The following is a 143,220-nucleotide window of genomic DNA, read 5'->3' on the forward strand; positions in this document are numbered from 1 at the left end:
GACGCTGCCTCTTGTAGCCAGAAGAATTTCTTGGGCCTCATTTGGGTTCCTGGCATGTTAACATAGTGGCCAAAATTTGTTGCAGGGAGGAGGATACCAGACCATGTGGCAGAGGAGACACCAAACAAAACATTACGTAGCTTTCAGAGTAACAATGGTCAGCCAGTGAGAACTACATCTTGGCCTGAACTAACTGGGAAAATACCAGTAGGAAGCCAACCAAGAATCAAGTTTGTTCAAATGCTTACTTTTTGCCTTCCAGCCAATCTAGCATGTGAGTTTCCTGAGTTTACTTTCACCTGACACATGAAAGTGCTTTACAAGCACTGATAAAAACTAACATGCAGTTAATGTCCCCCAAGCTAAACAGATGAAACTGGGAGCAATTAGTGAAATTTTGCTTTCCAAGGGAGCTGCTTTGGTGAAAGCCAAGAGCAGAAGGGAGAGTAGTTTCTAATAATGACAACTCCTAATTGTACAGCTCATCATTTCAACTGAGCTGCAAGAAAGCGTGTCCACATGAAATGCTATTTGCATAAATCACACTTAGCCAGGCCAAGTCCTGCACTCATCGCATTACACAGTGGAGATTAATGCTGACTGCAGTGAGCCAGAGGTGTGGCTCAGCCTTGTGGAAGTAAGACCAAAACAGCCAGTCAAAAATTGGGCATAGCAACAGGAAGGGCTACTCATCTTAAGATCTGCCTCGCTTAAGAGCTGCCTCACTTAAATCCCTGGTCTGCAGATAACTCTCCTCTCTCGTTCACTGACTGCCCACTCTTAACACAAGACAAAACAACTTGACAGGAAGCTCCAGCAGGATTTTATTCAATACAACAAGATTGAAGAAGATTGGTGTACATTAGTGATTTTTCAAGTTGCTAAAACAAACCCATAGTGACAAGAACAACTGAGGCTGATGACACACGCAGCAGCGTGGTGACCATCTCTCTAGTGCCCGTACCTGCAAACAGACAATATGTTAATGCTTTTTAAGAAATTGTGTTTCACATTAGTGCAGATTTATTCTCATTCTGCCTTGATGTAATTAACGTGTAACCCAGATGAAGGTGAAATGCTATGCTATGGAAACCGAAGTTCTCCATATTCTCCATACACTTCCCCCAAAAGTCTATTCACACACTAAGAAGAAAGCCTGAGCAATCCACAATATTACATGCACAAGACCCTCGGTATCATCATCATTTGCCCTGAACCTCTTTTCAAATATATCCTGCATGAAAACAAGGCTAGAGCTTGTCATAGCCCCAGATGTATTACTGAGCACCTGAAGACAACATTCATTCATGCCTCCATTCCTCATCATGCTGCTCGTGCAGTATTAAGTCACTGGCCAAGCAACATGGGCTCAGTTTTCACTACTTTGCTCAGTTAGGCAAACATCTTAACTTCTCTTAATGCACAACTACCTCTCAAAATACAATTATCCCTCAGAAACTCATCCATTGTTATTCTAACATCAGACCTTTGAAAAACACAAAACAAAACAAAGAATACAGAAATTACGAATAAATGGTCCAAGGCTGTAGCAATGGCTACATGGACATTTGATTTCCAGACGCTATTAAATCAGCTGTAGGAATCTCTAAGCCTAATAGAGTTATAAAACAAATCACCAAGATACAGAGGGACCCAATAAGACGTCTGGCACCTCAGCAGAAATGCTTCGGAACACAAGCAACTAAATTCAGGTCATTTTCTAAACCCAAGTTACTCATGTGGTAGCATAATACTCACCTGAGGCCCACTTTGAGTGAATTCCATTTCTTTCCTGCTCTCTATTCTTTAGAGAAAATGTCAATAGAAATCACTACTTCCTACCAACTGCCACTTAACTCGCAGTGTTTGGGCTTCCTTCAGAACTCATTTAGCACCAGATGACTAAGGAAAGGTCCTTATACAGCAAAGGTGGAGAAAAAAAACCCTTTCCCAACAGTAACTATGCCCTCAGACCCACAGATAAGAGACATTAATATCTGACATTGATAATTTCTATTAACAGAAGGATAATTGGATATTTCATCTTAAAATCTCTGCAGGATACCTACTTTTGGAACTCCCATTCCCTGTTGTCCAGCGGACATACTTGGCGAGTTTTGAGCCAGCGAGAGATGCAGTGGAAGTGGAAAGCATGCTGGAAGAGAAAGTTCACATCACTTCAGAATGCACAAATGTATCTCAATGTGAAAACTACCACTGAAAACATTAGGGTAAGAAGAGAGTAGCAAGTGTTTGCAGACAAAGGTGAGGAGGACTAATCAGTGAGCTCACTGGTAAACACCAAGGAATTGATCCAGATTTTCAGAGAGGAAGGGAATATTAGTGAAATGGCAGCAGGGACCCTGTTCCACAGTGCATGCAGTGCTAACAGACTAACTTCTGAGGAAGGAAAGGACACAGACCTGCTAAAACTGGCAGATCAGATGCTGAGAAGAAGCATAATCAAAGTCAAGAAAGAGGATTTCACAGTGAGTAGCAGGAATGATACGCATGTATACACGCTTAAGCTTTCTGCCAGTCATCTGGACAAACCAAAGCCTGAATTAAAAAGGAACTTGCAGAATTAGAAAGGAAAACAGAATGTGTTTGTGCTTAACAAAATAAGGTCACCCTTTTCCATACCCCATACAGCTAGGTAAAAACAAGGTTCCACTTGTGGTAACTCTTGCAAACAAAGACGTAATTTTGACACTAGAATATCCTGACATGGTTTAAAAAATTGCTCTTGTCCTCTACAAACAGAACTGCAACATTTATAATCCTGTTCAAGGCATTATCACACTGTGACTTGATCCCGCAGCAAAGTGAGGATGGGACTGAGGGACAGGTAGTTATTTCATTATGGAAAATTTTACCTTCCAACTCAGGCCCAGGCTAGCTAAGAGATATGTAAGTCTGAGGTCACATGGTAGTGGGACCATGTATGAAGGAATGTATACAGCAAAAAATTGAAGAGCTGGAGATTATACACTAGAACCGATTTGATCTTTCTCCAATCACCTTGTTACCCCATACTGACTCCTCAAATCAGCCTGCACAAGGACAAATGAAGCACGCTGAGATCAAAATAATCCTATTGCCAGGAAAAAAGAAGGCATAGTTCCTAGGCAGAACCTTGATCAGGAAAATCATGCTCAAAGATCCATTATTATTTTAAAAATAAAAAAAAAAGAAAAGAAAAAAGAAAAGGCCTATTTTCCTCCCTTTTCTTCTGTGTCTTCTATATTACACCTCTCCAACTCTCACCTCCCCCCCACCTTCTCTCTCCTTTCTACACTCTACTAAAACATATGGTGTTTAAGGTTCTTTTTTCTCCTGGTGGATTATCTGAAACATTTTATAGAACTCATTTTGTCCCAAGTTGTGAAAAAAGGGGATAGCATCACCACACATGAGCTCCGCAATAGAACAGTCTTCCTTACATTGCAGACACCCCATGCAACTGTGCACTCTTCAGAGGTAGCTGAGGCTTGGTTTGCTTGACATTCTATGCCTGTGAAAACAAAGATTAAACACTTATATGCTGGAGTAGAAGATGGACATGGAACACCAACTGGTACATTCCTTCTCTTTACATAAACTTACTGTTTTGTCAGACATTATGTAATATCAGTTATATTTACAAATTAATTTGCTCATGCAACCCTGGCGCTTGCCTGTCTTTTTTTCTATAGTCTTGTAACAGGCAAGTACACACCAAAAACACGCAGTAGGAAACAGTTTACAAAATCATGTTTTGAAATTTTTATGCCTTGGAATTGAGCACCCAGGAGGATCCCCAAAAGTATGAAGACTATTTATGGGTTTAGGTTGTGTTTTAGGGGTTTTGTATAAGGTGACATGGATGAAAAGGACAAGAGAAAGTGAGGAAAGAAGGAAAAACAGCACTGGGAAAATAAATCCAGTAGCCTGGTTCTCCATTCTAGGGCCTGAACAATTCACTTCTGCTCCAGCTCAAGAAAGAACTTCAGGAGAAAACAGGGATTACCAACTCCTCCCTCCACAGTCACCAGCACAATCCTACAAAACCAACATTTTACTTCCTAAAGTATTAAAGGAAGCTTTAATAACTTCCTTAATAAATAGTTTTAATAAGTGTTAAAGGATGCTTTCCTTAAATGCCAAGGCCAAATTATTTTAAAAAGACCCATGCTAATAGCATGCTAATAGTGTAGTAATTTTAAAAAACCCCAGCTCAGAACTCAATACATGGGCTTGTTTTGCAGATCTTGGCAAAGAAAATGGCTGAATGAGCTCCAATTGTCTCTTTACTGTTCGTGTGCCCAAATATGCTCAGAGAAAAAGGCATTTGATTCACCAATTAAAGATTCAAAAACTTTCAAACCCCACAGATTTGGCTGAAAAATGTGATCTTTACTTGCTCTGTCCTTTCTTCATTTTTCACTCTCTTTCAGGTGTGGAGATGAACAGAATCAGAGAAGGGCCTGTTTTGCCACGATACGTGAGAGAGATCAGTTAACCTTGGCAAGGAGGAACTACTCAAAACAAGACTGAGGTTTACAGAAACTCAGCAGCAATGACTGTTCTGCAAGATTCAAATGAACCTGTATTTATTATATGTTTTACATTAAGATACACATAGGTGGAAGTCCAAAGCTGGCTGGCCTACAGGAGAATAAAATCTAGCGCACCTGAAACATCTGAGGTCTTGATTCCTTAAGCCCTCAGTACATACAGCAATAAAACTAAATCTGGTTATGAAAATCGGAAATGCTCAAGAACCTTGAAGAGCTTCAATTGCTTTGGACATCTGTTTAAAATTTGACACCCAAGACTGCTGAAATACTGTTACTGCAGTACAGACTTATGATTCTGCTGAGTATCATGGGACATATGATATTAAGTATTTGGCATGAGTCTGTACAGTAACAGAGAACAGAGAAAAGATGAATAGTGGGAAAAGGACAGGAAACTCATTTGAAGGAAGAAAATTTAACTCCCTCCCTCTCTAAGTGGACCTCACCCGTGAGCTGGATGCTTTGGAACACAATACAATTATTTGATTTTTTTTAGGCTTTAATGGACTTTGTGACCAGGAGTGAGAGGGAAGAAAGGTGGTTTAGATAAGGAAGAAAAGCAGAAATTGAAATTCATTTCAGCATTACTCAAACATTTGCCGAGAAGTAAATACAGTCCCAAAAGCTTAAGAGGACAGATGAACTTTTGCAAACATAGCCAAGGAGTTCTCTGGTGGTGATGTAAGGCTCTTCCAACAAGACACCCAGATTTAACTCCCCCATCAAACAGGCTGGAGACTACTGCTGGCATCACTAAATGTGGCTGCCAAAAAAGGGCCTCCCAAAAGCTGAAGCACTTCTGTGTTTCCTACTTGCCTCATTTCAGAAAAGGACATTATCTTAACAAAGACATGTAACAAATGATCAATTGCTGTCAGAGAATGAAAGCTGCTAATTCTGACTTTTGAAAGAAAGAGAAGCCATTTAGTGTCTGCTGACCCAAAAGAAGTGGCAAGACAGTAACAGGTACTGGAGGAATACTGAAGAACTCTTCTGTTGCCTTGCTTTTGACAGAGTATTTGTAGGTGCAGGCAGAAAGATACAGCTAAAACCTGAAATACCTGTAAATAATTGTGAAAGATGCAACAGAAGCATTTCAACTCAGGGAGTTACAGAAATGCTTGTTATATAATGGCAACTTCTGAACCTTGGCATCTATTAAGAACCATCCCTCTTCCTATACATTTTCTGTTGCGGAAATCTTCTGTATATCTAACAAGAAAAGTAACCCAAGATTTAAGTAGCCATAATGTCAAGTAACAGAAGTACCCGTCTTTTATTTGCAGCTACAAGAGCCCACCGCACTGCTAAATTAGATGGTAAAAGCTCTTCAAAGTGGCTTCCACTTGAGCAAAGATAAGCAATGTATAGGTTTCCCTTTCTCTTTACGTGTAGCCTTCTAAAACTATGTCATGAAGGGATCAACTTATTTGGGAGAAATAAACACACATAGCTTGGTTAATATGACACATCATGTACTCGCTCAGAAAACAGAGACAGAAAATACCAATAACCAGGCAAATAAACTTCAAGTACATTTCTACTGTGACGAGTGGCTGAGGACTTTGCATTTGTCTAGTTTTGAGCATAGGAGGCTGAGGGGCAACCTCATTGCTCTCTACAGCTTCTTGAGAAGAAGTGAAGAGGGAGGTGCTGAGCTCTTCTCCCTGATAACCAATAATAGGATGTATGGGAATGGTTCAAAGCTGCATCAGGGGAGGTTTAGACTGGACATTAGGAAGCATTTCTCTACCAAGAGGGTAGTCAAACACTGAAATGAGCTTCCTAGAGGTGGTGAATACCCTAAGCTTCTCAGTGTTTAAGACATTTGGAAAATGCCCTTAACAACATGCTTTTGGTCAGCCCTGCATTGGTAAGGCAGTTGGACTGTAGGTCCCTTAGAACTCAAATAGTCTAGTCTATTACCTCAAAATGCAAAATGAGTTCTTCAATTCAGTTTTTCAAACTTCTGAGGAACTTCGGAATCTTCCCCTTGCAATTCTCTCCAATTTCTTAAGAATTATCTGCAGATTTTACTAAATCCTTACCCTAAGTTCCCCCATCATATCATCATATGATTCCTTCTACTTATAAACCCCTTGTATGACACTCAGTATTTCCTGTTGGTATCACACTCCCAAAATACATGTACACTGCTATCATCTTCCACTCCTACTTGTGACTTAGGAAACTATATATACTTAGTTCTGTTCTTTTATTCTTCTCATAAATCCAAGTCCATTCTTATTACCAAATCATAATGTACATGCATGAGGCGAACTGCATGACACCTTAACATTGATGCCTGACTGCAATGTTAACAACCTTCCATTAACATGGCTGATGTTACTTATCATTCTTTTAATGATTTCACTTTCAAAGTCTCTCTTCATCACTAGGAGAGACACATTAGTATTCTGCATTTTATCAGATTGAATCTTGTGTTGTTCTTCCCTGCACATTCTATTAATTTTTCCTCAATTTCCCATTACTTCACATCTTACGTTTGAAAACCTAATTAAAGTGTTGTTTAACAACATTAATGGTCTGTAACAAGGAAGTAAGTAAATCTAGAGCCAACACTGATCTCGGAACACCAATTTAGATACCCCTTCTACTCTGTATACTGTCAATTGTGGTCTGCCATTTGCAGTCCAGGCTTTTTCTAACATTGCTCATACCCAAACTAATAGCGTGTTATGCTTGAGCAACAAAAAAAGAGAGGGGAGAGGAAATCTACCTACATCCCCTTCCTTCACTGTTTTGCCTAGCCTACCTATACACTCTCAACCCCACCCTCATTTTGGTAGTATCTGTTTTTTCTTTTTCCACCCCCCAAGAACTGACACAAGAAATTCACTACTGGAAAATAACATCGATCCACTCTCCTTCCAGTTCCTCCACACCTCTCCTTCATCTCCATACCCTATCTGCTGTTTATAAAGAATAACAAATATTTGAGACTGTATTTATTCTGACATGGGAGGCACTATTAATTTTGAGGCAGATTCATAAAATGAAACGTACCAGCATCCACTATCCTACAATACATCCCACTTGTCATGAATAATTATCTTGAATTACAGGATTTTATATATTCATTCTATACATTTGGAAATTCTGTGGATGTAACCTATATTCTAACAAATGCTTAAAATACCATTTGCCTGTCAGTGACATGCTTTCCTCTCTAATATATCATAAATCTGAGACACTACGTAGTAGCCAAGTGTCCACCTCCTTTTGAAACTACTTTTCAAGATGGTACAGGTTAGAGGTACCTAGAAAGAAAACCTTTACATCAAAGAACATCAGCATATTTCATAGCCCCTATTTTCACTTGTTTCTCTTTAGTGTTGTCATTCCCTTTCTAATAACTAGCAATAAACTGAGGCATAGAAAGGCATTAGTTGGCTCAAAATACAGACATATCTGTTCCAAAGCAGAGAAAAGAAGCTGCTTAACCCATTTTCAGCCTTGCGTGTCATACTGTGTTTTCTATTAAAAAAAAAAAACAAACCAAACAACAAAAATCCAAACAAAGAACAAAAACTTATGAAAGTAGTTTTGTAATTATTATTTGCATATGATGTAAAACCAGGCCCATCTCTCACTAGCTGTTACTATAAACTTCAGGTCTCATTTTTCTGAAACAATTTATTTTCAGATAGGCTCACTGACAGTAAATCACTATGACTGGTAGTTCCAAGGGTGACTGCGTAAAAACAAAGTGCAACAAAACTATCACAATGGCATCATGACAGGCCATTCCGAAGCACTGTAGCTATAAATGCTCCAGTTTAGGAGGGTTCCACATCCTCACATTCTAGTAATAAAGGCTAATAAGGCAAATTTCTACCTGGGGTATACTGAAAGGTAGGATGCTGGGGAGGGACTCGTCGTCAGGGACTGTAGTGACAGGACAAGGGGTAACGGGTTAAAGCTTAAACAGGGGAAGTTTAGATTGGATATAAGGAGGAAATTCTTTCCTGTTAGGGTGGTGAGGCACTGGAATGGGTTGCCCAGGGAGGTTGTGAGTGCTCCATCCCTGGCAGTGTTCAAGGCCAGGCTGGATGAAGCCTTGGGTGGGATGGTTTAGTGTGAGGTGTCCCTGCCTATGGCAGGGGGGTTGGAACTGGATGATCTTGAGGTCCTTTCCAACCCTAACTATTCTGTGATTCTATGACTGAAACAAGATGGACAGTTATGGTACCAGCAATACCTTGTCATTTTTGAGAAAAAAACAAAATGGTTTTGTACTCATTATCAATCCTTTAAGGGACTGAAACCAGTGACTTTATACATGCACACCTATTTCATGACAGAAATTTGTATACTTAATTCCATTATCTCTTTTTTTTCCTACATAGCAAGCCCATGTTAGTTGAACCATCAAAATTTTACAGAAAACAAAATCAAACCAATACTAGCAATACTATTGTTTTAGTTATTATTTAGGCATTATTTAGACTCTCCTTTGTAAATGAACAATTCTCTAGGTGGCTACAGGATTCCCCACAATATAATATGAACTAACTTATTTATGCAAAGTAGTTTTTGTAGAATGAGTCGTCAGATGAAGTCACTGGTCCAAAGCCTTTCCTGGCCAGACACAGAGTATTAAAAGATTTCATCCTGATGAGTGTCATCAAAAAGTGGATACCTATATCAACATGATTCTACTCCAAATCTAATACCTCTCTTTGTGAACAATACCCCAGATAACTTCAGTTCCTTCTGGCTCTTTACTCCTTTTCCTTTGTTGCATCCCAAATACACTTGGCAACATCACCTCATCTATAGCTGTGGTACAAAGTGATTCTACTCTTTACAAGAAAAGCAGTATAGTTGACAGGGGTCACAAAAACAGATTACAGGACTTCAGCATTACATAAAATAGAGCTTAGTATTTGCACTGTGAAGACTTATTTCCTAACTGAAAGCTGCATGTGCTGAATTATACCCTCAACAGAGGAAATTTTCAGCTGTGCATCACATACAAGTCAAAACTGCCAATGTCTTCCCCACCATTTACTTACATAGATCCATAATATGGTTTCTGCAAATGGCACAGTTATCAACCACAATGTCCCATGCCCACAGAGCTACTGCATTCCACTAGAGAGAAGGGGGGAAAAAAAGAAAAACATAGTTTTGACTGAATTTACAGCACACAGAAATCCTTGTTGTTTCTTGAAATCACATGTATTTTTTTTAATGGAATAGCTGGGATATTTAAAAAAGATACCTTAGAAGTCCAGAGTAATTCTTTATCGTGGGTTCAGGTTACTAGGAAGCAGTAGTACATTCCTCTCACATACCTCCCAGACTCACTGTCTCCTTCCAACTTCAGAAACAAGGTAACTCTCATAGTCCCCTTTTTTGATAAACAAATGCAAACATCTGCATTTCTACTCAAGATCCAGAGGCAAGGTTGCAGCTCAAGCCACATCTCCAATTCTGATGGAGAGTGCCTTAGAGAAAAGCCAGTCCAGGCGCTATTTTAAAAGGAATTTCCATTACTTGCAGCAGTTCTTCTAGTAATCACCTCCCTCAGAGCAGCTGGGGTCAAGAACTAAAATCATCACTAATGCTACACTTTCACTGACTCCTGAACAATCTCTTCTGTTCCATGCTACAAATTTCCATGGCAATTTTAGAAAACTGATTCAGAATGAGGACTTTAAGATAAGCTATGCAGAAAAGCATAGTGCCTTTTCATTCCTCTGCACAAAACCCCCAGTAATCAGGTCTTTTGTAAATGTATGAAAAAGGTGGGGCTGCCTTCAGCATTCAAAGCAAATCATATTGGTAGCCAGGATAATCTTCATTTACTATGTAAGTAGTCTAGATATTTTGTTTCCTTCCATTTTTTGTTTCAGTATATGATTGCATTGACTCTACTACAGTAAATCTTCTCTACTACATTCTGTTTCTGTTTTTACATTCTCATTGCTTCCCCTCAGTTTGCGACTCTGAAGGAGAAACACAGACTGCCAAATATTGATAAGCAGTAACAATTTGGATCAGTACTTCAATATTTCATTAGTGCCGATATAAAAAGCCATCAGAATATTACTACATCATTTAGGCAATGGGTCAGTAATGATCTGATTTTTCCCCCTGCCTTCCAACTTCAGGTCTAGCCAACCTCCTGGGTCTCAAGGAGTTTATCCACATCCCGAGGCAGCTAGGGTGAAACTTCCCAGCACCCTTATCTCTCCCACACTCTCAGGAGACTTCATGTCCCATCATAATCTACTCCTACAACCAGAGCCAGACACACAACAAACTGCACGCTGGTACCTTGCTGGGGAGGATAAATGCCACTGACACATAAAAAGTGCCGCTTCCTGCTCCTCTCATGTGCTATTATATCTGCCCCTATTTCCTAAGGACAAACAATCACACCACCCAGACACCTCCTTCAGCATAGAGCTGCGGCTCTGTACAGAGGTTTCCATACCAGTGACGACAGCTGCATTTCAAACAAAGCACAGAGCACTGGAAATGTTTCCTGATAGCCAGCCCAGGAGTCATTTTCCGTCAAATTCTACCTCAGCACAAGCTCACACAGCCTCTCCACCTCCTCTGCTCCCTCCTGCAACAGGCTGGGGATATTATCACCATCCACCTGACGAACTGGTGGCAGTAGGCAGAAAAGCAGTATCATGTCTGTCTGGGGGAGCAGACAAACCCAGGGTGACAGCAGACCGTTTGCTGACTCCACACACGATGTTACGGCTCGATTTAAAGAATAAGGAAATAAAAAAGAGCCGCATGAATTTGTGCAAGACGTCTCCACGCAGCACACGGTGCAGAGGGGCCGGGGCTGAGGAGGAGGCGGCAGCACCGCACCACTGCTCCGAGGCCCGAGCTGCCCGAGGCCCGGCACAGCTCCAGCACCCAGCCCTCCAAACCCTCTGACAGAGGCAGCCCTTTCAGACCTCCCGCCAGCCGCGCCCGCTGATTGGCCAGGCTCCGCTCCACGTGCGGCTGCCCGCCTCGACTATTGGCCCGCGCTCATGCCAAGGCTTCCCGCAGGCACCACCCCTCCTCTCCCCTCCCGCCGCGCCGGTGCGGAACCAAGAGCCCGGCTCCGTGAGGGAAGGAGGCAGGAGTGCTCTCCCCCGCCCCGCTCGCCCTCACCAGGCCGGCCCCGGCCCCCCGCTCCCTCCCTCGAGGAGCCTGCCGGCGGTCCTCACTTTCTTCACTTCGAAGCGCTTCTTGCCCGCCCCGCTGTTGGTGCCGCTAGGGGTGTCCACATCCATCGCGGCCGCCATTTTTGGTGCGTGAACCGACCGTCCTGCCTTGCGCGCATGCGCGGAGGGGCGGGGGAGGAGAGCGGAAGGGGGTGGGCAGGGCCACCCCGCGGCACGCCCCCCTCCGACAGGTGTGACATGTCACGTGACGGTCGCGCTTAAAGGCGCCGGTCAGGGCGGGGTCGCTCACAGTTACCTCATCCTGCGCCATGCTGGGTGGGGGGCGTAGCGATGGCCTGGGACGGGTACACAGACACCGACACCGACACACGGGGGGAGGGGCAGGCGATGGTGTGGAACCGAGGCCTCCTGCAGCTGTTAGTGACTCCTGCGCGGCTCCCTGCCTGAGGGATCGCCTCTGAGTACAACCCGAGGCCATGCTTTGCCCTCTCGGGGTCTCATTCCTCACTAAAATCACCTGGGAATTGTCCCTGCGCCCTCATATGAAGGGCTTCAGCCTTGAGTAAGCGTTTAGTTTGTTCTCGTACATTTAAACTTGTGTCCAGCAAGTGCAGACCGAGGAAGAGTCATTGGTGTTAACTGCTGTAGCCATTCTATTTACTATCAGTCCATTTATTACTTTTAAACGAAACGTCAGGTTGCTAGATAGAATTCACAGTGTCCAGACTACTCTTTTGGCACGCAAATTAGGCTAACAATAGTTATAACTAACATGGGATTTACTTGCAGCTGCTGAAGCTGCCTGAGCCCTGCCTATTCTGTTGCAGAGATAGATACAACAGGCATGGAAGTTAGTACTGGGAGCTTCCTCTCTCCATCAGCACAGCTCAGAGTACTTCCTTGAGGTGGTCAGTACTAGTATTCCCCAAGATACGGAAGCTGGGTGGAAGATATCTCCCTAGCATACCTTGAAATGTCACCAGCTTTGCACATCCTGGTAGACATGTCTCTAGCATACCTTGAAATGTCACTAGCTTTGCACATCCTGATAGACATGCTCTCTCTAGAGAGTCAAGCCTTTAAATCAGTTTGTACACCACATTGCTGCATGCATATGGGAAGGAGGAGGTAGTAGAGAAAAGCAGAGAAAGGGCATTCTCCTGCATATAAACAGACAAGCAGTAGCTGTACTGTACCTGTCACAGGCATTTGGGCCAAACAGCACTGTTCTGGTCTAACTCCACCATATCCGCCTTGCTGTATGCACACAGCCTTTACCAGAGATCCAGTGCTTGCTGGGATGGGATGTCTTTAACCTCAAGGAGGGGCCTGTGGTAAGCACAAGGTGATGCTGCCATTGGATGTGTTGGGATAATTTTCAATGGGGTTCATATTTGAAAGACCTTTAATACTTGTGCCTTGAGTGAAGCATGTAACTAAATGTGTGCAGTGTCAGGGTGAGCCTGGACGTTACATATGCAGAGTAAAAGTAAGTTTGAAGAAGAAAAATGCCATCTCTCATCTATACACCTTGTAGTTATCAATGTGGAAATCTCCCATTTCACCTAACTGCCCCTTTACCCACATGCTGCCCAGTTGTGGTGCATATCTTACTGCTGTCAATGAAATGAAGCTGCAAAGATTCAAGGTTTTGTCCTGTTGCTCCTTATTCAGGACTGTAGTGTGAAGGCCATTGCAAAGGAGTATCTTGAAAATGGGATGTGGGTGTTTACCCCTAAGTCTGTATGGTAATGACCCCAGTAGGACACTAGTCAGCAGGAATCCAGGATGGTAAACAAACATGTAGAGCAGGGCAGATGCATACCAGAGAAATGTTAACATTCATTTTTACTTTAAATGACTACTGTGATATAAAATTATAGTCTTCCCACCTCAGCTGATGTCACCACAAGGAGATGGTTGCCAATGGGTAAAAAGCCATGCAGCCAGCAATCATGTGGTCTGGATTGATCTTCCTGTATCTGGCAGCAAAAGGAGTATAGCAATGCAGATCTTGCTAAAAAGGTGGAGGTGCTTTCAGAAAAGAAAGATAACAGACATGGTGCAGAACAGAATCTGTATCTGCGTGCTTATTTAGTTAATATTTACTGATTTGTGTGTGCAGATACATAATGCTGAAAATGGGAAGGACATTAAGAGAACTCCAGCGTGCTTCACTGAGTAAAATCAGTGATGGTATTCCCCAGACCTGCACATCATAAAAAGGTCTAAGTTACCCACTTTACTGCACACAAAATAATCTGTTTCCTGTCAATTTCAGTGCCTCCTCCCACCTCCTCCTAGGAAAAGTGCAGCCCCTCAGACCTGCTTTCCCCCTGCTGTATGTTACAGAGGAGTGTCAGTGACTGCTGCAGAAAGAAAGGCTGTGGATTTGAAAAGCATCAGCCTCAAAAGAAATACAACACTGTGGTCCAAATTGCCAGGGATGCTTTGAAGAATGGATCATTTTTCAAATCACTGGGACATGCAGGGAAAAAAAGAGGAGACTGCCAAGCTGAAAAGGAAGGGAGACAGACAGCCGAGGTGACACATGACAACTGCTCTGAATATCGTTAGTCACAATTAAAATGAGACAAACTCCTCCCAGTTGTCACAAACCATTCCAACAGGCAAGGTACCAACAACCTGGTGACTAGTGCAATTACCTTCCAAACCTAGTGTCTCATTTTGGTTGTTGCCCTTCTCTTTTATATTCGTTCTGTTGTCTTTTGTTTTCTTTTTTCTGCAGCCAATACTTTCTTACATGGGATTTATCCCCATATGACTGCCTCCCTCTCCACCCCCATGCATTCACCCTTTGAACCTGTGTGTCTGACTGGGGTGCTGTGGAACTGCTAGTGGAGGGGCAGCTGCTGGCAGCCCTGGCTCTCCATGACTACACCTACATGGGGACCAGGTAGAAGGCCTTGCAGCAGTGGTACTGGCAAAACCCGTTCCTCCAAGTCACCAAAACAGAGGGATCCACGCAGCAGCAGTGTGGATCCATCTATCCCAGAACTATCCAGATCAGAAGGAAAATGCACACAGGACAGGCTGCTTTGCTTTCCAGTCTTCACTGCCTGAGCCTTTTGCATTTGGCTTACGAGCCCCTCAGACAAGATGAGCATCCTCTGTTACCACCACTTGTCCTCAGTGCGCACACCAATGCCACAGGATCTCTCTGGGACATGAGGGTCACTCTCAGGAATGAAACTGTTCTGAAAGAGAGGAGAGAATACATCAACACTTTCATACACTTTAGAGAAAATTTCCTTTTCTGTATAGTCACAAGAGTAGGGATGGGCCTTCCAAGACTGCCAGGAGCAAAGAGTGGGGAGAAAAAATGGGAGGTGGCCCCTTTCTAAGTGCTTGCAAACCTCAGGTTTTTCTGTTGCCTTTCTGTGCTTCACCATCTCAGTGTTGCCTGCTTAAGGTGTGGTTTCAATGGTGCCCTAAGCAACGTCAAGCAGGAATTACCTGGTATATGAGACTAGTTCCCCTTCAGTGGATATAAAGCAAGGAGTAAAACTCAAGTACATTGTTCTACTTTTTGAAGGACTGTAGGGCTGGCCGGCCACCCTCTAGTTGCTGATGCTACTAAAACCGTTTGAATTGACTGAATTGGGATTTCTAGCATTCTTTGCTTTTGGATGCCCAAACCCACAGACAGCGTTCACAAATTACTTTTGGGGCAAAACTGAATCTACTGTCTCTCCCATGTTGCCACAAAACTTCCCAAAGTTCATGAAGTAAGCAAACATCCTCCTACCAAGGCTCTGCAGCATCCCCAGCTGATTCAGTGTTCTTGGCTGGCATAGGGAAGCTGAATTCAAAGAATAGAGACAGAGGGGTATATTAAACAATATATTCCATGGATTTCTGGACCAGATTGTGCCTGGTTTCTGCAGAAATCCAACCCCCCTGCATCTGTGCATGTTTTCCAGATGATGGTCACACTGTACCCCCTATAGTATCCCTGGCTTTGTGATCCATTACTAAAACCTCAGGCAAGAACCAGAGCTTCCAGGCTCCAGAAATCTAGCTAAAAAGAACAGATGAGATTCTGAGAGAGGAGCAGGTTGTAGCGTTTAATGGGATGGTGACTAATCATTGCTCTTCCTTTCTCATGGCATTTTACCTAAAGCTGCTTGATAACTTGCAGATAAAATAACGTACAGGCATTGTGGCAGCCTGCAGGTAAGTAGGTGCTTGCAAAAACCATGCTATGTAATGGCTGTGCCCAATCTCCTGCAGACAGCCTTTCCCCACACATGGGAGAAGGTAGCTAGGGGTCTTGCTCCATGGCCACCAAATGACACTGTCCCCACAGCGAAATCTCAGGCCTTCACCATACCTGACAATCAGCTGCAGCTGATACAAAGGAATGTGATCAGGAGAGATGGACCCCAGTGTGTTACAGTGAGGATGTTGGACTGATTCCACTCCGCTTCAAGAAAGGGTTTGAAGCGATCCCTCCTATGCATCAACACCCTCATGCTCCCCATCCTAATCCTTGCCTCCAAGTACGGAGCTCCACCTTAGGAAGGAAGGAATTCCACACCAACCCCACCGCCTCCCTGCCACCCCTTTGCAGCTCTGGCCGCCAAACTGCAGATGCGAATCGCGTCTGCCTGTGCTGCCACCTCCCGAGAGAAACCAGTATCCCAGCTCCTGCTCGGAGGAGAGGACATGTTCTGCGGCCAGGCTTTGCAGCCTGCTCTGGAGGTCCCCTGGGGAGCCAGGACTTCATGCTGTCCATAGCCTGAGGAGACATGACTCAGGCCCAGGAGTCACCATACCTGCAGCCCGGCCGCCTCTTCTATTCACGAGGCTGAAAAAGAGGTGGGAGAGTGAAACTGCCTACAGCAACCGTGACAAAAATACATACGCAGGAAAGAGTCCTGCTTTAACCTGAGCTGGGATCCTGAAGAGATGTCAGGAACAGAGACTGAGATTGTAATTCAGAAAGAGGGCAAGTCTGACAGAGGCTAACAGGAAAGCGGTAGCAGGGGAGCGATAGTTTTTAACCCAAACATCCCAGGAGAGCTGTATGACATGACAAGAGTCTATGGGGATAGTCCAAGTGCAAGATACAGCACCACTAACCACACTACAGACATCATTTGAGTACCAGGTCACAGTCTGGACCTCCTTCACTGCTTAGACAAGAATCTTCAAAGTGCCTTTTATCCTTAAAAGGATGATGAAAAAAAAAAAAAAGGAGGATGTTGTGATAGCTCAATACAAGTAGTTGTATTCATCCAGTACTGCATGTAAGCAACATTGGAAGATCTGCCAGGCTAATTAACAGTAGCCAGGAAAAACCATGAGAGTAACCAGAGTAGTAACACAAGCTTGCCTGCATATAAATCAATGAACTCCTACTGAGCTGGGAAATCTATGAACCTTCAGAAACACAAGGAGAGGCAGTTCCAAACTGCTGTGTGGGAGACACTAAATATGTTTATAGTTATTCTTATCCACCACTTCTCCCTGACAGTCCTCAATGTGGGGAAAGAGTCACAGAGAGGGAATAAGCAGTAAAATCAGAAGGCAAAAAAATCGCAACATTATCAAGAAAGGGAGGTCTGGAAACCAACTCCACTGAGTCAAAGGTTTTGATGCTGTTTGAAAGGAGATAAAACCACTGAGCTACAGCTTTGCATTTGTCTTCCCCCATTAATTCGCTGTCCTTTTTCCAAAATATATAGTACCCCCAAATCCCTGTGAAGATCACTTCTAACTGAAGCAAGCTCCTAACTGCAGGCCCTGCTCAACAAGACGCCATTCATTAGCCTTTGCCATCCTTTGACATAGATGCTGCTATTGGTAAAAGCATTTTCTTGAAGCCCCTCATACTAATAGGAAAGGTACCATTTGGCAATTGAAAACTGTAAAAATCTAACTCCAAGCTTTTTTTAATTTTTTTTTTTGGGGGGGGGGAAGGGGGAGAAGGAGGGAGGCAGAATTTGAAAGTGCAGCTCAGATGTGATTTCAGGGCAAAAAAATAACTAATTTTACACCACTTCTCAGAAAGACACAAAGGAATTGGAAAAACAAATTAGGTGGCCCACAGAAATGGCAATTACCAGTGTGAAAACTATATGGGTATTACAAAAGAAACCAAGAGTGAGGGGCCCAGCAGCCCCCTGCCTCCCACACCATCATAAGCCAGAACAAAAACTGTGGCACCTAACTCGGATAGTTCTCAGAAGGCAGGATTTCAAATATTTCTGACATTTAACTGCTCTCTGTCGTGAATGCCTGGGTAAAGACAATATACTGAGTTTAGCCTTACATTGGACTCCACTGGAAAGTTCATTATGGCATCTCAGTCAGCAGCTCCCACAAGAAATGGTCTGCCTGCCAGTCTATACCGAACAATAAAATAAATTAACAAACTGTCATACTTCTTTGCAGTTTCATATACCTTGAGCGTATCTGGCTGTGTCAAATGTCCTCTCCTTTCATTTCAAAGCTCAGCACAACTGGATCTGCAGAACTCCAATGGAGAGAAGGGCCATGTGAAGCAGCGAGCTTTCACTGATCAGCTTTCATGGATCTTCCCAATCCTGACTCTTTCAGGAAATGCAGAAAATAGAAATGTAAGGTGCAGGGCCTAGTGCTTTGGTAATTTTTGCTTTTTGGTTGTGTAGCACTGCAAAGGATGTAGTCCCTTCTCCCCTCCAGTCACTGTGTGCTTTTTTGTTTGTTTGTTTTTCTTCTTTCACCACATTCATAAATTGTATTTCTCAACCCAGTTTAAGGGTTCACTGATTCCTATCTGTGCTACGAGGAAGAGGAAGGAGGCATATCCAGCACTAGGAATACTCTCCCACCTACCTGCAGTATCAGCAAGACTTTTTAAAAAAGGAACAGAACAAGATGCAACAGCTTCAGGGAGGTTTTAGCAAGATAGATACACAGACAGTTGTAGTAAACACTCACCTGATATAGAACTACCAAGGAGTTAACTCCCTTACCTCAACATATAGAAATACTCATGAGTTTATCGTGGATGATCCTTGTGTTGAAAAACCTTCTTTTGTGAGTCTGCAATCATTCAGGACAACCAGTTGCACAGGTCTGAATAGGAGTATTATAAGTAACCTTGAGGAACCAGGAAAGCTGTTAAAAGGAAGAGGCCAGAGGTCTGCCAATGCCATAGAGAGCCAAACCATCAGCAGCTACCAGCCCCTTTTGATTCTTTGGAGGAAAAAAAACAAAGCTGCATTCTCTTAACTTCCTTTATTCTCACAAAGACTGACAAAGTACCTACATTTGCATTTAGATACATTTCTCTTGCTGGGGGTTGGACTGGCAAAGATAGCTTCTGCAAACACCTGTCAAACAGCAGCCCTTGGTTAGAAAGGGGCTTGAAGCCAAGGAAGAGCCCTTAAAACTCTTCTTTCATACAGCAAAACTGAATTAATGAAAACACTTTGGAGAGTATAAAGAAAACTTAATTTTCTTTCTGCAGTTCTAGTACAAGGGAAAATATGGCAGATGACAATTTATCAGGGCAAGAGTGGGGTGGAAAGTCTGAAGGACCAATAGCCCCTAGAAGCTTGCATAAGTGCAACTTGCGCGTTACCTGATTAATAATTTAGTTGCTTATGCTAAACTAGATTTCCCTCAGTTTACCCTCCTATTCCCTTCTGTTTACTCATTTCATTCCTGCTTTCTCTCACAGTGTGTTTTATTGCATGATTCTATGATTGTATGTTTGTATTTCACTGTATTTTTAAACTCAATCATTAAAACCCAGGTTGTCATTTTGTTGGTGTGTAGAAATTATCAGGTAATCATTCCCTTCTAAAAATACCCATTTGTATTGGGCTTGTGTGGCAAGGCTTTGGTAGGGGGGGCACTACAGGGGGGGCTTCTGTGAGAAGCTGCCAGAAGCTTCCCCTGTGTCCACTAAAGCCAATGTCAGCCAGCTCCAAGATGGACCCGTGCTGGCTAAGGCTGTGCAATGGTGTTAGCACCTCTGGGATAACATATTTAAGAAGAGGGAAAAGTTACTGTGCAGAGCAATTGCAGCTGAGAGAACCAGTTCTGCAGACACCAAGGTCAGTGCAAAAGGAGGGGATGAGGTGCTCCAGGCACCAGAGCAAAGATTCCCCTGCAGCCCACGGTGAAGGCCACGGTGAGGCAGGCTGTGCCCCTGCAGTCCACGGAGGTCCATCGTGGAGCAGGGGGATGCCTACAGGAGGCTGTGACCCCGTGGGAAGCCCCTGCTGGAGCAGGCTCCTGGCAGGACCTGTGGCCTCATGGAAAGAGGAGCCCACGCTGGAGCAGGTTTGCTGGCAGGCCTTGTGACCCCATGGAAAGGACCCACACTGGAGCAGGTTTGCTGGCAGGACTTGTGACCCCATGGAAAGGACCCATGCTGGAGCAGTCTGTTCCTGAAGGACTGCACCCATGGAAGGGACCCATGCTGCAGCAGTCTGTTCCTGAAGGACTGTAGGTCCTGAAGGGACCCACACTGGAGCAGCTCATGAAGAACTGCAGTCCACGGGAAGGACTCATGTTGGAGAAGGCTGTGGTGAACCATCTCATGTGAGAGGGACTCTACACTGTAGCAGAGGAACAGTGTGAGGAGTCTCCCCCGATCTCTTCTGTCCTTATCTTGCATCATGAACTTTTTGTTCTATTTTCTCTCCTCTATCCAGTTGAGGAGGGAGAGTGATAGAACAGCTTTGGTGGGCACCTGACATCCAGCCAGGGTCAACCCAGCACACCATTTCATTCCATCTTATTTGCATTATGAATTAATATGGATTATGGTTCATTTTCCATCTCCCATTTCTTTGATGCGAGACCAGAATTCTCTATAATTCCCCTGTAGACTTACAGGTTGTGAAGATAAAGGGGCTCCTCTGCAGTCATGCAAAAGTCTTTGGTGAGGCATCAGGAGAGAGGGATAATCTACTCTGTAAAAAACACCAGACCTGTTGGGAAGGCAAGCTGAAGGTTGGAAATCTCAGGTGTCCCAATCCCTAGCAAACACAATATAGAGGGGGTTTCCTACAGACTCACTTCTGATCTTCTTAGCCTGTGGGATATAGAGGCCTCCTCCTGCTGGAGTCTGGTGAGTGCCACCCATCTTGGTCACTGCAATTATAGCTGTCAAGGCAGAAAAGTAAGAAACATCCATCTTTTGGCAGTGTACAGGTTTATAAACACAGCTTTCAGCTGAACCTTGGATATTTGTTTGTAAGCTTCTTGCCACGGGTTTATAATCACCTCTCCCTTCCTGACAGAGATGAGCAGATTCCACTCCATTAACTGCATCTCCCTCAGGTTCTCTGTTCAAGTTAAGAAGAAAGTTCTCATAGAACTTGGAGGGCACATTTGGGACTCGTGCGCAACACAACAGTGGTTTGTTTGCAGCAGCTTAATTTAAATTGGATTTCACATCAATTTGTTGAACAGCTGAGGAACCCCGTGTGGACACACTTATTTGCCTTAAAAGCTGGCTTAAAATCAGTTCCTTATCGATTTAAGCTCCACTGATCAGATTTAAATATATATTTAAAAGGTCAACACAACCTTTTGCATTGATTTAATGAAATGATATTGAAAGCAATGCTTGAGTAAACTGGTGCAGCTCTGTGTAAAAGCTGTCCAAATTAGGGTAATATGGATTGTCAAAAGATGGAGAAACATTTCTTCCCATCAAAGCTTGCAAATTCAATCTCTTGATTGGATGCTAGCAAGACAGAGGCTGATGGATCTCTGCTCTGATGGAACCACGTATTGATTTTATCATTAGATATACAAAACAAATACCTAATTCAGTAATAGGCACATTTTATGCCTTCCCTTGATGGTGTTGATCTGAGCCCTATAATATATTTATTTTAGCTCAAAACCACACATATTGCCTCTTCAATATGAAAGTTCAAAATTCAGGCCTGGATATGTTTTAAAACTTATGATCTTTTTAAGATTATAATTGGTAAAGATAGGGCCTTTTGAAAAATTTAGCTAAATAACAGCATGAAAGGATCATTTATGTCAGGAGCCTATTTCACTGTTTAACAGGTGCAGATATTCACCATAAATTAAGTCTCATTTGTGCTGATTGCTTGAATTGCTGAGGAATCACTTTACTGGTATGTGAAATATTTACTATGTATAGCTGGACAGCTTCCCAGGAATTCTGATGAAGCACATTAATGCACAAGAAAGTACATCCTTTCCTCATAAGACCTATGAAAACATAAGCTTTGCTCCTCTCAGCGTCTTATACAAAGGCTTTTCTTGAACTATCTGAGTTGCCCATACAAATTTATCTAGATAACTATTAAGAAAGATCTTTCTAGATAGAAAATTCTCTATCTGTTGAGTAAAGATGCTGTTCTAAACATGAATAACCAAACTAAAATACACATTTACGTTTTCCTTCACCCTAGTTAGAAACTGCATTTTGTTTACAGGAGGGTGAAAAAGCACATGTTGCTTTAAACCATTTCAGATGCCCAGAAGAGAGAAGTGATATTGGGATCACTTCAAAAAGCATGTGAACTCAAAAGCCAATAACTAACATTTGGCTGGGAATTATTTGCACATGTCCTTTGAATACGGTGCACTACTTGCTAAGAATGATTTATTTAGACAATTCAGCTATGGATGTCTGGATCTGTGGAACATCCAAAATATGGTACAAAGGTAGGAGAGATTTCCAGTTACTATCTAAAAGTTCTGGATTCCCACCTGTAATAGGAGATCTGGGTTTGCTATGTAATTATCTGCATGAGAAATATAGGCAAATTTAGGTCTTAGAGAGTGTAACAATATGCAAGAATTGAAAAGGACGTCAATAGCAGGTTCACACAGACAAGAAATGTTTCAAACAAGCGTAGGCCACATTCCTTGCAGTTGAAGAGCCACAAAAAAAACCTCACCCAACCTAAATTAAACAACAATAAAAGCCAATATGAACTGTGTTATATTAAAAAGCTAATACCGAGAGAGCCATGAAAGCTCAAGAGTTTACATGAGCAGCCTATAAAATGCTGATGTAACTAGCACCAGGGAACTCTGTAGAAACCACCCCTCTGCAAATACAAAACTATATTAAAAAAAACCCAAATCAAGCTACTTCCAGGGCCAGGAATAACAGACGTACGCAAACTTGCAAGGTTAAAATTTGTTCTCTGCTCCTAATTCACAGTTGTGTGTCACCAAAGTGTTCATACGATTTTCAAGGATATGTTTCTCTGAGACGACAGCAAGTTCTCTGTCCTGCCTGGTATAAACTGCCTCTGAGTTTAAGCTCAGGCAACATGAACATGAGTAGTACAATTTCTTTTCCATCCTCTGAACATTATGGCTATGCAATGGACTGCTCATCGTGGTCCGAAGAGCTCGTTTCGACTGGCTGTGAACAACAGTACTGATATTATTTTTTCACAGATGCTTGTGAATTTTGTGTATTGTGAACATTCATGCTTCATTCAAAATACATGGGAAAGACTAGGTGCACAGGGCAGCATGCATACGTGTGCCTAGCTTTGACTCCAGTGTGAGAACATTCCCTTCTCTGAACAGTTAGTGAAAGAACGTGAAAAAGAGGCAACAACTCTTGTGTTTACATACTACGGTGCACAGCAAACTGCTGGAAGGCAGTCAGGGGTCAAATCTTTCACGTCTCTTTTCCCAAGATAGAAACTGCCCAAGTAATAAGTGGATGAAGCTTTTCTCCATGAACATTACCTACATCAGGCTAAAACCATTGCACTAGTTTATTTTAAAACTGCAGAATAAGTGAGAAAGTGTTTTTTTATTATAACATTATTTTAATTAAAAGGGGAATTGTGGCTTCTGCCATTAGTGTAGTGCAATTCATACAGATTTGCAAGAAAGAACTTACTTTCTTATAGAATGGAAGTTTCTGGACCCATATGCGAAAGCTCATAGGCAGCTTGCAGTCTCACTATATCCAACTAATGTAGCAGCAGTTACATGGAGAATGGTCCTTTGAGTAAAGGAAATTTTTTTCCCCATAATTCAAATGCACTGTTTATACTTAATGTTTCAAATACTCGTTAGAGTATGACGGAGAACACCAGTCACTTCCATCAAGACTGGAATTCATGGGAGTAGAAGTCCTATCCTATCAACTAAAACATTGCTGGGATAACACTGGAAAACACTTGTTCATGTTTCCATAGGCTCAGCAATACTTCAGCTGGCCTTTTTATGAAGATCAGATGAGGATATGATAAGCAGTAGCAGAACATACAGAAATCATACTTCCAGTCCAAGGCTGGAATGTGCCACTTCAAGACCTGTCTAATCTCAACTATTTACTTAGGATATTTAACTGCTGGGAGCTGTGAATATGATACTCTAAAACTTTTGTATATTAAAAAGATACAAAATTAATCAACATTAATATTATTAACTTTTCTACATGAATCAATCTTCTACTTAAAATGTTACCTTTTTCTTGTAAATGTGTTCCTTGAATGAAAAAGCAAAAAATAAAGAATCTATTTCCATCTTCCCCAGATTTTAAAAATAAGAAATATTTTTAGTCTTCTTATTCATATAACAATTTCAAAATTGGGGAAGAGCATACAATGTTTGCAACAAGCATAAATTTCAATAATGCTTCTAGTTGCCAAGTGGTAGTTAAATAATATTATTTTGAAAAACATAATAAACATAATAAAGGAGATAATGCAAATTGTTGGTTCTTGACACTGGTGACCTCTAGAAACTTCCCAAAACAGATGATATGTTATCATCAGTCCAGCTATCTGCAGATAGAATGAAAGAATGATTTGTGCACATGAAGATTCTGAGAGACTGAATGTAAGATCCTGAAAAGCACAATTCAAAATGTATCGAGGCAGACTGGGTGCAAAATCATGCATAATATGACTGACTTGAAAAGAAAGGGTATAATGAATTCAAAATAAGCAATAGAGACTGCCCATCACTGTGTGCTCAATTTGCAAGTGCTGCATGACATAATCATTTCTCCTGGATTAATTACTGAAGAGAGGAAAGTAGAAGGAGATCTGCTTCCCCCTGTCTGAACTGAAAAGGAAGCATGTGTAAAAACACACAGTGGGTGTTTTTAAGTGGCTCATACCCCTTCTCCTCCAAGTAAGGAATAAAGCTCTCAAAGAGACATCATTCCAGTCAGTGTTTGGGGTTGGGACAGGCTGCCTGGGTCAGTCTCCTCCAGACTTCTCCAAACTTCTTTCAGAGCAAATCTGGGTTATGGACCCTGTAAAAGGTTACCTCTCCTTTTAACTCCACTGAGTCCACTCCATTTTCCAGCATGTAATCTGGAGCAAGCTTTCCAATGGAAATGTTGTTCTGAAAACACCAGGTGACAGGATGAAGATGTCTCCTGCCACAGTATGTTTGTTACCTAGTAGATAAATTAGAGCTAGATCAATACAAATTTACCAACTGGGCTGGGAAAGAGTTGGAGGTACCTGCAATTTATATCAAGCCTGTCAGATTTCAAATGAGAAGCAAGAACAAAAGACACTGAGGATTTCAAGGGAAGAGCTCAGCTACTGAGGAGGTTAAAGTGATCAAATGTAACAGAACACAGTTTCAAGACCAGGCTTGAAACTGAAACACCTGATCCTAAAGTCCAGAATGTAACCTAACAGGCAACATTGACTCACAGGATTGCTACTCTCCCACTCTTCAGGATGTGGATTTTGTTCTTCACTTTGCGTTGGCACAAATAGTCCAAACCCAGGTGAATGAATCAGGGAGCAGCAGGAAGACTTAGATAATTATCTGGACTATGCTCATATCCTGTACAATTTCTTGTTTTATGGGAACAAACACGATGGCAAGAAGAGGGGGAAGCCCTGGGGCAGTATGGATCCAGGTCCAGAGGAGTCACTTTGCAGCCCCCTTTCTGAACTTTACATGTAATTTTTTAAATGCACAAAGATTATGTTAAGTACTGGGGAAAATAAGAATGAAAAGAGGATGACACTACTGGAAGACACGATTTTCTTTCATGTGCATGTATTTGTCTAAGATCTTTTCTACCAGAGGAGTGTCATGCAGCATGTATGTCTCTTCACTGCTTATTTTCTTCCTTTGCTTTCTGGTTCTTTGTCCTTCCAGGTTTGTTTTCCTTGCTGAACTGCTGTGTAGCTCTGGGGACTCTGAAAAATGCAACTTCATGAGGACATGAAGTTCAGAGTTGTAGATATTTTTACATATTTACAGTCACAGGTCCATGGTCAAAGCTAAACTGTACCCAGAGCAGATATCCAAAGTCTTCATTAAATGTAAAGTTGCTTCTTATCCTCCCTATGCTTGTTGGGAGGCAGGAGGCAGGCAAATAGGTGTGTAGATTTTTAATGATGGGGTGGTTAACAAATGACTGAAAGAAACAATTCTCCATCTTCTCCTTCTCCATGCCCCATCCTTCAGATCAAGGCTTGATGCCTTACTGAGGATCTGCTGCTGTCACACAAGAGCTACCAGGCTCAGCACTAGACTGAGGAGGTAAAATACAGTGGCTGTAATAGGAAGGCACTCAAACTATTTGAACAAAGGGTGCCTCGTACCCTCTCATTCAGTCACTGTTAAGCAAAGATATGCAACATTCTAGAGGATTTTCAACTCAGTCTTCTATTACCTTGTGACTCATTAAAAATTGTCTTAAGAAATGTAGCATTTGGTGCATTTCTTGTCTTAAATGAGCTTAGAGAAACAGCTTATCAGTCTTCTAATTTATTATTAATATTCACTAGAATTTCAGAGAGAGTTGCACACCAGAGGAAAACAGCTCTCATACCTAATGGCTGAGATTAATTTGCAGTTATCAGTGTATTAGGAATTTAGCTTTGCACTACAAGCCTCCTTTTCATTAATTGCTACACTTTTCTGTTTTATTTCCCAAAGAACCTAAGTTAGAATGATACATTTGGGTTCAAAACTCACATAGTTACAATCGTGAATTTCAAGGGTAATAATCACATCTTTCAGATAGCACATTCTCACCTTTTTTGGAAAGGCACACAGGGAAGAATCACAGAATGCTGTCTCCTCAAAAACCTCATACTGCAGTGAAATGACATTATAAGACTGAAGAAAAAACCCCTGAAGATGGAGGAAATGTTAAGGCTACATGGCAGTGATTTACAGTAAAATATATTACCAAGATATTCCTATTATTCAAAACCCAAGAATTATAAACCCTGAAAATTCTGAGATAAACAAGAAATACAGATAAAGCATAAAGAAATTAAAAGTATCTAAACAATCATAACTAAGCTTGGAGAAATGTCTTCTAAATCTCTAACTAGCTAAAAGTCACAACATTTGTTTGCATAATATGTCTGTGTTTGTACATATATACACCAATACACACATGCTTTTGAAGATGAATCATACTTTTCCACTTTATAGTGTGCAGCTGAAAGCTCATGAGAAACCTCTCTCTGTTCTGCAATGAAGGGGAAAAAATACAGCATGCCTTTAAAAATCTCAATCATAACCAAGTCCACAAATGTAAAACTATCTCTATACAAACTGCATGTTTTTGTTTGGTTACAGTCACCACAGTAACACCCATATAGCTGTCAAAAAGCCCATCTCCTGGAAAAAAGAACAGGGTAAATTATAAATTAGAAAGCAATATACATACCAGGTATCTGCAACACATCACAGGAGCCCCAGCAGCAAGTTATGGACTCTGACAAAAAGTCATTACAATGAGCACACTGGAGGCTATGGCCATTTCAGGTGCACTCTGGTACAAGTCTGGAGGGGGAACAATCAGAAGAACAGTCGGAGACTGAAGGCCTCCGTGACAGGGGCAGCTGCATGATGGTATGAAGACTGCAGATTCCTGAGCCGTGTCTCTCTGCCCTCTGAGGACAAAGAAGATGTGCAACTGGGCTGAGGGAGCATATGCACAGTGTGCAAGGAGTCAGCCATACCTGGCTCTGCAGCAGTTTCAATCCCATGATAGGAACTCTCTTAATCCCTGATGCTGTATCGAACCTTATCTATCCAAGAAGCAAGGTTAAACATGTTAAACAGTTACCAGATCAAAATGGGATCCTGATGGCACATCAGGACAACAGCATGGAAATGCCTACACAAACGATGAACTTCACAGAGGCCGCTTGATAGTAGTGATCAGTCTGCCAAGTGGAGGCAAGAAAGGTTGCTCATAGGCAGTAAGGAGCACCAGGTTTTGTAGCCTGGAATGAGACCTGCACTGAGAGAGCTTAAACCCCAGCCCCTTTTGTGCCATTAACAGCTGCACTTTCTCTGAATTACTACAATGTTTGCTACCTGTACACAACTGAGATGTAATATTTATTACAGAGGTATTGGTTGTAGCTCCCATAGGCAAAACTGATGTTATACGTCGTACTCTGTGTGCACATTAGACTGGAAAAGCAAAGTATATTATCCCCAAACTTTAGCATTACTTCTCTGAGTAAAAGATTCACATGATAAGAGATTATCTGGCATCTGCTAAATATTTCCTGGTACAAGAGTCAGACTGCTTAATCTCAATTTAGATCAGTGGCCTAATCCCATTTTGCATTAATCTCCCAAAAGTGCACATTGAGGCAGAAGTCTTGTTCTGCCTGGGAATAAAATGAACCTGAGCTTGTCTCCCTCTCACACGCTATTGTTCATATTCACCTGATTTACTGACAAAAAACACAGTGAGCCACTTTCCCTAGGAAATACTGCATTTCAACCAGTTTTTGCCGGACTGCAAGCTTCAAGTTGATGACTGAACCAACAGGCTGAGTTTTCCCAACTTCTGCTGCCAGAATGATGAAACCCTTTAAAAAGCCACAGCCTCATGGTCTTGAGAAGAGAAAACCAACAGAGCTTCAGCCACTGTCAGTTTTGGCCAATGACACCATGCTGGAAACCAGCATCTGCAAGAAGCTCCCAAATCAAGACTGCACATGGCTCCTTGCAGTGCTTCTTGTTTCCCCTGCATCCAAGGAGGAGGAACAGACTGAAGCCTACAGGAGCCATTCTCACTCCTGGGACTACAACCAGCTTTCTTGTTAACTTCTCATTTGCTCAAAAATCTCAACATCAGACTTAGACAGACAGGAAACATTTTCATTTTCTTTTCCATTGTTAATGGATAACTCTGCCATGGTAGTTAAAATGGCATACACGGTATGACTCAGCAAGAGAAGGTAACACACATGGAGGACCTGGAAATTCTTCCTTGCTCCTTTCTGCCCATCTTCTGAAGAGTCTGGTTCTGGTTAACCAAATATCAGGTGGTGTTTCAGAGAAACAACCAGCTGGGCTGAGGCACCATAGCTTGTCCCAGGAAGAGAAGGGTTCATTGCTCCACTTGCTGCTAGTGAGGAAGGGTTGGGGCTGGCAGCCAGTTAAGACAGCAAGACAAACTCTGAGAAGGAGAAAGTAGCTGAAGGGAGAAATTGAGCACCATGGAGATGACATGCTTTGCTGTCCATCTCAATTCTAATTCTGCTTTAAAACATAACTTAATGTTACACTTCTGAAATACAGTGAATTTTCTAAGTCAGATCCACTCCTAGAGCCAGCACTGTGATAGTGTCCAAATGATGATTTTTAATCAAGTGGAGGCTGAACACGCATGGAGGTAGCACATTTAAGAGAGATGCTGTAATGATCCCAGAAAATTATAAACTTCAATGCAGTTTAGATCTGCATGCTAATGAAGAGATGCCTAGATGGGATTTGGGACAACTCAGCTCAAAAGAAATAAAAAATGTCAATTTATTGCAGTGTAGAGTTTTGTTATCCAATTACACAAAGTATTAAAGCATCTCATCATTATTAAAGCATTTTTGTCACTTATCTTGTATAGATTTTTGTCTACATTTAACCCTAACTCTTTTTGCTTTATGGTTAATTCTCCTGGGAGTAATTACTAAATTTCCACAGCAGTAATTTGGGAAGCATAAGAGCAGGTAACCTCAGCCTTGCTCTCTCCATCATAATGGAGATTCTGTCTAGAAATGTACCTTTTCTCCTTCACATTATTTAAAATATGACACATGATCAATAACATGAAACTGCAGAAAACTTTCTCATATGATAATTCTATTGATTTTAAAAAGAAATAATTAAACTAACTGTTAAGACCAAGTTCATCAATACAATCTGATTCCTTTGTTTTCCCCTCCTGAGTAGGACAAATTGATCAGGACCTGCTGGTTAACCAGTTTCCTGAAGCTTTTGCACCACACTGACAACACACTGCATAGCCATTTCATACCCTGTTGTTCTCTGCTTGCTCTTGCATCCACCTGTACACATCCCCACAGCTCCAGATCACATTCTTTCCCTGAATCTTCTCCATTGCATTGTATATTCCCCAAAACCTCCACCTTCATTTTCTTTTATATGCTCCCTCAATTTGCCTCTTCCTACACCACCAGCTTCCTTTGCAAAATTCAATTATAGGAAAGACATATTCTATTCTTCACAGCTAACAGAATGCCAGATTGTGTAAAATGACAAATTTCTTTCCACTTGGATGACAGAAGCATACCTGCAAATTAGCACCTCTGCTCAGACCATATGTTAACAACAGGATTTTACTACTAACTAGTTCTCTGCAAGGCAAAGCAGTCCCCTGGTAGAAGGTGAAATGGCAATGCTAAAAGCCTCCCGGGCTTCCTCTGAAAGCAAAGCAGCTTTTCCATAGGGATGGCTGGGTTTCATTTTCTCTTAACTCTGATACCCTTAAGACCAGTTGCAATAAAATCTCTCCCCAGGTGAACTTTCATATACCTCAGCTCTCCTTTCACTTCCAGTGATGGCATCAACGCCCTCATGAAGCAGCTGGTTACTTGTGCTGCCACCGAGAGCTGCTCCTGCACCCAAGTGATTGGAGTGAGGAATCTCTTCTACAGCAGAGGGACTAAAACTAGCAGTATTGAATTGGTTAGTGAGGAGGTACACAGGGGTACCTGCTGCTGGAGAAGGGATTCTTCACAATTTCTTGATGAAGGTCATGTAAAATGTGCATGGATTTGGTTGTATTCAAGGGACATTGCAGCATATGTGTAGGTCCCAGATGATACTCTGGTTATCCACCTCTGCAACAACTGAGAAAAAGCCTTCAAAAAATGCAGGTTGATAAGACTCAAATTTAATACATTCTGCAAAACGCACTCTTTACCATGACAATGAAACAACAGATTCAAAACATTAGCAGCAGCTTATGCTGCAGAAATGGCTGAGTGCTGTGGCAGAACTACAGAGTGTGGAGCAATGCACAGCAAATCAGATACATGTGGCACAGTGGGGCACAGCAGCCCTAGTAAATCCATTACTCCCCACTCACCAGAGTCACAAACACTTCTTTACTGGCAGAAACATTCGTCCACAACATTCCTAAGATCTAATGGTGTCTGCAAGTTGCAAGATATTCCTGAGAGGAGCAGGAACTAGTGCGTGCCTCCATTTGACAATGTTATTTCAAGTTCAAGACAGGTTACAGATAATTTATACATTTCCCTGGAAAATAATACTCTTTCTGGAGGTGTTTCTATCTATTCAGTAGCCATGTATCTTGATGGCTTAACAAACTACTTTCTACAAATTCTTTTATTTTAAAAATAAGTCTTAAATATGTATTTTGAAGTGTTATTTATAGTAAGTACAATTATTAACTTGGCTAGGTACACGGGCAGACGTGCAGATCAGCACACACATGTAGCTCTCAGTTAATGTTATTTTAAGTCACTCACATAATTCCAAAAGCCAATTTTTGTCTCAGTCCACATGGCTCTAACAGGTGTAATTGAAACCACAAATGTGTTACAGACCAGAACAACATCAAAAGCGTTCATCAGTTCTGTATCCACACTTAACATGCCTTCCTGCTAACAATTTACACTGTATGCATCACCGTAATGCATGAGCACCAAGCAGATTCCACTAGCGGATTCTCTTAACCAGGTGAAACTTGATACACTAAACACTGTAAAACCAGTTACTTTTCATGTTTGAAAAACAAAATTATAGCATGTCTTGGCTGCCCTTCAAGTGCCCAATTCAAACCCCAGTGCATGCACCCAGCTTCCACTAAAAGCAATGACAGACAAAAGACACTGTCCATTTGGCCTTCACTAAGTGAAATGAAACACTGAGAAGAATAAAAAAAGAGAAACCCCCCAGATTTTGCTCGAGGTCACATAGCAGCAGATACAGAGGTTGAGCTCAGGAGCCCTGACTACCTTCCCCACATGCTTCTGACTACACTTACCGTGGGGAATTAAGGCAAACTGGGGAAGAGGCAGTGACGTTGATTGGAAAGCAAAATGGATTGGGAAGCAGTGACATTATAGTGGGTCAAAGTTTAACAATATAGGAGGAGAAAAGAAAAAGAAGGAAAATTGAGAATAACAGATGAAAAATACTGAAAGCTACCATCAGAAAGGAAGTATAACGCGATGCAACAGCAAGCACAAGTAACAGGACATGCACTGATGAGAGGCATTTTTCAGACATGTTAGATAGCTGATTGCCGAAATATTTTCAACAAATAAACAGATGCCATGTTTGCCTCTAGTAGGTGTATTTACTACTGTAAACATTGCTCTGTGCTTTGGGCTGATGTTAAGAAAAGATGACTCTTCCCTTTTCTTGTCATCTATCATAGCCTCTAATCACATTTGCAGCTGCCTCAAAAATATTATCACAGAGCATTAGTTGCCGACTGCACTTGGCAAAACCCAAAAGGCAGCTGTGATCATGCTCTCAGAGTTTTGAAAAAGAGAATTACTTTAAATTCCATATAAAAGCCATAGAAAGACTCCAGACTTGCCATAGGGCACAGTCTTCAAAAAATACACTGCTGAAGTTGTTGGTACCTACAGCATAAACCAAAAAGATACTGTGAGTGTCCCACAATCGGGCACCTCACATCTAGGTGACAACCAGCAGCTCACCAGTAGAGCACACCACAGTCAACACTGCCCTGCTCCCAGGGTAGAGGCAGGCTCAGAACAGGACACACGTGGGACAAAAAGAAGAGAATGTGGAAGACAGCAAGAACGGGTATGTCCAACCTTCCGAGTCCTATCTGTCCTTTCTGAAATTACCAAACACTCCAATAAGCTCAAAGACCAGACAAGATGTTTTTCCTTGCTGCTGGCCTATTTTACATACGGCTGCACAAGGCCCAAACACATCCTTACACTTAAAATACTGTAAGCATTCTCCACAGGCTTCAGATAAAACTACCTCCCAACCAAACCCATCTTCCTGACTACCAAAACCTCTCCTTCCAGGGCTCTACAAAAATCAAAGCTGTCTGACACACTTTATGCCCCTAAAACAGCATTTATCAAAGCTTCATTTTTAAAATCTATTGTGAAACTACTGCTGAAGGGGAAAAAATGGGGTGCTGGCTGGTCTCAGCAGTTACACCTATGCGCTTGGAGAGGGACTGGGCAGAAGCCCTGCTGGTGGCACTGATAAAATTCATCCCTCCAAGGGCACCAGAAAAACTGTATCCGAACAGAAGAGGGATGAATCCACCCCCATGTCCTACAACAGCTCAGCATCAGCACTAATCAAACCAGAACGAAAATGCACACAGAAAAGGTTGCTTTGCTTTTTCACCCAGCCTGTCTTAGAAACAGCCATCAACTGTCCACACCCTCCAGCACTTGACAGCTACAGGGATGTGCATCCTTGGAGCCCTGCTTCTCCGAAAGAGGAAAAGAGGCAGAGAAGGGGCATCATGACTTGCGGCCACAGATCTGCTCGATGTCGTAGATCTCCTTGGGACAGTCAGCAGACAAGATGAGAGGCGCACCCTCTGTTATCAGAACATCATCCTCAATGCGCACACCAATGCCACGAAACCTCTCCGGGGCGCTCAAGTCATCCTCAGGGATATAAATGCCTGAAAGAAGAAAGGGAATTAAAACACACAACATTCTCCAGAATAATACCTTTCCCTTACTGTACCACCATGATAGCAGGGTTGGATTTTCAGCAACATAAAGTGAGCCTGATCCCGAAATTTTTTAATAAGGAAAGCTACTCTCTCCCTTCACTCATGGCAGTTGGTGGGCAAAGAAAGGAAAGTGCTCATCAGTACCGACAGGCATGTTAATAGAAACTTCCACAATTATAGCTGGCCTTTCTGCACTTCTTGCTCTCAATGCTATATTCACAGTGATGATTTTAACAATGTTCTGAATAGAGAGAGAGAGAGAGAGAGAAGAGCTAGGCATTAAATATCGGATTCCAGCTGACAGCTCCAAATCCAATGACAAGCAGAAAGAAAGATGCAATGTGAAATGCCTAATTTGCAAACCAAAGTTGTGAATGCCTGTAATTGCAGACTGCAATGCTTGAGACTTCCACTACCAGTGACTGGTAGTAGTTCTGTCACAGTAACACAAACCACAGCACAAGTGAATTGACCTTGCTTCTCTGCACTGCAATTGACCTGTGCTGCTGTGGGTCAAACACTAACAGTCTGAGGTATACATTACTCTCTTCTTGCTGCACAGACACAGTTCGTCACCTTGGCTGTGTCTGGAGGGAAACAGGATTTTCTAATACTATACTGACTATGGGAGGGGAATAACTTCAGGTTTTCTGATATGTAATTATTTTCAATTTCACCAGAAAGGACCTGAATGCTTTGGTCAGAGGGACCAACTACTGAAAGCAGTATTGTTACCCTCAGTGTTGCATGGTTTTGTTCACCACTATCTTTTTACCTGGTTCAATGGTTATCACCATGCCTGGCTGGAGTGGGAGTGATCGGGATATATCCGGGGTATCATGAACATCCATGCCCAAGTAATGGCCCACATGATGTGGGCAGTACTTTCGAACTGCCTGGCAGAAGATAAAACAAGTGTCACAGAGGCAGTTAAACAGACGCCAACCTGTTGTTCCAATACAAAAGAAGAGACAGAATAGTTATGTGCTCCACTAGCAATCATACTGCCATGATGAGTTACAGAGGCCTTTCTTCCATTTACTGGACCTGGATGGCCCTCAGAACCTACCAGTACCAGATGCCTATTATGAGCATATTGTACTCTGCCCCTCCTCCTCACTGAAAAAGAACAGCCTAAGCCTATCACCACCTCAGCATGAGGAAAGACTTTAGTTTCCTGCCCCAACCCTTTCGATCCCTTAAACATTCTAGCCCTGCATTGCTCCTGTCAGCAGACCCTGACAACTGGCAGTAGCTGACACAGCTGCTATGTGATGTGGCAAAGAGATCTCCTATGCACAACAGAGCAGATGCTGTGCTGATTTCAGTCCACAGCTACAGCAGGATTTTAATTCACCTCTATAGAACACAGACAACACCCTCACCACCCCCTGCCACTCGAATCCCCCTCCCTCCACAGAGGAGCTCCTTGGCAGCAGGAATCAGAACTCCTTCTCTGCCCCAGCTCCTCACATTCACTGGGAACTGAGCTGCAGACACTGGTCTCATCTTGCTGTGCTGTCACCTGCTGAGAAAAACCCGCATGATAGCCTCTGTTCACAGGCAAGAACTTGTGCTGTTATTACGCTGACACTGTAGGGCAATTAAATCTGGCAGAAATCTGTCCTACTGCCAAAGGGGTAGCTCTGTCACCTGGTTCTGCCACCTTTCTTGTACTGGAATCAGCAAGCATGCAGGTTTGCAGTGAGTGGGAACAGAAATACACTTCTCTAACTGCAAACCAATCCTATTTCAGCTGCAGGTCCAGCTGTAAGGCAGAGCAGTTTCCCAATCTTGTACACCAGGTAGCTCTGAAAAGCCCAATACCGACAAAAAATGGTGCAGAACAGGCAGCCCATGGAATGACTGAGAAGAATGGGCTGCACCTTTTGGTGGCACTGCAGATTTATGCTATGTTATACAGATCACAAAACTGTGACTAACTGCCTGCTGACAGCCCTGAACCCAGAATTTTGTGTTATTGTTATATCTCTATAGATCCCTTCAAATGGTCTGTACTTTAAAGCTGCATCTACAGTAACGGGCAGTGCAGACCAATGCGAACGGATCTAGAGTGAAACGGCAAGTGCCGAGGAACAAATATTCGCACTGTGTGTATATAAGACTGGGGGGTTACTTCAGACCAAATTGTGCACAGGATGGTTGAAATGCATCCTCAAGTTTAGCTGTGTAAGAGAGAAATCCAGTCCTATGCTGAGATCAGCCCTAAACATGAACTAAAGCACAATGTGTAGCTATGATTTGAAGATGCGCCTCCAAAGCACATTATTAAGGCAAACTAAAAGCACTAACATAACCCAAGGAGAAAACAGGAAGGTCTAGTAGGGGAAAGCTGGAGTATAAAAACTTCAAGTACCTTGAAGAAGTGGCTCTCAGTGATGCTGATCTTTAGGACCCCCAAATCTTTCAGTTTCTGTCCAATAAGACTCAACATGAGGCTGTAGATATTCTCTAGGCTGACACCTGGGGAGCAGAGGCTCAGGCAGGATTTTTGGATATCCAGGACAGCCTGGTATAATTCTGCTTGGGGTTTGGTAAACCTGAAAACCAGTGAGAAAAGGAAAAAAAAAGGACATTTCTCACAATTAAACCTCTAGAACCTACTCTAGGGATGGATTTAGGTCAATGCTGGAGCAGGAAAAGTCAAAAAGGAAAGCAACTGGCTCCTTACATGAAATGCCAGACAAGGCATCACTGCAACATGCCCTTCAATACACTGGGTATAGGGAGGGTTTCTCAGCTGACAGACTAACCCCAAAGCAAAGCAAGGCAAAGCTAGTGCAGAGAAAAGAATGCACTTGAGCCAAAACATACAGGAATCAAACACACAGCCACAGCACATCACACCACCAAATTCACAATTGACAGAACCATGTACAAGTCAGCTTAAACTCTTGTCTTTCTTACACACAACCAAAGTCAGCCACAGCTGAACACACAAAAGCCCTCTCTGCACTTTACGTATGCTGTAATAGCTGGAAATAGCAGTAATTACACATATTCATGTAGCAATTAATGAGGCAGTGGGGAATACAGCTTCTCATGCTGAAAGATTACTTCATATAATTTGATTACTCTGAAGAACCACAGAATGGGACATGTTAAAACTACTCACACAGAGATTAAACACACACTCAATCCATCAATTATTTAAGAGCTTCTCAAAGACCTTCCAAACAGCCATATCACAGCTTACCTTCCATTGACAGGCCAGGTACGTGTGATGTCACTTACATAGCAGGCAGACTCACACCCACCATCCAGCAAGACCAGTTCACCATCCTGGAGAATAACAGGAAAAAATACCCTGTGTGTCAGTCTGGCTATTAACTGAATTGATTTTTCTGTCTGAGAGCAGAAAAGGAGACTATGTATTTATTTTTGCAAAGCAGCTGCAGAGATTTTGCAGAACAACACCCCAGGTGCTACTGTTTATAAACAGGCTATTCCAGTTGAATTTTTCACTGCGAGGTAGTTTTTGACTGTTATGCTTTTCTACAGCCTGAAATATTAACACACTGGTTTGGAAACATTCTGGAGTAAAAAGAGACATTTTCCTTGAACTAAGGTGCGCTCTGAAACATCGGTTCCATTCACATCTGGGTTGCTTACTCTAGCAAATGACACCAGTGACTCCTTTCACTAGAAGTTCCCTGCTAGTGATGGAGACAAAAGGGGTTTGCAACAAAAGCATAGATTTCTGAGCTACCCACAAGATCATTAGCAGCTAAAGATTTAGCCTTGTCACAAGGTAGGAGGACTCAGCAAAACCACTGCTTTGACAGTGCATTACTACTATAAATGCCCTATTGAATAGTTTGTATCATCTTCCCTGTTCTCTTCTGGGACTTCCTAAGACACACTTCTGAATCCATCTGCTGATGAAGAAAAAACTTTTGGAAGAGAACCTCCAATTCACTTCAGCAAAACTGTTCCTTGTCAATTAAATCACTGACTGCACATCTTCCGAAAGCCATGCAAAAAAGCCCAAGGGCCAGGAGCAAACCCATGGCCTTGCTTTCCCTCCTTAAAGGGGCTAACAAGAATTAGAGCAGTGAAATCTGTAAAAAATTCAGACTAAATTCTCTATGGATTTACACTGCATGGAATCCAAGGCCTTTTATAGAGATTGACTCCACAGATCCGTGACTGTGCCAGCAGTCATAGTGTGAAATGACACGTAATAATTCTAGCACATTAAGCGGAAAAATAAGAAGCAGAACTTCACTGCTAGCACAATGGCCAGTGCTAGCTACTATCATTGTGTACGGTTAAGTGCCACAAACACACACACAGCAGATTAACAGTGAGTAGATCTCACTATCCCACTGAATAGACAGGTCTTTAAGTATCCATTTAAATAGTTGGGCTTTTTTCCAGAAAACCTCAATTTTTTAAGTAAAATGTAAAAAATTGCTGCCCTCTTCCAGCAATTAAACAGCTAAAACTAAAAGCTAAGCAACACAGAATTCAGCCTGTGGTTTGATTATCCAGTAAGTGCCTTATGTTGTGCATTTTGTCCTCTTTCTTTAAAGCTGAGTTCACTAAGTGGTGGATTGAATAAAATCTACATGAGGCCATAAGCAGTCTTCAGATACCTTCCAAATTAGACACTTTCTTAGCTTATTTGGCAACAAGATCTGTAGGAAGCAGCACACAAAGGAAAAGAAAGAGCCAAGTTTATGGGTTTAACCTCCTACTTAACAGTTTTGGAAAGAAAAAGAAAGTCATGGTCATTCAACTGAAGTAACTGGAGTTACATGCGCATGCCTGACATCGAAAGTCAGTACAACAGAGGAGGCTTATTTCTGCCAAAAGCAGCCTGTCGTATCTTTTGTGTTTGTCACATCTTTTTGTTTGTCTCTGAAGATCATTTCAGGGTCTGCTCACATGCCAGTTTCAAGAAAAGATAATGCCAGTGGGAACGTTTCATCCTGCATTAAGATAGAGGAAAAACACGCTCCTCTGAAAAGTGCATCACAAGTAGAGCAGTGGGAGAATACTGCTCCTGAAAATATTTATTTGAATCTAAAGGTGTATTGTCAGGAAAGCTGGAGAGGGTTCAGCTCAATAACGTGAATCTTCAAAATAAGACAAGACACGTTAATCTCCCTATAGCCATCTAATCCACTCCTCAACATTTAATGCTGATCTTTTCCCTCCTTTTTCTCCTTTCCACTTTGCTGGCCTACCTGGAGTCCAAAATGCTTTTCAGCTTCACCAGAATGCACTATTGCACCTTCTGTTGCAAAGCATGGCCAAGCAATGCAAGTGACGTCAGACAACATTCAACAAGTGCCTTCACTCTTCCTGCTGCAGGAGTCCCTTTTCCTCTTTTGTAAGGTTACAACCCACCCAGTGTGGGAGCAGACATGCTCGCTAAATGAAGTGATGTGTAAGCTTGTTCACAAGTCCTTCCACTGTTAGGAAATACTGCAGCAACTGCAAAGAGGACAGAGCCTACATGGAGTGAAGTTAATCCATCGCTGAGAGTAAAACTAGCCAGGAAAGGATTCCTTTCCCCTGCACACTTGAAAAAATATATTTAAGTGGTTTGATCTGTTCAGTCAAAAAAAGGACATATATGAGGATGGTGTAGATTGCATTTTAAGTTACTAAACAGCACATGGTTTACCTTGATGAGCTGATTGTTCTTCACATAGTGCAAAGTGTTTGATCTGTTGCCACCAGCAACAACAGGGGGGTACGCCAAGATGTCAGCACCACGAGCCCGGCACTCAAACTCAAACTGGAATACCAGTTCAGAGAGAAGGAAACTGTTAGTGCTGATTCAGTTGATTAACTGCCCTGGGGCTATTACAGTTTATGTCCTAGAACTGTTTGCTTGATTTGTACATCACAAAGTGAAACAGGAAAGTGAATTCACTAAATGAAAGCAGCCTTGACAGTTTTTGAAGAAGACTGGAGAAAGCATGCACTACCTAAGCCTCAAGACCTTTACCCTTCTGGAGTGATGAAGCTGATGAAAGCATGGAAATGAATGAACGTACATCTATAAAGATCCTCTATGTCCTCAAGATATTAATAACATGTCTTTTCTGTAATTACCAAAACCACATGAAACAGAACACTCCAGGACACCTATGTGTAGTAAAGCAGGTTTTACAATCTTAATCTGGAGTGAAAAAATTATCTGTAAAATAAACTTCAACTAAAATAATTTTCTTTACAAGTCAGTGCTGCTGCTCAGTGCCATGCCAGCACAGGCTCACCTATGTTGTAACACAGGGACAAATCCTGCTGATGTTTCTAAAACAGGCATCTTACTGCAATTCCTTACAGAATTCCTTACTAAATGTGTCATCCAATTAGTTCTTATTTTGTAAGAGGTGCATCTACACTGCTTCAAGACAGCTGTGGTAATCTGACACAGTCAAGAGAAGCAGGCTTTAGAAATAGGTGCTATAACTACTTAAATTCTGCACAATAGAACTCTATTATAAAATAACTTTATCTCTCATGGTTTAGAAGGTTTTGCGTTTAAATACAGTAGAAAAAGACATCAATAGCAGGTAAACTTAGACAACCACTACGTTCCTTCAAGAAGGGTACAAGAAGTACAACTGAAGAATTCCTCACACTGACATTTCCACATGTCCTTGGGTGAAGGACAACTATGCTACTCACCTTTGCATACAGAAAGGCTTCATCCACTGGGGATTTGCTGGCAAACATTGTCTCTGTGAAAGCCTATGAAAAAGAACGGCCTTTCAGTTACCAAAGGAACCTGAACTTAAAGAAAGTTCTTTTTTTTTTTTAACCTGCTGTCTTTTGAGGAAGGCCTAAAATCAGCTGGCCCAGACACAGGCACCAGAAGCACCTGAAAACGCAGACTAGATGCAATCAAGCTCTGCTCCCTGTGAAACTGTATTTAGAGTCCGATTGACTGTAGTTTTTGAGAAAGAATTAGATGATTGAAGCTGATCCCATGGTTTGGCATTTTACAAGTTACCTCACCTATGGACTTCCCCATTTAAATAGGAGTGCCTTATGCAGCTTTTCCTGCAGAAAAAGACAAGCTGTACCTCTCTTCTATTTGGCTATCTACTTTCATAATATTTACAAAAACATAATTGCATTTGAGGTATCTGTCAGATTTGTTTCAAATGGGGCAATGAGTTCAAAAGATATTTGAGGGAGAAGGGGTATTACGGAGACATAGGCAATGTGTTCACAAAATCCCAATTCCTAAAAAAACCCAGGATAAACGGGAAAGAAAATGACATGGGGAAGGGGAGGTGAAGCTGGGAAGAGAGTGAAGAGACTATCCCTGTTCCTGAATAGATACTGCTTTTAAAGAAAGTCTAATAGCTGTTGGCTTGTCTTCACAGGAGTTACACTAATTGAGAGAAGCTGGTAGTCCAAGCAGCTTCCTGTTTCTCATTGTCATGTTGAGGGAGTTGAGCCCAGCTGATGGTTAAGACACAGCAGTTCAGTAACAGATTAGACCAAAGCTATCCTTCCAACCCATGCCACTCCATCAACAGCCCTCCCACCTTTCTTCTTTAAAGGAATACGCTGGTTCATTTGGAGAGCACACGACCCCATACCTCGGCTGTCACTCGTCCAGCTACCTTCATCCTTTCAATCTCTGCAGGAGATTTGATGAGACGAAGGTTTTGCACTAGATGTCGAATGCGCTGGATGTGGTTTTTGTTCCGAGCTTTTATCTCAGCCAGGGGCTGCAGGTAGTCAGAGTGCAGCTCTGTATGCACTGGTTTTGCCAAGTCGTACCAGACAATGTTTGACTCACCTGGAATACAAAATGAAAGCTGAAATAGACAAAAATAAATGAAGAATGTCTTCCCCACACTGAATAAACTCACTCCTCCTAAACTAGACCTGCTGCCGTATTTGAGAAACTGATTTCCTCTGAATCTGCATTTACAGATCAGATAGACACTTTCACTGTCACAGGATACTAGTGATCTCTTTGAAATCTTGAAGATTACCAGTTCATAGCATGTAGACTGGACAAATCCCCACCTCTATGCAAATACTGGTTTTTATAGCTATCACTGAATGTATGTATCTTGCACAGATCCATGCAGACATTGCATATCAAAGTTGCACTTGTATAAACTAAGCAGCCATTGTGCTACACTGCTGCATGTTCTGAATCAGTCTCTCTTTTAGCCTCCCCCCCCACCCCAAGCTGTAAGGCAATTTACCTTTTACCCATTACATGGAATCTGCGTATTTCAGCCATTCAAAGAAGATGAACTTACTGAGGACAAACATATTTACCTATATAGAAATCTATTTAGAACATCAGAGTAAGCACCCACATTCTCCCCAAAGAAGCATTTTAAACGGGAATTGAGGAGAAAAGCCACGCTGAGTCTCAGCTAATGGCCACCCCTGCCCTCTTTCTTTGGTGACAATAGCCATTAGCAGGTGCTTGCAAGAAGTCCCTAAGGAACTGGGCGTTAACAAAAGAGTATTTCCCTTAGCACAACCTCCCCACTTCTGGTGTGTTCATTTCAAGGCTGCATCTTCATAACAGTGATTAACTGCTTTTCATGGAGCTCTCCCCTGTGGAACTAAACACTTCAGAATCCATTTATGCTTCTGACATTCCAAACCTTCCATGAATGATCTGTAACTTAAAAGGTATCAAAACCCACCATGCCATCATTTTATTCAGTGTTCCCTTTGTTTGGAAATTAAGAAAAATAGTAACTAATCATTCCTACTCATCCTCTTAGTACTTTCCATAACCTTATACATCTCTCTTACACACCTTACTTCCCATTTTCTCATTTTCCAGCTGAGCAAGTTTGTTCAGCGTGTGTCTCACACACACTCCACAGTTTTGATTATCCTTATTGTCCTTTCTGTGACATTTCTATTTTCAATATATCCTTTTTTGAAACAAAAGAACTAGAATCCAAGATGCTATTTAAGACTCCAGAATTCACTCTATTTATTTAATACCCCAAGCACTTGCCCTTTTTGTATTGTCGTAAGCCTTTAGCTTCAATTTCTAATGCATTTAAGTTCACCCTGGACTGTAAATATCGAAGCTACATGGTGAGCTTAGATGCAGAAGAACCCGTCTAAAGGACCGCAATGTTCATAACTCAACATCTAGACAAAAAAGGCAAGTGGGCTAACAACCTTCCTGTGTGGATCATTTTCCAAGTCTATTATGAACAAAATAGCTTCAAGTTTCCTACACTTTATCTGGTTCTAGTTCTGTCAGCAAAAGACATGACTAAAACAGTAACATGGTTTGCGATGCTCTGTTACTTACCTGCTCCTTATATTTCGCAGATGTGCAACTGGCATTCAAATGGATCCACAAGGAATTCAGAGGGGAGGAACAACTATTATTTTCAAAACTCTATTTCCATTGGTGACCCTCTAGAAGCTAACAAGAACTTCCAACAGCCTTTGTCACACTGTCATATCCCCTGCACCTCTGCAAATTCATCATAGTCAGGAACTGGCACTACAGACCACCTTCCAAACCCATACCATCAGACCTTGCAAACCACATCTCATTTCCCCTCCATTTTCTGTTACCTTTTAGCTTGGCCATCAAGTGCCTGAACTCCTCAATGGTGTAAGCTTCATCTACTCCTGTGAGAGCAATTGCCCCATCAGTACCTGATCTGGGCCCATCCCACAGCTCTCGGCTTGGATCTCTCCGGGGCACAAAAAGTATGGATTTGTGGGATGGCAGTGCTTTGCCAGGAATGCTCTGCAGCACCAGGATGCTGTCAGGCTCCTGGAATCCACAGAGGTACAGGAAGTTAGTGTCCTGGTGGAAAACATAGGGGATATCATTGCTCATGTAGTAGGTGGGGTTGGATAGCAGAATCACTGTGTGGTCCAATCCATCCCAGCCACTGGCCTCCTTCTGGATCAACGCCATCAGTTTGTGTCGGCGAAGAGCATATTCCACCTGTGACAATCCTGGGGTTACTTCTCCTATGAAAAAAAACCAAATCAGATTGAGAAATTCAATGCACTTGTGCTATTTTACTGGATGCACACCTAATTCTAGCCTACTCCCTGATGCTTTTCATAGGCATGGCTTCATTGTAATCCCTCAAAAGCCTTTCCATTGCTCTCCCTTGCACCTCCTCAGCTTCCATCCCTACAGTACATCCTCACTCAACTGCTCCTCCATCATGCAAAGACAGAAATGTGTTTTAACCAATTCGATTTTCTGTTATGTATTTTTGCGCACAGGCAGAAATCACAAAACCTGGTAAATTCAGACAAACATTCAAACCAGAGGAATGTTTGCTGAGAGACACGTAAAAAAAAGGGGGAACGGGCCAGGCAAACTGAACTTTGACTGCTGAAAACTGATGGGGTTTATAGCACCTGGACATTGAACAGAAGATTACCTCCTGAGGCTGAGCATGAATTTCCTCAGATAAAGCTAGAATGTCTATTCAAATACACGCTAAGTCAAGTCACAGAGTAACTAGTTCTAAACCTTAATGGGCAGACTAAGTGCTACAGATACTGGGAGATCAGGCAGAGACACAGAGGTTGCAGACTCTAATCAGTCGCAGGACTCCAGGCAGAAGAACCCCCACAATCTGCATGCTGGTGTCAGACTCCAGTTCAGAGAAAGAATCCTCTCCAGGGCAGAGGTAGCTTTGCTCAATAATAACCAACCTGGATTTTTCCAAAGTTAAATGCTATATTCCTGATGACTCTAATTACATAAATGATCTTTCAGATGGGAAGTACGTTTTGAACTGCTCCAGTCACAAGAGATACAAAGTACAGCAATCAAGATACTCACCAAAACCAGACTGAAGTTGAAAGAATAATCAACAGCTGCTGAAGTATGTATTTTTTTAAATGTGAGACTCCTTAACTATGATCTAAATTAATACAGAAGCCTTAATCAGTACTTTAGCTAATACCCAATTTTAACACAGATTGCATTTTCATACTGTTAACCTTTTAATTTAATAATCTTATTTTCCTCTAATGAATTGTGCAGCGACAATTATAGAATAAAAATTGAAATTTAGCTTGTACTGTAAGTTAAATGTCAAGTTAAAAAGCAAGTTAAAAAGTGGGTTCTTGCATGAGTGGGGTGGGACAGGCAAGTTCTATCCATAAAGCTTTTCCTTGACAAAAGTGTTTAAGAAAATCACATATGTTGAATTTGCATTAAACTTTACACCTTTTCAAAATCCTAAAACCTATTTGGTGTAAAAATCTGAAAAAAAAACCCCAATAAAACCACAAACCAAAAACCAACAAAACCAAAACAACAAACAAACCATATCAAACATCAAAACCACCATATTTGGTTTACTCTCTAGATCTGCAAATTACAGAGAACACAGAAATGGTTTCAAAGCAATCTGACCTCATATTTCTGCAGTATTATGCTGCAAATTTCCTATGCTCCACTGTATTCCAGTCAGCCTTCTAACTACAACAGTTCAGTGAAGTTTAGAAGCTGCAATAGGGCGGAATATGAGATTCCCATTTGTCTGCTGACTGTAAGGCCTGAAAATTCTCTTTGCCTTAAAGGCATATGCTTTTTAAACCAGTAATCGCAACAAAAAAAGGTATTATTTTAAGGAAAGCACAGCTCCTTTATTTAATGGAAAATTACTGGGGACAACCAGAATTCACTTGGAGTGTTTCAGTTGTGAGTACTTCTAAAGGATTGGCCTCACTTACTGCGAGCTGCTAATCAGTGCCCTGAGCAACCTTACCTAATATTGACCTTAGCCTGGCTTTGAGCAGAGGGTTAACTTCGTGAAGTTCCTTCTGACCTGAATCATTCTACAATTAAATACACTAGTATACTGTTATGTATTAATCTGTTCTCTCTGTATACCTATCTATGGAAAAAGAACAAAGAACCAGAATGGTCTCCTGAACGTATTCTTGAATATAATTTTATCTTTTTTTTTTTTTTTAGATTTAATCGTGGTCATCTCATACCTACATGCTCATTTTCATGAGTCTCAAAAAAATGCATAACCTCAGCGTCTCTTTCACCAGTACCATCTAACTTCGTAGCCACAAGTCTCTTTTTCTTCTTTTCCTCACTGCTTGAATATTCTTCTGAAGGGGGCATGTTCTTTAGTCCAGTGTTGTCCATCTGTCAGTGTTTCCCCAGTTTCCTTTTCTGAACGACACCTCTGTTTTGTGACTCACAAGACACTCGATATGAAGGATTCTGGCAGTTCATCTTGCACAAAGGCCTCCCCTTAATATAAACCATATATATTTGCAGGACAGCAAGCTCACAAAATGCCACTGCCATGAAAAGTCTGCACTACCCAAGCAAGTGATACCTAGCACTCCACGAGAAAAAGGTAAAAGCTAACATGTTGAAGCCTATTTCAGCAATCAGTATCATCTCAGACAAGGAAATGAGCTACTGAGCTACTAAACATAATTAATGACTAATGAAGGTAATCATAAACAGCTGAAACCACAAATACCCGTATGATGCAGAAAACCATACTTTGTCCTGGAAACCTCAGAAAAATAGAGACCAGAAAGAATAACAATGACTGGTTCATACAGGACCTGAACCTAACCTGGTTTGAGAAGGTGAGGGTGTGTGAAAGGGCTGGGCTGGCCCAGATACCGGTTTGGAATCTTCTTCTGCTGGGCAGGCTGGATGGAAAATCTTCGGAGAGCACATGATTTGCAAACTAGAGGAAAAGAAACGCACCAGGTCAAGGTAAAGACCTTTTCAGTTCTGACTCTAAATATCATTTATTCACCTTATATGGCATGAATATCCCTCCTTAACCTCTCAATTTGTCATGTACCACAATAGTTTATGGAACAACATGCACACAACCCAACTAATAAACAAATATTCATAAAACATTGAGAAAAAAATTAATTTCTTTCTGCATGAAAGATACTCAAAGAGTCCCCATTTATATCTTTAATTTACTTTATAGTGGCAATACCCAAACCGGAAATGGTTCCTCAGAAGCATACAGTTATGTACCCCACTTCCAAATCCACACAAAGCCAAAGCAGGCAAGTTCTAAAGCAAATTATAAGTGTGCTTTTGGAAGCTGGGGGGTGCACGTGGTAAGACAAAAGCTAAAATTAAATACAATTGTCACAAGCTTTACCAACTTTGGAATTCTCTGTCACAGCCTTTTGCAGCTGGAGAATTGCTTGTGCTAGATACAGACCATGAGACACGTGGACGGAGGCGGTAATCAGTTTCCTAACATCTAGCCACTGATGTTTTGGAAACTGGTTCTCTTTTATGCCATTTGCCATGTGGCTACTACAAAATCAATCCATGCTGCCATAGCACAACAATGGATTCTTGGAACAAATGACGATCAAGTCTTTGCTAGCATAAGCAAGTGCAACACAAGCAAGTCAGCTGCCTGCCTTTCAGGGAATTGAGACTCAAAGGTTTACAGCAAAATGTACAGACTGAACTTTCTGTGGGAGCCCGTATTATTAGCCGCTAACTGAAGATTACTTATGCATGCTGACTAACAGTTGTAACATAAAGCATTCACCATGTGTTGATCAATGGGAGTAACAGCCTGGAGACCCAGGCAGTGAAATATTATCACAGCTTTTTGTGTGATTTCATAGACTCACAGACTGGTTTGGGCTGGAATGGACCTTAAAGCTCCTCCTGTTCCAACTTCCTGCCACGGGCAGGGGCACCTTCCACCAGATCAGGTTGCTCCAAGCCCTGTCCAACCTGGCCCTGAACACTGTCAGCCACTTCTCTGGGCAATCACCAGCGCCTCACCACCCTCACAGTAAATAATTCTTTATCTCTAACCTAAATCTTCCCTCTGTCAGGTTAAAGCCATTACCCCGCGTCCTGTCACTACCTGCCCTTGTAAAGAAGTCCTCTCCAGATTTCTAGTAGGGCCCTCTAGGCACTGGAAGCTGCTCTAAGATCTCCTGAGCCTTTCCCCAAAAGAAGAGTGTAAAGTGTTTTCAGTTTCTTTCCATTTACACAGAAGATAAATAGGCTAGCTTGTGACAGAACGCATCCGGCATTAAGCAAAGCAGTATACTGAAGACTGCGAGCAGTTCCTCACACCGTTGCTTTATTTTCCAAAGCAACAAGCCACTTCCCCCTCATTCAGCCCCGACAGGGGCTACAACTCCGCTGCCGGAGCGAGCTGCCTCCCTCGCACCCACAGCGACAAAGGGGGCCGAGGGCAGCCTCATCCCTCGCCCGCCCTGGTGGGAAGGACGGTCTCTCAGCGTGGATAACCCTCAGCACGTCCTGGGCCGCCTGCAACCGGAGGCCGGGAAGCGGACGGCGCCCGGCGGCACGGCATGGCTGGGGGGAAGCAAGGCCCGCCCGCGGGGGTGGTGTCTGACCTGAGCAGCCGCGCCGGCCCCTCACCGCCGCCACCAGCCCCCAGCCCGGAAGCCGCGCCATGTCCGAGCGCGCGGGGCTCAGCTCCCTCCCCTCCTCCCTTCCCCCGGCCCGCGCATGGCGGGGCCTTCCCCTGCGGCGGCGCGGTGCGCTGACACCATCAACGCGCGCGGGCACCGTGCCCGGCCCCGCCGCCAATGAGCAGCGCCACACCGCGTTAGGCGCCCGCGGAGACCGCCTGTCCCGCCAGAGGGAAACGCGGGGAGTAAACCCGGGCTCCGGCGGGACAGCGGCCGGCACAGGCAGCCCGTAACGCCGCGCGAAGAGCTCTGGCGCGACTCAGCCGCTCGTCCCACTTCTAGAACGTTCCCGCCGTGGCGCGGTGGCGGGGCGGGGCCAAGCCCTGTGGGGGCGTGGCCTGGCGGGGAGGGGGGGCGTGGCGTGGCGCCGCGGTGAGCAGGGCGGGCTGGAAGCTTCCACTGCGCCGCGCGGCGGTTGTGCGTGTGCGGGCCGTGTGCGCGGTGCCCTGCCATGGACGCGCGCAAGCTGAGCGAGCTGCGGGCCTTCGTGCGGCTGTGCAAGCAGAACCCGGGCCTGCTGCACACCGAGGAGCTCGCCTTCCTCCGCGACTGGGTGGAGAGGTCGGTCACGGGCCACGCTGCGCCTCCGCCGGAGGAGGCCGTGAGGGGACTGCGATGGCCGCGGCGGGCGGGGAAGGAACGGGTGGTCTTTGCGCGGGACGCGGGGGGGAGAAGGGGGATGGGAAGAGGAGGGTGCGTGTCTCAGCGGTGGGGGAGGGGCCGCACGTGTGCGGGGACTGGGGCGTGGGGTCGCCGCTGCGGGTCTGGCCGGGGGCTGCTTGACGGGTGATTTACACCGCACCCGTTCTCATCCGTGTTCCAGTCATTAAAGAGGTCTGTAATTGTTTTGTTTTCATGAACTGTGTCTGTTCCCGTTGCAAAAACGTGCCCCCCGGCCGTCTCAGTCAGTGGCTGAGCTTTCCAGGCTCGAAAGCCCCAGAGTTATACTTAACCGAGCTAATTCTCGCATTATGCTGCAGAGTTGGCTAAGCGTGTCTTAAAAGGAGCCGAGTTTTGTGGGGAGGTGAGTGGCGTTGGTTTACATCCTGGTACCTGAAAGCATAAGTAACGTGCCTGTTTAATGAGTGGAGTGGTTCCTGGTCAAACAGAGTGCTTTGTCCTTTGAAGTTTGATGTATCAGGTAGTTGAAATCGTGCTCCCCTGTGAGGCACTTCGGGCCTGTGCTGTTCTTGCTGCACGTAGGCTTTGCGCACCTGTGGCCTGGCCTGGCAGATGCTGCTTGATATAAAAACACCCTTGTGCTCCACCCTCAGCACCCAAAAGCACCAGGTTGGAAAGGCTGAGGGGCTTTGCTCCTGGCAGGGAATCTACAGCATCCTTGTATTCACTAAGGGTACCCCTGCTTGGCATCTGTAGCCGCAACCCTTGCTGCTTGGAGAACTGAGTAAGGAAAACTCATTGCAGATACACCTTTTATGAAAAGGGAAGTTAAAAAGTTTTTGTCTAGTGGCAGACTGGGGTTTGTTCTAGAGAGTTTGCTTTAAATTTTAATCTGAAAGTATTTTAACTGTACTTTCTGCTGTATAGTACTTGTAATTAGGTAAACTAGTGAGGCTTTTTGTGCATTTATGTAAGTAAATACTTGTATCTCACAGTATGTCACATAATGCAAATTACTACAAGGAACTATTTAGGTTTTGGGATTTTTTTACAGTGATTTTTAAACTTCTATGCATCTGAACATTAGCGTGGTTGTAAAACCACTCCTGTTTAACTTCACTTGATTTTGCAGTACTGAGAGTAGCTGCATGTATGCCTAGGAAGGAGGTGCATACCTATTTGATCCTATTGCGCGTCTTTAGTTCCATTTGCTACTGTGTAAAAAAACTTCAGTGCCTCACCCTGGGTTACCTCTATTCTTGAGCAATTCTGAAGGTGTGAACAGAATATTTTGAGAGGGAGAGAAAGAACACAGTCTTCTTTTGATCAAAGAAAGCATTAGGGAATGGAAAGGTGATCGTTGGATTTCTAATCTTCTCCATGTTAATGGAGAGGGCTCTAACTTGCAGGTTAATTTTTAGTTTGTATTTGATTAATAGAAGGGTGCTTGTATTCTAAGTATAAAAATTAGGGTTTGACTTGTGGAATTTTTGTAATTTTTTTCCCCCATTCCATAATATTCCTTGATTATATCAAAAATTAAAAATTATCAAAATAGAACCTCCTATAGCTCTCAACTTTTCTGGTTTTCCTTACGTATTTGTTCTAAGTATTTGGGTAAGTTCTACCCTTGGGTATTTGGGAGTGGTACGCAAATTTCTTTTCATGTCAAAATGTCCGAAGTCTGTTGGGTTTTCCTCTGTCCTTCCATAATAGTGCTGTTTGCAGTAGGGGCTATTAAGTGCATTTATAGGGTCTTCTCATTCTTTGGAAACTGCTTGAAACTAAGCATGGCAATAAGGTGGAAATAAACTCAGCGAGTCTTACAGCTCTGTCAGGCTTACCTGTATTAATATGAAAGACATGGGTTTAGTTGCCAGGGTAATGTTGTGAGTGATTATGGAATAATGACTAAATGATACTGAAATCCATCATTAAATTTTTCAATTAAAATTCTGATAACTGATTGTTTGTTGTTTTGTTGTTTTTTTTCCATAAAGATAATGATTCTAACTTAAATGATGCTAACTGCTAACTGTGAAACCAGAATGGGGTGGTTTATTCCTGACTAGTATTGCATCAGAAACCTTAAGCCTTACCTGGTTTTATGCCCTTGTTAGCTTCTAACCTTTACTCTGTCCAGCTGTTTTACTTCATTTCTATATAGATGTTCTCGGTATAGAAAGTGTTACACCAGTGTATGATTATGTTTGGAAAGTGTTCTGACATCCCTTTTAATCATGCCTGCTTTTTCATAATTACACAAAAATACAAATAGCTTTGCTTGAATTGTTATTTAATGAGTCATTAAAGGGAACATGTTTCAAATTGGCTTTGCATTTGAGCAAAGAAGCAATAGCAGTCCTTAAAAGTAAAGCACAGAATCCTTAATTAATGAACGGGGCTTTCTCCTCCCCTTTTTAGGGGGTGATGTTGTTTTGTTCAAATAGATTTTGGCCCTTTGCAATTCAGAGTAATCCAGTTTCTCCCTAAGTTGATTTTGCTGTCAGTGATGAAAGTGGATGCAGATGTAACAGTTGCTGTTCTTCCAACAAGTCATAAAAGCAGCACTTCTCATCACTGTGGTGAGTGGAAGTACAGAGTCATTGTTGCAATGGAATCCTGAGAGCTCCCAAGAGGAGTTACTGGAATTGCACAACTCCGTTTCAGCACAAAGGTTTAATTTAGTTTTTTTGTGTGCGTGTGCTATTTATACGGCTCAGTACCTGCTTTTTCCTACAGGAGTCTCTCATATGTCTGTACCGCTGAGGTTAAATACATTACTCTCTTTGTATATATCCTTGCTGTGCATTTAATCATTGTAATCAAATACTGGCTAAAGGGATTTTAGAGTAACTTGCATTTGAATTATTTTTGGATTGTAACTAGTTTAAGTAGAGGATAACTGGATAGTAAAAACATTTTAAAGAATTTGATTCCTGCATTTTCTTTTAGCCTGGTCTGTTCTTATATACACAATTGGAAGTTGGGAATTTTGCTGACCTTTTTGAGTTAGAGGGTTCTCAGTCTTCTTCAAGTAAGCCAAGCTTTGAAAGTTACTGTTTGGGGGATGGGGCGGGGGGGGGAGGGGAAAGGAAGGGGAGAAAAAAAGTGTTGCCAACAGCCATTAGATGGATCTTGTGAGCATTGTGTTACCCTGGATATTGTTTGTCAGCACTACTAAAATGCTTCAGAATTTATAGTTATTTATAGCTTCCTTTGTGCAGGAGAAGATCCAAGGCTTCTCTAGAGAATCCTTATAGTCCTAGAGAAAACTTTGGGTTTTTTTTACAGACTGGTAGAGAATTATGTGCGCTATTGCCAGCCTACAAGGGTAAAAATTCAGGAGAAGAAGCTACTACGTGTACTGTGTTTTGCCTAGCTCTCTAATACTTTGTCTGATAAACACTGCTTTATCAGTTGTTTAGTCTTTTTAGTATAAAAAGTAATGTCAACATTCCAGAGACATCTAAATTTTTGCAATAGTTTCAGAACATGCTGGGTTTTGTAACTTGTGGTATATTTTCTTGAAAGTTTATCCTTATAAACCACAGGTAGTGTTGTGCTGTTTGCTTGCCTTTTGCTGCAGGGCCTTCTGCCAGGACCTGTCAGTCCTGTCACCTCCTTTTCCCGTTCCTATCTTTTCTCCCCCAATTCATCCCTATCTCTGTCTTGTCTGACCCCATCCAGGTTTGTTTTCATCTCATTTGGGGCCTGACTGTGAGATAGTGCTGGTGACAGGAGGAAGGAAAAGAGCAGAGAATGAGACTGCTGCTGCAGCCTGACTTGAGTTGTAGGGTCTCATCCTTAGGTTATAGTTGTATGCTGCACTAATTCCTGAGAGCAGATAGTCCTGCACCCTTTCAGTTCCTCCTGCCCACTCCTCTGCCCACTGCCTTCTTTCCTCTGCATCACGACCAAGTGATTATTTTGTGCCCCAAGGAGGCGGTAGAGCCTGTTTTGTTGATAGACATGTAGTTTTGTTTCCCTTTGGAGTGTGAATGACCAGAGGAACTGAAAACATTCCAGTAGATGGGAATGCAGGGCAGAGGATGGATGGAAATGGTAGTTCTTGTGGTAGCCTGCCATTAGGTGTGACTAGATGTTATATGAAACAGTTGGAGAATTCAGCCTGTGCTTATTTCTGCCTGCTAACCAAAGTTGATTTAGTATAGAAGTACATTCTATGTTGAAAGAATGCTGACTATACAGAGGATGCTTCTTAACTTGTTGCTAAGGAAAGGCATGAATATTGCAGTACGCAAGAGAAAAGGCATCAATTTTGTAATAGCGTTAGTGTTTTAGGTCATGGTTCTCATGAATTATTTGACCTCTGTTCCAAAATTCTAATTTTAGTAAGATCTGTAAAAATAGTATTTAGTTTTGGCTTAAAATGTAAATCGTATTGTAAGAACAAAATCTATTTGAGCCAACGAGGCAGGTTTTCTTTGTGAGTGTAGGTGGGTGGGTGATGTTCGTGAGTACAAGTCACAATGGAGTTCTAGGTGAAAAAGTCAACAGAGTGTGCATAATGTTACACTGAGAAAAGCATGGTGGATGTGTGCTTTTTATTTGCTGGTTCTACAGCAGATTGGATCATCATGTTTTGTGTGGCAACAAAAGCCAAGATTATCAGCCGGATTTGAGTCCATAAAATACATGTCAATGTTTTGATAATTTGTTTTGCTTTTTCTCTTTTCTGTTTTGCTCAAAAGTATGGGAGGCACAATACCACCTGCTCCAGCCAATGCCTCCACAGAGGAGACGAGGAAGGTGAGATATGAAGAATTTACCATTGAAAAGTAACATTTAGAGTCTGCAAAAATTACTGAGCAGGAGCAGGGAAAAAAATTGATGTCAATTTTCATTTGAATGGGGTGGGTGAATCCACAAGGGTGAGTGAGTGTGACAGTTCAGGCTGAAGCCTGCCCATTGCATGTTGTAGATGACTTGTCACAGATGGCTCCCTCATTTATTTCAAGTATTATCATGCTCCATTTCCCTAATCCTGAATGCCTGATGTTCTGTGCAGTGCAAATGCCAAACAAAATCTTGATGTCTTTTTTTATGTTCTTGCTGTCGGTGTATGCATTTGTTCTCTAGTCATTAGTGGATTAAATTATAATCTTCGCATGAGAAGAAATATGAGTGAGCATGATGGGTAATGAACAGTTGAACTATCAACTTTTTAAGGCAGTATTATAGAAGAGATTTTCATTTCTTTTTGTTCATTTCTTTTAAGGGAGAGAATAAATTTAGCGTGTAGATATTTATAACAGGATTTTCCCCAAGCTGAAAATTCTTTTGAAAGAAGTAGAATTTTTGTTTTGATTTAACAAGAGTGGATGCTGGAATCGCTGGCTGGTGGAGGGATTGTATATTTAGTAAGTATAGTCTGTGACACTGAATAGGAAGACAAGCAGCTTATGTCTTGTGTTAAAGCAGGATGTGCCAAGTTACAGGATTCAGAGGAAATTAGTGATGTAGTTAGAAGCCGACAGGAGAATATCTGAAAATAAAAGCATTTTATATGTATTCTGTATATAAGTGACAAAGGCCTCTGACCTTTGCAAATGGAAACAGTATTTTAGTCATTGACAACAGTTTATTGTTCACTGCTAGAGGACCTTGGCGTAACAGTAATAGACAGAGTTTTTGATCCAGAGAATGTGTGAAGGAAGGCAAGAAGATTGGAAGGGTTGGTTAGTAATAGTTGCAAAACTGATTCTGAATTGGGTGTTATCTGGATTATTTGTTTTTATTACTGAATTACACAATTAGAAGAGCAGGCTTTGCCAGTAATAGAAGTTCATGAGTGAAGATTTGGGCTCTGAATTACTTGCATGCATGATAGACTTAGTCTGAGAGGAGGAAAAACAAGACATGTACCTTAAAAATAAAACCTTTATAGAGCAGTATAATACTTTGAAGATTTAATTTTGGATTTTCTGATATGTTATTTATTAGAGTGGGAATACAGTATCAGTCAGAAATAACGTATGCTTACAAATGTATTTCTCTTTCAGGGCAAAGCAGAGGAACAGCCAGAGGAGCCAGTTAAACCGCCTGAACCAGAAAGTGAAGAGAGTGACTTAGGTGTGGAAAATAGATTGCTTATCGCATTTCACCAATTTGAGCATGATTCTGGAAATCCTTTTTGTTTGTAGATGGAGCTTAATCTTAATTTTTGTTTTTCCCGTAGAAATTGACAATGATGGAGTGATTGAACCAGACAATGATGACCCACAAGAAATGGGAGATGAAAATGTGGAGGTAAGCACATTGTTTACTACTGCCACAGACATGGAAGAACAGGGAGAAGTTTTGAGTTTAGTCAAGGATAGCAGCTGAGACGGGATGAGTACTATATTAACTAGGTAGCCAGCTGTTCCTTTGGCTCTTTTTTTCCTAAAAAAAAAAAAAACTCCACCCAAAACTTACTGGCTTCAGAGCCAGTCTTTTCTTATTTAAGGTTAGACTCCATCAGAAAGTTCAGTGGGGGAAATCAGCTCAGAAAACACACAAAAATTAGCAGAACACCCATGAAAACTAGATGTGTAGAAACCTGCCATTAGTTAACTTAACCTTTTGAGCATTTTCTAGCTAAAAATAATGGTGGGTAATGTCTCTAAGCTGAAAGCAAAGGATTTTTGCCTGTTTTATTTTATTTTTTGAACTATGATTTCAGTGCAAATTAAGAATGAGATTCTGGATTTGGAAAACTAGCTCCTTTCCTTGGTGCTGTTGTAGCATGGTAATTCTGGCCTTGACACTACAGCTTTTGGGGTTTGTGTGGTTTTTGTTTTCTTAGGTAACTGAAGAGATGATGGATCAAGCTAATGAGAAGAAGATTGAAGCAATAAATGCTCTTAGTGAAGGTGATAAATTTTTTTTTTTTTTTTAGTACATGTTCAAGGACATTAGGTTTTGTTCTTTTAAAAAAAGGAAGTAAATATCTTGGACCGTTTTGAATGCTTTTGAGGGAAAGAAAACCTACTTCCTGTTGGATGCCCAAAACTTTCTATAACATGACAGCTTCTTTAAGTGGCTTTCAAAGCTTCACAGTGTAGCTCTAGTTTTGGGCAGGGGGGGGATGGATTATGAGTTACTGCAGCAACTTAATTACAAATTGATCTTTACAGTACTTCCCTGCGTATTATGATTAGTGTCCCTAGTGGTTTATCTTAATGCAGTGAAAAGCTGTGTAATAGAGGTTACTTCCTGTTTGATTGCATGCAAAGTTAAGTGTACAAACTTAACTGGAAAAAGTCTTCTCCTTTCCAGCATTAATTTTGGAGTTTGTACTGCAGTAACATAGCAAGAGGGATAAACTGATTTTTCCCTTTGCTGATAATATTTCATTTAAGAAGTGCCTAGGGATGTCACACCCTGTAAGGCAGCTTTGGAAATTTTGATATAATTTCACTTGTGTGATGATTGAATTTTTATTGATACTCATATTTAGGTGAACTTCAGAAGGCTGTTGACTTGTTCACAGATGCTATCAAGCTGAATCCTTGTTTGGCCATCTTGTATGCCAAGAGGGCAAGGTGAGTGATTCGTTTCTACCTGTTCTTTCATTTTCCTCAAGCCACCTAAATACAATGGCAACTTGAGGATCTGTGTGAACTTAAACCACATGAGGGAAAGAGAAGAGCAGACTTCATGCATTTTCTCTTATATATGATTAACCAGATTTGCTGAAGCAGCTCTATAAAGAATCTTGGTAATAGAATAAGTAACAGTGATATTCCAAAATGCATTATGATAACATGGCTTCTAGTGTGTTGGATTAGACACTTGTAAAATCTGAAGCTTGTTCTAGGATTAAGATGACAATTGAAATCATGTCCTCTTTAGAAATGAATTAATTCACTATGGAGTAGATTTGGTTCTGTTGAATAGTCCTGCGTTTGAGCAGGACACACCTATTTCTCAACCCATCCACCTTAGTGCTGATTAAATATATCAGACTGCAGGTAATCCATTGGGAACACTGTCAGATTTAATATGTAGTAGCCATAACTTCATAATGCCAGTAATTCATTATAAGGTAGGGGTGTGAGGTGGAGGTGTTGTGTGTTTGGGAGATGAGGGGTTTTGTGCAACCAGGAGCATTGGAATGTCTCACTAGTGTGTATCTTTGGGACAGTTTCCTGACATGTTGTCCACCTGTTTCCAGAAGAGAATGTGTGACTTCATGCTTGTTCTGTACCTAGCCTTCATAATGAAGTTACAGGCTGGTAAATTGTTTTCAAGTAGATGTGGAAGGACAGAACTTCTCACTTGAGTTATCTTGAGTATCAAATCTTTTGTCAATTCAGGAATTTTTTTTTTTTTTTTTTTAATTTTATTTTATTTTTCCTTTAGAGATCTTTTAATTTGAAATGCCCAAACCTCCTATAGTGCCATACTAGTTAACCTAGTATGCTTGTGTAATGTGAAAGTTGCAGTTATTTCACTTCACTGACAAAAGATTGGGACTACTTTTTGGGTTTGCCTTTTGTTTTGCCTCTCTTAATTTTGATGACTCATATCCTATCTCCTTTTGTAGTTCCTGATGATGATAGCTGTTGATCCTTGTAGGCTGTATGATAACTCATACTTTCCTTCTCTTGCTGTTTTAAAGATTATGTAATATGGCATGCATAATGTTACTGTTCTGTTCAAATTGCTAGTTGCTATTGCCTGTAGATGCCAGATACCATGGAATTGAATTATCCTTTGCATTTTATATCTATTCCTTGTGCACTAAAGTTATTCTTGCTGACAAGACTTGAGTCTAAAAACAGTGAATTCTTTTGCTTCTTGCTAATGATTCCCCTGCAGTGGCAGGGATGGAACTAAATTTCAGTGACTTCATTATCACTATGAAATCTTTTTGAACTCAGCTCTTCTCTCACTAGTTTGCCTGTTAGTCATACAGAATTATTTCCAGCTTAAGTTAGTAACCTGATATTATAGTACATATAATAAAGGTTCTTGTTTCGACAGTGTTTTTGTGAAGCTACAGAAGCCGAATGCTGCCATCAGAGATTGTGACAGAGCCATCAAGATTAATCCTGACTCGGCACAGACGTACAAATGGAGGGGGAAAGCACATAGGTAATGAACTGCACATGTACATGATTCTCTCTTCGCTTACTTGGTGAACAGTTTTGTTTATGCATTCTCTCCTTCTCTTGTGTCTCTGTCTTTTACCTGAAAGCAGTAGCCATAAGCCAGGAAACCACTGTGCTGAGTGTATGACTCACAGAGAAGAAAGGATGATGGGGATTTATTGATGGCAATTTATGAATAGTCCTGTTGGCCCCGTCATCTTTTTCTGTTTCCTTTTTTTTTTTCTTAACATACATTCTAAGGGATTACTGCTGTTCTGAATAGCATTTTCTAATTCCTTGCTGAAGATTATGAGTTCTAGGACTGTGGAGTTTGTGTGGAGTTCTTTCGTTTTCACTTAGTTCTGTTTTTATGTATTAGCCTTAAACATTTCTCTGCTTCCTTTATTCCATTAGATCATAGAGCTCTTCTACACAGTAAAATGAGATTAAACTGTCTAGTTATTAATAGAAGCATTTGTTGCAAACAGTGTAATTAACTAAAATGAGATTAGCCCGTTGTGTATCCTCCGCAGTTATGTTTAAACTTCAAAAAAAACACAATACATCAGTAAAAAAAATAAAACTGACACAGCATGTCTAGAAGTGGAAGGAGTTAATCCTAAAAAAATGCCTTTTCTTTAGAAAGAGGCGTTTTAAACAGTGTTCGGAGAGAAGCTTGTCCATGTCTACGGTTTAATAAAAGTCGTGGAGCCTAATAGTGAGAAGTCTGGAGCGTAGTTTGGGTTAACACCTCTGTCTGCAAGTAGAAGTGCTTAGACCATTTAGGAATACCATCATTTGCTTAAATTTATTATCAGTCTGTAAATGAAGTTAGTAAGTATGCACAGTAGCTTGTATGACCTCTTTGAGTAAGACATGGTGCATCCAGTTAGGAATGTTTGAGTGCTGAGTAGAGAGAGTACACTTAAGCTTGAGATAGTGCTGTAGACTTGTACAGAACACTGTATATGTAGTTTTATACTGAACACCTAATGCTGCAGAGTATCTTTATTGATGTGCTTCACCTGGTTAGGGTACCTTCTCCCTGTTAGACCCTTCCTGTTTGTGGCAGGCAATGACACTAGCTGACGGGGGATTTTTTTCCTCATTGTTAATTCAAGCAAAAGTTATTGGTAGAAAGTTAAGGGTATGAAGCAAGCAAGTATCCTCTTAATGCCATTATAGTGTGCTGATTATAGAAAGTACCCTGATTGTTGGATGTTAAACTTCTGTAAGTGTGTATAACTGCAGGTAAAAACACTGAATACTGCATGGTTATAAATATTTTGAAGATCTGTAAGAGTAAGTTTGCTTTTTCCTTCTGAATGTTGGTGTTTTCTGAATTTCAGACTGCTGGGTCACTGGGAGGAGGCTGCTCATGATCTTGCATTAGCTTGTAAACTGGATTATGATGAAGATGCAAGCGCCATGCTGAAGGAGGTGCAACCAAAAGTAAGTGGGGAGCACAGTGGAGGTCCATCCTCTCTTTTTGTTTGGCATTGCTGCCTTCAGATTCTTTCATTGTCTTGTGGGAATGTGTTCATGTGTCATCTGGCACTTCAGACAGATTTATAAATATTTCTGTCTTCAATCATTGCTGTTTATGGCTATGTGTAGAGAAATTGAGTCTCTGGGGCTGGGCAGGTAACCAAAGGGAAAATAATGAAATAATAATGAAATAATACATGCCCTTTTAAAAACCTTACAGAAGAATCTGAAGCAGTTAAGTGCCAGGCTAGGTTTTAGAAGCTAGACTGAAGACATGCAGAAGAACAAGAGAACACTGATAATGGATTTTTATTTATTTTAAAGCTACTTCTAATGGATCAAAGTTTCACCCTAAACATGTTTTACAAAGGAAGCATTCCTTGCTTTGATTTGTACATTCATTAGTCTGCCTCCTGAGGGCAGTATAAGCTCTGTACGACTTGTTTTCATCTTAAGTGCTTGACCCCAGCGTTCTAAGGAAGAACTTTAGTGTAACAAATGTAAGACTGTTGATTGCAGGCTTTCTTTCTCATCTGCTTTGCATTTTCCTTTAAAGTGGTTGATACACAACAGATTGCAGATGTTGCATTGTATTTGGTTTACAAGGCAGGGTCAGGGGAAGGCAGAGACTGCAGGGCTGACTTCTTGTAAGAAGAGACATGGGGATGCCCCTGTGTCAAACAGCTGATTCCACCTGTCTCCAAAACAAGACCACAGAGGTGATAGGCTGGAAATGTGTGTGAAATGTTGGTATTATATTGTAACAGGCTCAGAAAATTGCAGAACATCGCCGAAAATATGAGCGGAAGCGTGAGGAAAAGGAAATCAAGGAAAGAATGGAAAGAGTGAAGAAGGCACGAGAGGAGCATGAGAGAGCACAAAGGGTGAATACTTAGGCTTTAATATTTGTTAATAATTTGGAGAATGTCATAATTATTTTGGTTTAGTTATTTTGATTAAAATGAACTGCAGAGGATAATTACTTCCCTTGGTATTAAATACTGGAGAGTCTGTTTTGGTTACTAGACCAATATTGGAAGCTGGAGAAGAGGCCATTGTGCTGCATCTGCTTTTATTGCTTATGATGAAACTAGGCTCTGGAATCTCTACTAATCCTGTGTTTCAAGAAGTCAGTTATTGTATGACTAAACTGGAATAGTTTTCACTTAAAGTACTTATGTCCCCGAAAGTCTGAGACTTTAAATTCAGGATAATGCTTCACTTCCTCATTTCCTGACACATTTTGCTTGCCTTTTCTTTGTACTGTACTTATGTATTTTAATACGTTGGGGGCGTGAGTTAGTTCTAAAAATGTGAGTTGAAGAGCTAAAACAAATCATGCAGTTCATATTCAGTAAAAACATACTAAAGTAAGAGTAGACATTGCTGTTTCTTGTCAGTGATTTTTCACATAGTAAAGTATCTTGTTTATTGGATAACCTTACCTGTCTGAAATGGTCTCGGCTGGTTTTCTTTTTATCTCCTAAAGCCAGTTGAGCAGTAGAAATCAGGCTGTGCTTCTGTTGCTTTGTGTGGAATGATGTGCTTTCATCTGCAGGAGGAAGAAGCAAGACGACAGGCAGGAGGAGCTCAGTTTGGTGGTTTTCCAGGTGGCTTCCCAGGTATTTTATATTTAAGCACCAATACTTGAGGCAGAAGTGACTATTGTTTCCATGTGGACTATTACAGCCACAGTTTTTATAGCATTTGTCCTCAAAACAGAGAGAAAAGTATTTTATGAAGTTTAGAACTTATCTACAAATAAGTCTTTGAGCACTAGTGGGAAGAGGGATTGGATTCTTTTAAAGAGAATTATTGCTGGGTAGTAAGTAGAGGGAAGACAGAAATCAATAATGATTGATGGATAACAAAATTAAAGGATTTAAGTAAAAAAGCCAGAGGTGCAGTATTTGCTTGATAATATGTACTGAAAAACTAGTATAAAATGTTTTCTAAATCACCCAAGGTGCCGGGGACCCATTCTGCTGAAGAACTGTAGTGTTAAAATTGAAAATTCAAGTGTTCAGGAAGTTTGTGCTGGTTACAAGCTGTTTTGAACAGAATAATTTCTCAAAGGAGTTAGTGCAGTTCAGCTTATAGAAAAGCTGGCCTTGAACAGTTGAAAAAAAAAAAAAACAGAACATAAAAATCAGGCTTTCCATATTATTTTGGGGCATAATAAACTGGGGGGAGAAATAATAAATACTAATGCTCTTGAAGATTGAGATGTAGTTGAGGTAGGCTGGGTGCATGCTCCAACCAGATCAGCAACCAAATAGAGATCGTTATGTAGCCTGCTCAGCACAGCTGGGGTAGCTGCTGATTAGGGATTCAGAAACATAATTTAGCTTCAGGGGTCTTGTTTCCTTGGAGGTATAAGTTTTTCAAACTTGAAGTTGCCACCAAACATGGAATGTGCCTTGGACATACCACTACTGATCTGATTTTGCCCTGAGTGGTTCACCCCAGGCATTCAAACTTGTGTTCCTGAGCTTGAGACCTACCTGATTTAAGTTCACCAGAAAAAAAAATGCATCTGTACACAAGGTGCTGGAACACTCATGACAAGGCTCCTACTCAATTGCATAAAAAATCTGGATGAAATAAGATGTAGTTGTTCACAGAAAGAGGAGGTGAAGCCTCTGCTTTTCCATTCAGTGGACCAGCTGTAGCTTTATGGAAGACATGGCTTTAGAGGCATGGCAAAGGAAGTATTTCTTGGTCTCTCTCAGTGACCTTCCTATATAGATGAATTCAGTGTTTTTAATCGTGCATTCTTGTCTTGGGTTTTCAGGTGGGTTTCCTGGGGCTATGCCTGGAGGCATGCCAGGAATGGCAGGTATGCCTGGTGTCAATGAGATTCTCAGTGATCCAGAAGTGCTTGCTGCCATGCAGGTGAGTATTTGCTAAAATCAAAGCTAAGTGTTCTGAATGAGGGAAGAACAGCACCTGTGAGCTAAGAAAAGGAAGAAAGATGTGACTTGGATAGTGTAGTGGGATACTTGCTTATTTCTGTTGCAAAATAACATGTGTGACTGGCACCAGACTGTCTGGAATCAATGTTAGCTGTTTTTCAAACTGATTTGGGAGCTTAACTAAAGATGCCTCCCCTTTCTGCTGAGTACTCGCCTATGACAGGCAAAACTATGTTTTATAGAGCTCTTCATTTATTTGGAGTATCTTGAATGGTTATTTTCCATATGGTATAATTCACTTGGTCCTTTTTTGAATGCCCAAACAAAAAATTATTGTTAATATTGTTGCAACACAATATATTGCAATAATACTGAGAGGAGAATTGCTTTTCTCTTAGGGGCTTAAGTGTTTGGATTTTGCCAGAGGCAAAGTAGTATCAGAATAGTTCTGCTTCTGGCACTTTCTAAATTTATGTTTAGAAAGCTTATTTCCCCTGTGGGCTTGATTAATTGCTCAGTTAATTAATTATGCAGTGTCATGACTTCTTTTTCACAAATATTCCAGCAGATTAAATAGAACATATCTGACAGCAACAATTTCAGGGGCAGGTGGGCTAGGAAAAATCTGAGCTATACAGTTATATTTGTGTACTGATATGACCGCATATGAAGGGGTCTTGTTACTTTTCCTGGATTGCTGTGTTCAAACTAGAGTTACATGTTGTTTCCTGGCTTATTGAATGTATATGATCCCCATCTAAATAAAAAGCAGGCATCACTTCCCATACAAAAGTTCCAGGGTTCCCTTAATGTTTGCTGGTGGTTGGGAACACACCTACTTAGGCTGCCACAGTCAGCAATGTTGATTTGCATGCAAACCATCCCCCCAAAAAAGCTTATGACTTGTAGTTGTTACCTGGCTAACTTATGCTGTAATAAAAGAGTTTGAAATTAGAGTTGCTGAAACAAAGCTTTGAGGTGCATCTAAGTATTAAGTGGTTGCTGCTTGCCTTTAAGATCTCATTGCATGCTGATTTTATATAGATGTATATATATATACCCCTAGATATTGTAGGACTCTTGCAAGAATGTGTTTGACAGTATTTTCTGATATTGCAGGCTTTAACATGTAGAACCTGCCAGCACAGCCTTAACTCTCAGCTTCAAATGTAGATATGATTAATGCAGCATTTCACCTGTCTGCACTGCCACCTTTTCCTAAAATGGAAATGGTGGCAGTTTCCAGCAGGCTATGGCCTGGTCCTCTCTGAATTGGCAGTGTATGCTCTAGTCTTAAAAGACAGCAGTTGCTACTGCTTGGCTTCTGTTTAGGGCAGCTATGGATTATGTTGATGGATATAATGGTAGTTTGGAGCTATTATGTAGGTTATCTGAGGTGCTAAGTCTGAACATACCGAATCACACAAGCCTCTCCCAAATCACTAATCTTAAGATACTGTTTTAACTGACAGTATGTTGTGGCTTTTCATAGTGAGGATTTATTGCTGAAACTGGAGTATTCTCGGAGTAAGGACCGTCTCTTCCTAACCTCCTTATACATAGTAACTACTGTTTCATTGTCTTTAAGGCTATTGTCCATGAGCTAACATTAAAATATGCCTGTGTCTGTAACACGTTGGTAAAACTTACAACTTTGTGTGCCTGAACATCAGCAAGATTAGACCTGTTACACTGTCAACTTCAGCTTGGCTTCTGTAGAAGCAATCGAAGAACCGGATGTGACTACCTATGGAGATGTTTAAAAGCAGTTATTTCTCATCATCGGTATAAAGACAAGAATCTCTGCAAATTAGTATAAAAACTTCTTTCTTGAAGATTCTGGGTTCCATTATCTGAAGATTTACTGTCTTCAGGATTTTTTTTTTAAATTGTGGCTGATGTTAGTCTTTTATGGCAAAAGATTCTGTTGCATTTCTTCTCATAGCTTCTTAATGGTAGTAGTTGTGACCTTTTACAATGACTTCTAATGCATGTTGGTTTACCTCATTTGCTTCTTAGTCTAAAGTGGCTGAAATTGGTATGTGTGTTTTTTCTTATTTTTCTATTTTGGCTGTCTGGAGGATTTTGTAATGCCTCCTGTCTTGCATGGGCAACTGCCTTCTCAGGGTACAACATGACACTTGTGTTTTGGAAATCTGTCATGAGCCACGTTGTTATGATAAGGAGTGATGTGTAAGATGAACTTATGGATTCCTTACTTGACATACAGTCAAATGGTAGACCCAGACTTCCACTAAAATGTGTTAAGTTACTTTCTCCGTATTTTTCATCTTGCAACTAAAGACTAAAGCATTAGGAAAAAATGTTTTGCCAATGCCATTTATACAGTGGTTCCCATTCCACCTTATGTGCTAGTTATTTACCTATGGAAATGTTGGTATCTTCAGCCTTAAACTTTATTCTGATAATATTGCTCATCAATGTCTAACAGATCCAAGGCTTCACATCTTTATAAACACAGTGTAAGATTGAGGGCTTCCAAGGAGTTGCACAAATACAGAATAATTTATGTGCTGCGAATTCTTAGGACCCTAAAATCTAATATTTAACATTCATTTAGGTGTAGTTTGACACAAACCAGTGACTAAGCTTAGTCAGCTTTTTGTTCTGGATTCATATACAGGTGAAAACATTAACAGCATGACATGATCTTTATAGTGATGTCCCCTATTTTGAAATTGGCAATTCAGAAAGTTTGAGGCTGTGAAATTTTTATTCTTTGCATAAGAATCTTGTAAAGTGGAGAAAATATCTAGTGTCTGTTCCGAACTAAAGCATCCTGTTCTATCTAGACTTTGCAGCTTCCCTTTTATGAGGTAGACAAAAAGCATGTAAATCCTTCTCACAACAGACTTGACTCTTGGTTCCCAGTATGTATAAAACATGACGGATCTACTTGGGTGATTTTAGTGGAGCCCACACCTACCCAATGCAGTTTTGGAACTGACTTGTTAAACAGCTTTTGTCTGTGTCTGATGCTGGAGTAGATGCAGCATGATGTTACTGAAGCACAGGCAGCTCTGAGGACACGAGCTGGTTTTTGATGGTTTCCAAAGAATATAGCTGCAGTAGCAATGGGCTAGAAGTCTAGGGAAGATGGTATTTTTCAGTGAAACTACAATAATGTGCTAGAAAGAACAGTAGATGAAATTACAGCTGATGCAGATGATTTGTATCAGACACAATAAATTGCTTGCAGTTTAGCTCAATTGAAGAAAACATGAATCTTTGCAGAAGTTGCTTATATCAACAGCATTTTTCCAGGCTGAGATGTAAAATTAGTCTATACAGATTTATTAAAGGGCACTGTTCAAAGTATACACATGTAAAATGACTAAAATCAGTTCAAGCTCAATAGAGGCCAAAGGTACACTAGAAGTACAGAAAAAAGGTATTAATGCTTCTCATACTAAATAGAGAAGATAAAGTTGTGGGGTTTTTTGACCACTGATTTTAATGTATGTGTAAACTTATTATCAACTGCAGCACAGAAGTGTGATGAGAAAAAACAAAGTTCTTTTCCATTTCTCAGAGGAGGTGGGAAATGACTGAGAATCCGCTGCATTTTTAAAAGCCAAACATTGCCACATCAGCTGCTCACAGTCCAGCAGGTTAAATTTTCTGCTGTTAGAAGGAAAACAGGTTAAAGGGAACAGTGGCAGCTGTTGCTTAGTGGAGGGTCATCCTGTCATGCATGCTACACACATAGAACTCCTCCCTTCTTCAAAACACATTTGAAAATGCCTGAATAGAAGTAATCCAGTAGGTGTGTTTGAATGCTCCTCTTTTGGGGAAGAAGAACTCTTACCTTGTTCCCCTTCTCATACATTGAGCTATTAACTGTAACAACTACAGTAGTGTTTACTGATGCAGTGTTGACAACATGCACTATATCATTGGGCTCTCTTTAGAGACTTTGCCCAGAACTCGTCTCGTCATGTTAAGAGCTCAGCAAGACTAGATTTGTGTTGGAACCACATAACCACTAACTTTTTTAGACTTGTTCTGTAAATGCCCTAATTTTTTGCTTTTTGTCCTTTAGGATCCAGAAGTTATGGCTGCATTCCAAGATGTTGCCCAGAACCCAGCAAATATGTCCAAGTACCAGAGCAATCCCAAGGTCATGAATCTCATCAGTAAATTGTCTGCCAAATTTGGCAGTAAACCATAAAATCCCTGGTTCTTAAAAATCATATCTGAACGGGAAGGATTGGATTTGGCTAACCAGTGTTGCAATAAAACAAACCATGGTACCTCTGATCTTCTTAAGAAGAGAAACGGGGTGTTCTAAGGAGAGCTGTTCTATGGCCCCAAGTGTTGACTTTATTCAGTGATTGGTTTATAGCACCCAAACTACATTCACATGATCTAGTTTCAACCATCTCTCCTTACCCAAGAGTTACAAGCTTTTATCCTAAGTATTACAGACAGTTTCCTTTGAATGAACACTCCTGTAAGAAATTGTAATACTTCAAGAGTGCAAGATAAAACCTGCTGTTGTGTTGGTTTGGATTTCTTTTTTTTTTTTTTTTTTTTTTTTTTTTAATTTTTAATTATTCTCAGCAAAGAGGAAGGAACTTGAAGGAACTTTAACAGTTGAAATCTGTCTTAATCTCTCTGGGACAGAAAAGTTGGCCTAGTCACAGTTAGCAAAGGTGGGACAAATCTGAAAAATTAACTGGATGAAGGAATTGTCTGCAATACAAGTCCTTTATATTTTCTAAGTGGGTGACTGACTTTATATAGTTATTAAAGTTATCAGTATAACCATGCAAGCTAGTTACACACTGGAACTTCTGGCAGTACTGCAAATAATGTAATATTTTGATCACCAAAACTGTGCAACAAAGGTACAGTCCTGTCCTTTACACAACTTGGCGTGAAGTACATATTGCAGAGGCCACAGAGGTTTTGTTACTTGTTCAGTTGTTGTCCAGCACCTTTATGTAACATATTTACCAGTCTGGCTATGGGACAGCAGCTCACAAGAGTGCTTCTGCTCTTGTCTGTTCCCAGTTGGCAGGTCCTCCACTGGTTGCACTCCCCCTTCCTTGGGGCCATGCTTACCAGGTTTCAGCTATTTGGAAATTTTAGGGAAGGAATCATATTCCCATCGCTACCTCTGTCCCAATAAGCTCAAGCCATCCAGAACATGTAAATGCAGAGTTACAAATCAGTGCAGGGGAGAATCCCCAACAAAATTGCAGCTCTGGGTTTGAGTCCTTACATGCTTACTGATTAAGATTTCTTGGCCAAAGTCCTGCTGTCTCTTTAGAGGTGATGACTCTTCTTTCACTGCATACTGTAGTCTTCTATCTTTTCTTGTATCCTTTTCTTTAACAAACAACAAACCAACAAAAAAACCCACAAAAAATCCCAAGAAACCAAATGCTTGTCATGGTTTCATAGTTGTGTGGTTTTGGAGTTTGTGATATGGAGGAAAAGGTGAAGTTAATTAGAGCAGACAGAAGGTGGTTCTAACACTTGCGGATTAACAGTATGGGTATCCTTGGAGCGGTGTCTGTGCTGATGATGTTCAGTTCATTTGTCTCCCAATAAAGACAGTTGTTGCTTCTGTTTGTCTTAGCTAAAACATGATGTTTCTGTGGAAAAAAAGACCAGTTACCTGTTCACCCCTTAAGACTCAGTGTTTGTGTTACTTTTTTGTAATTCTATATCTTAAGCCATAACTAAAGTTACCAGTTCAAAATAAATCTGGATTGGTGTAGGAACTCAACAACAGTTGCAAAAAATAAATTCCCCAAATGCTTTTTCTCATACTAATGACCCTGCAGAATGAAATGTGAATCTTTTTTGCTTAAGAAATATAGTTCTGAATACTTCTCTTAGCCTTTAAAGAATAAAGTATGGTTTTGAAAAAGCTTTTTGGGTTTCTGTAACTTTCTGATAAAACCTATTTTGCTTAAATTTGGAAGTGCTTTAATTAAACTGTATATATATCTTGTGGTTTAATAGGAACTGAATGCTTGAGGGCTTGTCTTTGTGACAAAATGCACTCCAGTTACGATTGAGTGTTGCTGTGTGCCTGGCTTTTGGATCTGCTGCTCCCAAGAGGAGATACTTGAAGTAGGTCACCCCTCAGTATAGGCGGAAGCTCAACTTTGTCATTAAGGCTGGTGCAGATGGGCTGTGCATGAATCAAAGAGTATCTTGAATATAGATTTATTCCCCATAGTTTCCTGTTCATCCATCCTAGCTGTTTGTGTGTATCTACCCATGACTAGTCAAAAATATGGTTACCCCTAGCTAGTAGAAATGGTCATATCTGTGTTCTGCCTGCTTACACATCAGCTGCTGTTATTCAAAGCTGACTGCCTCAAGAAAAAGATTCTCCCTCATTTTGCTGTTAGCATGAGTAATCTAGCCAACTTCATGTCTTTTGGGAATGCACATACAATGACTCCCTTGTGTGTGTGTGTGTGTTTTAGTGTTACCCAGTAAATTAATTGAGATGGCTGGACCTCATCTCAGTTCCCCAAGTTGGCATGTGGATATCTAAGCAGCCAAACTCGTTCGAACAGAAATGCATGTGGGGAAAGTTGACTGCACAGGAGGTGAGCAAACACAAGTTCCAAATGTGGGAGGGATATAAGTGGCTATGATGGTTCTTATTTTCATTGCTTTAGTATTTACTGACAGCTCCTTCAGGCTGTTTGCTTCCATTGCAGCAGAATGTAGGGGTAGTTCTTGGAAGTACTGTGGCGGTAACTGGCTCAGCTGACAAGCTGACTTTGAAAGCTGCCTATGTGTATGAATGGTTCGGCTAGCATGGTGTAATGTCAGACATGCTGGCTCAGGCTCAGGGATGCATTTCTGCCATGTGAAGCAAGTCATGTAGTGTGCTGTTTGGCCAATCCAGTGCTGCAGCTCAGATGATGTGGTCTGACAGCGTGATGGTACAGTGGCAGCTGACTGGTTATAGAGGCTCAGCATTGTTACTGTGTATGTGTTTGAATGACTTTGCTTTGGTTCAGCTGCTGCCCCAAGGCAAAAGAAAGGTCAGATGCCACTTCCAGGCTGTTCTGCTTCACTGTGAGCCCTATTGCACAGTGATGTGGAGAGTGCAAGGCTTGAAAATGTATTTCATTTGAGTGTTGGGCTGTAAATAAAAGCTGTTTGCCAAAGTGATTTGTGTTGTCTTTGTTGGAAGGCAAGGATCAGACAGGCACGAGCCAGATTGTCTCAAAGTTGGATGAAGGCAGGTGGGACAAGGCAGAGCAGTGATAGGCCAGGAGCAGAATGGGTCAATAAATGAGTATTTAAAAGCCACATAAAGGTAAAACTGTGTCATAGAAACAGCTTGTTGCAAGTGGCCAGCAGTAGTACCTGTAGTTTAAGATATGGCTTTAAACACCACTTCGTTTTCCTTATCTTTGGGGCCTTTGCATAAAGCTCATACAAGCCACGCTGTCTCATGTGTGCGTACATTGTGCACTCTTGCCTGTACATCCTTATTCTGTGAGACATAAGAACAAACAGTATTGTTAAGGGAGCTGGTAACAACTGCTGAGCAGAATCCTTCACCCAAAGGGATGGGGGGTTGTGGACTTAAGCCAGGGTAGAGCTGAAGCCAGGTCAGCTTTGTCATTTACCTTTCTGTGGATTGTGGCATGCTCCTGACTGGAAGTGTTGGGAACCTCTCTGAAATTCCCCAAGCCATGTAGGCTGAGGCATGCTGCCATACACTGAGGGTTGCTGGAATAGTGGTAGAGGCTAGAGGGTTGTGCCCTTTCTTTGGAAAGGGGTAGTCTGATTGTGGCTGGTACTGGTGCAGAAGTGGATTGGCATCCTCAAGCAAGAGGATGGGAAAGTGATAGCAGTGTTCTCTTACGTCTCGAGAAAGGTGTCTCATGAACCTTATTCAGAGCTTTGCAGAGGTGCCACAGCCTTATTTCATATATGATGGAGTGACAGAAGGACTGTAGAAAAGTAATTCTGCATTATCAAAGCTGAAATGGTGTAAAAAATGGCAGTTTCCAGTTGGATGCAGAGACCACCATGTTGAGTACTACAGGACATGTTGTAGGTCAGTGGTGTGATGCAAGTAAATTAAGAGGGAACAGGAACAGTTTTAACGTGCCAGATGAAGTAAGTCAGATGATGACTGGTGGATCTGTGCTATGGAGGTGACTGGGCTACAAGTTGTTGTCAACCTTGGGAATCAGAGCTTAGGTAAGTCATACTCTCCTGCTGTGGTACTCACAAACAGGAACTTTATGTGAGACAAACCTTCCTTCACCCCCACTGACTGGAGGTCCTACTGAACATAAATATTGAGAATTTTCCTGCATATCTGAATCTTGGCAATGAACTAAATCAAGATGTTACCCTGTAATCTTGCTAATGAAGTGTTACTGCTGTACCTATCTGATGTACAAATAGGCTTTTGAAATGTATATTCTAGATGGATGGTCTCGGACAAGCTTGAGATCTTGTCAATAAAAAAATATATTTGCAGAATGTGTTATGACTCTTTTTGTTAAGTAAGTGAGTAACAATCTTTGGCACCTTTGGTGTTGCATGTATTTACTAAACCCGGGACCGTCTTTTAATGTACAGACGTGACAGTGCCTACGAGGAATCGAAGTTCCTAGTACATATAAATAAGTTAGATGCAAAAGATTGCAAGATTGGGGGTAACAGTTTATCTTGGAATTTCTTCTGGAAGTACAGCAGCTGAAGCAGTCTGTTGGTGAGCATAATTGGTACAGGTATAAAGGTATTTAGAAAGACAGGGTACTTACTACTCAACTATAAAGTAAAAAGGAGGAGAGGTCCAAACCAGTTAATAGTGAAGGGAATCCAGTTATTGCAACCTTTAGTTTTATAAATCTCATATTCCCACTCTAGAGGATAAGTTTCTAGAAATGAGTTGGTTTGCATTTTGCATTTCAGAAAGAAAAGTGTCATAACAGAAAATCAGAGCAGTTCATGTAACCACTGGTGTGCAGTGTTCAATAAAATTACCTTTTTTAATAGGCTGAAGGTACAAATTGTTAGGAGGTTGTCAGAATTAGATGAAAAAAAATCAAGGTATTACATTGAGAATGAGGTTGCTGAGTGGCTGCCAGTGGCACTGGCTCTTATTAGAGAAAATTCGTGCTGAAGCTCAGCCGAATGTCTGGAAAAGAAGAGCAGAAGCTGCCACCTGTGCTTTCTTATTTCAGGTTTTAAAAGACAGATCTAAAAAATGGCTTATTGCTAACAGTGTAAGAGGAAAAACGAACACAGCTGTTCTAAAGGAAGATCACTGTGGCTTTTTTGTTATCCTACAATATGGAAAAGTACTCGAAAAAAATAGATTTTCAGAAGCTATTTTGTAATCCATACTGCTTCCTTAGTCTGTTGTGTGAAAACTTCTCAAACCAGAATATAAATCAAACTGGAATGAATTACTAGCCTCTTCAGGGAAAACAAACAAACAAAAACAAGACCACAAAAATAGGCAATTAGAACAGATGTTAGATGTTTATCAAGTAAAAAACCCAAGCCAACAGAACAGAGCAAGACACCAAAATTTGTGCTTGACAATTACTTAGTCTATGTAAAAGTGAAGGTAGCTATGGAAAATTTGGTCTGAACTAGTAAAGCGGTTGAACAAGCAGTGCAATAGGAGATTAAATTTAATAATGGCAAATGCAAGTAACTTCCACTGAAATGCATTTCAATCTCTGATGTCCCTAAGCCTAGATGAAGCGTGTAGGGAAAACTCAGCAGCATCCCAGAGGGTCAGTCAGAATCTCTTCAAGCGAAGCACACATGCACACCTACATAAGAAATGGGCTTTTGAATATGTTTGTGATTACAAGGCTTTCTTCTGGAGCAGGCTGGTCTTTCCATGGTCGTATACTTCAGCCTGATCTTGCCCTGTTTGCGTGATCAAACATTGCACTATGTCATGGATTCAAACTGTCAGCACATGCAGTCTCATTTGTTAATCTCTAGTTGCTTTCATCTGGATGTACTGGGAGTATGATCCAGTTTATCAACCTTTCCTGAAAGATAAAGTTTTGCAACAGATTCAGAAATGCTTTTGAAAGTTGTCATTAAATCTGTCCTAACATGTTTCCACTCTAATGAATCAAATTTCTAAGCAAAAAAAGGAGACATGTTTTTTGGTTGGTTTTTTTTTTTTTGGGGGGGGGGGGGTGTGGAGGGTTTGGTAAATGTTAGAATAAGGAGAGCACTAGGGTAAAATTTGTTTAAGTTCAGAGTTCATTATTTGCTAAGGTAAGGCACAGTGCAGAGGCAGTAAGTCTGACTTCTGGAGTAACTTTGTCATGAATTAGAAGCAAAGCTGTGGGCCGGCCAAAGAAAATCTGTCAAGGTTAATGTTTCTCAAGATCTGTTCCTCCTTCTACAGGAATCTGCAGAGTTAAAATAATGCGAACAAGAAATTACTGAAATGCAGTCCACGTACAGAAAATGTGTTTGTATTTGAGGCTGCTTAACTTGGTTCACTTCTAGGCTTTCTAGTAGAATTGACAAATGGGAGGAAAAAGAGGTAACTTGGCCCTCTGTCCTTCAGTAAACTCCACTTGCACGTGTTATATGTTTGCCTGGGAACCTGTTGAATTTGGGGTATTTCTGTGAAGAGCTGTTGTCTTTATGAGACTTTTTATAGGTAGGTTCCATTTTTTCCCCTGCAGAAGAGACTGGCATGTCTTGTTTAACTTAATCTGTAGCGTTTCCCTTGTTTTTCTTGGGCAGCATCACTAGGTCTGTGTGTTCCAAGTAAAGTAAGTTGGGTTTGGAATACTGCAATTGTTGCGTTACCTGTTAATACTCTGTTTTGCAATATATACAGGGCATAGTGTCTTACAAAAGTGTTGCAAAATAGAATTGTAATAGTGTCGAATAGTATAGATTTGGGTGTACATTTATGATGGAAATCCAATCTGCAGTACAAACTGACCCTTGGTGAAAGCATTCTGCTGCACAAGAGGGACAGAAGCACAGAATAGCAGTCATATGAATTTATGCTCTGCTTGAAGGTGTTTTTTGTTTCCAAAAGCACCTGTGCCTGCCTGTGCAAAGTCACTTTGCATAATTGTTCCCTGGTTTTGAAAACCTAATCTTCTCCTGGCTGCATTAGTGATGGGAGATAGCCAGTGAGCTGTGTACACCTTAATTCTGCATTAAGGTTTGAGTCTTTTCCATGCAGGGCGGGTGTCAGAGGTGAATTATTAAGAGAAGTCATCATTGTGGGCTTAACTAATAGGGTTTTATTAATGATTAAACAATGATCAAAGGATAATTAATTTATGACCAAATGCAAATTAAATAGTAATGGAATGGTTATTAAGCAATAATTGAATGGCAGTTAAACAGTGATTTGAAATGACTTAAATTTGGATTTAAACAATTTAGATGGCGGTCACTCTACTATTTACTACACTTGTAATCATTAAGCTATAGCTGGATATGTATTAGGGTTAGCTGTGTATTGTATGCCGCATACAATACCCTCCTAGGCCTAATGTGTGATGTCACCCCATTATAGGTACAAGATGCTGAGTCAGGGACAGCTCAAGTCTCAACCTTGAGGTGTAACCTTGAAAGGCATCCCTGCTCACGAGGAAGGCCATTGCCTGCCTGGTGCACGGGAGAGCAAAATGTGCTCACGAGAGCTACAGGTAACAGCAAAAGGTGATTCACTCGTAGGCAAGCCCCCTTTTGGTGTACGTGCAGCTGTGCAGCTGTAGCAGTTTCAGTTCTATCTAGGCCCTGCTGAGGTACTGTCAGTTCCTGGTAAGACATGTCCTGAATTCGGTCATTCCTGAGAAGATGAGGCCTAGCACAGCGCCCAGGGTTTGCATGGCCCAGCTGGTTTCAGTCAGGCTTGCGTATCAGTGGTGCCTGGAACAAAGTACTTACTGCTCACTCAGAGTGGTGCACCCATCACACGGGATCTTATTAAAAAGAAATACAGGGACTACCATGGGTATCAGTCTTGCATAAAAGAACTGACAGTTGTGGCCTCTTAGGTTGCCAGTGTCAGCAGCTGAGCTGGAGCACAGGGATGTTGAAGCAGTGCAATGGAGGAATGTTTTTCTCAGACAGAAAGGCTTGCCTCAGGCAGATTAGCCTGTGTTCTTTACAGCCCCACTCCCTCACAAAAGATCATGGGATTTTCCTTGAAGAAGGATAAGTAAAGACATGTGCTCTGTTGTTGGGCCACCTTACGAAGGAATGTCTTACCAAAAGTAAATAGCCCGTCGGGCTCTGTGGTAGTAAAACTCTTGGGCAATGTGTAATGTGCTAACTGCCCTGTTTAGATAATGCACGGTATGGTGATTCCTACCACGGGTGTAAGTGGTAGGAGCTCTTGCAGCTCAACCAAGAGGCAGCAGGAAAGCTATGGTCAAAGAACTAACTGCAAACATGAACAAGTTATGAAGTTATGTTTTCTGTTCAGAAAGAGAATGAAAGATGATGGAGGAACATAATACAAAGCTAAGGAGAATATTCATTTTTATCTTCAATTACCATTTTTCCTTAAGTATAGGTGAGTACGGTAAGAGGAGGGGAAGGATTGTTAACGCAGGCAACGCATGAAGGTATCCGTTCTTCCAATCCACCTGCTTTCAGCGCCCAGGGTCTCCAGTGACACAGGTGGGTGCTAAAGTTCCCTGCCTAGAGCCCTCCCGAGCTGCGCCCGAACCCCTTCCGCAGCCGCTGGGGCGCAGCGATGCGCATGCGCGGGACCCGCGGCGGGGCGTGGCCAGGCGTGACGCGCCGGGCGGGCGGGATCATGGCGCGGGAGGGTGGTGTTGGTGGTGCTGCGGTTCAGCCGGTGCGGCCGGCGGCCGAGCCCGCGCGAGCCGTGGCCATGTCTTCCATCGCCTCTTACGAGAGCCTGGTGCACGCCGTGTCGGGGGCCGTGGTGAGCGAGCGGGTCGGGGCTTGCGGGGCCGCTGCTGGCGGCGCCGGCTGGGGGAAGGGGGCGTCTCCACCACCGTTCGTGGTGACGGGGCCGAGGCCGAGGGGTCTGGTCGCTGGCGTGTGCCCGGGCCAGCGGTGAGGAAGGGCGGGCGGAGCGGCCGGGCCGGCAGGGTGGGGGCCGTGCGGGGGTAACTGGCAGCCTTAAGCCGTTGTTTGAGGGGCCACCGGAGGGGAACCCCGCGCTTGAGGGGCGGCTTCGGGGGTGTGGAGGCGGGGTAGCCCGGCTGAGGTGGGACCAGGCTCTGCACGATCACAAGGAGAGGGGTTGGGGTGAGGGCGCCTTGACACCGAGTCCCAGCTCTGCCACCCTTCCCGTAAGAGCAGGCTTGCAACCCCCCCGGGGTGTTTGTCCGTAGTTTTGGATGTGGGGTTTTATGAGCACCACAGGAGCTGTAGGTGTGCTTGCTCCCTTAGACAGTGAGCCTCCAAGCATCTGAGGTTGGTCATCTAATTAGCAATGAAAATTTAAGCCTTTCAGAAGTTCAGGTAGAGGGACATCTTCAGCTGTGCAGTGTAAGAGTTGTACTAAACATCTGACTTCTGCAATTGTCTCATAAATCGTAGAGTCACAGACTGGTTTGTGTTGGAATGGACCTTAAAGCTCACCACACAGTTCCAAACCCCTGCCACAGGCAGGGACACCTTTCAGTAGACCAAGAGGCTCCAAGCCCTGTCCAGCCTGACCTTGAACACTGCCAAGGATGGGGCAGCCACAGCTTCTTTGGGCAACCTGTGCCAGTGCCTCACCACCCTCACAGGGAAGACTGTTTTCCTAATGTCTAACCTAAATCTCCCCTCCGTCAGGTTAAAGCCGTTCTCCCTTATCCTGTCACTACAGGCCTCTATCAGAAGTCCCTCTCCAGGTTTCTTGTAGGCCCCCCTTTAGGCACTGGAGCTGCTCTAAGGTCTCCCTGGAGCTCTCTTCTCCAGGCTGAACAAGCCTAGCTCTCTCAGCCTGTCTCCATTGGAGAGGTGCTCCAGCCCTCTGAGCATCTTCATGGGCCTCTAATACTTAGAAGTTGTGAAGGATGAAGTAATACATAGGTGTTAACCAAAGCATAAAAGCAAGCACAGTGCAGCTAAGGGAGGTTTGTATGGATTGTTGTATTCAATTTTTCATATGACACTTGTAAATTAAAAAGTGTTTAATTTCTGTAGATTTTCTTGTATGCTCAAATGACTGCTAGCTCTGTAAATAGCAAATCAGCCTTGTACTTCCAATAGATTGAGAATTTTAGCACAGTGAAGCATTTTGGACTGGACATCCTGGTGGATTTCAAGCAAGCTGATGCAGCTGTACTCTTGGGTTACTTCAGACTGGCAAGAACACCTAAACTTGTGTTTTGGCAGTTGCCAATGTACTGTTCTTGCCAAACTTCCTGTTCTAATTTGAGTCCTTAGAAGAACTCTGAAGGTCTTCTGTAGGATGAAAGTTACTAAATGTTATTGAACAATAAGGGCTGATTCTAAAGGGAAAAAATACTTTAAAGGTTTTTTTGTCTTTATAATAAATAAACATGCAGTTATTGTCTGCTCTTCAAAGTGTTTTACGTCTGCTTATTTAAGTATCAAAGGCAGTGGGGATTTTGTTTCCACTTTCAAGAAATGGAACTCTTGAGTGACCTTGTTATTGAAGTAGTGCTTGCTCTCCTTTTGCTGGTCTGTAGAAAAGCTGGTAACAACTTCTAGCCCTCACTATTAGGTTTTCACTCTTGTCTCCAGATCATTATAACCAGGCTGTGCTTCTGGAGAAATTTTGTGTTATGAACCGAACCTGTAAATCCAGCCATAAATATAAAATGTGTAATGAAATGGTATCTCAAGTCCCTTGGTGGTGTTAATAAGGTTAATAGAAATTCACAATTGTACTTGAAGTTGCCTATATATCAGCAGTGATGTTGCTGTGAAGGAAGACAGAGCGCTTTGGAGCTCTTGGACTTCAGTACCCTTGTACGGTACTTTTTTAACTGCCTTATGCTGGATACCTTGATATTTTTGTGTCATAGTAAAGGTGTACTTACCAATTTAGAGATTTGTTTACTGCTGTAATATATACATTTTGATAAGATCTTTGACTGGGGTACTAACTGTTCTGATATTGTCTCACCATTTGCTTAAATTATTATAAAGCACACTGATGTGCAGGTGTGGTGCAAGACTTTAAAGAAAAAAAAAAAAAGAGAAAAAGCAACCCACAGAACTGTCCTGAGGTAATGAGTCAGAAGAACATGGCAGATCACAACATGATAGTTTCTGTTTCTGTTCAGGTATGGTCAAAGTTCATACATCTTGTAGGCTGCCTGGTCAGACCTGAGACAACTGAATAATTCTGTGAGCAACAGAAAACTCAGGGCTTGATTTCCTGTGAGCTTAAATTGAATTACAGAAGTATTCCTTAGCTCTGCATATAGCTATAAAGTAAACCTTCCTGTTACAAAAGCTGTGGGAATGAGAATTTTATAGATGTATTACGAGAGTAGTCTATATATATATATATATGTAATTATTTTTTAGAAAACCAAACTTTAGGCTGCGCACCTCTTCTTGGCAGGAGTCACCTGAGTCCGTTGGTTCTGGCTGCTTACTGTCACTTCTGGGCTACTGCACAGTTGTATGTGGTGCTGTGGTTCATCAGGGAATTGGTCAGACTAAAGTAGCCCAGTGGAAAAAGTTGTTTATTCAGTTACATTAGTTTCCTTCTTCCATCATTGTGTAGGTGCCCAAAATGTTATGCCACCAGAACAGAGGAGGCAGAGATGCAAACACAGTTGACCAAGAGCTGGGATTGCTTCAGCCAGTTTGTACCTGTCCTAGTGATTATCCAGCAATAGCATGACTTGACTTGGCAAGGCACCAAGATTCAGTACCGACTGGGAGGTGGTGGGAAGGCAGACAGCGAGGCCTCACCCTTTCAACAGTACGGGGTCATGCATTTCAGTATACACTCATGAAGTCAGTAATAGGAGTTACTTTTCTTGCTCACCTCAAGTGTGATCAGTAAGGAATCTTAGCTCATCTCAAGGTGTTTTGTTGCTGGGGAAAGGGCTGGTCTTGCTCATCCCTTTCTTTTCCCTTACTTTCAGCCATGAAATCATGTCTCCTTCACATGATGTTTCTGGCAGTCTCCTTGCCATATAGTTCAGCTGTTCCATTTATAAAACTAGGAGAAAAGTAACTGCTTTTCTGAGTTTCTTTTCCTCAATTTAGCAAAAGGAGGGGAGAGGGTACAAATTACCTTTTATTGGCAGTAATCTGTTAGATCAGCTGACTTATCTCTTGACATTCTGTTGGGCTATAGCTTTATATATGTTTTAAGGCAGTTTGAACCTGTAAGGCTTATTGCATGGGAATGATTCAAAGGTGTATCGGGATGGTTCAGACTTCACATTAGGAAGCATTTCTTTACTGGAACAAGCTTCTTAGAGAGGGGGTTGGTGCCTCATCCCTGTTGGTGTTCAAGTGCCATATGAAAAATGCCCTTAATAACATGCTTTAACTTTTGGTCAGCCCTGAAGTGGTCAGGCAGTTGGACTGTAGGGCCAACTGAAATACTCTGTTCTGTACCTTGTCTCCACCTATTTGTCCTGTGTGCCACCACCCCAACTATTTCCCCATTAACATTTTCTGATTTTGAACGCAAATGTATATGTTGCTGTAGGATGAATAGCCTTGAGAGTACAATTCAGGATAAATCTCACTTCAAGAGGGTGAAAGCAGGATAAATTGAGCAGGGAAAGGTTGGAACTTGCAGTGGCTGTTCAGTATTGTGGCTGTTCCTTGCATAAGTGGGTGCAATTGAGTTTTGAGGTTGGCTTCAGAGCTGCTGTAATGCAGCTGTCATTAAGAAGTATATTTTGGCTCTTTTTTACACTTGTGCTGTCTTCTAACCAAAATTTATTTTTTGTAAGTTTTTAGTCAGATGGGTTTCTTAATCCTACTTGCTGTGCAGCTGTGAACACTGCAGGTGCTGAGAATGAGCAGGCATGGAACAAATATGTGGGAGGGCAGAACCAACCCTTTTGACTAGAGCCCAGACTAAATGGGCTAAAATAACCAGGTAATTATGGCCAGTTTCATGTGTTTCAAGTGTTTTGGCCAGTAGACCTCCTTGACTGGATAAGGAGCTTCTGATGAAACTTCAAAGGCAAAAAGAGGCTTATAAAAGGTGGAAGCAAGGACAGGTGGCCTGGGAAGAATACAGGGATGTTGTCCGGGAAGCTAGGGACCAGGTTAGGAAAGCTAAGGCCCAGTCAGAATTAAACTTGGCTAGGGATGTTAAAGATAACAGGAAGCGATTGTGTAGGTACATTGCAAATAAAAGACAGACTAGGGACAATGTGGGCCCTCTCCGGAAACTGTCAGGAGAACTGGCTACCCTGGAAGGCTGAGGTTCTGAATGACTTCTTTGCCTCAGTCTTCACTGGCAAATGCTCTGACCACACCACCCAAGTAGTCTTGGAAGGCAGGTGCAGGGACTGTGAGAATGAAGACCCTGGGTCCACTGTAGCAGAGGATCTGGTTCGAGACCATCTTAAGAGCCTGAACGTACAAAAGTCCATGGGACCTGATGAAATCCATCTGTGGGTCCTGAAGGAGCTGGTGAATGAAGTTGCTAAGCCACTGGCCATCGTATTTGAAAAATCATGGCAGTCAGGTGAAGTTCCCGATGACTGGAAAAAGGGAAATATAGCCCCCATTTTCAAGAAGAGGAAAATGGATGACCCAGGGAATTACAGACCAGTCAGTCTCACCTCTGTGCCTGGTAAAATCTTGGAGCAGATTCTCCTGGAAGGCATGCTAAGGCACATGAAAAACAACAAGGTGCTTGGTGACAGCCAGCATGGCTTCACTAACGGGAAATCCTGCCTGACCACTTTGGTGGCCTTCTATGATGGGGCTACGGAACTGATGGACAGGGGTAGAGCAGTTGATGTCTTCTACCTGGGCTTGTGCAAAGTATTCGACACTGTCCCACACAACATCCTTGTCTCTAAATTGGAGAGACATCAATTTGATGGATGGACCACTCACTGGATAAAGAACTGGCTGGATGGCCGCATGCAAAGAGTTGTGGTCAATGGCTGAGTCTCCAGCTGGAGACCAGTATTGAGTGGTGTCCCTCAGGGATCAGTGTTGGGACCGGTCTTGTTCAGCATCTTTGTGGGTGACATGGACAGTGGGATTGAGTGCGCCCTCAGCAAGTTTGCCGATGACGCCAAGCTGTGTGGTTCGGTTGATACGCTGGAGGGAAGGGATGCCATGCAGAGGGACCTTGACACGCTTGTGAGGTGGGCTGATGCCAACCTTATGAAGTTTAATCATGCCAAGTGCAAGGTCCTGCACCTGGGTTGGAGCAATCCCAGGCACAGCTACAGATTGGGCAGAGAAGAGATTTAGAGCGGCCCTGCAGAGAAGGACTTGGGGGTGTTGATCGATGAGAAACTGAACATGAGCCTGCTGCAGTGTGCGCTTGCAGCCCAGAAAGCCAACCGTATGCTGGGTTGCATCAAAAGGAGCGTGACCAGCAGGTTGAAGGAGGTGATCCTACCCCTCTGCTCTGCTCTTGTGAGACCTCACCTGGAGTATTGTGTGCAGTTCTGGTGTCCTCAACGTAAAAAGGACATGGAACTGTTGGAACAAGTCCAGAGGAGGGCCACGAGGATGATCAGGGGACTGGAGCACCTCCTGTCTGAAGATAGGCTGAGAAAGTTGGGGCTGTTCAGCCTGGAGAAGAGAAGGCTGTGTGGGGACCTCATAGCATCCTTCCAGTATCTGAAGGGGGCCTATAGGGATGCTGGGGAGGGACTCTTCATTAGGCACTGTAGTGACAGGACAAGGGGTAATGGGTTAAAGCTTAAACAGGGGAAGTTTAGATTGGATATAAGGAAGAAGTTCTTTACTGTGAGGGTGGTGAGGCACTGGAATGGGTTACCCAGGGAAGTTATAAAGGCTCCATCCCTGGCAGTGTTCAAGGCCAGGTTGGATGAAGCCTTGGGTGACATGGTTTAGTGTGAGGTGTCCCTGCCCATGGCAGGGGGTTGGAACTGGATGATCTTAAGGTCCTTTCCAACCCTAACTATTCTATGATTCTGTCTGCTGCCTGCTGTTATGAAAGCTGGAAAAACTTAAGTCTTGTTAAGAATTCAGCCAGGAGTTGCCTTAGTGAGGAAACACCATCTGAAAAATAATCCACTATTGCTGATTTTAGAGATTTGTCCAAGCAGCCTTGTCTGGAGCTGGAGTGTTTCCAGAGCCAAAACTTGCTTAAATGTATGGCATTTCTAGCTCTAGGAAAGTTGAAGTCACATTGTGCAGTCTAAGGGGTGCAGTTTGCTTTAAACACAGTCCTAGTGTTACTAGCTGTATCCTTTACCTTGCCACTGTTTAAATTCTTTGCGTGGCTACTAACAAGAGTGTCACAGCTTTAGCAGCCACTTAATGCATTTAACACTACTGTAGAGTGTTAACAGGCTTTCCACCAAGCCTGGGTATTTTTGAGTTAGATATCCTTTCCAAAAGTTGTATAATATTAATGCTAGAGTACTAAAGAAGAAGGAGGCTAACTGATGGCAGGGAGAGAGGGGCAACAGCTCCACAGCTGTGTGATGCAGTTGGCATGCTGGAGGGAAGGGATGGAATCCAGAGGGACCTTGAAATGGGCATATGCAAATACTTAACCCTGTTGTAAAGGAGAGTGGCTGCCTGCTTTTCCATTTAGAGGCTTTAAAGTTTGGACCACATAGGAAATTAAGAGGGTGTTGAATTCACAAGAAGTGAATCTGGTACACCTAGGCCATGTAAATGCCTCTATGCAAACATACCTCGCATGGGGAATAAACAAGAGGAGTTAGAGATGTGCACACACCTGCAGGGCTGTGATCTTATTGGCATCATAGAGATGTGGTGGGATGGCTCCTATGACTGGACTGCTGGAATGGAAAGATACAAGCTTTTCAGGAAGGACAGGCAGGGTAAATGAGGAGGGGGAGTCACCCTCTCTGTCAGTGGCCAGCTGGGGTACATGGACATCTGCCTGGGGGTGGATGAAGAGCTGACTGAGAGCTTATGAGTCAGGATTAAAGGAAGGGCAGGGATAGGAGACATTACACTGGGGATCTATGACAGGCTGCCTGACCTTTAGCAGGAAGACTGCGTGGACGAGGCCCTCTGTAGACAGAGGAGCAGCCTCATGTTCACAAACTGTGGTCCTCAAGGGGGATTGCATCCACCCCACTGTCTGTTGAAGGGGCAACACAGCAGGACATAAATAATCCAGGTGGTTCCAAGAATGTGTTGATGAGAATTTCCTTCTCCAAGTGATAGAGGAGCCAATGAGGAGAGGGGCTATGCTGGACCTTGTTCGCACTGAAAAGCAAGGGCTGGTAGGGAGTGTGAAGATCAAGAGCGGCTTTGGCTGTAATGGTCATGAAATGCTGGAGTTCAATATCCTTAGGGCAGCAAGGAGGGTGCATAGCAAGCTCACTACCCTGGTCTTCATTGGAGTATGCTTTGGCTTTTTCAGGGATTTCCTTGCTAGGATATGACATGATAAAGCTCTGGGGAAAAGAGTGGCCCGAGAAAGCTGGTTAGTAGTCAAGGATCACATCCTCCAAGCTGGTGCATCCCAACAAAGAAGAAGTCAGGCAAGAATGCTAGGAGGTGTGGATGAATAAGGAAGAGCCCAAACACAAAAAGGAAGGCTGCGGAAGGTGGAAGCAAGGTAGCGTGGGAAGAGTACAGAGAAATTGTTAAAGCACTTAGGGATCAGATTAGGAAAGATAAAGCCCTGACAGAATTAAATCCAACCAGGGACATCAAGGGCAACAGAAAAAGCTTCTGTAGGTGATGTTGGTGATAAAGGGAAGACCAGGGAAAATGTGGGCCCTCTCTGGAAGGATATGGGAGACCTGGTTACCCAAGACATAGAGAAGGCTGAGGTATTCAATTACTTTTTTGCCTCGGTCTTCACCAGTAAATGCTCCAGCCACGCTGTCCAAGTCACAGAAGGAAAAGGCAGGGACTGGAAGGATGAAGAACTGCCCTCTTGTCCTGGGTTCAGCAGTAGCAGTCATTTCTCTCCGTCTTAGTAGCTGGTGCAGCGCTGTATTTTTGACTTTCAGCCTGGGAACAGCGCTGATAACACCAATGTTTTTAGTTGTTGCTCAGTAATGTTTGCTCTGACCAAGGACTTTCTCAGTCTCATGCTCTGCCAGGGAGGAGGGAAAGCCGGGAGGAAGCAGAGACAGGACACCTGACCCAAACTAGCCAAAGAGGTATTCCGTACCACAGCACATCATGCTCAGTATATAAACTGGGGACAGTTACCCGGAAGGGCTAGATCACTGCTTGGGTCAGGCTGGGTATCGGTGAGCGGGTGGTGAGCGGTTGTATTCTCTTCCCTTGTTGTTTCCCTTATCATTATTATTATTCGCAGCAGTGGTTTGTGTTGTACCTTAGTTACTCGACTGTTCTTATCTCAAGCCATGGGAGTTACGTTCTTTCGATTCTCCCCATCCTGCTGGGAGTGGGGGGAGGAAGAGGGGAGTGAGCGAGCGGCTGTGTGGTTGTGGATTGCCGGCTGGGCTTAAACCACGACACCTCTGTAGGAGAAGATCAGGTTTGAGACCATCTAAAGAAACTGAATGTGCACAAGACCATGGAACCTGATGAGATGCATCCACAGGTCTTGAGGGAAGTGGTGGCTATAGTTGCCAAGCCGTTATCCATTGTGTTTGAGAAGTTGTGTCAGTCTGGTGAAGATCCACTGACTGGAAAACGTAACCGCAGTTTTTAAAAAAGGATGAGCCAGGGAACTACAGGCTGGTCAGTCTCACCTTGGTGCCTGGCAAGATTGTGAAGCAGATCCTCCTGGAAACTGTGCCACAGAAAATGAGGTGACTGGTGACAGTCAGCATGACTTTGCCGAAGGCCAGTTGTGCCTGAAAAATTTGGTGGCCTTCTGTAACAAGGTTACAGCATTGGCAGATAAGGGAAAAGAGAGTGAACTCATCTACCTGGACTTGTGCAGAGTATTTGACACTGTCCTGCATGACAAGGATGTCATGCAGGAGACAAAAAGAGGACATGGGTTTGATGGATGGCTGGATCACTCGGTGGATAAAGAATTGTCTGAATGGTTGCACTCAATGACTTGATGTCCAAGTGGAGACCAGTAACGAGTGGTGTCCCTCAGGTTGGTATTGGGACCAGCGCTGTTCAACATGCTACCATATCGGTAACATGGACAGTGGGATTGCGTCTGCACTGAGCAGGTTTAGCTGTGTGGTGTAGTCGACACGCTGGAGGGAAGGGGTGGGATTCAGAGGGACCTTGATGGACTTGAGAGGTGGGCCAGTGCCAGCCTCATGAAGTTCAACCAGGCCAAGTGTAAGGTCCTGCATGTGGGATGGTGCAGGCACAAACACAGGCTGGACAGAGACTGGACTGAGAGCAGCCCTGAGGAGAAAGATGGGTATGTTTGTTGACAAGAAGCTAAACATGACCTTGCAATGTGTGTTTGCAGCCCAGAAATTCAACCATGTCCTGGGCTGCATCAAAAAGAGTGTGGCCAGCAGATCGTGGGAGTTGATTCTCCCCCTTTACTTGGCTCTAGCGAGACCCCACCTGGTGTATTGCTTTCAGTTCTAGGGCCCCCAGAACAAAAAGGATGTGGATATGCTGGAGCAAGTCCAGAGGAGGGTGATGAAGATGCTCAAAGGGCTGGAGCACCTCTCCAGTGGAGACAACCTGGAGCTGGGCTTGTTCAGCCTGGAGAAGAGAAAGCTCCACAGAGACCTTAGAGCAGCTTCCAGTGCCTAAAGGGTCCCTAGAAGAAATCTAGAGAGGGACTCTTTACAGGGGTCAGTAGTGACAGGACAAGGGAGAATGGCTTTAACCTGACAGGGGGGAGATTTAGGTTAGATATAAGGAAGGAATTATTTACTATGAGGGTGGTGAGGCGCTGGCACAGGTTGCCCAGAGAAGCTGTGGTTGCCCCATCCCTGGTAGTGTTCAAGGCCAGGTTGGATGGGCATGGAGCAACCTGGTCTAGTGGAAGGTGTCCCTGCCTATGGCAGGGGGTTGGAACTAGATGAGCTTTAAGGTCCCTTCCAACCTGAACCATTTTCTGATTCAATTCATCACGTGTAATTCATGCCATAGGGGGGTGTCTTAGACAGATCTTCATTGCCTAAATTGGAGTTTAGTACCATGCTAGATTAAATCCTGAGAAACATGTACTGTCAGGTTTTAATGAACAAAAGTTTGTGTTAGGCTTTTTAACTAATATCAGAACAAGGTTATTGTAACACAATGGTGGTTTGTGGTTGTGTTTGGGGGTTTTGGGAGGGGTGGATTTGTGTAAACTAGAAATTGAGAACTGAGGCCAATGGAGAAAGCGCAATGTTTGTCTCCTCCTGACCAGTTTATTGGCTCAGACTTTCTGTTTGGGCAAAAACTTTAAAGCTTTTGAAGATTTCATTTTAGCTTGATATGAGACAAATAGAGTTTTGTAATCATGGAACCAAAACAACACTTCAAATAGACATTGTTGTATATGGGTTTATCCCTTTTTTAAAACTTAATAGGCTGGTTTCTGTACAAGCAGCTGATACACTGTATAGCCAGTTTATTTTGTTTTTCAGGGCAGTATGACTGCAATGACTGTGTTTTTTCCTTTGGATACAGCTAGGCTTAGACTTCAAGGTAAGTGTCAAACTCTAGTTTCTTTGAATGATGGTGTTTCTGTTCATCTTGGCTGGGGCACTTGTGAGGGTGGTTGTAGGGAGCCTGTCTTGCATGAACAGGAATCTTACCTGTGTAACACTAACACCATTTAATCACTAACACTATTTTTCAGCTGAAGGTAATTCTGCCTTTTGGGAAATGGGGCAACTTTTTAACTAGCTGGAAAGCTGTGTGATCTATTGCCAGACATGGCTTTTAAATGGTTATCTAAGAGCAAAAAAAAGAGAAATAAACATGTGAGATTACACAGGATTACATTTGTGTGTTGTTGCTTTTGGCTGCTGAGAAGACTTCAAAACACGGGCAGTATCATGGAAAACTAATCTAGAATTATTCCTGAGGATGGTTTAAAGGGAAAAATCAGGGTTAGAACTGAGAGTGGGAACATCCAGCATTTATACAAATGCATCTGGGTATAAAATTTGTTGTTCTAATGTTCTGCCAACTAATCAAAAGTCACAGAATCACCAAGTGTTTTAGAGCTGTGACTAAGGTGCTATTAAGAACTAGAAGGAGATCATCAGCCAGGTCATGAGAAATCTATGGCTGAGAAACAAGCACCATATTGCTGTTGAGCAGCTTTCAGTGAAGGAAGAGACAGTGTTTACTAAGGCTTAGCTCTTTGCTTTGCTGGAAGTGCTAGTCTGGAGTCCAAGGCATGATTTTGAGAGCAGTTAGGCAGGCCCAATTCTGGCCTCTTACCTAATGGGAACCTACCTTCAGTTCATGTTGCAACCATCCAGTTAGGAACAGGTAACTACAGATACTCTAGTGCACAACAGAATATGCCAGTCTGGCAGAGAATAAAACAAGGAAAGAGCCTTACTTAGCGGATGAAATGAAGGAGACACTTTCTGGTTTTGCTGCAGAAATAGGTAACATCTGTTCCTTATGAGGAAGAAGAAGCATGCTTTTCTGGGGTATGTTCAGAGTAGGAAGGATAAGGACTTGAAAGTGAGTGCTAAAAATTGACATAAAGTAAAAGGTAGATTCTTCTGTTTTCCAGTTGATGAGAAGCGGAAGTCTAAGACAACACCAGCAGTCTTACTGGAGATAATCAAAGAAGAAGGCCTGTGAGTAGATACCAATTTTCTGCTTGTTTTCATGTAGACAAGTTCTAAAACTAATTTGGATTTGCTTTTAAAGTGGAATAGTTAGCCGATATCTGCGTGGGCAGATTTTTACTCTGAATTGTCTTCATGTAAGTGTGATATGATTTGCATCATCTTATGTGTTCATCTTTAGCTGATTTGGATTAATTTTCTTGAGCACCTTATGCAATTGATCTGCTCAGTGATGTAACTGTGCCTTCATTAGCGAGGTAGCCGTGCCTCCTTAGAAATGCAGGTTTGTACGCAAACGTACTTTCATGTACCTGATAAACCAGCTTCATCTGCCTGGAGTCTTGGGTGTGTCCATTTCTCATAACTAAGATGAAACTCTTGGGCAGCTGAGCCACTTTCAACAGGAGAATTGAGACATGCTTCCCAGTTGGAAGTTTTCTGTCATCTAAAGCGTGTGCAAGTAAACAAGAAGTAATTCTTTATCCTGATGAGATTCAAGATCTGTCTAAAAGTGTTTCACTTTCAGCGATGCTGTGCTTTAGTATTTGCCACACAGTCTGAGCTGAGCTGGCTGGGAAAACAGTTGTATGCATGTCTTTGTTACAACTAATTTTCCTAAGTGGATCCCTGGGAACTCTTCAGTAGATCGGAGCTTCCAGGACATTGAAGTTGTTGAAAGTTTAGCTTGGCCAATAATGTTTTGCCAGCTTTGAACTTGAGCGGTTGGTAGTTGTACGCACAAGTACTTCTCAGTCAGTTGGTGATCTCTCTTTTTCGTATTCCCTCATTACTTTGTCACAAGAGGGTGGCAAGTAAACTTTCATTTAAAAAAAAGGAAAGAAAGAAGATGAAAAAAAAAGAAGTAAATTGAAGTGGAGACTGCAAAAGTGGTCATCCCACTTTCCCTGTGAAACAGAAAAAAATAATAATTCTAGCAAGAGGGGAACATTGCTACTTCCAAAGGTTTTGGGAAGGCCTGGCTAAGCAATGAGTGATACTATAGTTTTAGGGATGTGTCTGAGACAACGAAAACCCCAAAACAACAATAAATCTGAAATGTGATGCAAGATCATAAGCTTAAACAGGGGAAGTTCAGGTTAGGTATAAGGAAGAAGTTCTTTACTGTGAGGGTGGTGAGGCACTGGAACAGGTTGCCCAAAAAAGTGTCAAATGCTCCATCCCTGGCAGTGTTCAAAGTCAGGTTGGACAGAGCCTTGGGCAACATGGTGTAGTGTGAGGCATCTATGCCCATGGTGGGGGGGTTGGAACTAGATGACCTTAAGGTCCTTTCCAAGCTGAACCATTCTGTGATGCTATATTGTTTGTGTGAGTTTGTAGACTCTTGTCTTGTATCACATCACACTTTAGTGAGACTGCTTTTCTTATCTAGATAAAGCAAATGGGTTTAGCTAATGGACATTCTGTAGAAGTTTATCAAACAGCCTTGCTTTCATCGTTTTCTAGGTCAGATGAAAGATGTACACTGGTATACACTCATTTTTTCTCAAGGTTGCAGTTTAGGTTTTAAGTTAGGTTTTATTTGTATGCAGAAGTGTTTGTGTGTATTACAGGCACTAGCACTGACAAGTCATTAAAATAATGCTTCTTGTCTTGGTTTTGTGTTTTGTACTGCAAGATGTTTAATTTGAAAATCATTAGAAGTTTTTCTTACTAAATCAAGCAAAACCAAACTAAACCTCTCAGAGTCCATGGCCCTTAAGGGGTGTTTCTCCCTCTCTTTTTCATCACAGAAAAGATAAGTGATGCAAAAATTGTTTTAATTCTGTACATGACTAACTGTATAGTCAGTTAACTTGTAACTGTTGGGTTAGCTAAGCCTGGAGCTTCAGAGACGCTCTTAATACTGTGCTGTATTCCCATCTGTGTGGGAGAAGGACTTGATGCATCCAAGATGAAAAACTAGCATTTACATTATTAGAACAGTCAGATGCTGCATTTACCATCCTTGCATCTTTTATGGTCTCCTTCTTGGGGATCCTTATATGCTGTGTATTCTCAATATTCTGATGAATACTAAAGAGTCTCCATGATTACTGCTAGTTGTTGAAGAGATTTCTTACCCACTTAACATGATACCGGTTCTCTACCTGTCGCATGCAGTATCAGTGTATGGTGTGCAGAAGGTGTGTATCATTATCTCTTTCTGGATGTATTGTAGAACATGCTGTTGAGTTGTCCTTGTTTTACAGGCTCTTCAGGCCTGCCAGAGAAGGGAGCTTTGTTAGTCAGGTGTTACGAAATCATTCTTAAATTAAGATAGATTTAGATGATACACAATGACAATTACTCAGAACACCTCAAAAATAACACAGCTGTGAATCATAAGGCAGTATTCAGTTTTTCATCTATTTGATTGATCTAGTTAAATTTCAGTAGATGATGTCTGTTTCTTGCTTACCTGACTGATTTGCTCTAGATTTTAATGGAAGACATTTGTTAGAAATTCCTCCCATCTGCGTATCTCATATGCCATATGTCTCAGGTTGCACCCTTTGGAAAACTCCTCTTGGTGAAATACATTCGTTTCAGTAATTAGTCTTCTGGTTTTAAACGTTATGTGAGAATCCAGACTTTCTTTATCTTAAGTGTTTGTTGTGTTTTTTAAATTTTTTTATTTACTTTGTATTGAAGGGGTAGTTGTTTTTTTTAGTTTTTGTCCAGCTTTATTAAGCGTTGCTTTGTTTCCTTAGAGATTTGAGCATCTCTTTACTGGGTTTTTTTCTTTTGTATTGGACTGATGACTCTTTCTCAACAAAGATGAGAATTCTTGTCATGCCTTTGTATGTTTTAGTACATGGTTTGAACTGATTGTATCAGTATGTATGCTAACATACAGACTGCAAACATGTATTTATCCCCTGGATGTTTGCAATTCACTGCTGGCTGTTGGTAGAGAGCAAATACGGTGGTAATACTCACTTTTGGAGTGAGTGAGCCCCAAGCTTCTCACTGTAAGTATATTGTACCTTTATGGCTCCTTTTCAGTGCAGTTATTCCTGATTACTATAACTCATAAATACGAGTATTTAAAGGTTTTTTTTTTGTTTGTTTTTTTGTTTTGTTTTGTTTTTATGGTGCAGTCAGAAGTTTAGTATGGTTTGTTACCATTATTGATAAAGACATATGTAGTTAGTGTTGCACGTAGAATACCGTATTATGTCTCTGCGACCCTCCATGTAATATCAACCACATCACATAAATATTTTGTGGATCCTTACAACTTTTTTCTCTTCATTAGGTTGGCACCATATCGAGGATGGTTCCCTGTTATCTCCAGCCTTTGCTGTTCCAATTTTGTTTATTTTTATACATTTAATAGTCTTAAAGGTCTCTGGGTCAAAGGTCAGCATTCAACCACTGGAAAAGACTTGGTTCTTGGGGTTGTTGCAGGTAAGTCAGAAACCTCAATTTCATCCAAAATTGATTTTGGTATATCTAATATTTTTCTTTATGAAGTCCACTGAAGTTCACACTGAGTGCTTACACCTCCCACTATATGTAGACCTGCTTCATTGTACAGCTCTGAATTGCTCTTGTGTCCTCCCTGCCTCATAAGTGCATAAACTGTTCTATAGTAAATTCTGGCACAAAGCACAGTATTTTATTTGTCTGGTGTGTTCTTTACCGTGGTATTTAAGCATCATTATTGAGATTTTGAAGACAAATGGCAAGGGAAGGTGATAGTTTATTTCAGAGGAAAAAATATATGCCAGTTCTAAAGTATTTTCAATTATGGTAAGTTTTTAATGTAATCATTTGGGTGTCTCTTTTCAGACCTTTTTAGGGTTATCAACTGAAAGTGACAGAAAGTCCCTAGATATATTCGGGTCCAGTGGGACTATATGTTCTTTTTCATCCCTTCTTCTCACATGGATGCTACAGTGGGTTTTTTTTGGTATTTTTTTTTTGAAGGGATGATGACATTAAGTGGCTTTTCTAGCAAATGCAATGTGAAAAATCACCACTGTGTTCCTGTGTTTGCCAGTAATATTCCACAGGAACAATTGCTCTTGCAACCATACTGAATGAAGCTTATCTAACAAAAAAAATTCAGCATAAAAGGCTTGTGACTTTTAATTTTTTTGGGTGGTGGGTAGGGGAAGGCTTTTTGTTTACTTTTTGGTAGTTTCTTGTACTTTCAGTGTAGGCACAATGAATGGCTGGGTAGATGGAGGAAAGTAAGGAAGGAAATTCTTAAGTTGGCTTTATACATTCTGGAACAAAGGCTACAGGAATTACGGTAACAGCTTGTTAGTTAAATGACTTCTTCAGTGTCAGTAGATTATATCCTTATAGTGGAATAATATCTGGTATAAATTGAAAAAATTCACTTAAAGTGTTTATTAATTCTTTCTACCTACTTTTCATTCCTGCTACTGATAACAAATATAGATTGGGGAAATACATTAAAAAAACCAAAACAAACCAAACCACACAAAAACCCACCAGAACAAACAAACCAAACAAAAAAAAAAACCCCAAAACTTCTCCAGTCTGGAAAATAGTTTTATGACTTTTCCCTTTAACTATGTCTTGGTGAAAAATTACAAATAGACTGTGCTCTAACCTTTTGCTCCTTAATGTAATCACATTGACTTTGGGTAAGAGAGATTAATGTGGCTTGCCTTTTCTAGTGCTTGATTTTGTTCAGAACATCTTTGGCGAGCTGACTGTAGTCCTTATGAAGGATACTGAAATATATTTATGTTTATATTCTGCTTTTCTGAACCTTCTTTAAGGAAAAGAACAAACAGGCACAATGTAGGTGGTAAAGTTTCACCTTTGTCAGATTTACTGTTCCTGGTAGTATCTCAGTGTTGCTGATATATCTCAGTGTAACTCAGTCTGTCACTTGGATTCCTACCAAAGCAACCAATGTAGAAGCAATTGCTAATTTGTGTGATGCAGAATTATTAGTAAGAAAGATCAGAAACTTGTTTTTACTTCGTTACTTCAAAGTAACTGCTTTCATCATTACTGAACAGGAGAGACCCGTATCAGGTGATTGCAGAAGAGATGTCACTTAATCCTTTTCCCTGTTTGTTTAGAACTGTATTTTGCAGCACCTCCTTTTTTCCTTTTTTTTCTTTGGTTTTTTTTTAGCCTTATATATGCTTGTCTATTTTTTTTTACCCCATCCTACTTTCTGGTACTCAGCTTTCAAGGTTCACTGCTGGGTTTTTTTATTGTGCGTAATCTCTTGCCACTCTAAGCCTTACTTAGAATATTTGCAGAATCCTGTGTTTTCCACCTTAAGTGTACTTAAGCGAATCTAAAAGCAAGATATTCTCATTCTTTTGGCAGTGTAGGAGCTCTGTTCTGGTAATCAAGCTACATGCATTTATCTGTTTTGATCTCTCATTATAAAATAATCCTTCTAACATTACCACTCTGTGTTTCTGAAAGTAGGCAGGCAGCAAGTCATAATGGAGTGAAGTAGGACATGAAAAAGTAGAGCATCTTGTGCTCCAGTGTGGTGTCGTATGCAGCAAGAAAACAAGTTCACTTAAGATTCCTTCAGCATGTTCACATTTGGTGCATTTTGTTGTCTGGTGTGACGACTTGTTGGGTTTTGTTTGGTTAGTTAGTTTGGGGGTATTTTTGTGTTGGTTTTGGGGAAGAGTAGCAGGGATGTCTTCCCGCTGCGTGCAGTGGTGGGACTGTGGGCGATACCTGAAGTACCTCATTAAAAAGTACCTCTGTACCTTTCCCATATGCTGTGTTAATTGTTCTTCCTTCTTCCTACCAGTAATTTCAGTAGCCTGGGAATCAGGATAAAAGCAAATAAGAAAACATTTGAAATTACCTTCTGGTTCTTGGTGATTTTTTTTTTTTTGTGCTGTGTTTTGTATTAGGTGTAGTGAATGTTCTCTTGACCACTCCTCTTTGGGTGGTGAACACACGTCTGAAGCTGCAGGGAGCAAAATTTAGAAATGAAGACATCGTACCAACCAATTACAAAGGCATAATAGGTAAGCGCCTGTTATTGTCTACAACCAAAGAAAAGTTCATTAAATTAAATACATCAAGGGCTCTGAAGTTTGAAGGCTTTTGTTCATGTAACTGATTTCACTCCAGAATCTCTATGCTTCCCTTCTGCTTTGCTGTGTTTGAGTTTTTCAGGAAACTGGCTGTGGCTGTTTCTAATGGTGATAAAGAGTTTATAGTATGCATACCTGTAACTAAAACACCTTTTGCAAAGGCAGGTATCTTAGCGTAGAAGTATTGGAGTAGTAGTGAGCTCAGTGGGGTGGTAGTGGAGGTCTGAGTTTGGACAGGCAGCTTGCAGATTAAACTTCACTCACTTTAATCTCTTCCTCACCCACATGTTCAGGCTGTCTTCCTTTTAAAAATATAAATATATATTGTTGTAATTTTGAAGAAGGTTTAGAAGACCTTAATGTTGATGCTGAGCTTGTACTAAAGAAAGCAAGATGTCTGTACAGATGATAAGCTTTGTTTTTGTTAATGGTGATATGTGCAAGAACCTCTTTTGTCACTGTTTTTCTGTTAAATGCCAGATTAGAATGGAAAAATAAAAAGTTACAGAAAAGACAGCAGTGGACTTTTAAACACTTTGAATTTTATGCTTTAACTTTTCTTACCTTACACAGTCAGAATTTTGTACTCAAAATTTTAATGATTCCTTCCTTCCCCCTGTTTTTTCTCAGATGCCTTTCATCAGATAATACGAGATGAAGGAGTCTTAGCTTTATGGAATGGTACTTTCCCCTCCTTGCTTCTGGTCTTCAATCCTGCCATACAGTTCATGTTTTATGAAGGCTTTAAACGGAAGCTTTTGAAAAAGCAGCTGCAAGTGAGTATATTTTGAGGCCAGTTCATATCAATATGTTAAAAAGTCATCGTTTTTCCTTGGGATGTAGTGAGATTATTTTTACATGAGATTTTGCATCATAAATGAGGCTTGGTTTTTTACCATCTTTAGTCAGTACTGCAGCTGTAGCACTTTACTTGTGCCTGGTGGATCTATCTGGTTACATTATGGACAATTCATTTTTTGAATGATGAGCTTCCCTCTGCATCATTATTTGCCTGCTGGCTAATTGCTATATTTATTTCTCATGTTTCTTTTAAATAAGTTAATTCTGTCTTAAATTAGGGTATGCTTTGTCCATGATCAGTGGAGAGGGAAAATACATTTTTCCCTTAGCACTGGTCACTTTTATTTTTGACAACATTTTTCTCCCTATTTGATCTTTTCTTTATTGTCTTAAGTATATCAGATTGACTTTTGTTTTCTTATGATCTGCATGAGTGTGCATATTTCTGATTGCATTCAACATATTTTGCAAATGTGGAGCGTGTTTTGAAATGGGCACGTACTTACTTTCAGTGATTAATTCAAGCTGTTAGACTGAGGTAGGCTGTAATCAATTTTAGGCTGTAACTGTGTATTTGGTGCGTGGTGGAACACTGGGCTTTGGAGGTGAGTTTGGGCTTCCAAGTAGTGTTTTTATGGGAAGAGATTTTTAGCCTATGTCATTGAGACTAAAATTCTGCCTGATAGCGTAGTGATTACATCTCAGGATTATAGTGGTATTCAAGGAGTCTTTTACTGTCACCTTTTCACAAGTGCTGTGTGACTTGTTGATTTAAATGATGCAAAAGCTGAAGTACTTACTGATTGATGGTATGCTTAAATGCCATCTGCTGGTCTTTTGTCTACTCTTGGTGCTTTAAATTGGTCTATTTGTATGGCTTTCTCCACTATGTTTTAGTAACCTAGTTATAACGAGAAATGCAAAAGCTTGTGAGCAGGTAGAAGCTACAAATAAACATTAGTTGTGGGAAAGTAAGTTGGTTGAAGTATAACTAAGTCTTTAAAGTGAGAAGACCCAGATACTTTCTGGGATCTCTCTGCCAAAGATACTTAGACAACCCCATAGCAGGTAGCAATAGAGAACCCCCAAATACATATGAGTAATTGACTGTTTCCATACTGTGTGGAAGTAATATGTTCTTTATCTATTGAACAGCTCACATCTTTGGATGCTTTTGTCATCGGTGCAGTAGCCAAAGCAGTTGCCACCACGCTCACTTATCCTCTGCAGACAGTACAGTCAATTCTGCGGGTAAGTAATAATTTCATTCCAGTGTAGCTGCCTCTGACTTGTTCTGTATAATGCAAGCCTTTTTCATATGGCTTGTTTTTCTTGATGTTAATGAACCCTTTAGTTTGGGAAATCTTTTTGCACAATGCAGGCCACTGATAAGGATGCCTCTCTTTTTTGATTCTGTACTGACAGATTCTGATAGAACTTGCTATTACTGGTGCATATCTGTTTCAAGCAGCCCATAGGGTTGATAACATAATGCATTGGTATAGTGCCTCACAGAAGGTGGTGCACCATACTACAGAAATGTAGATTTACCTCTTTGAATATAAATAGAAAACATGTCAAGTGGGAAGTTAAAATTAAATCCTTTAAGCCTGGTTTGTTTCCAGATGACCTAGGGTAATCCAGATAAGTTCTGTTCATAGGTTTGGCTTTATTCAGATGATGGCCTGATGTTGTCAGTAGCCGGAATATGATTCATCAGGGGATGCTGAGCTCCCTCGTAAATAGTACCTTTAACCACTTGTCTGGCCTTGTACACTAATTGTAATGGTAATGGAAACCATTGCGTTTATTCTCACTTGTGATTTGTAAGTATGCTGGATAATGCTGCTACCTTCAGTGTGTACCAGTACAGAAGTATATTCTGTGCTTTTTAATCTATTTTTGTTTCTTGATGGTTTCTATAACAGTTAAATATTAATAAATGTTACCTCATGAAATATGCTACTTTCCTAAGGAAAAGCCATAACTTGCCTGTATGTTAAAGCCATTATATGTGTTCTAAAACTTGCATGAATTTGGAGAATTAGTTGAACATGAGCCTTCCATGCCTAGTGTCTAGTCTTGTCTAATAGTGGATTTTTCTTGTTAATTGTTCATCTGGAAAAGTGATTTTCATCCAAGTTTTATAATTGTTTTAGTTTTTCTTCTCTCTAATTAGAGTGGGCTTATGTGTATTTTGCTTTTTGATAACCTGTAAAAAAACTGGTTTGAATGCTACATTTCTAACTAACAAGATTCGAATATGTTTACTGTGTGGTATTGCTACCCTGAAAAGACACTGGATAAAACTCTTTCTTCACAGCTTTCTACTTCAACACCCTAATGGTGCACAAAATGGCATCTGCATTGTAGATGTGTGAGCCACATGTTAATTCTGTCAGCAGTCATCTTTTCCAAAGTTTTCATAATTTTTGATGATCAATGCCTTCATTCCATGTCTTGCCCTGTTTTAATAGCCTGGACACATCTCAGGAATTAAAAGTAGTGACACAGGCTTCTATTACTGAAGTGACAGATACAGAAAAACATTTAACAAATAAAGGTTTGTGTGGAGAAGTTGCAACATCAGTCTGTTCCCAATTGGTGTGTTTTCTGCTGGTGTGAAGGAGAACTGGAAGGAAAGTTGGAGTGATCTATTTTAGCCTTAGCATTGCACAGCAGTGCAATTTTCACTGGGCTACATCAATATAATTTCAACCCTCATTCCTTTCTGTAGTTGCTATAGAAGTGGTTGCAATTTTGTGACTATTATTTCATGTTCTGTCTATCTCCTTTTGGCTTTTTGAACAAAATTCTTCTGTCTCTTGCTGACAGCGTTGTCCTTTAAAAACAGGGCAGCTCTGGTACATTGTGCTGCCAGCTTGATGTACTCAGCAGCTGCTGCTTACTGCTTACCTCAGCTGAAGTCAGCTAGTTTGCTGCTGGCTTGCTATGGTCAGTTGCCTTTCTGCTGGAGCACAGCTAACCATCAGCAGCCTGGTGGTGGACTTTCTCACAGTGGCCCACTGAAATAAAGTGGCCTATATGCTACTTTTCAATGCCAAACCATTCTCTCTGTGTGATGATGGGGAATACAAGAACCCTGTCTCTAGTTCCACAGTCACTATGGATGACTTGTTTCCCTTTGCTCTGTGAAAGAAGTAATAGCCAGAAACCCTGAACACTTCTGGCGAGAACAACGGAAATGTGCATCTGTGATACCTGTGCTGCCCAGTTCAAACTTGCTCTGCTTCATAATCAGTCATAGAATACCAGGTTGGAAGGGACCTCAAGGATCATCTGGTCCAATCATAATGTGTTTTCTGATCTAAAGATAGCATTGTTATATTTGATGATGCTTTTGTCACTTACACTGATTATATATATGTATATATATATATGTGAAAAAAGTTATAAATAAAGGTTTAGTAGTTTCAGAAATAACATTCTGCATGAACCAACACTTTGTATACTTGTGGGGTTATTTGAAACAATTTTAGCAGATTTAAGCACAAGCTAATACAATCCCTATTCATGATTCGTTAAAAACTTACAATAATCATTAAATATGAATCATTAAATATTATTCATAAACTTAAACATAATTAAGTTCTATCATCAAAGTAGAAGTACAGGTCTCTTTTTCAGTCTTAAGCCTTTAGAAGCTTACTATTGTTTGAAAGTTACTAGGGTTCTTTGTAAAGAAGTCACTAAACATTTGCTTTCAGCTTTTTGGCAAAGCGCTCTTCTTGCTTCCATGCAATGAACAGTTACCCTGTGTAACGGATAGCGGTCAGCATGTTCCAGCCTTGCCATGTCTGTGTCATTTTCAGTAATTAAAAATACACGGGACAAGGGTTACTTATTAGGCACTGAAACTGTTCTTTAGTTTATGTGTTGGTAAAGAGTGGATGAATTAAATTTGCCACTGGAGAAATAGCAATAATGTTAATGTTCTTAGTCATACTGGGTGAAAGCATTCTCATTGAAACTCAAGCCTCTCTTCTCCAGTACAGAGAATGCCAGTCCTTTTGGGAAATCTTCTGCAGTAATCAGTGAGGTATTGATGACCTACAGAGAAAGTAACTTTTTTTTTACTTTTGATGAACCTTTGTTTACAGTACAAAACCAGTCCAACGGTAGAGAAAAAAGGAGAAAGAAACACTTCATCCTGGAGTTGTCTGGAAGCTTGTGACTAATCTGGGCAGTGACTGGCATTGTTGTTAGGAACCTAGTTAGCAATTTTTTGGGGTGTGTCTGAGTCTTTGAAAGTAATCCTTAGCACTGATTTATGAATATCAAATGAGTTAGTTGTTGATGAGAAGATTGTGAGCAAATGTTTGTCTACTAAAGGGAGATTTCCAGCAATGTTCTGTCACTGCTGTTTCAAAGTCTTTAAGACATAGCAAAGGGACCTGTGTCATCCTGGCATTTTCTTACGATTTCTGAACTGCCTCAGTCTGTTTGCATACTCTTCCTACTGTCAGTGGTAATTTCTTACACCAAAGAAGTAGCAGTTGCCTGAGTAAGTTCTGGGCGAAACTCATCCACAGGCAGTTGCTCAAGTTCACCTTTCTTAGCACAGAAGCAAAATACAGGTAAAATAGCTTCAAAAGCTGTTTGGCTATGTTGTTATAAATACAAGTGTGGCAAGCCTTGTATATTAATAATTCATAGTTACAGCTTGCACAGTTCTAGCAACCTGTGTCAGATAAGAGTGTTCATGAATCCTAGAAAAGGAGTTGCTGAAATTGCTAGTTTGACTCTGAGACATAAAATGACAGCAGCAGCTATCATGCCTGCTGAAAAACAGTTTGTGGATAAGCAGATGCAGTGAGTAAGAGAGTATTATTTAGACGAGGTAGGTGGATCAAACAATTTTGGATTCTTCCGCAGCAGTTCACATGTAAATGTTTTTCTCTGAGATGCATCGCTGGGCAGATGAATTTTGGGTTCAGCTCTGCAATCTCAGTGTAATAATGGTTTGTAGATGTATGAGGCTTTGAATCTTTGTGAAATGAAAAATATGTAAGCCAGAAGTTGTTTTGAATGTCATGTCCCTACTAAGGCTGCAAATCACACTTTTAAGATCTTGAAAACTGTTTCCTCCAGAGCAATTGAAAGAGAGCATATATGGCTATGTGTAACTTCTTAGAATCCGTCTTAAAATGAAAACCAATTAATGTAGCAAATAATACTTGAGTGTTTTCTATGTAAAGTTCAATAGTGTCAGCTTTGGCCTCAGTTCTTCACTGATGGCTAGTACAACCTGGAAAATGTTAAAAGAGGTTTAAGATAGGCTTTCCAGATTTCACACGTGTTGGGTGCTTTGCCCAGCACCATGGAGAAATAGTGAAACAAAATGCTCTGCCTTTATTTTTTTTTCCAGTTTGGACGCCACAGGTTGAACCCAGAGAACCGAACTCTAGGCAGTCTTAGAAACATTCTTTACCTTCTTCAACAGAGAGTGAGGTGAGTTTTCTGTGGGGTTTCTTTCTAACATGATATAGAAGACTTGAGTATTACTAATGTGTTGAAAATGTCGTTGGATCTACATTATGGGGGCTTTGCCTCCCTTAAAGTTGCCATTTGAATCAACCTGGTTTTTGTAATACTGCAGAACAAGTACGCAAACACAAATGCTTCTAAATATCCGTACAGTAACCAGTATCAAGGATATCTGTGGATATCAGTTCACCTCTCATCTTGAAAAGAAGCAAGTTTCTTGCACAAAAGAGAACTTTCTGCAGAATTTTCTCTTTAAAATATTATTAAACATAGCTGGCACTCTAGATCAATAATGAATTTAAGATTCTTACGGTTGTGATTAGTTGTGATATTAATTGTTCTTTGTAGTGTACTGATTTACTTATAGGGGGCTATTCACACTTGTTTTCTGGTTTTCTTGTTTTCTTTCTTAGGCGTTTTGGATTAATGGGACTCTACAAAGGCCTTGAAGCAAAGCTCCTGCAGACAGTCCTCACTGCTGCTCTTATGTTTCTAGTGTATGAGAAACTGACTGCTGCAACCTTCACAGTCATGGGATTAAAGCATTCTCGCAGGCATTGAAAAAGGGACCTATGCCAAAGATTATGGGGTCTAGAAAACACACGCCATTTCTGAGACCAGACTGGGTAACAAAGGGTGCTCACTTCCTCTATTTCTTTTTAGCCATCTCCATCTCCATTATTTGGAGAAATTTGGAATACACTCTATAGGGCCTGTTATCAGGAGTTCAGGAATAGTCCATTCCTTATTCTTCTGTGGACTCACAGTGTTAATGAACAAAGCAGAGACCTTATTTAAGCACTTGATGTGAGATTTTAATGATTTGGTTGACATTCTTGGCAAGAAAGAATCTCTCTCACTTTGCTTTCTTGTTTTCCCTCAAATAATCCTCAACTGTTCTTCTACCTTTACCTTCTGTCAGCAGCTGCTGGGGCTGGTTTTATGTTATTTTCCTTGTCCTGTGTTTATGTCAATTCTTACGTGGTTCATTAAAATAATTCATAAAGAACAAGGTTTTTGACATGGTTTTCTTTTAACTTCAAGTATGTTTGTGGCACAGGATGATGGGATATTGCCCAAATATCTGGTGATGAGATTTCTGAGCTGCTAGAATTTGCATTACCAGTGAATAGGCATGCTGCCTTCTTGTATCCACCCATTTTTAATCCTGAAAACTTCAAATGCGGATCCTGACTAGATAGGAAGAACATAACCTCTTGCTTTTTCAAGGTGAGTACCTCCAGCTGCCTCAAAAAAGGGACTTGCTGCTCAGAAATACATGAAGTTCTGTAACCCTTGTGAGTATATGTGAATTCACACCATGTTCTCAAAGCAGACAGGGTACGCTGCCCTACGCTTCAGAAGTGGCGTGTCCTTTCAAAAATGTGCTGTAATTATTTTTATACTGACCTTCCCAGACACTTTCCTGACCATAAAGTTTAAAGGCCATAACTGTTGTCCCAGTTAATGCATTTATGTTCTTTTTCTGTAGTTTTGGTCAGTAGTCTTAGGTCGTATAGTCCAAGTAAATTCTGCTGTGTCCATCATTAAGTGTGCAGTAGGATTGTTCTGAAGAACAGTTTTATATTTGAAGTATTGAGAAATTCCATGGTAGTTTAACACTAAGACTGTCTGGGAGAAGAATTGGGTGCTGCAGGGAATAGATTACAGAATTGCTAAATGGCATCCTTTTTGGAGTCTGAATTGAGTTAATTCAAAGTATGAAATTGGAATGCAGCTTGCAGATAATGCTGTTTTTTGAACAAGAATAAAAACCGTTACACTGACTGCTTCTTTAAGAGAACGGTGATTATCTTTACACAACAAAAATACTCTTAACTCAGTGCCTAATGCTTTTCAGCCCAAATGAGATTTACACATGACAAGTGAGAACGAAAAAGCGTAATGATTATACTGTAATTATACTTTGATAGATGCCATGAAATCTAAGGAGAGACTGTAGACCTTACCACTGGAAAAGAAACAATCACAATCCTGAGAATTTCAGTGGAAATACTTGTTTGACTGAAATGAGTTATCCTGGGGAAAGATAGTCTGCTGTCTTTTTGGTGGTTTTTTAATAGAAATTCAGGAGCAGTAGTATGGCTCTTGATAAGCTACCTCACTTGGAAATTCTTGCTCTCAGGATCATTGTGGGGAAGCTGAGAGACTGTTGGCTTTATGCAAATGAAAGGTGATTCTCATGTCACTTCTTGGGCTGAAATCTGTGTGGCTGCTAGAAGCTGTAGTTCAGTGTGTCTTGCATTTTTCTGCTCTGTGGCAGAAAGGAGCAATTCCTGCAAATACAGGAACATTTTTTTCTGATTGCTGTATCTGTAAGAAGAAAGTAAATGCTTGCTATCTAGCCAAGGAAATACTTGCCTACCAGCCAATGTGGTTTCACAGGCATAAAGAAATACCTCACTCTTGCAAAATAACCTGAATGCAGAACTGTGTGACGATGAGATCTAGAATAGCCATTTTGCACGATACACTCTGCTGACCTGTTGTAATGAAACAGCTTCATAAAGGGATGGAAACAAAAGCTATTGAAGATGAGAGCATCTTCAGTCTCCTTTTAGTGATAGACCTATGGTATTTAAATAATGCATTCTGCAGTATTGATTGAAACATTAGGCTGAGCTAACTGAAAGACTACTAGAGATGGCTGAGGAATTGCTCAGTTTGTGCAATCAGCTGGCACCATTCATGTTACAGGTGGTCCACTTGAGTTTTCTCAGGTGTAGTTTGAACAAGTGATTAACATTTCTGTGAGAATTCCTAAACTTATCTCAGGCTTCAGAAATGTATGTGAGAGTCTTTGAGATTAAAGAAGCATAATGTATCAAAGCAAACTATGAAAGACAGTATCTCCAATCTGGGTATTGAAGTTGTATGTCACCTGTAGTAGGGAAATACTGTTCAGAAATGAACCCAAAATACAGTAATTTTACTCTGTTTCTAAATACGTTTAGATATTGTTTCCTGACATCACCCTCACAAGGGGGAAGGAATGCAAGTGGTGAAAGGAGTGCAGGGGGAGCTTCAGGAGGTGGTGTGAAGACACATTTCAGCTACTCTAAATCATTTCACTGGAAAAAAAAGTGTTACAGAATCACAGAATGTTTTGTGAGGGACCTTGAAGATCATCTAGTTCCAACTGGGAAAACTAGAAGAACTAATGACACATTTCCATGATGAGCAGCACAAGAGGTACAAGTGTTCTTAGTGACTCCAAATCCACCTGGTTTTGGCATCTGAAGCTGGAAACAGGTGCAGAGATGGAGTACAAGGGTGGTGTGGCACAAGAAGCTCTACACACAAGTACCTGCAATGAAAGCCATGATGCTGGGATTTGCCAGTGCGCTGCGTTTCCGCTGTGTGGTCGGTATGTAACTGCATGTTCCAGCCAAAAATTGGTGTCAGTTCACTTCTAAAGAGCCTAACAGAAAATATTTTCGTCTTGAAGACCAGCCCTCCTCCCTCTCTTTAAAATATATATATATATTTATATATATATAATTTTCAGGGACAAAAGGAGGGAGAGATGATTACGAAAGACAGCAGCAGAGAGGATCTTCTGTCTTAGCCAAGTTCTATCACGGATAATTCTGTCCCTAGCTCAATTTAGGAGATTTAAATTTAATCCCGTCCTGTTCTTTCTCCTGCCTGCTCCACACTTTAACTGAAGGGAGGAAACCCATTAGGTGCCTTAGAGACTACGAAGCAAGTGACTTCTCAGGTATCTGTAATGTTCAGAAGGAATTCTGCTATTTGTATTCTAGACTATGCCTCTCATGACTACAGGTTGTTTGCCTGTGCAGTAGAGCAGTATTTAACACATTTTAGCTTACTGTAATGTTCTTCACTAAGCTTCAGGTTAGAGGTTGAGAGCTGATATGGTAGAAGGTGTACTCTCTGTCTTAAATAATGTTGCTGAACTGCTAAACGCTGCTAAACAGCAGTATCTGTTGCCAGAGCTGGCTGTACTTTACAAGAAGAGTCACTCCATTGTACGTTTTGCCTTTGCAGGCTGCCCTGAGGAAAGTTACTGAAACCTGAAAGCTGGGGCACATACCCCGTGTGGGAGGAAAAATGAGATTTGCCTCCAGTCTGTCCAAGAGGAACAGAGTGTGCTGCACTGCAAAGCTGCTCGGGCAGATTAATCCTTCCATTACGCATCTTACTGCTCATCCCTGAGGAAGAAAAAGGGCACTGCTGACCCTGTTCCTTGCTGGTCTTTTGCAGCAAAAGCAGGCAAGTGCAATCCATTCAGAGAAAAACCTGGTCTTTCCAGCCAGGGATATCCCTGCACAGGGGCTGTTAAAAAATGCAGTCGTTGCCATGGATGGAATTATTTTTAACCTCACATGTGAAAAATGTTTCTCAACTGATGAGCATGGGTCAGGAGAGCAGAGAGCCATGAGAGATTTCATTTACTTAGTAATATTTATAGCTTCCAGGTTTTTGATAGCACTAGATAAAATAGGTTAGCTTTAGGATTTGGTAAACAACAGAGCTTGTTTTGAATCAGTGCTGCATCATGCAATAAGCTGCCTGGTACAGAATTCTTTTCTCTATTTTTCATTTTGTTCATCAGGGAGATACCAGTGCAGTTACCGTGGCTGGAAGAGAGAGAAGAGCTGTAATTTGGTGGTGGTCCAGATCAGAAAGCTCAGCAAAACAAGAGCCTGCTTCTGTAGCTAGCAGCGATGGAGATGCACAAATGATAGCAAGGGCAAAAACTATCTCTGAGAGGTTCCAAGGTGCGCATCCCCAGCACATTAGCAGATCCCCATGTAGCACTTGTGCGGTGGGGTCTCTGGCTCATGGGGGTGCTATCGCAGCAGTAATGAACTACGCAGTTGACATCATCCCTTCAGTGTATCAGCAGCAAGAGCCTCCATTTTACAGTCACTGGCTGAAAAATTTATATTCTCTTGGAGCTGGAATTGCCTGGTCAAGGTTTTTATTTCCTTGCAGAATATCCCATTGCTCAGTGCTTTTCATTTCCAGTGTTGCTTGCTGTGATTTTTCAGATCAGCTGAAGAAAATCAGGTGCATCCAGGTTGCTGGGGTTTTCACTTGGATTTTGGCTGCTGATATGCTAGGTTGTAACTGAGTCAGAAACAACTGAAAAGGCACACAGTTACACATTGGGAACAGCACCTCAGAGCAGCAGGTTTTGACAATGGGGAAATCCTCCTCACAGTGTGTATGTGTAGCTTTATCTCTAATGCTGAACTCCAGCTGGGTACACGTGTGCTGGGCACAGGGGATTCTATGCAGAAGGGGCCTGGGATCAAACCTCACCTGCCTCAGCACAGTGGGATCAGTCCTGGTTTATCCATAGGAAACAATGACTTCCCCAGTGTTCAGCTCACATTGGGACAATCGCAGTCAATAGCATTTGTTATCCTCCTGTCGTCACAGTGCACGTTGGTCTTATTCTTAGTAACGGCTAATCTCTTCTGTATGCTTACATCCAGAGACGGAGGACACCGGTTTGGGTTTTTTCCTGATAGGATTTATTTGGAATGAGAGACAAAAGCCAACCAGCCTTTGTCAGGCTTCACTGTGGCTTCCTTACTGAAAGTTGTTGCTTTATGATTCTTGCCTTGGCCTTTCTGATCTTAATCTGTGATGGACAGAAGATTTCAGCATGTCTGGGTGGATTAGAGATGTGACAGGCCCCCCCCCCCCCCCCCAAATGTCCCATTATCTCAGCTGAATGATGCACATCGAGTCACAGAGTTTTGTTTTGAACAAAAGAATCTCCTGGCCCTGTTGTTGTTAGAAGTTCACTGTTCTTTTATTGTCCTTGAGAAGCTGCGGTGACTCGCTGATGAGAAGGTTCTATAAAGCGCTGCCTTTCATGAATGCTGATGTGAGAAAACTAATTTGATGGATTTTTCTCAGCATCTTCCCTTATGCACGTGTCCACGCAGTCCTGAGCCTTAGAGTTACCCGCTGCATGCAGAATAAACGTCTTCCTTTCTTCTGAGTTACTTCTCTTAGACTTGCTTTGTGGCCATGAATCAAAGTAACACTTTGACACCACAGTTTTGTGACTTTGAGATTCCCCAGATTGCAGCAGGCAATGTATGAGGGGTTTGTATGGTTTTTTTCATGAGAGAAGGCAGCCTTTTCTCTCCCTGCTTCATTTCTACTCTTTCCATCATGTTTTGAAAAACACAAGTCAGAGACTTCACATGCTGCTTTTGAAACTGAAAAAGTATTTATCAAGGAGAAAACAGAATGTTCCAAGAAAACTGAAGTGTGTTTAGTGCTAGAGGATAAAGTGGGAGAATGTTCTCCCTTCCTAATGAGCAGAGAAGAGGACAAAAAAATGGGGAAAGAAGTAATAACTCCTATTTCCTCATTGCGTTTCTCTGGAGCAAATACACATAAGCTTTACCTAAAGCTGAAGGAGAAACACTCATGGAAGCCCTAACGGAGCAGTGTGTTTGTCTGACTGACCTTTTGAAAATGAAAACTGACTCTGGAGACCTTGCAGCTCCTGCCTGCAAGATGTAAGCTGCTTCCATAGCTGGGTCTGAAACTGCACTCGACCAAGAAGCTCAGCACCCTTAAACTCAGCAACCTTGATCACAGAATCACAGAATCCCAAGGGTTGGAAGGGACCTAAAAAGATCATCTAGTCCAACCCCCCTGCAAGAGCAGGGTAACCTACAGTACATCACACAGGAACTTGTCCAGGCGGGCCTTGAATATCTCCAGTGTAGGAGACTCCACAACCCCCCTGGGCAGCCTGTTCCAGTGCTCTGTCACTCTTACAGTAAAGAAGTTCTTCCTGATGTTAACGTGGAACTTCCTATGTTCCAGTTTACACCCATTGCCCCTTGTCCTATCACTGGATATCACTGAAAAAAGCCTAGCTCCATCATCCTGACACCTACCCTTCACATATTTGTAAACATTGATGAGGTCACCCCTCAGTCTCCTCTTTTGCAAGCTAAAGAGACCCAGCTCCCTCAGCCTCTCCTCATAAGGGAGATGTTCCACTCCCTTAATCATCTTTGTGGCTCTGCGCTGGACTCCTTCAAGCAATTCCCTGTCCTTCTTGAACAGAGGGGCCCAGAACTGGACGCAATATTCCAGATGCGGCCTCACCAAGGCTGAGTAGAGGGGGAGGAGAACCTCTCTTGACCTACTAACCACTCCCTTTCTAATGCACCCTAAGATGCCATTTGCCTTCTTGGCCACAAGAGCACATTGCTGGCTCATGGTCATCCTCCTATCCACCAGGACCCCCAGGTCCCTTTCCCCTTCACTACTTTCCAGCCGGTCAACCCCCAACCTGTACTGGTACATGGGGTTGTTCTTCCCCAGATGCAAGACTCTACACTTGCCCTTGTTAAATTTCATCAAGTTTCTCCCCGCCCAACTCTCCAGCCTGTCCAGGTCTCGCTGAATGGCAGCACAGTCCTCTGGTGTGTCAGCCACTCCTCCCAGTTTTGTGTCATCAGCAAACTTGCTGAGGGTGCACTCAGTTCCCTCATCCAGGTCATTGATGAAAATATTAAACAGCACCGGTCCCAGCACCGACCCCTGAGGAACTCCACTAGTCACAGACCTCCAGCTAGATTCTGTGCCATTGACCACAACTCTCTGCCTTCTTCCTTTCAACCAGTTCTCGATCCACCTTTTCTCCTTGAAGAGTCTGTTTTATTCCTGCGGGGTTAGAGGGGGCTCAACGTGGGGAGCCGGGAAGCAGTGCCTGTATTATTTGTATTTTTAGTATGTTCCAGGTTTTTCTGTATTTTCTGTGTGTTTTGGTGCATGGCCGGGAGGAAAGAGGCCGAACACCGGCAGGTGGCAGCCAAGCTGAAGATTTTGAACCTGGAAGGATAGGAACACAAGGAGCTGGGTATGGGGAAAGGGTCAGTGCCATTCTGCGTGGAGAAGCTGCAACCTGTTACAGAGGGGGATGCTCGCTTTTGGACTACGCTGTCTGTGTTATACACTGCTCGTACAAACTGGTGGGGTTCATTTTTTTCCCTGGGGTCATTATAGTGAATTAAAGACCCAGATGAACTTAAAGCCTTTGTTTTAATACAGGCAAAAATTGTTTTGATGCTGTGTCTGAATATTAATGAATTGAATGTGCTGCCTGTTGTGTTGAACGCTGCTGGGGAAGAAATGCTTTAGTTGAGTAACTATATATTGAAAGAAGTGAGGCGCTGTTTGGTGGGAAGAAAAGGAAATAGCCAACTGGTGTGTTACTCGGGCTGGCAAAAGTAGACACTGTTGCTGCCTGTGATTGTTTGCATTTTGGGCAATTTCTTTCTAGCACTTGGCTTAGAGATATCACCAAATAGTTCCACAGCGCAACAGTGACCATGCCCAAGTCATGATTTCAGTCTCTGCTTTCTGGTTCGTACAGTTGAGTCCCTTCTGATGAACTGAGCCTGACCTGTGTTCCTCTGCCCATCTCCAACCTCACCACAGCTCTCAGCCTGCTTAAGTACACTCTTTTTCTGTTTTCCCTTCTGAGGAGTTTGCTTTGTAGTGCATTAGAAAGTTAGAGGTGAATGAAAGGATGTGGCTTGATAGCTGTGGAGACATGCATTTTCCAGGTGTAAAAGCCTGTGCAGTTTGTAGGGTGGTTGTACTTGTGGAATTCCTTTGTTTGAGGGAACACAGAAGACTTCAAAGCGTTGTGTTAAGAAAACTGACTCCTTGCAACCAGGCAGCCACCTCTTCAGAAAGTCAGAGGCATTTAGGTTAGTCGCCACTGGAAGAAACGGGAAGGCAAAGTCAAACTCATCTGTTCACTGGACAACGCAATGACCTTGAATTCCTTTATTCTGCCCTGACAGATCTTCGTGTTCTGTCATTTTCTGTTCACAGAAAAAGGTGTGCGGTTCTGGCGGGTAAAGGAAGGGAAAAACAACACAGCTTCACCCTGCCGGGCACATCAGCTAAGGAAGAACGTGCTTGTCAAAAGGCTTCCTGCAGCACTGCTCTACTGCCATAATTACCAATCAATGTTAAAATTGCATTAATGAATCTTGACTGTCCCTTCCGAGCTGCTTGAGCAGCTAATGTGATATGATACGATGCCTGAGCACAACGCTCTGCTTTCCAGTGCCATGCAGAAAGACATCTGACCACTCTTGGCAGGGGGTGGCAGCCACAATGCCATGGCAGAGCCGCCCCAGAGCCTGCCCTGTCAGCTGAGAAGGCCTCTCTTTCCGAGGCATCTCTCCAGCACAGAGTAGGGGAATTGCTCTCTAATGTTTCCTTGCTGCAGCCCTCTTTGCTGAGGGACCAACGAGCCCCTGGGCAACTGTATAACCAGAAGTGAAGCTGTTGCCTGTGGTGTGAGGATGATGGGTCCCATGAAATGACTGATGTCTGTGTGCAAGCCAGGCCATCTGGTTAGCGTTGCACACGTTGCTCAACATCCAACTGGCTCTACTGTGTGACACAAAAGGAGCACGAGGCGTACAGTGTGGCTTGGTCCATGAAAAGAGACCCTCTGTAGCTCCTCAAGAAGGTCTGGGAGCTACCAAGCTCAACAGCATGGGCTCTGTGATCTTCCAGCTGTCTTGGTTGGGTTTAGATCGTGTTGTAAACCTTTTCCAGTGTCTTGCACTGTGTAGAAAAAGGAACATGTGCTTGATTTTACAGCAAAATCTGGTCCTTTTGTCTGTCTCATGATCGGTAAAATGGAGATAACACCCGACCACACTTCCCAAGAGGAGAGGCCTTTATAGGAATAATTTCCTTGTTCAGTGCTTTGGGGCCAATGCAAATGCCATGTGAACGTGAGTGCTCTTAAGCTTGAAAAGTGAGCTGGTTCAATGCTGACTTTTGGAGCAATCAGTGCTGACACAATACCATCAGCTTGCAGAGATGTGGCCAAATCAAGTTCAGGGCAGATTACAGCATATGAAGTCCACCTCTGACAGCTCACAAAGCAAAGATGCTTTCATCACCCTGTCTACGCTGGCGGTACTACTGATAAGATGAAGCAGCAATTACACCTTGATGCTCTCTTACAATGCACTGCTCCCCTCTAGACGCAGCTGCAGGAAGTCCCTTGTCCACTGAGCACAGTGAGAGATGCGAATGCAATGTGTTTCTTGTTTTTAGTAACCACAGGCAGCAGTGCTTACCCCCAGGAGAGGCTTTGAATAACCCAGGATGGCAGCTTGACCTCTTTCTTCTCTTGGCCATGATGCAACCAGTGGCTGGGGGAGTGCGCTGAGCCCTCTCAGCCAGTGGGGGACCTTTAGGAGACCTCCTAAACCTCAACTCTGCCCAGAGATGTCGTAAGCCCAGGAATTCCCCCTGCGAGGGCTGCTCTGATGAGCCAGGCTGAGCTGTTTGATGCAATCAACTACTTGTGGACAGGAGTCCGTGCTGTGCCAGCACCACTACAACTGGTAGCAATATACTCCTGCCCTGTCCCGCAAGGAGTCTGGTAAGAGAAGCTGAAAATTGCAGGGACCATGGAAGCTGCCTACATCCTGGTCTCCTACTGATTGTCCCTTGTGTGATGCATCCTGTGTCTTACGGTGAGTTTGTATTTTCCATCCATCATTGCAGTGACCACGACTATGGAATACAGGTAAAAAATGCAAGAAATGCAAGTACAGTTTGAACTCATTGATGGTTGTTTTCATTAGAGGAATCCCTGGAAACGTGAGTTTGGTGTGCTGGTTATGCTGAAGGCATCAGAGAGCTTCTTATTACTTCTTTAACTGAGAAAAGGCCTGGCAGGAATGAGGACAGTCTCTATCGAGCCTTTATTTTATCGTTCTGCTCTCCAGTGTTGATCATTTAGAAGGATGCAAACAGAAAAGGAAGAAAAGGCCTCCTTTCCTCTTTCTAACTTCACTGTGCAAACTCCTTTTTGTCACGGTAATGGGTGGAAACCTTAAGCTTTAAACATTTTCCAATGGAAAGCAAACATGAAGTTCCCGGTTTAGTTTCCCATATGTCACTTTGCTAGGACGGGTACTAGGCAGAAAGGATTAAAAATAGTTTCCTTCCCAATGGCTGGAGTTATTTGTGCAAAGCAGGGGCATAACTTTTCTCTGCTTTTCAGTCTCAGGATGTGAGGTTGGTCTGAGGGGGAGTCAACCGGCTGAACTGAGTCTCCTCAGGAGAGAATTAGTAATTTGGCAGAGAATGAGTGATCTTTCCCCTCCTCCTTTTTCATAGTAAACCCAACAAAAAGAAGTTAGATGGGAGCTAAAAATACTCATGCATTCTTCTTGTTTTCGTCCTTATCTGGACTATTGCAGCACTCAGGACTCACAGCATTGCAGATGGATCTTCCATAAGCCAAGTGGGATAGGTCAAGGGGTGTCTTTGGCTGCGAGTGCCCAGCAGTGGAGTGTTCCCTGCCACTTTGCCCATGGCAAGAGCATACTGTCCAGGACAGGAAGACCCCGCTGTGTGCACCCAGTGAACGAGTTCAGGTTGGCCCCTGCACACTCACAGGAGCTGTTTTCATGGGTTCCCTCCCTGCCCTCACACCGAGGGTTCATGTCTGGTTCATTGAGTCCATTTTCCCTTCTTCCCAGGCTTTCTGCTAAGCCAGGGCAGGCCATTCAGGGCAGGGCTGTTCAGCCTGGAGGAGTCTCCTGGGAGACCTTATTGCAGCCTTTCAGTTCTTAAAAGGGGCCTATGAGAAAGACGGGGAGAGACTATTTAGCATGGCCTGTTGCAATAGGATAAGGGGTGATGGTTTTAAACTCAAAGAGGAAGATTCAGGCTGGATGTGGGGAGGAAACATTTTACAGTGAGGGTGGTAAAATAGTGGCACAGGCTGCCCAGGGAGGAGCTGGGTGCGCCATTCCTGGAGACACTCAGGCTCAGGCTGGATGGAGCTCTGAGCAAGTTGATCTAGTTGAAGATGTCCCTGCTCATTGCAGGGGGTTGGACCAGATGAGCTTTGAAGGTCCCTTCCAACCCAAACTGTTCTATGATTCTATTCCATGTCTTGGTGAGCCTGCGGATGGGAGTCAAGAGGCTTCCCGTCCAGAAGGGTTGGGGACCATCACCTTTAGGCCTCCTCTTGGGCAAGCCTTACCCCAAAGGTGGGCGACAGCCAGAAACATCTGAAAACTCTTAGCACAGGGTCCCCTTCTAAAACTTCATATGTGTGTCGGAAAACAAAAGGGAAGTAAATCTGTGGCTTCTTCTGGAGCACACAGAAGAGCTTGAGACTCATCTGGGGTGAGAGCTGGTCTTGTGAAATTTGGGCTGTTTGGTGAAAAATACCGGATGCCTAAAATTTGTGATGCTGGTTCAGAAAAGCTGTGGGATCAGGGTTGATTTTTCGAAGCAAGTACCTCTTGTTCTGGCTCAGTTCTCAGGCGGGTCTCTGGGTTGAAATTGGAGAGCAGCAGCCACCCATCTTGTATTAAATGGTATGTGTAGAGATGCTAGGTAGTTTGGATGTATTTTAAACATAAAATTACTCCTATAATTTCCACCTCCTTTCACAACCTAGACCATTTCTCCAACCATTCGCAAGTTTAATTATTTGATAGATTTGTTATTCATTAAAGCAGATTGAAGCCTGGGGCAGTGTGGGGTGGATGGAGCTGGCACAGGCAGAGCAGGGGAAGCCATCACTACATCCCCATGAGCTAAAGCACATCTGGACAGAGCAGTCCCCAGTGTTCCTGGCTGGAGTGGGTGAGAAATCCAGTTCTCCCTTATGCAAAGGTTCCTGTGCATCCCTCCCTTCCTACCCTTGGTCCCAGTGCACTTCCTGCCCACCTCATGCCTGCTCAGACAGCACCAATCCTCTGCTCCTTTGTGCTCTGCAGCTTTCTGCCCCTGACCCACAGCACTGGTTATTTTCAGAACTGGAGGCTGACAGTGGACATGCACATCCAACAGTGGCAGCAACAAATGCAGGCGGGATATGGGTTATACAGAAGAATGGGCTCCTTCTTCCGGGCTCTGAAGCTAAAGGACAGGTGCCCCCATCTCTTTTAGCCATTCTTAACAACGGGAGCCCTTCTTCACCTGTCCCAGCCATCATGCCGTGCTCTGGCATTTCACGCCCATTCAGCTTTGCTTCCTCCTGCCTCCATCCAAACCCGCCCTCCCACTAGTTCTGCTTTGTGCCGCAATATAATCCCTCAGGCAGTCACAGCTCCATCCCCTCAGCGTGCCAGCAGCCCTGCAAACAGAAAGATGGATGCTCTGCGAGAGAAAGCCAGCTCCGTTTTATCAGGTGTCAGACACCCTGTGTGCACAAAGGCTGGTGGCGATGGAGGCACCATGACAAGAGTTTGTGACAGAAAAGAAGGAAACTAAGTCACATTTCTGTACCGTATCCCTTTCCATTGCACGTACACGTGTGAGGGTGTTAGGTGAGAGCCTACAAAGCTCTCAGACGAGGTGCTGTGGGGACAAGTGACAAGGATTGCTGCCCCCCTGCTTTTCTCATTCTTCCCACCTCTGTTTTCCCACTCCAGCTCTCATTTTTTCCTCCCTCAGTTAATTTTGTGCTGATTCAGCTCTCCTTGGCAGGAGCTCAGGCTGCAGTTTTAGCAGGACTCGCTAGTGCTGGCAGGGAAACACGCTGGTATTTTCTCCTGCTGGTTTTCCACTTCTCCCTCTTCTCACAATCACCTTCCTGACAATACTCACTTATCAGCAACAGAGAATCACAGCTCCTGTGATGAGAGATGCTCAGGAGAGGCCTTCAGCAGTGCTGGGGATTGGGAACAGGGAGCCGCATGCGGGCTCTGGCTGTGCTCCCAGCCCCATGCTGGCAATGACGTGGAGGTCAGGACTGAGCTGTGGCTTGGACGTGGGGGTTTGCTGTGGCTGTGGGGACCCCTGTCCTTGCCCCATGCCCTGCAGTACTGGCTGTGCCTGACGCTGTGTTGGGACCCATTCTCCCTTTGGGAGACCCTGTGGAAAGGGAGTAACATCACCTTGATTCTTCTGTGGGTGGTCGGAATTTCCCCAAAACCCTGGGTTTTTCTCTCTGGTGATCCTGTTCCAGGTGTATCATGAGGGCACCATGGTGGGTGCCAAAGCTGCACCCCATGTGTTCCACTTTTTCTCCCTCCTGTCCACAGCTTGCAGGAGAGTTGCGCACATTGCTCCATTTGCCGTTCCCCAGACACCAGGAGGAAACAGAGGACTCATGGGGATGTCCATGTGAGTGGTACAAGGTTCCACACCTCCATTCCTGCATGCTGTAGAAAAAGGGTGCTAACCCAAACAGCTCGGGAGCTGCTGGTGGAACCACCACAGAGGCAGCCAGCATAAAACCAGGGACAAAATCCTGCGTGCTCCAAAGCAGGGCTGGGGCAGCTGAGGTGCTCCAGGAGCCAAGCTGCTGCTCCTCAGCATCTCCCCTTGTCTCCTTGGCCAGGCCGTGGCTCCTCCGGCAGCAGCTACAGGCTGGGTCACTGGAGGGGAGCTGCTGGCCAAAAGCAGTTCCTCTTCTCTTCTGCTGTCCTGGGGCAGCAGCCATGGGACGGCCAAATCTCCTCAGAGCAACCAGACAATAGCAGAGGGAACTTGTCAGCCTTTTTTATTGTATTTATGGGTAATGTTAGCTGTGACGTCACCAGTGAGGTTGAATAGTTGAAATCATCAAACGGTAAAACTGAAGCTTATTTTTGCACAGAATTCCCCTTTTGTTCTTTGCTGAAGTACTCTTGCTTAAAGTGCCCTTTGGCTGTTACTAATCCCATCCACGGCTCTCTAAACCAGCTTCATCTGTGGAAACCAGTTTGCGGGGAGAGCCAAGATCCAGTTCATCCGAAAGCGATACTCCTGTCCCTTTTAAACGTACCAAATCTGCATCGATTCTCACAGCACTGTGAAAGCAAAGCACGAGCTGTACGGCAGAGGATAAAAATACACCCCAGTGAAGCCAAGTAAATCAACTGCTGTGGGCTTTGCCATTATTCCCCTGCCTCCAGGGCAGGGCTGGGTCGCAAGGCTCGCAAGCATAGGTGTGGGCAGAAAGGCACAATAGCCTTCTGTATTTAATATGGGCAGAAGGACACAGTAATTGTCCTCTGCATTTTAGAAGCACACCGTGACCACCGCACCAGATTCTGTCACCAGCCATTAGAAAGGGGCTAAGCTGCTATTTCTGCTCCCAAGCCTCCCTGCTTGATGCATTTGATTTCAACGCATCCGAGTCCCTCAGGACTGGTGCGTGAGCAATCAAACGACACAACCAGCCCCCACACTGCGAACAAGCTCCTTATTTTATTGAGGAAACCTCTTTAAAACTGAAGGGAAAGGTGTTTTCTCACCTGCCTGGAAACACTGCTTTTTCGAAACAAGCAGGCAAGCTCTCCCCAAGGACAGTGGGAGGCTGCTGCAAGGGTCTTACTATTTAAGGTTGCTTTTGCAACAGAAATTGCAACTTTGGCTTCTTTAAGGGAGGGGAATCAGCACCCCAGCCTCCCTGGGGTACAGAGATCAGCATGCTATCCTGCCCAGCTGCTGGCACTATAGAAGGGGAGTCTTCGGCTGTATATTTGCTGGGCTACAAAGAATGGAATTGTAGAATCATAGAATCATCTAGGTTGGAAAAGACCTTCAAGATCATCAAGTCCAACCTTTATCCCAGGACTGCCAAGTCCATCACTAACCCATGTCCCTAAGCACATCATCTACTTGTTTTCCAAATACCTCCAGGGATGGTGACTCAACCACTGCCCTGGACAGCCTGTTCCAGTGCTTCTGGGGAAGAAATGTTTCCTAATATCCAGTTTCAGGCACAACTTGAGGCCATTTCCTCTTGTCCTGTCACTTGTTACTTGGGAGAAGAGACCAACACCCACCTCACTCCATCCTCCTTGCAGGCAGTTGTAGAGAGCGATAAGGTCCCCCCGAGCCTTCTCTTCTCCAGCCTAACCCCCCCCACCAGTTCCCCCAGCCGTTCCCCATCACACTTGTGCTCCAGACCCTTCACAGCTCCATTGCCCTTCTCTGGACCTGCTCCAGCACCTCAATGTCTCTCTTGTAGTGAGCGGCCCAGAACTGAACACAGGATTCAAGGTGCAGCCTCACCAGTGCCCAGTACAGGGGGATGGATGATCCCTGCCCTGGCCCTGCTGCCACACTACTGCTGATACAAAATGTCACAGCCAAGGTGTTTATGATATTTGTTTTTAAGCAAAGTTGTCCACACGGGATTCCAGCCCTCGGTCACTGGCCCAGGTCAATGAGGCCATGGCTCCAGCAGGCACCCAGCCAGCACAGAGGCTGTTGAAGGGGCCCAAGTGCTTCCTCAGTGCCTTTTCTTCCTCTGTGTCAGGTGAAGGGAAGCTCCCAGTGGGTACGAGCTCACACCCAGGGCTTTCAGGCCACTCACCCATTTCAGCTCATTTGGTTCGTGGTTTTGCTCCCTGATTGTATCTCAGACTGAGCTGAGCAAGATGTTGGCTTTGCAGGAGTGGAAGGAGAAGGTCACCATGAAATCTCTTGCTGCCCTCAAGGGTAAACCATGCGGGTGGGTTTGGGGTGCTGGTGATTCCCTGCCATCTCCTGGCCCTACTGCTCACAGCATTCACCCCACAGCACGCAGGGACACTGATAGCTGATGCTCTCCAAAGCCACCCACGTTTGAGTGTGGACAAACTTGTCCTCAAGAACCCATCTCTTCCCATGAGGATTCAGCCGGCACAGGCCAGCCAGCTTCCCCGCCAAGTCCGATACCATTTATCACACCATGCGGGACTACTGATGGCAGCTGGTTGGCTAACAGCTCATTTCCCAGTAACAGAAATAGTCTTTCCTGTTGCCCATTGCCTGTCTTTCATTCCTGTAATCCCAAGTGGATGCTTTTGCTCTGGTTTTGGTTTATTTTCCTCTCGAGAAGAAATAAACACATTTCTTATTTTCCTGCTTGGAGCAAAGTGGCCAAGTCAGGACTAAAACCACCTCTGAGTGCCTGCTCTGGGTGAAGGCCGGAGTGAGTGGCTGTAGAGCATTGCCTCAGTTTCCTCCATCCTAAATTCATCTTCCTACATGCTTCAGACAGGACTTGGCACAGCCAGTGGCCATCCCTGCTCTTGGGCTCCCCATCTTTCAGCAGTTTTTCCTTGACCTCTTAAGTCTGGAAACATCTGCATCGTTGCAGCCACTGCCAGCAGCTGGCCGGCCCTGCGGACACAGCTTCCAGCCAGCTTCTCTCTCCAAGCCCTTGTGCATCCCAGTTTTTCCAGTCAAGCCTCCTTGTCACCCCAACAGACCATGAGCTTTGCCCAGCCCTCAGCGTGGTGCAGAGCTGGCACCTCAGGGCCCCTCTGGCCCCTTGCTGGGTCTGGGGAAGGTGCTCACTGCTGCGGTGGAGCCTTGGCCAGTGGGGATGTTTTCTGGCTTTGCAGGCGACCAAATGGCAGTCTGCTCCTTTTGGAGGGGGCTCAGCCCCACCAGCTCTTACACGTCCTGGCCTCGTGCATGGCAGTGCATATTGAGTGCTGGTGTGGGCAATGCCTCCCAATGAGGGAGCTGCACCATCCCCAGGAGCTCCCCTTTGCTGGGAGTCTTTCAGCTGTATGAGGGGACATTCCCGGTTGGAGGAGGTAGGGCACAGTGGCCAAGCCACTGCAATCCCATTTGGTTCCCCTCCTGGGAACACTTCAGGCGGAGATGAACAGCTTCAGCCTGCAGAGGAACACAGGCAAGGGGGCTGAGAGGGGATGCATATTTTACACTACTGACTCACAGTGTTTCAGGACAAAGGGCAAATGAGTTCTCATGTCCCCGACCCCGGGGGCTGCAGGCAGCACTGTTTGTCCTGCGGCACATGAGAAATCCCCCAAACAACCCAGGGAATTTCTTTAGCAGGCCCTGGGGAGCTGAGCCCAGCACCATCCCCCTGTCCCGGGTTGTCCTCTTTGAGCTGTCCCAACGTTTGCGTAGCCAAACAGCTCACGACACCCTGCCTCCCAGGTCTCACAGGGCTTAGTTGCTATCTGTGCCCTGCTCAAGTGCCTTGTGTCACTCATCCCACAGCCAGGCAGTGCCAGGGCAGCGGCGATGCAAGGACATGAGCAAGTGGGGCCACCCTCACCCCAATGTAATCCTCATGGAAGCCTTTAATGAGCCAGCGCAGGGAGCAGATCTGACACCCCCCTCACCCCCCCCCCCCACCTTTTCTGTGTGTTCTTGTAAAGCTCTGCTTAATTTTATTCTATATTTTTCTAGAGTCAACCAGCTCAGACTGGTTCTCCATGGGATCAAACAGCAACATTGCCAAGGGTGTTCAGCAGGGCGGCTTCTCTCAGTGGCAGAGCTCTCCTGCCAAGAAGGAGAGGCCAGGGGACCGTAACATGGGGTGGAAATCCAGTTTAGGAAAGAAGTGCTGATGTTTTCATCACCAACCAATCTTCCTACCTCCAGACCAGTGGATGGTGGCACCATTAAGCCTTTGCAGCTTTGTTTTCCCCTCTCCCATTCGACAGAAATGGAGTAGTAAATCAATTCCTTGAGTGATATTAATGTAATAAAACATAGAATCATAGAACAGTTTGGGTTGGAAAGGACCTTAAGATCATCCAGTTCCAACCCCCCTGCCATGGGCAGGGATACCTCCCACTAAACCATGTCACCCAAGGCTATAGAATCATAGAATAGTTTGAGTTGGAAAGGACCTTAAGATCATCCACTTCCAACCCAAGACAGCGGACACAGGATGAGGAGGACAGGCAACAACAGCCTAGAGGTGTTTTCCAGGCCACAAGTGGGCTTAGGCCTGAAGCAGTGCTTCTCTCCTTCCCAAATGACTGGGACCAGCTCTTCCAGGGCTCTGCTTGATGAAATCATGCCTAGAGAAGTCAGAACCAGCTGGAGCCATGGGGCCTGAACTTTATTAGGGCCTCTTGGAGCGGTTCCTACTCAAACAAGGCATGCAGGCAAGAGCCGGCTGAGTCATGGCTGCTGGAGGGGCTGCAGCCAGCAGATCAAAGGTCTGCATCACCAGGAGTGGTCAGAATGAGTATTAAATGAAGTAGAAGAGAGACACGTTGTGCTCAGGGCTCAATTTACTGTTACTTTTCACCATGAAAGCTCACACTCATGCTTTTACTATGCCCCAGCATTTTAAGTGAGCTCTATCACCGGCTGTTTAGCAGTAGTATCTGCGTGGGGTTCAGCCCACGTCCACATGTGGGCAGCTCTTTCAGGGCTGTGGTGAACTTCAAAAGGACAACCACCTACAGCTCCTTCTTTACCAACTGAGTAAGCAGAGCTCGGGCTGCAGGAGGCTCTGAAGCGGCAGCTATGGCAGCAGTGGGAAGCCCAAAAGCCACGCAAGAGGAGCTGAAGTGCAAGTAGAATTGGGGTCCGTGGCTGTGATTTGAGGGAGAGATTTTATTAGGGTGTAACACGGAGGGTGTCATCCACTTGTGGGCGGTTTTGTATTTGCAGAGCCAATTCACCAGTGAAATCCTGTGCAATGACTCTTTCCCTGTTGCACTTGGAAACCTTACGTTTCGCTGCTTCTTTCTGCCTGCTGCCCATCAGGCCCCTCAGTGGCACACAGAGCTCTCAGGGGTCTCCATGAACTCGTTTCCCCTCCCTCAGATTTCCCCTGCCTGTTGCTGCCGCTGGTGACTCACACAGCTGCTCCTTCTTTATCACCAGAAGCCTTCAAGGGAAGGAGCTTGTTAAGACACGAATCTAGTTGAAGATGTCCCTGCTCATTGCTGGGGGTTGGACAAGATGACCTTTGAAGGTCCCTTCCAACCCAAACTGTACTATGATTTCTGACACAGCAGTAAAATATGAAGGTGAGGAAGGGCACTTTCCCGACCACTATTGTTTATCCTTGAGTAGTGAAAAAAGTGGGAGCAGAAAGGCACCCCCTTTCTTTTCTGATATGTGAAGATTATCTCTGAACACAGGAACAGACCTGGTCAGTGGAACAAAGCAGGGCAGCCATGCAGACAGATTTCCTTCCTCACATTTGCTTTTCCCACCTTAGTCATGTGGATGGCCTGTGGGCATCTGTCTGCAGTTTCCAGCCCTGAGCAGGCTTTGGGATGTCTGGAAGTGCCCATATGGCCACAGAATATGTGGTGTGTGGTTCCCCTCTGCTCTGATGGGGGAAGGCAGGCAGGACCTGTGGGCCCCATGCTCACACTCAGGCAGGACTGGTCATGCTCATGGCTGGCCACCTGAATCCCCGGGGCTGCATCTTCCTGAAGGGCTTTTTGTTGCAACACTCTTTTACTATACTAATAGATGAGTTTATGTGACCCTTCCTCTTATCAATCGTGCTTAAAACTGCTGATAACACTGATGAGTGATACAGGCAGAAAGTGTCTGTGTTGGGTGTCTGTCCACGGCCTGTGTTGGCTCAGGAAGATTTCAGCTAGAACAATTCAGTCGTTTCTCCAAAGCTGACTTAGGGAAACAGGCTTTGTTAGCGTACACCCTAAAACAGGGACTTCAGATGTAAAGCTGGTCTGTCTGCTACCCTCTGCTCCCCGCCTGTTGAGATTATAAACCTTTATATAAAAACACAGAGCACCAACAACTTGGTTCCTACCTCTCCCTTGGCATGGGCATGGGATGTCCCCAAAGCACGTGCCATCTTTGGATGGAGTAGAGTTTTCACGGGAATTATTCCTCCCAGTTGAAGGATACTATTATGTTACTGGTGTTATTTTACCTGGTTTATATATTACTGTGAATATTACAGAATCACACATTCCTGGGTACATTCCCAGTATTTGTGTTCTAGTGTAGAAGCTGGATGTGTGTTAGTAGAGGGGATAAAGGGATTAAACCGAAAAAAAAAAAACAACCAGGATCTGTCGGAAAAATATCAGTGATAGAAATTTGGGGAGCAGAAGACAATAAACAGGATCTAAAAAGAGGGAAGGATGGGGCTTGGGAGGGAAACGACAGTGCAGGACTTGGTGGCAAAACAAGAGGGACGATTTAAACCCGTCCCTGTGTGCTTTGCCAGTTGAAGGGGCATTGCAGTTCATCTCCCCACTCTGCATTTGCTGAAGCAGTCCAGAGACGTCTCCAGCAGCACTGTCACCCTGGGGCTGCTGTGCCGAGCAGAGAAAGAGCAGAACACAGCCAGCACAGCACGTCTCCCACTGCCGAGCGCTGGGACAGGGCTGCGGGCTCTGGCCAGGGGCCAGCCAAGGAGCTTCTCCTGCAAACAACACCCAGCTCAACAGCTCTGAGCGCTGATTACTGCTATCTCGGAGGGGATGGCAAGCACTGAGCCTGCGGTCTTTGTCCGAAGGAAGATTGCAGACATTGTGTGTGCTGGTAGTTCCTGGGACGCCAAGTCTTGTGAAACACACCGAGGATTTTCGCAGATAACATAAAAAAGCGTGTCATTTGGCAGACAGTTACATCTGCAAATACATGTGAATGAAAGCACCCTGAGAGCACTGCCCTTGATATAAAATGCCCCAAAGCTCAAAAATACAGAGTGCCCTAATGGCAGCGCATTCCTTTTGCCTGCCTCTTCCCTGCCAGCAACACCTAGCTGGCCTCGGTGCAAAAGCCTTACAGAGAGGCGAGCACTGAGCCAGGTGCCTTTGGCACAGAAAGCATGGAAGCAGGAAGGAGCAGAGTGATGGCTCTGCACAGCCTGGTCCTGCCAGGGCCAAGCAGAATAGGGCAGTGGAGGGACATGTTGGCTCGTGCTCCATTGTGCCCTTTTAAAATTGCCATCCCACTTTCCGGCAGGAACCTCAGGCCTTCTTCATCAAAGCATAAACATGGAGCAAGGACTGCTCATTAATTGCACGTTTGTTTGGTTTAAGACCCAAAGTTTATACAGTTTAAAACTTCCATGTATTGCTTTTACCGGTGCCTCTGCAGCCCAGTAACTTGTATACGACAAAGAGAAATAAGCAGCAGAGCACTTCAGCATGATCTAACAGTGGAGTTATGTGATCTGGGGCTTGGTGTGTACTGAAAATACCAGCAGTTTATGTACTGTGAACATGGTGCAGCAGCTCTTTACCTCCCTGCTCGCCCAGGAGTCAATACTTCATAAAGCTGAAGAGAATGCTCTCCACAGCATCTGTCCTGCTGATCGGCCTTGTTTCACACATTCATCCACCGGAGCACAACCATGAGTATACCGATATTTCTAGCCTTCATTTTAAAAACACTTCATTGGAAAATGGAAGGAGTCTGCCTGGGAAGGTCAACTTTGATCTCTGGTTTTGACCATCAACTGGGCTTTAAATTTCCACATCTTTAAACATTTGTTTTAGCTACTGCTGCAATTTTCTAATACAGTGTATAAATTTACCGACTATTTTTGTTCTTGTCTGAAGTGTTAACATCTTCCCCACTTGGACTGAACATGCTCTATCACATCCGCTAAACCCCAGGGACACTCCAGTGAAGAGAGAGCACTGCCAACATGAAAAGCAGTGACATTTTCTCAGTTTCAGATCCCTCATCTGTGCCAGACTCACACCCAGTTCAGACACCTTTTTTTCTCTGCACTTAAAGGTCACCAGGGAAAGAAGGAAACCAAATAAAGAGAAGAAGAGGATCAATTCTGTAAGAAGACAAATCACTCTTGTCTAATGTATTTGTCTCCATAACTGGAAGAAGTACTTTTTATAGGCTTTTTATTTTAGACACGGAAAATCATGATGTGTCTGTCCTCTATGTGCAATGCCCAACAGAAGATTGTGCCATTCACTATATGCATCATTTATTACACATGCCAGGTTTCTGTTCCATTTTAATTTATTGCTTCGGAGGGGTTTCAGCCTCTCCCTTTTGGGGATTGTTCAAATCAAGCAGAGATTATTGTTGGCTCTTTCCATTTTAGGCAGGCACCCTCACTGTAATTTTCTGAGTGACTCCCACGTAAAAACCCGTAACAACAGTGAAGCTTACAGAGAACTCAATGGAGTATCTGGTACTTTTCCTCTTTCAAAATAACTGCTTGGAGGAAAGGTTTTGTTCGGTTTCTTAGGCTTTGTACAGTTACTTATTTTAGATTGCTTTATTTAGTTTATATTTTTGTTCCTTATACTCAGCCAAAATTTTCCTTTTCTCAAATCCACTTGAGCCCTCCATACCACCATAACAGCTCCTCCTTCCGCGACATTTATATCCTTCAGTCTTTTTATCGCCATTGTCTTCTATACGTAGAGTTGTCATTCAACCAAATTATACATCTGATTACTTTAAACATTTTAAAGCATGGATTCACCAGGGAAAATTAAACACCCTTTTGAAGTCTTTCTGAACTTCAGGCACCTGCAATACTCAATATCCCCTTTAGATCAAATACTTTTAATCTTTGGCTTGCTATCTGCCTCCTGGCAAAAGTGCAGCCACTGACAGAGAAACCCAGTGACAGCTCTTGTGACCTACTAAATACACAGCAGGAAGAGTCAGCCCAGTGCACAGCCCAGAATGATGCATGCATTTCAGGTGCAAGAGCAAATGAGGATCAGAGGATGTACCTATCTATGGCAGCAACTGATACTATGCTAAGCAGATACAGAAGACAAGATATACAGCAATTGTGTGGCTAACTTCACCCTCAGCTGGATAGCCGGACACTTGCGGGGCAGTTGGGACAGAAGAGACTTATCTTTCAGAGTATCTCATGCAGGCAGTCATACAAGGATACCATGTGAGGAGTGAATGTCACTAGAGGACGCAGCCAGAGTAGGGACAGTGAATGCCACAACCTCTGGCACCATCGGGGTCAGGATAAACCTGCCATGGAGCCAAACCAGGGTAATGCTGATGAGGATGTGCCCACAGGAGGCAAACGATCAATCAGCAAGAGGGGACTTCCAATGTCTTAGGGAGAAGATTGGTGAACAGTGGCTAAACATCAGTCTATGGACACAGCAGTGAGAACAGGGATGCTGGGGAACTGCTGATATCCATAGCAGAGGGACCAAACACGGGGTTGGTCTCTCAGTGTAAGTGATCCCACTGCCTATATTTCAACAGATCCAACAGATGAACTACTAAGGAAAGATTGAAGGTGCCTGGAACATGGTGGCAACAGAGAAGATCAGATTACTTCACTGTAGCAGAAACATCAATAGAGACGCAGACAAGGTCCAGGAGATGGATGATGCCTAAGATACAAGGCTGGACAATATTAACTTAAGAGGTGCTCTGAAGACTGGGTTGCTGTGAAAAAAAAAAAAGAAAAAAAGAAACATAGTCACAAAATACAGATTTTTTTTTTCTTTATATTTGAGATAAAACTGAGTGATGGAAAAAACATGTCAGTCAGTACACCTCTATCTACATCTGTCACACTGCTTTTCTGCCAATGAAAGTGGCCTGGAAGCAGTCTTTGAAATTCCAGCTCATGCCTCTACTAACACACCCTAGCAGTAACAAACATACCAAAGGAAATACCCCTGCAGGCTACTATCCTATCTATGGCAGAAACCAGCAGATAGGTCTCAGAAAAGTTCAAGAGAAGAATAGGATAATCTGCCCACACAGGAAGTTATTTCTAGTCATGGGCTTTCTCAGTGGCTCTGTGCTCTCAAGCTAGTGGGATTTTATTCCCCAAACATGAAAGAGAGAATAAAAGTAACAACCTCTGTTATCCTCTTCCCCCCCCCCCCCCCCCCAAACCTGTTTAAGACTTAAGCTCTCTTTAAGACTCTTGTTCTCAATGATGGCCTGTGAAACTCACAAATAACACCATTCTATAGTACATACATTTCCTGTACATGTCATTATTCTGTAACAAATACATCTCCTGTTACCCATTTTAAAACGTAACACCTTTCAGGTTCACTGAGTCCTTATTCAGTATAGGAGCAAGCAGCACACCACAGAGCACCTTTATGGTCTTCAGTTATTTTCTGCTTTTCTATTATGCTCCCTTTTCTGAACGTCTCCCTGTAAACTAAACAATCATAGGGGGCTTTAGCACAGCAGTGTTTCCCTCCCATAATCATATTTGTCCTTCCCAACCCACCCCCTTTCTCCAGTACCCATTTTATTGAAACATGGTCCTCCCTGTATTTCAGGCAAGGCCGCCTCCTGACATTTCATACTGGCACCACGGGCATTTCTGAAGAAATAAGCTCTGCAGAGTGCACTTTATCATCAGACCCTTTAACCAGACATTTGACTCTGACTCTGACTCTGACAAATGGCTCCCTGTGAGCAGAAGGAGTTGTGGAATATTGGCATCCAAGATGCTGAGCACTCCCTAGCGCTAACAAACCGCCCACAGGAACTTCTCTGATTTACGTGGGCTCCATCAGGAGAGCCCTGGCCAGGATCCTGTCACTCCTTCTATGTTGCCAGCAGCTGGAGGAGTCTGTGGTGTCTGCTAGGCAACTCTGCCACACAAGGATATTTTTATTTGGGAGCAAATTCATCTGCTCAGTTTCAATGTTATGCTGCAGCAAGAACAGGGGAAAATGGAAAGCAGCTCCACTTGAATTTCATTTCTACTTCCTTTTATTGTGCTTCTTTTATTTCTGGGACAGTCATTCCTAGACTGGTTATTTTGTAGGAACATCAGGCCTGTCGGAGAGAGGCTGCTGCTGTGTTCTCCAGACAGCATTAAACACTAGCTCTTTTTTCCTTTAATTTGATCCCTGTTTTCTCAGACATAAATCAGAATACTCTAATTTCCATCCAGAGCTTTCCCCTCCACTGCTTTTAATATGTATTTGAAATCACATTTTAAAATATTTATTATCACAATTGTAAATCTTGTTATGAAGGCTGGAAGGCTGAACGTTATGTTAACAAGCCCTACCCAGACTAGGGACAGTTTGATGGTGGTTGGTTTGAGGCAAAGAGATAAAGGTAAACTGAGGCACAAGAGGAGCTTGCAGTCAGGCAAATATCAGTGTGCTCTGCCATTGTGCCACACAGTTTCCCTATGGATCATTATCTGGGCACTGCCAAATTCCTGCTCCAGGGACTATTCAGTGCAGCTAAGCTATGCGAAGATGATTGGCAAGATCAAAATGCCAAAGAAACACTTTCCCAGTGAATACTGATTCTTTTCCTCTACTAATTTCTGTCTTTGTGGTCTGTCTGCTTTGAAGCCTGCAGGGTAAAGGTAGTATCCAGTTTTTACTAAGCCCCTTGGACAACTTGGTCTCAGTTGAGCACCTTTTCCAGCAAGTGGGACCTCACGGTGCAACTCCCCCGAGCTCTGAAAATAGCTCTGAACTTTCCCAGCCTCTGCATGTGCTCCTTGGAGCTGCAGCCCTGCGGGATGAGTCAGCTCTTTCAGGATGACATGGCAGCTGAAATCAGACCCAGGCTTTGCAAAGAGAAATCCAAAGATCCTCTTGTACTCACTTGCTCCACAGGAAACATCTAAGCAAAGTAAAGATGTGAGTATCACACACTTCCTTGCCCCATGCTCATTACTCACATCTCTGGGGAGATACCCAGGTTGTGTGGGGATTAAATCTCCTCTTTCTAAATCCTTCATCTACACTTCCTCTAGCAATGAAAGAAACTTGGAGAACATAACTCCTTCAAGAGACGTGTTTGGAGTCAGAACTGCAGCTGAGAAGTAATACAGTCCTGATGAGGATGTGCTTAACGAGAGTGGGCTCAGCACCTCTTCCTTCTTCACAGCAAGCCACTGGAAGAGAAGGCTCCATCCAAAACACTGGTCTGGCACCAGAAAACCCTTCCCAACTTCCTCAGCTGTTTGATTGTCACAAGCTCTTGCTGCACTCCACATGCCTCTGTGAAAGGAATAAAGTATGGTGACTGCTGCCAATGCAGCTGTAGGCATAGAACCACAGGGATATAAATCCAGATGCAGACCACTTCTCCAGTTCATCGTACATTTTATCACTGGGATATTATTGGCACAGAGTGTCCATGTCTCAATTAATATTTTGGGATTCAGTCTGAACACTGACAGCAGGATAACAAGTCTGGTCCTTGAAATGTAATGGCCTTTTGAGAAAATTACCTGCTTTGCAGCCCTGCTTAAAAATAAAAGGCTAGCAAAAGGGCACTCTGTCTATATACTAAGTTGCCTCAGATGTTTCCACAACAGTTTCAAGTCCAGTGTAATGAAACCTGTTGCCAGGTAAGTAAAATGAATGTGGAAATATTTACTCCTGCCCCTTAAACTGGAACATGAGTGGCTTTTCTCTGTTCTAAACACAGATGTGAAGATGACTTCCTTAGCTCTTGGAGTTGTCTTAGCTTTGAGTTGTTGTCAGGAGGGGTAGCTACAATTTCTTTCTCCTGAAGGCTAGACACCCTCATTCCTTACCCTTCAATGATCTCATCCTTGTTTGTCTGAGAGTTGTGTCTGTCTTCCTTACGCAGTTTTTTAAAATCAAATTGCTGTAATTTAGCTATCACTCCACAAGTGGCAGGGACCGAGGAGTCTTCCTCTCAGTTCTCTGAAGCCATTACTATCTATTACAAGTCACTGCATTGCATCTGTAGATCCCAAACATTTTGTAGTGGAAGGCCAGAGTACCAAGACCTTGTAGACTGTAATTTTGCCTAACGTTTTCAGTGTGGCAGTGGAAGGAAGAGGCCTCCAAACTGTGTTTCCTAATAATAATACTTTCTCCATTCAATATGCAGAAGAAGAGACCAGTAGCCAAAGCTATGATATAATGTGTAGTTAGAAAGGTAGTATTTGTAATGTCTGAAAAACATTTCCTCTCAAGCTGTATGGGAAGGTCAGAGTTGGATTAGTGCTTCTGTGTATTGCTGCCTGTTGCCGCTGCACTGTGGGAACAGACCTGGGAGAGAGTGAAGCAGTATTAGGGAATCAGCCTAGGGGAATGGTCAGGAAATGGGGCTTAGGGACACATGATAAACTCTCCTGCTATATAGTTCTCTGTGATTTGGGGGAAGCTGAGCTCATTGCTGGTGAGTCACATGTAGCTGGAGGATGTGAGTTTGGCTCCATCTATGGGAAGCAGTAAAATACTACAATAGCCCCAGAAACGTGGGAATCGTCCATTCCAGCCTTTTCAGACCAAAAGATGATGGCCAACCTTCAACTCTTCTCGTAAACCACAGCGTATCTTTATCAGTGCACTTTTGAACCGATAAGTTTTTAAACTGTGTTTACTATGGTAAACACCTTCCTACTTATGTGGATCACAACTTGGAAGCCACAGCCTTAAGTTCATAATTATGTATTCTTTTATGGAAGATACTGTAATAATTAAGCGTGAACTCTGATACAAGTCCATGAACTTTTTACATGCACTTACCGCTTCCCCAAATAATTTGTATCAGAAATGCTTGTGCTTGGTGTTTGCCAAAAGGACAAAGGATTTGCCAAAGGAAAAGGATTTCAGTTGTTTTTGCTTTCCTTTTCCTGTATGTTACTCTTTCTTTGAGCAGCTGAGCACACAAAATCCTCTCTTCTTGGAAAGGACAGATAGGAAGGTGGATTGCTTGCTCAGAAAATCTTACAATAATAGAAAAATGCTGGTGTTTACTAAACTGAAACTGTTGACCCATTTCAAAACAGAAAATCCTTAGATTAGAAAAGAGGTTGTCTCTAATGCTTTGAACACCGAACTACCTCTGGATGATGTTTACGTCATGTCCCCTCCCAACAGCTTTCTCAAGAGGTATTTGTACCATGGGGATTATAGGACAACTACTAGTCATTGATGTGCAGGACATAGAAAATAAGTACAAAACCATTCAAAGAACACAATTCAATTACAGAAGTCCAAACAACTAGCCTCTCTGAAGGCAGGGAATTATGTTGGACACTTCCTTCAGTTGTTCCTTTTAGTTCGTCAGTACTTGATTAAACAAGACTGAGAACATCCCATCTCTTCCTAGTTTTACGACACAACCCCAAACTAACTTTTGCCCTTACAGCTCCCAGAGAGGCTAACATAGCAGGACTGTGGTACTATCCCAGGTATCTTCACACCCTTCTGCTCTCCATTAGGAGCCCAATCTTCAGTGTTCACAACCCACTGCTGCTGTGTACTCTAACACACATGCCTGAACTCCAGCACCTGCTTCCACGCCCTCCTACTCCTTTTCCTGCCCATCCCTGTCAGGCACACCCTCCTCATCAACCTCTGGCCTGCAGCCTGAGAGGAAAGTGTAGGCTCTGGCTGGAGGCCACACACAGAAGCTGAGCTGCTCAAGTAACTGACAGTGCTTGGTCTGGTGGACGAGCTCATCCAGCCTGAATGCAGGCAATTACAGCCCAGCAGAAACCCATCTACATGCAAGTGCTCTCCAGAGCTGCTGGGGGAGAGGTGCCATAGAGGTGGCTTCCCTTGTTGTCCAGGTCAGTACCCTGCACGAGCCTGGCCACAGCAGCTGGTGTACAGGCCCTGCCTAAGCCCAGGGCTGGCAATCACCCCTGTTTGGCCAAGTGCCCTGGGAGGAGTTTCCCCAAGGCCCTGGAAAGCCCCAGCACATCTCACCTGTGCACGCACACAAGAGCATCTGCTGCTGTGGCCCATGTAACCACTGGAAAAGCTGAGATTTTGCTGTGCTGTTAAGATGTGTGCAACTACTCAGAAGCCAAGTTAGCACAATTCATGACTTTCAAAAAAAATTAAGCAGGAATAGTTAGCTTTGCCAACTAGGTTCCTTCTCTATCAGATGATTTGTCAATCAGCCCAATGTCAAGACAATAAACATTGTTAGGCATGTTCAGAGTTGTTGGGTCATTAAGGTTTCTTTAATAGCTTATGGTTTTAAGCAGAGTCATCTTTAGATGGATGAACACCATGGAGCCTTTAAGGTTAAGCTTAGCATTGAGACATTTTAAGAACTTTATCTTTAGAAATGCTCTTTGGGACACATTTTAGCTTTGCTCTCTTTTGGAGTTGGTTTTGTTTTGGGTTTTCTTTTTCCCTCCCCAATTCTTCCTGCTTTTCTTTAAGAGAAAGGAAATCCAAATGAAAAACTGAATGTAATGCTAAGTCAAAGATGATTGAGACATTAGGTTAGGAAAATCAAATGTATCTGTGCAAGATTCCAAGCTTAGTTGTTCATGGTAGGCACCCAAAAGTAACTTGATTCTTTAATTATGCAACTTGAGTTCAGAACTGTACTTAAAATACTGCAGCTAGATTGACTTCTGCTGTATTCTGTTATATCATGCTGATGTCTCCCTTGTTCAGTGTAAACCTTCATCTAACATTAAATCAAAGTCTTTTAATATACTTGATCTACTGCCTTTACCAATACTGCAGACTGCTCTTGCTCATCAGTCAATGAAATGGGAATTTAGTTCATTCATTCTAAGTCTTAAGGAAACTTAAATCTTCTGAAAATAACAAAGAGGCCTTCAAAACTAAACCAGAAAGAATAACTTGCATGTAATACATGTTCTTCGCTTTTCATTATTCCTGGTGAAGACAGAAAATTTCTACGAGCAAACAGAATTCCTTCTGTTTTCCCTACTATATATTTATCAAGGCCTGAAAATACCTTTGGAACTTTAGAAAAACATACTAGTAGATACCAAAAGCAATCAGTAACATGTAGAGTCCATAAATCAGTAGAGACATTAGCAAAACAATGAAACAGAAATGTAAGCAATACAGAAGTGTAAGGCTTCCATCTCTTAAATGCTCATCTGTTTGAAGGAAGATACAACCTGGAGAGTAGGACTCTGGCTTGTGAAGTGGAAATATGGGCATAACTGTAAGCTTTGCCATCAGTTTGTGGTATGCCCTTGAACACATCATCTGTTCCCCCTGCTCTGTAAACAGATCTATTAACAAGTCTCCTAAGAAAATGATTTCAAGAACAAGCCGTGAATTATTGTTGCTAAAATTGGCAGTGTAAAACAGAAAAACATCCATGCTTTCTCATCCACTTGGCGCATTTATCTCAGATCCCTGAAGGGCTATTCTTAGAAAACATGAGAGAAAAGGAAGGTAAATATTCCTGACTTGTCATTAAACCTAAAGCTCCCAGAATTATCATCATCCATGGGAACATTTAATGTTTTTTACTTTACTGTTTCACTAAGCTACCTCTGGAGGGCTAACCCTGTCAAAGAGCACGGAGAAGCCTTACGTTACATCAAGATTTATGTGCGCAGCCAGAGCTGAACTGGATCCCTGGGAATGAAAAGCAAAGAGCTGTAAATGTCAGCATTGGAAACTAGGGCAAGATAGTGGCTGACTGGCAGTAACTAAGTATTTGGTTCTTCTTAACATTCTTGTATCATTAAGCTTCTTGTCATGAATTTCATAGCCTAATTGTACATGGCACAAACATTTTTTCCTAACTACTTCACATACATTGCTTTGCAGTTATATCATGTCCTCTAATTCTTTGACTACACACGAGAATAAGGAAAGGGCAATTATGCCTTCTCTATACCATTTATTGTTGTACACCTTCCTCGTGCCCCCTGTCCTTTGTTCTGACAGACAATCCTGATTTTTTCAGCTTCACAGTGTGACACAATCCTTCGCAGAGCATTGTTACAGCTTCAGTCATGATTCGTGTCTGTAATGTCCCTTTGAGATACAATATGCAGGGTGAGAATAGCACTGCAGGTAAAAACACGCTATTTAAAATGATATTATAATAGTCTATGATCCTCTGTCGTGCTCTTCAGGTATGGCATCATTCCGCTATTTTCTTTACAATTCCACCCCAGTTAACCGACATTTTCATTAAGTGCATTTCACCCATTTGCGATTTCTTTTTCCAGCATCATATTAAATAAAGAACAACACACTCCTCCAAGAGAAGCACACCATCTGGCCACACATTTGGAACTTTCAGCTGGTGAAGGGGCAGCTGAAACCTCCAGATCGGTTGAAGCCTTCTAAGTCACGGCTCAGGTAGTGACAGCAACACGGCACCCAACCTCTCTCCACCACCTCTGCACGGAAACTTCTGCTCCCTCGATGAGGAGTGCCCACTGGGCCCATCCCAGGCATTAGGGGTCTGGGTGGCACTGGCAAGCACGTCCTGGGGCTGGGAGAGGCAGGACGAAGGAGGCAGCCAGCTCAACACTAAGCTGCCCTCACCTCAGGGCCGCCATCTCAGCACCTAGGAGCCCTGCCTGCTCAACCGCCAGCACCAGCCAGCTCTTTGCTGTGTAGTTTGGAAAACACTCCCTTATATAATTATACAATATAAATCCAAAGGTTATATATATATATACACATATACATATATATAAAACGCTTAAGCGCTACGACAAACCTGCCCCTCAACACACGCGCAGGCCATAAGGGCACCGCTGTCCCTTTAAGGGGCAGGACCCTCCCCTACCTCCCCTCCTCGCCTTCCCAAGGGACGCCCCGCTCCCGCCCCTCCACCGATGACATCATTGCTGCGTTCCGATTGGCTGCCGGCCCCTTCAGGCAATCGGTGCCCGCCCTTCGCCCTGCCTCGGGCCCGTTAGCTTCCCCAGGTGCTCGCGGCCCATTGGCCAGCCTCCGTGGCGCTCACCCGCGCTCCTCCGCTCTGATTGGCGGAGGTCAGAGCGTGTCGCCGAAGCAGGGAGGCACGGGGAGGGCGCTTCCGCGGTTGTGAGGCGCCGGTCGGCGGTGGCGAGGCCGGGTGGCAGGCTCGGGGCTGAGCGCGGTCTCGGGGGGTGGTGGCGGCTCCGCCAGCGACGGGCGGGGTCGGAACGAGATGGAACCGTGACCAGGTGCGTACGGAGCTACCGGGCGACCTCTGCTGCCGCAGGGGAAAGAAAGGGGGTGTGTGGGGGGGTGGGAGCGGACCCGCCCCGCAGCCCGGACCTCTCCTCAGCGGCGGGGGCAGCGCGTGGCCCCTCATGCCGCCACACCCCACCTTCCCCGCGTTGTTCTCCCCGCACCGGCGGTCCCGGTGTGAGGCGGGTGGCTGCCCGGCGCGGCTCGACAGCTCGTTTCCTTGGAGCCCCGGTCCGCCCCGAGGGGCATGACCGCTTTCTCCGGCTGTGGGCCGGCTTCGCCCCCTCCAAAGCCCACAGGCGTGTTTCTCCTCGGGCCCTGCCTCGGTTTTGCACACCCCCCCCGTCGGCCTCTCCCCGTCTTCACCTGAGAGGGGCTCGGCGCTCCCGGCTCCCCGCTCGTGTCCCAAGAGCCTCGTGTATGGCAGGCCGGCGGTGGGGTTTTGTTCAGGGCTCACTTTCCGGTTTTACGGGCCTGGTAGTGGCGACAGTAGTTAACAAGGTTTTGTGTAGCAACAGTATCCTGCCGTACCCACAGGTCCACGCACATCCAGGTGGTATTAAGCAGAGTTGATTTTCCCTACTGAAAAGATGCTTGCCCGTGCTATGGCTAGATGAATATCTAAGGTAACGTGTGTTTGCCCCAGGTGTCTGTGTAGTGGGAACTAGATGTCCCTCTGTGTGGCTGTAAAATCTTGTATTGGAGAGGACTGTAATTTCACATAACCCCAGTCAAGGATGAAGACTCTGCCTATTTGCCTTGTGTGCAAATAGAAATACCCTCCTGAGATCTTTATGATCTTCATCAATGTACACTTATTCTGCATCATGCAGACTTTGTGTTAATATGGTTCTGTGTGGCTCTTAACTAGAGAACCTTGAGTGGGCTGAATAAGGGGTTTCACGCTTGCTGCTACTTACAGCGCTTCCTTTCTTGTATCATGTTTGCCCAGACAATATCAGGGCCCCTGTCATGAAACTGCGTCTTAGTCTGTCGTCAATAGTAAATCTGTTTTGAAAGCATTAAAAATGTCTAGGCATTAAAAATGTTTTAAAATATTTCTGTTTGTCTGTAGCTTTGTTGCTGGATCATGCCTTTTATTTCTCAGTAGGATTTCAAGACGCAGCTATCAATATTTGGAAAATACATAAATACATAAAACGTAGCTATGCTGGGCTGAATGTGTCTATCCCAACATCGCCAGCAAAGGCATTGAGAAAATTCAGTATGCTGTTCTGGCTTTATTTTCAATTTCCGTTTGACATAGAAATGTCAAGGCTAGTTACCATGGTCAAATAGTAACACTTGACATGTTACCATGGCTCAGCTGACTTACTGAAGGTGTGTTTTCTAATTGAAGTGTGGCTTTTACTTTTGGGTAAACATGCAAACAAACTTTCAAAGTATGTCTTCTGCTTGCACAACACCCATCAGTAGGCTTTTGTAAAGGCACTGTTAAAATCCATACGGTAGAACTGTTGGAAGTGTAATGCCTTTAGATCTTCAAAAGTATTTCCAAAAATACTTCAGTCATTTCTGAATATGAAAAGAGAGGGACACGCATTTGTTCTCATTTACTGCAGTGATTAAATGAGTGATCTAATAGTTGTGATTAAATAGAATCTAATAATAGATTTTAAAATAAGAGTATGATCTGGAGCTGACTGTGAACTCCTGTTCTTTAGGTTTGTGCTTTCTGCTGAAAGGAGAAAGAGGCTCGGGGCTGAAACCAAATGCCATGAGCTTTTCACAAGGAGGTGAATTTGCCCTTAATTACCAGATACTAACTCACTGAACCCTTTTCAGTTCTCCCCTGCGTGTAATTTAGATACCAAATGTGATTTCACAGAAAAAGTGAAGAGAGTAAAATATTGCTAATTATAGCTTCTTGGGCATCATATTGTTCTGTACAAAATGTAAGTAGTGCTGTGTTTGCTGATTCCAACAATTGTAGAAGTAGCTTTAATTTCTGTTTAATTAAAGCAATCCACTCCAACATCATAGGGGAGAAGACACCTTTCCCCTCCCCCAGTCTTCAGGCAACAAGCAGATCATGAAATAAAATGCAAAGAGAGAGGATACAGAGGTATTTTGACATAGGACTGGGAGAATATGGGTTTTTTCTAAAACCAGTCTTTATATTTTCCTCCCCATGAATGTGAAATAATACGAAACGCTTGGGTTTGGGAAGGAGTGCTTGCCTGTGACTTTTTTATAACTGGATTCTTCTGACATAGTAAAGCAGCAGCATTTTTCACAGACCCTTTCATCCTTGGATCTCCAGGTAAAATACACATTCAGGCAATCAAAATAGCTCTTAATAATAAAAAGCTGGATTTCCTTCGCTATTGAGCCATGGTTACATTACTGGGTGGTATTTAGTGGGGGAAAGGGAGCTGTACCAGATGTAGAGAGGTGGATCAGAGGAAAAAGGCTTTGGATGTTAGAGCAGAAAGCATATAAATTCTTAGAATGTGTTAAAACATTATCACGGGATTAGTTGCTACACTCACTCGGAATGTGTGAGATGTCTCCATATATGATTTTTGCTTCAAGAGCACAACTGATAGCCATTTCCGGTGTCTTCTGTCTTTACACTCTGTCCTTCCTGTGTTGTAGATGATATAATTGGGCTGTCTTAGTGCCTGTTTACTTACTGATAACTCAGTATTATGATTAAGGTCCCTTTTGAAGAGTACAGTTGATTTCCTCTGTGCGAAAAGAGGTAACAAATAGTAAATCTTATTTTAGTTATACAGTACTCTTCCTTTATTTTTTTTTTCCTTTTTTTTTCAAATCAACTATGTCATGAGGGTCAATGGCTTTTCCTGAGAAACTGTTGAAGAGGAAACAGAAAAAACAACTGTTCAGTGGTCTGAAACTGTCAAACACCTACTCTGGGAAAGCCGAATCTAATTATTTCCTGCTGGATACATTGCTGAACTGAGGCTGAAAACAGAGGATGTGGTTACACAGCCATTTCTTTTAGTGGTAGCCCTGTCTTAAGCAGCTCATATTCCCATCTGCCTTTTTTTTTTTTTCCCTCCCTACCATGTGCTGTCACTTCAGTAGCAATGGTGTATCTGTGGGGCTGCATGCTGAGCCAGGTTAGAGACCTGATTTTTGATTTGTGCATATTCTGTTCCTCTCCCCCTCAGCCCCCAAAAGATCGGGGAGGGCCAAAGGAATGCATAGCTGGAGTGGAGGGAGCACAGAAGCAGATTAGTCAGAGCTACAGCTAAAAGGAGCAGTTTTGGAGCCATGGTTTAAAACTGTTTCTATGATTCTTCTTTCATGCATGTGTGTCAGATGAAACAGATGAGTTGGTGTGATTTTAGAAACTTGTTCCTTTGTCAAATGCTCTGTTCAGTCCTTCAGGGGCATAATGTGTGTGGTTAATGTGTATGTTTTACCTTCCCTTCTTTGAGTGCTTTATGGAGTGCAAACACTGTTACGTGGCTTCTTCAAGGGAAATGAATGACATTGGGGTGAAGACAGTTTCCATTGCTAGGCTTAGGTATGCCACAGTGGTCAGTCAATGCTGTGAGATTTTTTAATGCAGATTGTCCTTGTGGAGGGCATATGGTGCATGTAGCTTATATAGGAATCTGTCATCCATCTGATACAATGTTTTGAGACATTAAGAATCAATGCTAGCAATAGTATCTCACTTTTCTTTGATTCTTTTCTATTTCTGGTATGATACACTTTTCACACAGATGAAGTTTTAGAGTTTGCCACTGAGCAAGGTACTGTAATTGTTTAATTTAGTTTGTTTTATATTCCAGAAATTGAAGTAATGAATTTAGGTTGTGCAACATTCCTTTCCCCTTCCCTCCCCCATTTTCTTGTGTGTGCGCAGCATCATTATTCTTGTGTGAAGAAATATTTTGGATTGAGGCTCACAGCCATATTGATAACATCTCTGTAAGAAGGTGAAATTTAACACACAGTCACAAGTCTTTTTAAATCTTGTAAGCTAAAGGCTGAGCTTTTCATTGGGGATTTTCTTTTGCACCTTAGCCTCATGCCATCCATTTACTTTTGCTCTCCTACCACAAACTAGCATGTCAACTACTTCTACTTATTCTTCTTAATTAACTTGTGCTCCCTATTTCAGCTTGTTTTGGCCCTGCTGATCCAGAAAAGCAGGGTTTTTGTAGAGCACAGCAGAAGGAACATGCTAACTGCTGCTGCATGTGCCAGCATGTTATTTGTTAACAGCTGGGTATTGGGGGCTGCCCCTGTGGCACTGAAATAAAAATTCTCCCCTGGACATGGTCAGGAGCCGCTTCTGCTGAAGTCTCTGCTTGCTGTGGGTGCATATTGAGCTGCTTGTGTATCACAATGCAGGAGCCTCTGTCAGAAAGCAGTGCAGAAAATTCCTATTTTGCCATCTTCTGGTGAGGCAAATAAATGTGCTGGCTACACATCATCTTCAGAGTACCTTCACATTAGGGGAGCAGGAGACTGAAACGATATGTCTAGTTTTCTGAAGCTAATTTTGTTTTCAGATAGGAGTTGACATCACAGATTGTTTCAACCTCAAATTAATGCTTCATGTAATACATGGCAATTATGACTAGTTCTAGCCACACTAGGGAAGGTGTGTGTATATACTGTGGTTCCTTGAGTTCTACCCTTTCTGTGGTTTAGTAGAGACACTGAGGATATGTCTTTACTGCACAACTGATCCATACTGTTGACACCCTATTTAGGCTTACTCTGATGAGATCATCCTTTACACACAGCCATACCCATGTTATGATGAACTCATTCTTTCTGCAGCTGTTTAGATGTGTGAAGGTACAGTTCTGAGCAAAGGTGAGACAGGATTCACTTTGTCAGTTACAGGGAAACTTTTCCTCCTTCAGGAAGAAACTTTTGGAAAAGCGTTGAAAGACTCTATTTGAATGATTATTTTAAAAAATATCACTTTTATGGCAATACAAGAAGCTTCCCAACAGAATGTGATTACAGTCTGCATTGTGACTTAATTTCTGTTTCACTGTGTAAGGTGGACCCAAACCTGGGTGCATGGTTTCTCTGAGTGATTGGTAGGGCCGAGTTTATGTTAGATCTAATATAATGTCTTTGAGTTTGCTCTCATGGGTCCTGTCAGGCATGCTTTACAGGAACAGATCACTTGGAGTCTGAATCTTTGCCAAGCCTACATCTCAGAGGTAGTATAGCTGTTGGAAAGATGGGATGTGAATTCTTCACTCTGTGTTCAGATTGGACTTGCAAATCATGTCGGTGAGTTTGTGTTGTTCAGACGTGCTAAAACTTCAAGTCACCAGTGAAGGCTATAAGCCATTGTAATCACTGGAATAGCAGCCATTTGGCTTGAACATGTAAACAATGACATATAAACATTTCCATTGGATGGAGAAGTTTATCAGCAAGATGAGACTTCTGCATTTCTTAGAGATGACGCTATTTTTTTCTTCAGAAAATCTAGGACAGTAGAGTTTTGCCTGCATTGACTATATAGTGAGAGGAAAAAGGAGTGTTGGAGGAATGTTTTGATTGTGTTATAAGCAAAGAATAACAAAAGCGTTTAGCTGTGGAATTTTGCCAGAAAATGTTTCAGTTATGTGATTAATCTTTGCTCACTCACTGCAATATAGAAGGAGCAGTAAAGAGCCTGTCTTTCATTACAGCTGTAAGACTAAATCTTTGTAAAGTCTGACTTGTTTTGAAGGTGGGGTGTGTCTGTGTTTTCTGTTGTTCCGTCTTCAAGCTGGATTGAAATTCCATGGGGTGACTGAATAAAGATAATGTTAGAAATACGTCTGCAGTATCTCTTAGATTAATGGCAGGCACATTAGGGGAAAAAAAGTCAATGACTGTCCATGCCCATTGCAAGCTAGTTTATCTCCTACTTGGGGTTCAGATGACTAAGCAGTAAATTGCAGGATGTGAGACTTTAACTGTCTGAGATTGAACAGGAACTTCCTTGGCGAATAGGAGCGAAAGTTTCAAAATTCCCTTTTATTGTCCGTAGTATATGGAATAAAACTTCAGTTCTTAGTAGAAGCAGAAAGATAAATACATGCAGTCTTAGAAGCAAGTTATGCATGGGAGAACAAGGATGGCTGGACACCTGAGAAGGTAAATGGAAGTGCTGGAAACTCAGGAGAGGTAAATAAACCAAGACGAGGAAGTTAGTGAAATAGCTTGTGCTGTTTTCTAAATGTGTGTTTGCATGTGTACACACACACACACATAGACACACACACTCTTTCCTGAAGGACAATGGTAAGCTTTTGAAAGATGTCAAAAATCACTGAGTGTCTGTGTGTATCTATAGATATTTTTAATCTTCATGCATACCTTAAAAGGTAAGACTTCGAGGTCTTCTGTATTGTGCCAGGTGAGATGTCTGTCCAGCCTGGTGTCTTGTATTAGCAGGTAATGAGTGCCTTGGAAGGAATGTAGAACTGAGGTGTACAGAGAGGTTCTTCCCCTTTCTGCTTTGACCTTCCAGCTGATTAGGGATAGCTTGGCATATTCTTCAGATTGAAATACTGGATTCTTGGTAAACTGTTTCCTATCTTGGTGGGAGACTTTCCTCAACTTCTTGAGTTCTTCCTTCTTCTGGGATTTGCAAAGTACATTGTAAGTGCATACTTGGTGTTGTAGCCTTGCGTCATTATAATGTTTTAATTACAGATTATCAACTTGGCTACTTTGTTAAAGAAAAAATAATTACTTGCTATGGATTCTCACGTGAAATTAATTAAATGGCTGTAAGTAATTCCAAATACTGACCTGATGACAAATAGTGCAAAAAGGTGGCAATATAACTTCTTGATTCTGTGATAGAGGTGTGAATAATGTGTGCTGACACATTTTATTCAAAGAAAAATTGAAACATTCTCTGACAGAGATCGTAAGGGAAGCTTCTAAAGTAGTAGTGTCATAGAATCATAGAATCACAGACTGGTTTTCATTGGAAAGGACCTTAAGATCATCTAGTTCCAACCCCCTACCATGGGCAGGGATATCTTCCACTAGACCATGTCACCCAAGGCTCTGTCCAGCCTGGCCTTGAACACTGCCAGGGATGGAGCATTTACCACTTCATTCAGCAACCTGTTCCAGTGCCTCACCACCCTCACAGTAAAAAACTTCTTCCTTATATCTATCCTGAACTTCCCCTGTTTAAACCCATTACTCCTTGTCCTATCACTACAGTCCCTGATAAAGAGTCCCTGTCCGTCATCATTGTAGACCCCCTTCAGATACTGGAAGGCTGCTATGAGGTCTCCATGCAGCTTCTCTTCTGCAGGCTGAACAGCCCCAGCTTTCTCAGCCTGTCTTTGTGACTGTACTTTTTAAAATTTGTGTCAGTATAGTAAATGCCTTCTGCAAGTTGTTAAGTGGAGGAGAGTTGACCAAGTAGGTGTGCAGTTCATTACCTGTAGCTGCTTTGAAACAGCTTCCTTCTTTTATTTATTTGGGATCAGAGACCTCTTTCAAATTTCTCAATGCCCTGATTAACCAAGTGTTTAACTGTGGTCATTCTTTCTTCAGAAGACATTAATCAGTCTAATTGGTGTTATTCCTTCTGATGCTAAAGTATTAGACAGTTCATTCGATTTTTTTTTTTTTTTTCCACTCCAGGTATGTTAATGCTTGTGTCCTGAGTCCATCCGTCTGAAGTTTGTATTTCAGGAGGTGCCTGGGTTCTTTTGTTGACAAAATATCATAGCATCTCAGCTGCAGTTCTGTGCTTCTGGTGTCTAGGAAAGCCCTAAAGTCTGAAAATCTTAGAGGACGAAATAGGTTGGAAACACTGTGTTTAAAACTTTCCTATGATGATTTGTATTTTTTTTTAAAGGTGGCTAAGGAAGTAGGGTGAAAGTATGGCAACTACAAATCAGCTTCTCATAATTTTTATTGCAGTTTGCAGTAATAGTCTTCTAAAGTCTCCAAAGTAATTATATTCTAATCAAGTTCTGCTGTGCATGCCTGTTAAAACTGTATTGCCGGAGAAAAGTGGTGTGTTAATTCAGTACATTTGTGAGTTTGTCTCAAGGTGCTCAAGATGTCCCCCCCTTCTCTTCCTTTTAAGTGGGATTCCCATTGCAGTTCTGACAAGTGATTTCAGTACAAGGACGGGAAGACTAAGTATGTAATTTTGTGGGTATTCTGGTTTAGTAAATCTCAAACAATGCATTCTTCAGAACTAACAAAACAGCAGTCCTAAACTAAAAAGTTCTGCTCTGCAAGTAGCACAAGTATATGTATACAAGTGTGACAGCCTTTTCAGTTCAAATTCTGTTGTGTGTGCCAAATGAATTAGATTATATGAAAAAAGAATCCTGGATAAAGGACTTTGCTCCGTACTCTTAAAGGAGAAAATAGGTGTGGTGGTTGTTTTGTTTTATCTTATTTACTTTTTTTTTTTTTTTAATTTATTTTACTATCTCAGTATTTATGCCCTGTTTTCCCTTTCAGTGACTGAGGAGAGAGCTGCTGGCATGGAATTGAGCTGGGTTTGCCTGTGGGAACTGTGAGTAAGGTATGTATTGCGTTCTCTTTGCTGTCTTTAGTCTGCATCTTTTATTATGTGCTGAATTGAAAATTGCTTGTCGTCATTAAACATGAGGGATAGTAGTGTGTTAGAGATGAAATATTTTGAATTTGTACTAGCATGAGATGTGACAGCTGTCCAGCAAAGACTTTATGGTGTAAGAGTATAAATGACACGCATGTCCACTTTTCACTGCTGCCTAGCAATGTCAGACTCATCACAAGTTAGCTGGTGGTTCTGTGTTACAAACTTTATTCAGTGTTACTGATCCTTGGCTCACTAGACTGATTTATTTAAGTATATAAAGGCAGGCAATTATACAGTAAAATAATAATGCCTACAAAACTGTTACTGAGCTTACCATGATGCGGCAGCCCTCAGAGGGTGATACATTCAGATGTTATCTGTGGTCCCAGGCTGAATCTTATAGTAAAGAATAGAAAATGTTTTAATCTATTCTAGCAGCAGAACAAAAGCCTTGGTTTAGATGTCCTTCATGTGCTGCCTTCTGGTATTGTTCCTTTAAAACAAAAAGTAGCGAAGGTTGAATTTAGTATCCTTTGAATTGGCAAAAACCAGCACTGTCGATTCTCCCACCCCTTCACCATGTCCTTTGCCCACATTCATTAGATTTACATGTTAGGGAGCACTTCTTGAATACTTAATACTTCTTTTCAATAAACTGGTTAGACAAGACAGTATTATTGATATATACTTCTCCCTGAATCACTAAAAAAAAAAATAAAATCTTACCTACTCTTCAGTAGTGGGGATATCCAAGGGTGGAAAGTCAGCTTTTGTAGGGGAAAAAGGGAACAGAAGATGTAGTAACTCAGTCTCAATTGCTGGACTTTCCACTGAAATGAATGTCATGCTTGGTAGCTGCATTAGGAGATGACAATAAATTCAGAGAAGTTTTCATTCCACGTCCAGTGTCCATTGATGGGAAGGGTAGGCAAAGTCAATTCAAATTGGTTTAATTTCTTGTAGACAGATTCTGACTGTTGTGACTAAAGAATGTGACTGGGGTCAGAAAACTCGTTGCAGACTTTGTTTAACACTGTGCCTAACATAACTGAAAGCCGTCACTTTTCAGTGGGCCTTGTTCCTTTTGTTTTTGTTTTGTCATGGTTTGGTTTCTTTTTTTTTTTTTTTTTGTTTTGAGGGAGTGGAGGATGAGATCTAATAAACCTGTGGTTGCAGGGTTCAGATTGCTAGCACAATGGGAAAGCAAGTATGTTTCAAGGTGTAGCATTCTGTCAGAACACCAAGCTGAATTGACTTGCTCTGTGGCTGCAGAACCACTAGATATGAAGAAGAGGTGACAATTTAAACCTGAGATGAAGTGATACAATATGGTTATACACTCTCAGTCATAGCCCATGATCAGACAGAATCATATAAAATGTAAAATTATTTCCACACACACACACAAGTAAGTTGCAAAAAAACCTTGCTGTAAACTCCTGTAAGATTCTTCAGATCTCCTCTTTTGCCTGCTGCTTTGTGCTGGCATGAATGCTTGTGCTGGGAACTGAACTGACTGAAATATGACTACTTTACCTTTGTCTTATTTTTTAATTTTCAAAATTCATTTTCATTTATTTTAGTCTACATTGGTTCTCTGAGCTATGTTTCCTTGCCCAAGTCACCACTTTGTTATGCCCTAGCAAATCCATTTCTTGTCCCAAAGTTCAAATCTTCTGCATTTGGAAGTGTGTTGTTTCTTGTGAGGTCTTATTTCCACTCTCCTCTTGTCCAGTGACTTTCTCATTCCAATCTGCCCTAAATTCACTTCCAGCATGAGTTCCTTCATACTTTCTGAGCCCCATAGTTTTCCTGACAAGAATTTCGAAGTCAAAGCTCACATCTGGCTGCAGTTCGTCAGCATTCCCTTTTCTAGTTTGCTGCAGCCTCTCTTCTTCCACTGGTTGCTGGCATCCGTTGCCACATGCCTTTGCTGCTGGCTGAATCCGTTGCTTCATCTGCTTGCCCCTTTGGGGTGGGGAGGAATGCTTTGCCTCTGACTTGAAGAAAACTTAAAAAAAAAAAATGCATCAGACAGCAATTGCAAGGAAATCAGTCAGAAGTCAGTGTTCTAAACAGACTGTAGTTCATAATGTGGTTCTTTGGCACCCGTGCAGGCTTAAACAGCTTGTTCCCTTTCACGGCTCCCTGTTTTGCTGGCATAGCTGTTTTGTGGCCATGGTGAGCCACTCTGGGGAACTGATCCTCCTGGAAAGAAGTAGCTTTTTTGTCTAGATTATTTTTCATCTGGTCCAGTACATGTTGTCTCCATAACATTTATGCTGATTTCACAGTGAGGAAGGTATGAGAGTGGGAATGTGTAGCAGACTGCTGAAGTTGGCACCACTGCTGGATGTTTAAGTTCTTTGGCATTACAGTTAAGTTGATTTTGCTTTTAGTAAGCTCCTGTTATAAAGGCTGGTCAAACCTCTACATAGCTGTACACTCCTGTTTATTCCTTTGCATCAGAGCTAGTGATTGTGCAGCCATAGGGCACAACCAGCTAGCTGACTGATCCTGTAGAAAATGGTTTCTGATCTTTTGCAGAGTTAATCATCTGCTGGTTCAGCCGACCTGAGTCACCCCTTGGGTGCACACTCATTAGATCAGACAAAAGGGAAGCAGCAGGAACG

At 42.7% G+C, this 143,220-nt stretch overlaps 4 protein-coding genes and 1 long non-coding RNA gene across 7 annotated transcripts; 2 read left to right on the top strand and 3 right to left on the bottom strand.

Moving 5' to 3' along the window:
* Nucleotides 1–800: 800 nt before the first annotated feature.
* On the bottom strand, nucleotides 801–11,896 carry RBX1 (ring-box 1). Its single transcript, XM_065677496.1, has 5 exons — nucleotides 11,765–11,896; nucleotides 9,599–9,677; nucleotides 3,444–3,514; nucleotides 2,070–2,155; nucleotides 801–964 (listed from the first exon to the last, which is right to left on the bottom strand). The coding sequence occupies exons 1-5, from the start codon at nucleotides 11,840–11,842 to the stop codon at nucleotides 952–954; spliced, it is 327 nt and encodes a 108-aa protein (XP_065533568.1). The 5' UTR covers nucleotides 11,843–11,896; the 3' UTR covers nucleotides 801–951.
* Nucleotides 11,897–13,805: 1,909 nt separating this feature from the next.
* LOC136013525 (uncharacterized) lies at nucleotides 13,806–24,895 on the bottom strand. The gene is made up of 3 exons (XR_010612274.1): nucleotides 20,765–24,895; nucleotides 20,580–20,676; nucleotides 13,806–18,850 (listed from the first exon to the last, which is right to left on the bottom strand). It is a non-coding gene; the product is annotated as an uncharacterized LOC136013525 (long non-coding RNA).
* A 1,690-nt stretch (nucleotides 24,896–26,585) lies between these two features.
* Nucleotides 26,586–48,133, bottom strand: XPNPEP3 (X-prolyl aminopeptidase 3). 2 transcript variants are annotated; one of them, XM_065677470.1, is made up of 10 exons: nucleotides 48,051–48,133; nucleotides 46,262–46,378; nucleotides 43,251–43,658; nucleotides 41,273–41,475; nucleotides 40,350–40,412; nucleotides 39,337–39,450; nucleotides 36,898–36,983; nucleotides 36,058–36,241; nucleotides 34,456–34,576; nucleotides 26,586–33,626 (listed from the first exon to the last, which is right to left on the bottom strand). In XM_065677470.1, exons 1-10 carry the CDS (start codon nucleotides 48,109–48,111, stop codon nucleotides 33,460–33,462), a joined length of 1,524 nt encoding a protein of 507 aa, XP_065533542.1. In that variant the 5' UTR covers nucleotides 48,112–48,133; the 3' UTR covers nucleotides 26,586–33,459. The 2 variants fall into 2 exon arrangements, with proteins under 2 accessions (XP_065533542.1, XP_065533552.1); XM_065677480.1 differs by lacking the exon at nucleotides 48,051–48,133 and adding an exon at nucleotides 44,491–44,572 and having other exon boundaries at nucleotides 29,456–33,626; nucleotides 46,262–46,368.
* Nucleotides 48,134–48,492: 359 nt separating this feature from the next.
* ST13 (ST13 Hsp70 interacting protein) lies at nucleotides 48,493–68,155 on the top strand. 2 transcript variants are annotated; one of them, XM_065677518.1, is made up of 12 exons: nucleotides 48,493–48,689; nucleotides 53,465–53,522; nucleotides 54,776–54,845; nucleotides 54,952–55,022; nucleotides 55,561–55,627; nucleotides 56,215–56,299; nucleotides 57,744–57,854; nucleotides 59,200–59,302; nucleotides 60,106–60,222; nucleotides 60,897–60,960; nucleotides 62,133–62,233; nucleotides 66,317–68,155. In XM_065677518.1, exons 1-12 carry the CDS (start codon nucleotides 48,580–48,582, stop codon nucleotides 66,443–66,445), a joined length of 1,086 nt encoding a protein of 361 aa, XP_065533590.1. In that variant the 5' UTR covers nucleotides 48,493–48,579; the 3' UTR covers nucleotides 66,446–68,155. The 2 variants fall into 2 exon arrangements, with proteins under 2 accessions (XP_065533590.1, XP_065533600.1); XM_065677528.1 differs by lacking the exon at nucleotides 48,493–48,689 and adding an exon at nucleotides 49,442–49,533.
* A 6,816-nt stretch (nucleotides 68,156–74,971) lies between these two features.
* Nucleotides 74,972–100,433, top strand: SLC25A17 (solute carrier family 25 member 17). Its single transcript, XM_065677542.1, has 9 exons — nucleotides 74,972–75,181; nucleotides 85,884–85,944; nucleotides 86,993–87,059; nucleotides 90,310–90,461; nucleotides 92,927–93,043; nucleotides 93,743–93,888; nucleotides 95,069–95,164; nucleotides 99,303–99,385; nucleotides 99,835–100,433. The coding sequence occupies exons 1-9, from the start codon at nucleotides 74,987–74,989 to the stop codon at nucleotides 99,980–99,982; spliced, it is 1,065 nt and encodes a 354-aa protein (XP_065533614.1). The 5' UTR covers nucleotides 74,972–74,986; the 3' UTR covers nucleotides 99,983–100,433.
* Nucleotides 100,434–143,220: the final 42,787 nt, after the last annotated feature.

The sequence above is a fragment of the Lathamus discolor genome, chromosome 1, assembly GCF_037157495.1.
Source record: "Lathamus discolor isolate bLatDis1 chromosome 1, bLatDis1.hap1, whole genome shotgun sequence".
Lineage (NCBI taxonomy): Eukaryota > Metazoa > Chordata > Aves > Psittaciformes > Psittacidae > Lathamus > Lathamus discolor.

Coding starts and splice junctions, on each gene's coding strand:
- RBX1 (XM_065677496.1), bottom strand. CDS start 11,842: ATGGCGGCCGCGATGGATGTGGACACCCCTAGCGGCACCAACAGCGGG. Junction 3,515..9,598: donor AAACCATATTATGGATCTAT/GTAAGTAAATGG, acceptor TTGTTTTCACAG/GCATAGAATGTCAAGCAAAC. Junction 2,156..3,443: donor TTGCATGGGGTGTCTGCAAT/GTAAGGAAGACT, acceptor TTTCTCTTCCAG/CATGCTTTCCACTTCCACTG.
- XPNPEP3 (XM_065677470.1), bottom strand. CDS start 48,111: ATGGCGCGGCTTCCGGGCTGGGGGCTGGTGGCGGCGGTGAGGGGCCGG. Junction 46,379..48,050: donor GGGCCGGCGCGGCTGCTCAG/GTCAGACACCAC, acceptor CTTTTCCTCTAG/TTTGCAAATCATGTGCTCTC. Junction 43,659..46,261: donor CCCTCACCTTCTCAAACCAG/GTTAGGTTCAGG, acceptor TTTTTTTCATAG/GAGAAGTAACCCCAGGATTG.
- ST13 (XM_065677518.1), top strand. CDS start 48,580: ATGGACGCGCGCAAGCTGAGCGAGCTGCGGGCCTTCGTGCGGCTGTGC. Junction 56,300..57,743: donor TTGTATGCCAAGAGGGCAAG/GTGAGTGATTCG, acceptor TTGTTTCGACAG/TGTTTTTGTGAAGCTACAGA. Junction 60,961..62,132: donor TTTTCCAGGTGGCTTCCCAG/GTATTTTATATT, acceptor TTGGGTTTTCAG/GTGGGTTTCCTGGGGCTATG.
- SLC25A17 (XM_065677542.1), top strand. CDS start 74,987: ATGCGCATGCGCGGGACCCGCGGCGGGGCGTGGCCAGGCGTGACGCGC. Junction 85,945..86,992: donor AGCTAGGCTTAGACTTCAAG/GTAAGTGTCAAA, acceptor TCTGTTTTCCAG/TTGATGAGAAGCGGAAGTCT. Junction 95,165..99,302: donor CAGTACAGTCAATTCTGCGG/GTAAGTAATAAT, acceptor TTTTTTTTCCAG/TTTGGACGCCACAGGTTGAA.